The 144179-nt window shown below is 41.0% G+C and overlaps 1 protein-coding gene across 1 annotated transcript; it reads right to left on the reverse strand.

The window, feature by feature from the left end:
- Positions 1–16762: 16762 nt before the first annotated feature.
- CNR1 (cannabinoid receptor 1) lies at positions 16763–94673 on the reverse strand. Its single transcript, XM_066590591.1, has 2 exons — positions 94596–94673; positions 16763–18370 (listed from the first exon to the last, which is right to left on the reverse strand). Exon 2 carries the CDS (start codon positions 18310–18312, stop codon positions 16924–16926), a length of 1389 nt encoding a protein of 462 aa, XP_066446688.1. The 5' UTR covers positions 18313–18370; positions 94596–94673; the 3' UTR covers positions 16763–16923.
- Between the last annotated feature and the right edge of the window lie 49506 nt (positions 94674–144179).

Genomic DNA, 144179 nt, shown 5'->3' on the forward strand with positions numbered 1-144179 from the left:
GCTATGGGAAAAAGTTTTTAAAAGATTTTGTTATAATCCCCCAGGTTGGGAATCTCGGCTCTTCTTGTTGAGAAGTCCAATCTCAAATTAAAAATAACTGGGTATCATCAACTATAAAGGATTGAAAAAGATCTGATACTGTGAAATATTCCAATTGTCTCTCTTGTACTGTGTTATATAAAATGCCCAATAAACGTTCCTTAAAAAAAAAAAATACTTTTTAAGCACTAAAAAATTTAGTTAAATAAAGTAAACTGCATTTTTACTGCTTAGCGCACTAGTTACCAGATAAGCACTAGTTGTTAGATAAATTAACAACCATTTAAGCTTAAAAGCAGAAGATATATTTCACAGGCTTGAAAAGGGATAGTCAGTTACTGTTTATGCATACCATGCTTACCCTTGTAGTAATCTTGGTTATTGAATATCCATTGTCATCACTTCTTATGTATTTTATCTCAAGCATTAGATCAGATCAATAGAGAGTCAATGATATTAAATAATCCTGGATTCTTAAAGGAGCATTTACATCCCTAAACAGGCACCGACCCCATCCCGGTTCTCCTTCTCCTGCCTTAAGTGGCCAGTTTTATGGAGCAGTCGAACTGACTATTCTACAGTGTTTCCATAACTTCATTAAAAGTGAATAGGAGTTGCATAAACAGCACAGTAAGCCGTGGAGTTTTTAATGTCTCTTTTGTGTTTTCAGATATGTTTTGTGTTAAACCTGGATAAACTGTACATATAGTAAATTTTGAAGTATGCTTTCTAGCAACACCAAAAAAAAGGTTTACGTCAATGTTAAAAGCTCAATTACAAAGTGCAAAGTTGTGAATGTGAGCTTGTTTAGCAAAAATAAAAAAAGCCTCATTGGTTGCTGTGGTATTTCATTTATATGTAAATAATGTTGATGCTATATTTATTATGCAATGACACAGATTTAGCTTGCTTATCCCACCCTAAGTAATCTTAATTGGACCTCCATACTATGACACTAAAATTCGATTTCATGAACCTATTAAATGTGATATACACCAGAATCCTTCTCTTCTCGCTCCCTCTCCCCATATGCAGATTTAGTGTAGGTGTTTTTGACTTGTTAATGCCAGTTCTCAATCACAATCTCAAGTTTGTAGCACAATGTTTCAGGCAGACTGAAATGCAGATGGTGCTGTAGAAAGAAGTTTTGCAAGATTTGTCATGCAAGATGTGACACTACACAGCAAGAGCTGATAGTAAAGAATATAGAGAGTGACCAATAATAAAATAATGTATTTGGAAAATAGTTTGTTCATCATCTCCACGAAGCACTGCCATGTCTCTTAAAGGGGTTTTCGCAACTAAAATTGCTTCACAGCCACTCTATACTTCCTGGTTGCTGCTGACTAGGCCCAATCATGGGCTATAAAAGGTGACTGCTATGGTCAGTGATTTGTTGCAGCAGTCACCAGGAAGTACAGCATAGCTCTGAAGCAATTTTAGGTAGTGGAAAAACTCCTTTAAAGTTTACTCTCACTACCAGGAAGATGTAGCTGCTCTCTATTAACAGTTTCCTGAAACTGGTCTCTAAAGGGGTTGTCCATGCAGCCTGTGGAAACAGGAGTATGCATGTGTAGGCTAGATTGATAAAGCCCAGATGGGGGTTGAATTCTAACACTACAGTTCTCTGAACAGAGTAATGTTAGACTTTGAACCCTCTAGTGTGCTCACCTCCACCCTGCTGCCTCCCTTCTGATCTACACATGCGTTCTTCTGTCCTACAACAGGTTTACACAGGTTGCATGAATGGCAAACGTTTTGTCTTTCTTGTATAACCTATTTAAGGCCCTATCCATATGGCATACTTTTTAAGCACCATCTGTGTTGGAATCTGTGTCATTTCATCATTCCATTGGCTTCTGTGGGAATCTTTAAAGTCTATGCCTTAGAAAAAAAGAAAACTGTCACGTCACTTCTTGGTGAAGCAGGGGGGAGAGAGGAGGGTTTCCTTATTCCCTCATGCAGACGATAAGTCGCTTGTATGCTTTGATTTATTGTCTTGTTGCATCACCCAGTGTCTCTTCAGCTTGAGGCCATAGACTTATATTCTCCTGTAAAATATTTTGACAAACCTTCGAATTCATTGTTCCCTCAATGATAACAAGGCATCGAGGCCTTGAGGCAGCAACACAGTCCCAAACCATATTATTCCCTTCACCATGCTTTATTGTTGGAATGACATTTTAATGTTGATGTGAAGCTTTTTTCAGTTTGTAAAGTCTTCTTTGGGTCTTCTGGTGTTACCTTTGTGTATTTTTTGCACCTCTTTCTGGATTGCCTATTATGTTTTTGGAATGGATGCCCTTTCCTATGGAGAGCTGTAGAAGTCCTGAATATTTTCCATTTGTCTACCTGTGGATTGATAGACACCCAGATTTTTAGGAACAGTTTTGTAGCTTTTTCCAGGTTCAGCACATTTCTGTAACATGTCTCCTGAGGTCTTTTGAAAGTTCTTAACATTGAGACTTTGGGTGCCTTTATTTATTAGACAAAACACCTGTAAGACCCATACTTCCAATCTTATCTCCTTAGTTGAAATACATTTTGCCAATTAGCTCTTGGAGACATCATTGACACAGAAGTTTACTTACATTTTCTTTGCACTATGGATGTTTACTCAATGTACTCAATAAAAATTAAGTAAATAGGGCAACTAGTGTCCGTGTGTCTTTCTTCTAGTTAAATTTGTTTGTCTAGAATTGTGAACTAGATGACAATCAGACCAGTAATCAATGCAGAAGTAAAGGTAATTCCTAAGGATTCACTTATTTTTCTTGCAACCGTATGCTTCTAGTTTTAGTGTAAATCTTCTTGACAGTTTTCTAAAATAGAAGTGAGCATAATGAGGTGTGTAGCTTTCCTCTTTTGTAGTGCAATCTGACAGTTACTTTGGCCATTGGTTTCCTTCCATAATTTCCTTAACCTCATAAATTAATCCTCTTTATTTCACATAGTAAAATTGATAGCACTTCCTTCCATGTGTCTGCTATGTGCTGTATAATTAATTTCACAATTAATATAAATGTTGAGACATTTTGAGAACCACTTGAGTAACCTAAGCAAATCTACCTTGATGAACCAACAAGCCAAGCAGACAAAAAGCCTTCTTACAGCATCATATGAAGGTTTCTGAGGAAGAATGATCAGAGTCCACTTCTACTGAAAATTGATCATTTTAAACTGAAAGTTTCACAACCGATCAAGTATAAATTATAGAATGAAATGGAATTTTGAACACTACAATACAAGTGCAGAAATTTTCTAAAGCTGAAAACATGCGGAAAGTTATTAGAAAAAAAGAGTTTTATCTTTCCTATAGTGATCATCTGGAACATTGCCTGATTATGGTAAATTATCACAGTAATCATGGTATTCCGTTGGCACAAATTGTTTTAAAGCCTGCAAATCATTGTATGCGTCCAGATGTAATTGGAGAAGAGTGGAGCACAGATTATTCAATGTTCCAACATCTTTGGAATTATGTTTTGTGAGTTTTGATTCATGTCCAAGGTCTACTGTTTGCATTGTGATGCTGCACTGAATCGGGCGCTACAGATGTCATTTGCCATTCCCTTGTTTTTTAAATGTGAAAAAGACACAGGCATAGGTACAATATATGTAAAACTGCATTGTAATTTTTAAACATGTTCTTTTTGCATTATTTTCCCAACAACCCTGTTTTCTTTGCATGGCTCTGAAATGGACTATAATCATTTTTCATTTATCTTCCTTCATCAAATGCATTCTACAATAATAATCTACAAAATGAGAGGTTCTGTTTGAAAACACAAAAACATGGACTTTCATTGTTTCTCAGAGCCCTTTATATGTGCTTGCATATTATTGCCGCATTTTGCTTGATGTTGCAAAATTTCACTAGAACCGTGAAAAAAGGGTTTAGTTTTAAAACATAAAAGACAAGGATTTGGTTACTTTCAGCTGATACATAGATGCTGAATGGTGCTCAGTATCTGGCTGCAAATTCCAACTGGGAGGTGGCAAGTCTGAACACAGTACAGCTCATACGGCTGCTGCAGGAACCACATATTGTAAAATACTGGGAAAGAAAAAATATAAAACAAAAATAACTGTAACATAAGGTTACAGTAAAAGTACTCCCCTTTTTCATAATACTCTTTGAATTACAGTTAAATCATCTTGTTTAGTTATCTTATTTAAAAAATAATACAGTTAGGCCTCCTGCAGATGGCCGGGTCAGATCCCGCTGCGAGAATTCTCGCAGCGGGATGTGGACCCGTGCCCCTGCAGAGGCCTGCGGCTCACTCGCTCCCAGAGTCTCCCATCTCTGCTGTGCGCCAGCTGCCACCCAGCCGGTGCATGCGTAGAGTGGAGCCAGCCCGTCACCACTGACATTTCTGTGCGGGCCTCTGCGAGACCTGCACAGAAATAGAACATGCTGAGATTTGTTTTCCTTGTCTGTTTTCACGTGGTCAAATCGCAGCTGTGTGCATAGAATTGCATTTTGCAATGCAATCCTTTGCAGGCGGGCAAGTGCGGAAATTCTGCAGGAAATCTGGCTGCAGAATTTCTGCCTGTGTGGGGGGCCTTAAAGAAACATTTTGTTTATGTATAAAAAAAAGTGTTCAAAAAGCACACAGCTAATAGAAACAAAAATATTTCTTATTTTAAAGCACAGCGTGTATATTCATAAGAGTTCAACTATCAGAGGACATATATCAAACTAGTTTTAATAGTACAGCAAAACCAATAAAAAGTTTATTTAAAACTTGTATTGCATTCCCTTTATGTAGGATGATTTCTTCTAATTGAGAGGGCATCCAGTTTACTAGAGCTTGGCAATCCTTAGGGGTGCTTGAATCCTAAAATTGCTGAATCTTTACCTTTATCCACCCTTGGTGCAGCATGGATTTTTACATAAATCCTGCTCCTTCTTTCACTGAAAGGACTCAATTGGTGACAAGTCAGGTTGGCTAGCAGGGCAGTAATATTTAGAGATCCCATTTTAAGCCAACCAGGCTTTTGTGGACTTAGCTGTATGACAGGATGCTCCATATTGTGCGAAAATTAATTTTCCATCATTACTTTGAAGCTTTGGAATAAAGGGTAAATGATGGTCTGCCCAAATCTTTTGGTACATATGAGCATTGATAGTATTCACTTTAAAATGGAATCTACCAACACCCTTAGCTGGCATGCATCCCCACACCATTACAGATGCTGGAAATGTCACTGTCTAAGTTAGGCAGTCTGGGTGAAACATTTCTTCAGAAGTTGGGATCGCTCGTTTGCACTTATCCCCAACACAGAAATCGAACCTTGATTTGTTACTCCATATTATTGGATTACACTGATGAGACACCCAGTTATGGCGCTCTTTAGGCCACACCAAACATTTATTTTTGCAAGCTCGTAACAAGTGGTTCTTCTTTTGCCTTGTAAAAGCCAAAACTTAGTCTGCGTATAGCTCTATTGCATGTTATGTTACTTAAATTCTTGTTGGTAATGGAATTCTACTCCATTGTAATTACAGCAACTGATGCTTCTTGAGAATGCTGTGCAACACTCTTCTGTCTTGGTTAGACATTTATGATGGGTGGCCCATTTTCTTCCCAACAGCTGTTGAGCCCATTCTTGTATATTTTAAAACTAATATTTGAATTGTCGAGCAAGGTATGTTCAATTTTTAAAAAATCTCATATTGATACTTCTCCTTTTTAAGCAATTTTTTAATTGCTTCCCTCAGTTGTTCGTGTATTGGTTTGTCAAATGACATTCTCAGAAATTTAAGGATATATTCACATGCAGCGGAAATGAAGCGCCTACTTCAGCATCAACTGGCCGGCTCTAAGTAGCTGTTGCCAGAGGACGGATGTGCACTGTGCTCTTGGTGCTACAGTAAGGGTGCAATATTTGGAGGTAAAGAGGAGTGCTGTGCAGGCCAAAATCAGCTGAGGATCCACAGCTGATGTCACTTCACATTCTGTTCCAATTGTGCAGATTTTGACTTTGTTTTTGATGTAGAAATGTTGCTAATTTTGCCATGGAATTTTCAGTTGCAGAAAATCCACAGCATTTCTGCTATGTGTGAACATACCCTTATGGAAAGGTTTTGTGACCGCCGCTTAAATATGTAATAGTGTTAACTTCACCTGGCTTAAACAGGCAGCCGAATTGTGAAGTTATTCAAATTAAATAACTTTATCAACTAATTCGCAAACAATAGTTGTATTATTATGATAGTTCTGTGGGTAGACTGACTGACTATTATGCAACATAGGTTGATGTTGAAGAACTTGTGCAACTTATTTTGTAAATCATATTGTTTGAATTCTAAAATTTACATTCTATAGAGGAATAATTATAAACTTGGATAACTGACAAACACACACACAAAAAAAGGCCATGATTTTACGAATATACATGCATTCAAAACAACTGGTAGCTGGACTATTATGAAAAGGAGTAGTCGTAAACCTATAGCTTATATAGATGGTGGACTACATGTATCAGAAGGTCTTCCACTTTTTTATCTACTCTGTGTGGGAGTGCATACCAAACAGCTACCCCCCTCTATATTAAGAGGCTGTGTGAGTGGCTGTCTCATCGGTGTCCCTCACAGGTGGAATTAGCTCCCTCATTTGGTAGTTTGCTACCTGCATGCTGAGGAGATGCGCTATCTGCCCACCTTAGTCAGTAAGTATATGGCCATTTTCTGTGATTGTTTATAACTTATATAGATGTGTATTATTTTGCAGGCATTGTGTTTATACTTCCAATTCACTTTATCTACTTTCCAGGAATGTTTCAACTAGTCATTTCTATTAAATTCAGAATTCATCATTTTGATATATCAATAATAAAATGTTTATTAAATAATACATGAAATCTGGACTTAAGTAAATTAAATACAGACAAACCTGATAGGTTAATTGTCTTCCAATGAAAATAGCCGCAATGTCTATATGTGTTTAAGGCGGGACATGTACTGATGTGAGCGATGACACGCACTGTAAAATGTTGTAGAACGTGTTGGTGCTAAATAATAAACACATTCACGCCAGCATTAACATGTTTCATCCATATTAAGTAATTACAATGAAATGTTTTTGTGAAGTGGTGGGCTAGCGGAAAACTATTTCATAAATCAATCCAGTTATGAAATATATATATATACCACTCAAATCATGTTTCTTGAAATAAGTTTAATTACAGTAGAGTATAAATAAAATATGTTATGGCAGTTTTACATTGGAATTAGAACAGAAATACACTTTTCTACAGAGAGTGAAAATACTTTAAAAGACATTTATACTAGTACTCGTGTACATTAGTTGAAACAGGTTACCGAACAAAAGATATAGTAGCAGTTACACGGGGTGTTACCAGCAGAACAAACATCAAATTACACAATATTCTTCTCAAAGGAAGTTTAATGTTTGAATCACAGACAATATTGAATAATCTCCATAAATACGAAGAGTGAAGCTAGTCGTGGCAGCACAGTCCTGTCTTTGTGATTACAAGTAGGACTGAGAACTGAACTTGCTTCTTAACCCTCAATGAACCCTACTCAATGTACTTACTGTAGCTGTGAAAATAGAAGTTGGGCTATTATAATGTCTATTTTTATTGACTGAATAATAGGCTTTGTCTTATGAGCATTTTAGCAGGCCTACAGGATACAACAATTCAAAAGACTGCAACAATGCTTATCAATTCCAACCCCAAACCAGAGATATTGTTTATAATGAGCTTCATGGTCATCTTCTCAGTCAATGTGTGTTATCTTATTTACATACATTCAGTCTTGTGAGAGTAGATGACTTGTCTGTCCACCTTAAACCATCCCAACAAGTTTATCAAAAGGCCGATGTAAGAAAACATTTACAGCAATTGCAACAACAAGATAATCTCTTTATGATACAAATATACAATTCTTTTTATTTTTCAAATATATATTTATACACTGTATGATCATTTTGTATGGACAATAACACTTAAGTAGACAAGACAATAACTATTATACTTCACGGACAGATACGAAGAGATAATGATGTATGAATATAGTGAGATGTATTAGAAAGGTGTACCCATTCTTACAGATTGTCAAATATATTCTTTTATTACAGTGCTCCAACTTAATTTAACAAGTCACACATTTATAACCACTAATATGAGATGCCACTCAGTATGATCCACAGAATTGTTGTAAGTAGAAGACCTGTTTAATAGACATATTCTATAGAGATCACTAGTAACAGTGTTGGAATGTTCTAGAGGACACTATATAATGTAGGCAATATGACATTTTTATGTTGATGACTGACATCAATCTTTGTTTCAAAAGTCTAGTATGAAAATACTGTATCCTAGATTATGTAAAATTGAGTCTAGAACTAAGTGTAAGATTCAAAATCTAGACATTAAAATATGATTTGTTCATTAAATTAGTAATGCCTCTAAATTTCCTTCTTTTTTAGCAGATGATATCAACCCCTTTAAACCACATTTACATTTCAACCACATTTCTTCAATCATGCTTGTTAGGCTATACACTGAAGAAATCCATGTTTCCATGTTTTATTAACTAGTTTAGAACACAATGTAGTTGGTACTTTTGATCGGTACACTCTATAATAAAGAGACCTAAGCCAAGTAATCTGGATTTATAGCTCGTATTCCATAAACGTTTTTATGATCTTCTATGAATAGCTTTGGGATTGTCACACATCTAATAATTAAAAAAATATACAGTGGTACATATTGTTGATTGGTTAATTTTCCAAAATTTTGCAGAACAGCTTGCATAAGGGAGTTGCTGGTAAAAATCTGTTCTACATTCTATCATCTAAATTTGGAATGCAATTACATTTATAACCAGAGAAGCTACAAACCAAAAATTGTATTGCAATATTAATTACCAATTTAGATTGTGTTATTAGCATTTACTTTTGCCAAGTTGAAACCAGACACTTGAAACACCAAGACCTATAGCCTAGAAAAAACAAATTCTCACTATAAGACATGAATGAATGAACTAGACTTAGACTATATACTTGTGATTTTGTGTGGAATAATCAAGACCGTTAGGTCGTTACAAGTCCATCGCTTTCTCAAAAGTTGTCTATTATTGAATTATTGACTAATTGTAATCCTTTAAGTAAAAATGAGCACACCTTCATGAAATGCCACATCAAACATACCAACACTGAAATAATATTAAAAACAGTCATAACCAAAGTGGGAAGGATGTTGCATAAGGCCTAGTATATAAAACTAAAACAATATTGGAAAAATGACTCTTAAAAACACCATACAGAGTCAACACAGAACACTGCAACTTTGAGTTAGGTACTGTAGCTGGTTTCTTAGCATGACACTAGCTTAGTCCCAAAAAGATTTGGCATGGAAATGAATCATGAACGATGTCAATATATTTCACAAAATACAGTTTGTCACATGATCAAGCACTAGGTAAAGTGCAAGACAGCCCCATTGTCCCATGATTTATTTAAATCGTAGTTATATAAAACAACCTGTAAAAGTTTTGTTGCATGTACAAGAAGACAGTTTCGAAAACATCTCTATTTGCTGTATAGCTAGAGGAAAACTAAGCAAACCATTGTCAATGTCCTTATGAGTAAGATGTTTTATTATTCATTTACTCTTATATGGAGTGGTTAGTTTTATATCATAACTAATCTTGAACTTCTGTAATGCAACTGAGTATATCAACATATGGTGATAAAATTCATTAGATACTTTTTGTATCACTGTTGCATTCCATTACATAATGATGGGAAATGTATGGAGGGCCTACCAAGGAAGGATTTAGAGGTTGTAGGTACAATTATGCCTAAAGTATAACTGTTAATAGACCTTGGTTTATGGTACACGTGGCTAAATGACTGAAAATGGTCAATTTTATCCAACATTAGTAAGCTAGGTAAAAAGTAATGCTTTGAGTTAGAAATGTGCATATTAAGATTTTGTATTCTGTAAAGATACAGGGAAGTCCAAATGTTTCAATAAAAGACCAAATAACAATTATAAAGAAATAATAACTGTGTAGGTAATTTAAAAAAGAACTAGCTTGAGAACATTACATTGAAAAGAAAGTTACCTCATTATCAAAGGATTTTCATGCTGCACTACAGACATAGTTTTTCATTGTAAGTATTCATTAGGGAGTCCTTTAGATTCCAATGAATATTTTTAATGAGCAAAGCAGCACATGGATATGCTCAGGCCAGAAACAATTTTTGAGCTTATTATATTTGCCTGGAACAGGATGGAGCCCATGTTGATGGCAGGTCTGCGTAACCTGGAGGAATTAAAGGTGCATGTAGCACGCATCAAACATAAGGCTAACAGACCACATCTGGCCCACCACCTCCAGTTTTCACATGCAGCTTCACATCAGCAGGACTTCTAAGTTTGACTTGTGACCCTGTACACTGTGGCGGAGTCTTCCCCATTCACTCACCCTCTCTCTGTGATGCAGCAGGTCTTGGCCCTGCCTCCATAACATAGCGTAGAGGTGGAGCCACAGTGCTGTTAAAGGAAGGGCAACTAGTAATCCGGGAGCCACTGAGTTATCGGAGAACCGTCAGCACTTCCATAATTTGGCAATTTAGCTCACACACTTTCTGCAGCAGGCTTTCTTACCTATAAGGCAGCATAGGGGTTTTCTATGTAATTATAACACAGAAAACCTCATTGCTAGTTTATAGGTATGGGTGTTTATCAACTGGGGGAAGTTACCTACCCACTGGGAACACCTACCTAATAGGGGAAAATTACCTACTGGGTGCATCTACTTAATGGGAGGGCTACCTAACTACCCCTACTCAATCTACATACCCCTCCCTGCAACTGACTCTTTGTCTCATTCCTTTTTTTTGTTTTTTTATGTTGTCATTATTTTGTCATTGTTTTTGACTATTTTAATTTGATGAAGCTTTTGATTGATGTTGATGTTTGCTGGAGGTTAGTTTGTGAGACATTCATGTCTGGAAATCTTGTAATCTATGAACCTCTGTGGAAGGATGGAAGAGAAACATTTTACATTGTATTAGTCCCATAGGAGAGTACAAACAAAAGCTAACTAGAGCTCATATTATTTCTCTAGGTAATTAAATGGGCTTCATTTTGACCTAATATTACTAGTAAATGTCCACTGCACTGCTGAACAGCAGAGGGTAATAGGCATAAGAACATCTGTTTAGTCTCATTTGATTAGCTCCTTAACAACAGTACTACCCATACTGCCATAATGGCAACTCTGGAGAAGGCGGTTAACACTATTTGTATACTATTTTAACATTTTCTGCAATAGAATAAATATACTCTGTTGTATATCTTGCCAAACCATCCCAGCAGAAGTGTGTTTTAAAGACAACAAGTTTGCGATAACACCTATGTTCATATTTGTGTCCATGATTGCTGCTATCATGTCCTTGCAAGCAAGTTTGTTATCAGAGTTGCTGCCAAAGACAGACATTAAGCAGAATATATTTCACCTCTTTAGGCCTCATGTCCACGGGCAAAAGAAGAATTAAAATCTGCAGCGGATTTTAACTCTTCTCCTGCCCGCGGATCCGCACCCCATAGGGATGCATTGACCACCCGCGGATGGTCAATAAAAGTGATTTTTTAAAAAATGGAGCATGAAAAAATCCGGACCATGCTCCATTTTCATGCGGGTCTCCCGCGGGGACGGCTCCCGCGGGCTTCTATTGAAGCCTATGGCAGCCGTCCGGATCCGCGGGAGACAAAAATCAGATTTTACTCACCCGCTCCGGTTCTTCTCTTCGCCGCGGCGCCATCTTCTCTCAGTCGCGGCCGGATCATTTTGCTTCAGGCCGGCGCATGCGCGGGGCACGTCACCGACGTCATCCTGCGCATCCGCAGGGCCGAAGAAAGAAGATCCGGCCGCGACGCAGAGAAGATGACGCCGCAGCGAAGGAAGGATCCGGAGCGTGCGAGAGGTAAGTTTATTCTGATTTATTCTTATTTTAAGTGCTCATGTCCGCGGGGCAGGAGGGACCCGCTGCAGATTCTCCATGAAGAATCCATAGCGGGCCTGATTTTCCCCGTGGACATGAGGCCTTAATCTTCAACTCTTTGAGCTTTGCCAAAAATATTTAAAACTGTAGGCATAAAACACTCTTTATCAAAAACATCAAGCACTTAGAAAGAATTGCCATTTGCTGCAAAAATTAGCATGTAGTTACATCTCAGGCAGACATGCAAATGATTAGAGTTGTGGAGTGATTAGATGAACGGCCTTGCCACCTAAGGCCCTAAAAGTGGTTCCACCCTTCACCTATAAAAAGATTCTCAGAGGCTATTAGTATGTAGTGGACCACTTTTTCTGCTTGTGTAGAGCTTGTTGATCACTGGACATGCCTCTACAATGCAATCAAAGAGATTTTGCCCAATTAACAGAACTTGAGAACTGGAATGTGAGAAGCTGGATGGTCATATCAATGAAATGCCCTCTACCTGAGCCATTTTGTTCAGACTATTAGGAGGTGTTGGGAACAGTGGATGTGTGAGGGCACGCACACAAAGCATCAGGGCTCAAGACACCCTCAAAAGATCACCAGTAGAAAAAGTTAGGTGGCACCATTGTTACAGGCCCCAGTGTCTGTTGGAACCATTTTCAGGTGCTTGGCTGAAGGACAGTTAGCCTCATGGCATCCATTTTGTGTATTGCCTTTGACACCTACCCACCGTCACTTCCGTTTGCAATGGTGTCATGAATGACAAAACTGGACTGCTATGAAGTTAAACTGGGTTATCTTCAGCGATGAATCCAGGTTTAGTTTGGGCACTGACAACAACCGTGTATCTGGAGACCTAGGGGTGAGCACCTCAATAATGTCTTTGCTGTGGAGCAGCAAACTGCCCCCACTGCTAGTGTGATGGTCAGGGGCACCATTGCATACAACAGTCGGTCACTCCTCTAGTGGTACGAGGTTCAATGACAGCTAAGCAATATGTTCAGGACATCCTGCAGCCACATGTGTTTCTCTCATGGCAGGACTACCAAAAGGGAATTTTCCAGCAGAATAATGCTTGGCTGCACACAGCAAGGGTGTCACAGGAATGTCCCCACAACATTGCATACTTCTGTGGCTGCCTGGTCGCCAATAGAATATGTATGGGACCATGTGGGATGCCAACTTTGACTGCCTATGGGTTTGCACAATCTAGGAGATCAGATACAGCAAATATGGACCAATATGCCGCAGGATACCATACAGAAGCTATATGCCTCCATATCACATCTTGTATCCAAGCTAGAGGCGACCCAACAGGGTACTAGAGCCTCCATGCCTGCCTGTATAACCTCTTGTATCCAAGCTAGAGTCGGTACAACAGGGTACTAGAGCCTCCCTTTCAGTGTTCAGTTTTCCACAATAAATTATCCTATTGCTCTGATATTGTAATCACTTACTTATATCAACGTTACAATCACACATATAAATTTTCATTTGATTCTGACAACTCCTGCTAGGTGCTTGGTTTTGTTTGACAATGGGTTTATTTGCCTTCATTACACTAGTCAGTTAATAATTAGTCCACATCACCTTTAAGCCTTGAGAGGTAGAACATTAGAACATTTTTTTGTCGACAAGTCAATCAATACTAGTGATTCATTTTCATTTTAGGAGGATAAATAATTGTTATTACACGATTGTCATAATTTAATTACAAGCTGTTTAGTTATACTATGTACACTCAGCTGATAAGAAAAAATTACATGCACCTAAAGTATTATCTCACTGAAGCTATCAAACTCATCTTGCTTTATTTCTCAGCGTTCTTAAAACTACACCATGAGCAATCAAATGTAGGAAATAAAAAAAATCAACCTCCACGGCAGAGGGATTGTGCAGATTTCAAATTTGTAGATGTAAATATCTGTAAAATTATGCACATGCACATCATTTGTTTGGATGGGTGTATTTTTATGCAACAAATCTTTTGTGATTAATATTAAACATTTTTAACCATTCTCCCCCTATGCCTACAGTGTACAACTGTACACTAAAGGCTGGAGGACTCAGTTTCTTGAAGAATCAGTAAGTCTAGGTGACTGACATTCTGCAGCAATGGGGAAGGCTTCACAAGGGCCAAATACAACAGGGGAGGGAGGATTTCAGATACAGAACTGTAAAGCTGAAAAATGTGATCTAACCTTTGCTAGAAATGCTCTTTGCACTTCTGCTGCCAAGGTATCAGGTGACTGAAGGGGAAAGGAGGAGAAATAGGAGGCAGTGGGGAGACAGCTGTCAAACTAAATCTATAATGATCCTGCAGGAACCAGTTCAGATTGCTGAGAGGATTGCTTGGTTCCCAGTGCCAGGATTTCTGACTAGAAGGAGAAGAAGCAGCACTTGCCAATATAATTTTTTAGCTGTATAACAGAATTAAAGAAACTAATAATATTCTAATAAAATGTCCCTGGCAGAGGTAAGACTCCCTCCTTTCCAGCTGTATAGTTCTATATGTGAGACCCCCTGCTGTACCCTTGTGAACTCTCGCCCCGTCAGATGCAGAATGTCAGTCACCCTGACTGATCAATTCTGTAAGGAATTGAGTCCTCCAGCTTATAATGTGCAGCTGTACACTGTAGCTCTAGGAGGAAAACTGTTAACATTGTTAAATTAATTCCAATCACAATAAGAAGTCTTATTGTGTAAAAATACGTACACTTAAAAAAAAACAGGTGTACGAAGGTGAACGTAGCCTTTAAGGATCAATTAAGTAATTATATTTCTGATGGCAAGAATAATCCTGCCGACTATTCTATTCTTTCCATACATTACTTTGGGACTTATCTTGACTTGAATTACAGCATAAATGAGAGGCTGATTTGAATACTGGCATAGTTGCTGATTAATACCCCATTTCAGCAGAGGACGGTAGTATATCCATAGTATCATACCATCATGTGGAAAAAAATCAAATATTTGAGTAGTTTGTGTTTTGTTCTAAGTTTATACTGTTTTGTATTAAATGATTGTTGCTCACAATATGTTTTGGATTACATCTATAACAACCAACTGTCCCTGGAAGAATGTAGCTCTTTACAGAGGTTTGATGGTTGGCCACTGCAGGGCACTTCTGGAACAATAAAACTTACAAGAAACAGAATTGCACCTGAAAATTTTAAAATACAATGTCTGAAGTGTTTCTTTAAATGTTTTTATTTAATTAACACTATGGGAAATAAAGAATAGCAATATTCCAGAAATTATCTCTGTATGTCAGGTTCTCTATAAATGCAACACAATTTTTTATTAAAGAAGCATGTACATGATGTACAGTGTATTTATTAATGTATATCATGATATTAAAATTAGAGTGGCTTACCAAGCTGAACATTAATTAAATCAAATTACCATAAGCAGTCATATGTGACCTGATGTTGATGAAAACTGTGCTTTCCTGCACTGGGGAAACTGTGCAAGTAGTATTGAATTCATACAAATATATAAAAATAAGCATTTTGATGTAGTGCTTGTGTAAATTGTATCAACAAACTGGATACAGTTATATTAAAGTGCTGCTAAAGATTCCTATATTACCAAAGGAAACTATTTTCGGGACGCATGTTTAAATGCTAACAATTCCCAGCAAAGCTGAGATTTATAATAAGCCTATAGGCTGCACTCACATTATTATGTGAGGGAAGCACTTTACATGTTTTACCTTTTTACCTTGGGGAAGATTAATGTGCTATTTTCCAGGTAGCAAAATGCAATTCTTCTTGAAATATTGTTGTTCAGGGGTCTCAATATCAGGAAAATTACAATGTAAATCTCAGTCATATTAATACCTCATTAGCACTCAATTTTAGAAACTGAATTCATGTGCAAATAGTGCAACAAGAGCTATAAGTTATACTTAGTCATAGAAGCGGTCATTTTTTAATATGATGACCTATCTCATTATTTACAGACATGCACATTACACTGACTTATACATACAAAATACACTTAATTGTGATATTAGAATAAACCTACTAAAAGGTAGTTTTATAATAGATTACATGAGATATCCTGTACATGTAGAACATATGGGATATCAGTACTGTATATTACTGATGCTAACCTACTTCTAAAAAAGTACATTAAATTCACAACGATACCATTGTACACTGTGTTTCTTCGCACAAAATGATTGACCTTCATTGTTTTTTGCCTGCAAGAGCCATCAGTTTCCTCCCGTACAGACATAAAACCTTCTAAGACAAATCTAGATTTTTTTTTCATTGTCTATGGGAAGTTGCTCAACTATAAATAAGTTATAGGCCCATTTATCTTTAGATAATGAGCATTATCCTAATACTCAATGCAAAATTGTATTCCATATTCCATAATAAGCCCAAGTACATATCACATGTATTGTGCAAGTAAAGTAAATTAAGTCCAGTTTTTGTGATGATCAAACTGGAAGATTACCTCGAATTCCTTGAAGTGTTCAGGGTAAGTTGTGTACAAGTAACGTGAGGTATTAAAACGCCTTCCAGTATTGTTTTCTTTTCCTTTTGACAAGTACAATACATAGGTAAAGGTCCAGAAGGACAACACAGATATTCAAAGACTACAAACAATGCTTTAAAAAATGTAAATCTATATCTGAATTGTTCAGTTCACTTTTTTTTTCAAAATAAATGAAACTATATAATTAAAAAATATTTTTGTATAATAAAATTAGTGCTTTGTTTCTAAACTAAGGAGAGTAAGGTAATTAATTGTAAATGGCATGGATGTTGTATCATATAATTCCCATTGTGTATACCTCAGTTTTTTTGTGGTTCGTTCACTGAAATGTACCTTTGTTAAAGGGGGCAAGCTTACTTTGATTCCTATCAATATGACTGACTTATACTGCTTCTGCAGATGTATCTGTGGACACAGACATGGTCACTTTGGCAATCTTAACGGTACTTTTAATGCAGCTTTCAGCTGCTCTATGGACATTACTGTTATTAGCATGTCTGTTCTGGCAGTCTGACTCCATGCTGTTATCAAGGGGTTGTGCAGTCCCTTCACATGAAGGGAACATGCTACAAAATGCATTTCTCAAGTCTTTGCTTCGAAGGGCATAGATGATGGGATTCACAGTTGAATTAAGCAAGCAAAGCATGCTGCAGAAGGCAAACACTGTCTTTACTGTCTTGTTCATCTTCCCAAAAACATCATAAACCATAATAGCAAGAAGAGGACCCCAACAAATTATTAACACCACTAATATAAGGACTAATGTCTTAGCTAACCTAATATCCATACGAGTCTGGTCCGGTCTAGTGATGTGCACCTTGCCATCTTCTGATGTGTGAACTATGATGCTTTTTTGAGTGCCACGTTGCAACATTCTCACAGCATGGTTGTGAGCTTTCCATAATATATACATATATGCATACACTATAAACAACAAGAGAACACTGGTTACACCAATCCAAAACATCAGATATGTTTCATCAATAAGGGGGAAAATATCTGAGCAGACGGATTTTAGCAATTTGCAATTCCATCCTAACAGAGGAAGAACCGCTATGACTATAGCTATGGTCCACATCATACAAAATGCAATGACAGCTTTTGTCCTTGTAACTATTCTTTTGTAAGACAAAGGCCTGTGTATTGAAATGTACCTGTCTATTGCAGTAAGGAACAGACTGCCAACTGAGGCTGTAAATGAAGCAGTGACACCCCCTAGTTTGAACAAGAAAACATTAGGAGTATCTATCCGATGAAAAACATGAAAATCAACAAAACTATAGACAAAAATGACACTGCCTAGAAGATCAGCCACTGCCAAGCTGCCAATAAAATGATAGGAGGGTCTGCATCTCAGACTACGTGAGTGCAGGATGACACACAGCACAAGCATGTTCTCCAGGACAGTAAATGTACCCAGGGTTATGGAAAGAGCAGCAATAACTAGCTGCTGACTTGGGGTAAGAATCATAAAGCATTCCATGTCCATGAAGTTGTTCCCACACTGTACATTGTCATCGCCATCTTTAAGAGAAGTAATTGTCTTGTTGAAATAATCAGTTCCATTAAATGAATCCAGATGTGGAGTACTTTGACCATCAATTATTTTTTCTTGAAAGGAGGATAAAGCCATTTTCTGTGGGAAATAACCCAGTTTTGAAATGTCACCCTTTGTGTCTTCATACTGAACTTCATTTGGTCCCATATATAGAAGGTCAGTGGTAATTGTTCTAAATGTAGTGTCTGCCAGGCCATCCAAGATAGACTTCATTACCTCGGACTTCAGTTATTATTCTTCCAGAGGAAAGATTGGAGTGGATGATCACCACCTGTAATAAACATAAGATAAGGTAAGCAAATATAGTAACTGCGTAAAGAACCATAAACAGAATTCAATTCAGTCACGCTTGGAACAAGAGCTGTCAGGTTTTCAATCCTTTAGTATATACTGTATATGTACACAATGCTCTGTTTGATGTGCCAGTGGTAAAAATATTTCGCTTTGTTTCACATGGAAGTTGTCTGATGTATTATATTGTCCCTGTATTGGCAGCTTCACATATATTTTTGTAGTGGATTCATATTGATAGTAGTATACCTTCTGCTAGGTTTCAACCTTTGTACATACTTTTAGCAGTGACCAAACTTTGTCACTTTATACACAGAGGGGGGTAAGAAGTTGCATATAAATTTACATGCATAGTAAGTAGAGATGAGCGAACACGTTCGGCTCCGCCCCTTTTTCGCCCGAACACCGAACTTTGCGAACACTTCAGTGTTCGGGCGAAAAAGTTCGGGGGCCGCCGTGGCAGCGCGGGGGGGTGCGGCGGGGAGTGGGGGGGAGAGGGAGAGAGAGAGGGCTCCCCCCTGTTCCCCGCTACTGCCGCCCGCGCCGCCGCGCATCTCCCCGCCCCCCGGCGGCACCCGGACACTTACGCGCGAACACTGCAGTGTTCGGCAAAGCCGGTGTCCGGGTGCGGATGTGTCCGTAACGGACACGTTCGCTCATCCCTAATAGTAAGTTGTTATATTCTTATATGCGTTTGTGCTTTTACTATTTGGTGTTTACTGCTTATTCTTTGGTATGTTTCATTAAAGTATTTTTTTGTATATGCTTTTTATTGGATACATTATTTGTTAGTCTGCAAGTTCTCCTTATATCACACATCATGTCTTTTTCAGTTCTCAGATTTGTGGACGTTATCACAGATAGTTATACATTTACGCAGTGCCTCCCTATTACAGATATAGTTATACTTATGCGGTACCAGCCTCTCTTCTATAGTACTTAAATACAATGCTGTAAAACAAGTAATCATATCGCAATATGCTACATTTGTACTTCCAAGCGTTAAAATCAGTCCTGGTCATGTAATAAAAAACACACAGGTGCATGGCTAATATAGTTCCAGTACAGTTATTAGAGATTAGTGGTGTCCATCTTAATTGGCTGGGTGATAAAATTATCCCACTTTTCACTAAATTGGATTGTGTAACTCTCAACCAATTTTTGGCGGAAATCGTAGGAAAATCAAATTCTCAAATTTGAGGTCAGAATGTAGCCTATCAGAGCCAGAGTGCCTTGGTGATGTCATCAAATGTGTCCTCCAGCCTGCATATGGGCAGCAGTTTAATTGGATGCCTGCATCACATGACCAAGCCATATATAACATATACAGTGTAACCAGTGGCCATTTTACAATTGAGCATAGAACAAAGAGCCTGCATCATGTTTATATGTCTATGTACAAAATGATCTATCAGGGACAGATTAACTACAGAGGATTTATTGCTGCTGGTGTGAAAGCTTGCGTACCAGCAGGGAGCTTAAACAGGATTATTTGAAGGGAGCGGAGAAAGAAGCTGCAACACGTTGTATCCCTATGCAAAATGTGGTTAGTACATTGGGAGAGGGTATATTTCTGCTGCTGTCAATTATATAGCAGCAAAGCAGACAGGCAAGGTCCGCTTCGGTGTGGGGAATATTGCAGTCTAATGTTTGTGGCCTCAGATGTCATTCATAGTCGCCAATCCAGCCACTATGAATCATTTGTAGGGCTTACACATCTAACAGTGGGGTTTGGGGAATTCAATTATGCTGTGCCAAACAGAGACAGTGCACAAATATGCAAGCTATACTGTATGCTCTTCTGTTTTCACATATTGTGCTTCCCAGGATGGAGGTCTATTTACTTGGCAGCGTTTTTTTTGTTAATGTGAAATGAAAAGAAACTCAAAAAGGGAAGTAACAAAACAGACAGTGCATGTTAGCAGCCTCAGAAATCGTTCAAAGTCACCAGTCCGGCCACTACAAATTATTTGCAGGCTGTACGCAGTGAGGGGAATTCAATTATGCTGTACCATACAGGGACACCTCAAAAAAATGCAAGCTATATTCTGTGGCATTATATTCTCACATATTGTGCTTCCCAGGAACTGCATATTATTTACTTGGTAGTGTTTTTTTGCTGCTATAAAACAAAAAGGAACCCAAACAGGAAATCAGCAAATACACCCACCGCGTGTCAGCAGCCACAGACATCGATCAAAGGTACCAATCTGGCCACTATGAATTATTTGCAGGCATTATGCAGCTAGCAGTTGTTTTCTGCAAACTACAAAGTTAGCTAAGTTACATAAAACTACATTAAAAAGTAAACCAAAACAAAATAAAAAAATGAATAAAAAGGAAAAATGAAGAAAGCAGCAAGTAGGGGTTATGTCGGTAGGGGTGGTGGTGGAGGTGTTAGCGGATGGGCCATTTCCCCATGCCAGCGGGGGATGCATCCGCAATGCATTGCAGCTCTGTGGCTCATGGTGGACGAGCAGGAAGCCACCACAGCAGCACCACCAGTGCTGGCAGGAGAAGTCTAGCATAGGTGTGGCATAGTGTTTTTTAGCCCATTACAGTCTGAAGCAACAGCAAAGAGTAGGACTCACAGTCACAGCCAGCACTTATCCACGATGGTCTATGAGTATATCAGCTCCCGAGTTGATGTACTCAGACATGGCACTGGCCCCTTTAACATCCGGGGGTCTAAGCTGGCCAGAGCTTGCACAAAATGCTTTAGAGGTGCTTACCTGTCTCGCTGCTGATGTGTGATAACTGACAGATGCATCCGCCTGTCCGCAGACACTGCGGATTACCTGATGTTTATAAAAATGAACCAGGCATGGATGTCACCTGACTTCTGCACCCTCAAGATTCCACTAATTTGTTAGCATGCTGGCAATTTTTGCTCACATATGACTGAGCGTATAGTTAAATCAAAGATCACACAGTGGCCTCCAGGTGCTGTTGCTGCTGGTGCTGCATTCCTTCTCCTGCTTCCGCCATGTTTCCTCCTCCTCATTCTCCCAAAATGAAAAATATGTCAATATGGAAATACGGTTCTACAGCTCTCATGTTTCCATGAGGAGAACCCTCAAAGAGCTGTTGCTGCTGCTGGTGGGGCTGCTGCATTCCTTCCCCCACTTCCACCATATTTCTTCCTCCTCCTTCTCCCAAAACAAACATTTTCTAAAGCACAAGAAACAGCTTTAGCTCTACAGCTTTTCCTTGGAGAGAACCCATGCTTGGTTGTTTTGTTCACTTGACAGAATTTGTCCTTTGCAGACTTTATGACATCGCTTTTAGAACAAGCTTCAGACCTGCTGTCTGACTTGGTGTAATTTTTAGTAACTCTACTGCTTTTCCTTGGAAGAGGAGGAGAAGGAGAAGTAAAAGGCCCATGCTTGGCTGTTTTGTTCACCTTGTAGAATTTTTCCTTGCAAAATTTATGACATTGCTTTTAAAACAAGAAGCACACTTGCTGTCGCTCTCAGCTAAATTTTTGTAGCTCTACAACTGTTATTTGAAGTATGCCTATGCTTTAATTCAATCTACGTCTGAATAAAAAAAGGCTTCCACAAGTCCGAATTTGAGCTGACCAACCTGGTTAGTTGAGGTTGAGGGAATCTCACATATTCATTCCTTTATACCGTTTTATATAGTCTACATTGCAATTTGGCCTTTGTGTTTGTAGAGTAATCACCAACTGGCAAAGGATGCAGCTGGAGTCAGGGCTCTTCCACGCTTGCCTTTTTCTTGCAAGTTTTGTTTTCATGCGATATTGCGGTATTTTTTTAACAACTTGCTGGAGCAGATGTGGGGGTAGATGGTAGTATGAGAGTGCAGGATGATGAGGCAGCTGCCTGCGTGACAGTTAAAAGAAGACATAGAGGGAGGATAGTCCTGAACTGGCACACCCTAACAAGTTTGCAGAGTCAGCAGATGAGGGGAATGTCATCACAGGATTAGCACTGTTGCAGCATGACATGTCCTCTGACTGCCAGGGGAATGTCTGCTCCAGTAAGGAGGGGACTAGGAGTGCAGGGCAGGCTAGGAAGGTCCTGGTAGTGGGAGATTCAATTATTAGGGGGAAGGCAGGCAATCTGCCACAAAGACCAGGATCGTCAAACAGTGTGTTGTCTTCTTGGCGATCGAATTCAACACATCGCTGATCAGGTTGACAGATTAGTGGGAGGGGCTGGAGAGGATTCAGTGGCCATGGTAGACATTAGCCCCAATGTTAAAGTTAAAGGTAGGTAGAGGGTCCTTAAAAACGATTTCAGTGAACTAAGATGTAAGCTTAAGGCAAGGACCTCCAAGACATTCTTTTCTGAAATACTACTTGCACCACTTGCCACACCAGAAAGGCAGAGGTAGATTTAGAAGATAAACAAGTGGCTCATGAGTTGGTGTAGAAAGGAGAGATTTGGGCTTCTGGAGAACTGGGCCGACTTTGCAGTGCGCTACAGGTTCTATCATAGGGATGGGTTGCATCACAATGAAAGGGGGGTGCAGCTGTGCTTGGGGATAAGATGTTTAGAAGGTTGGTGGAGTGTTTAAACTAGGGACTGGATGAGGGCAACCAGAGAGATAGATGGAAAGATGGTGTAGTTAGAGATCCGGGACTAAGTAATGAGAATGGAGGTGGAGAGGGAGGGGTCAGTGCAGTTAAAACTGGCAGAACAGTTAGTAGGGATACAAGTGATATAAAAAGTACTCTAAACTTTCTAAACTGTATGGTGACTAATGCTAGAAATCTGACTAATAAAGCTAACAAACTGGAAGTAACAATATCTAAGGAAAATTATGACATAGTAGGAATAACGGAGACCTGGTTGAATGAAAGCTATGACTGGGCAGTGAACTTACATGGTTATAGTCTGTTCAGAAGGGATCGTAAAAACCAGAAATGGGGAGGGGTTTCACTTTATATGAAATTCTATTTAAAGCCCATATTATGGTAAGATATATGTGAGGGAGATGAACATGTGGGGTCTCTAACAGTAAATATACATATAGAGAAAAAACAATCAGAGGCCACCAAATAGAACAGAAAAAAAATCACAGAAAGCGACCATATACTCACTGGTATGCTAATACAAGAGGGTAATCATATACACCACATAACCCCCAACATGCAGACAGCCAGACTGCTAAACAGAGGAGCAAAAAAACACATGTGAGGATAGTGATGATTCAGCCACTCACAAATATTGAGGAGGTGGCTGCTTAGTGTTTATTCCTGCACAGAAAAGCATATACAGGGTGCTAAACCACATGGTACATGTAGTGCACCATGCAGGCCTACAATCATATCTGAAACTGAAAGGTTGCCTGGCACCCCAAAGGCAAAATTGCTCCTCCGTTTAGCAGCCTGGCTGTCTGCATGTTGGGGGTTACATGGTATATATACCTGCCCTCTTGTATTAGCATATCTGTGAGTATATGGCCGCTTTCTGTAATTTTTTTGTCTGTATGATATTTCCCTTTACGAGGGTTGTGGTCTCACGTATCTTGGCCAAAAAATCAGCTGATACCTTGCATTTATCAGTATCTACCTATTAAATGCAGTGTGGCTTTAAATGTTGGGGAAGCCCAGGGTGCCAGTACCAATGTGGTCCACCTTTGGGGTGCAGGGCAACCCACTGATTTTAGATATGGCTTCACTAATAGGTTGTAGGCCTGCATGATGCACTATATGTACCATGTGGTCTAACACACTGTATCTACTTTTCTGTGCAGGAATACACACTAAGGAGCCAGTACATGCAGAAAAAAATTTGTTTGTCTGACTGAGCCCCAAATGGAGAAAATTAGCTTCTACCTCTTTGAGGGTTTTTGTCTTTCTCTTGATTAACATTGTTGGGGTAATATGCTGAACTAGATGGACATATTTTTTCTCTCAGCCTAACATACCATGTTACTGTATTAGTATGAAATTTGCAGGAGAATTTGCGGCTGTGCTGAAAAATCCACACCAAAATCTGCCTGTCTAACAGGTGGATTTTTATGCTGAATTTAAATGGCTTAACTCTGCAAGTACTTTCACATTAAAATCAGCATTTAGACAAGCCGATTTTGCTGTGGATTTCCATTGTGGTAAATGCAAGTGAGAGAGCGACAGGCAAACAAATTCAAATAAGCAAGGGTTAATATAAGAGAGCAATTGAAAAAAAAACTTGGTCAGTAAAAGCAGTGTCACAATCGACAGAAAAATCAAAACAGGTTGTAACAAGGCTCAATAACTAGCACAGGGAATAGTTGGCAGTGCTGGGCACTCTAATTGGTCAAGCAAACAGCTCCCTTATTGGTCGACTGACTTGGGCTCCTTGTTGGTTGAGCTTTGGCACCACCTGATTGGCTAGTATTCAATTTCCCTGACTGGCATTCCTACCAGCACTGTCAAGAATACCGCATTGGCCAATGGCTGTCAAACAGACATCACAGAAGTTTGGTGCGATAAGTATGTTACAATAATACTGTTTTGGGGTAAACTTATAATAAATTAAATGAAATCCTAGAAATTTAGATTTTTTTGGCATGCTACTGCTATTTTAAGTTTTACAAAATGGTTGTTTTGTGTTGTAGTTTGCAAAAAATATTTTTTCTTCAAAACCATTGATACGTGCAGAAGTATGTGAACTGTGTGAAATGCTTCTAACATGTGGCATTCTCTATCTGGAAACTCTGAATTCTGACTCTCTGCGGGTTGTTTAAGAAGAGCACACATTATTTCCTTATATGACAGTTTATGCTTTCTTTATAGGCCTGACAGTAAGTGCAGGAGTACAATCTGTCTCTCTAGAAAGTGACAGAAGCGATTATTTTGTAATAGAAGCACTGATCCTTAAAGGGTATGTAGAACTTGCTAGCCATTTTTTCAGCCACTGCAGGTGATATGTAATAATACATGCCAGGCATTGAAATAAATTGCCATCCATGTAATTCATGGACAGGCTGGGACCATCAGGGCAAGAGTCGCTTTTTGTTCTAGATAATCTGCATGCAATGCCAGTTTGTAAGACTCTTGTAATGACATCCTGCCTAAAAAGTTCAGTATTCTCTGTCCTATGAGATCCATAAATATGTCTTGCTATTTGATGTTTTGTAAGGTTTATACAAAAGCTATAAAATGTGATCTGCTTTGGAGGACTGCTGAGAGCATAAGTATGGATGCCTGGAGTCTGCACAATCAGATTTATACAATGCTTCCTCTTCAATGCTCTCTATAGTGTTCTTATCAGACTTGCATAATGCTTGTTTTTTCGTGCTTTCTATGGTGTTCCTATCAATAAGGCTTACCTCATGTTCTCAGTCAATACCCTGGATATATATGTTGTCTGCAATTTTATCCACATGCTGTATTCTTTAGCACAAAATAAGTATTGTACTTATGTACATTACAAATACAACCCCATAGGTACCACACAGTAGGACTCAGTAATTATTGAAGAGATCCAAAGTCTCTACTGCTAAAATATTCATAAACTTTGATACCGTCTTTGTCTGTCCCATTAGCCCACAAACCATTTATCAAATATTGTTTTGCAGCAAAACCACATTTTAATTTCTATTTCAAGCAGCTAACACAGAGGAAGACACAGTTATTGTCATAAAGATTCACTGCTAGTACGTGTGCTGTAAATCTAGACATTTCTGTAATGAGCAAGTTATATTATTATGTTGGTTTTTCTTAACTATTGGCACAACTCGAAGGATTTATTGGAAATGGTAAAAAAAAATCTGGTGTTGGGCACAACTCTAAAAGAAGTAGCAGTGAAAGTTTACATGGTGTTCTATATTAAAGTTAAAGGTCAGCAGAAATGAATATTTGATTGCGTCTATTGGCCAACATAGAGGGACACTGCAGATGTGGGGAGAGGGTAAGGGAGAATTTAGAGTTGCAGGCACTTAAGATCACTGCACTGGATCAATTCCAAAATATTGCATGACTTGTTATCTATAGGTTTAGACTGGCTGGCAGCACCTCCGCACATGCATGTTTACTACCGGTACTAGTCTATCATGCACATCAGTCTTTAATCGACCAAGAAACTCCACCATGGGGTTTCTTCACCTTTTTCTTTTTTCAGTATCTACACAATTTGGAGGATGTCAGCTCAATGGGATCGCCATCTGTGGGGTAAATGGTCGGAATATGAAGAAATACACTCCAAGACTGTGGATTTCAGTTGAAACTGTCTGAACCAGCTCTTATTATTTTCACAGTATACACTAGACATTCACGATTCAGAAAAAAAAAAAATCCTGGGGCTGTCAAACCGATAACTAAGGGCAAAGACAGACGGCCATATGCGCAACTTCACTCGCTGCTACGGAGCATAGTTGCACATAAACTGATTTTTTTTTCTTCTTTGACTCTTCAAACTCTGTGCTAGTGCGCACGAGTTAAAAAAAAATAGTGGGAAGATAGGCCTGCCCTATCTTTCCTGCACATAGTTAATATTACGTCCTATGTTTTCTCCCCCTTAGGGCGCCTACCCACTTGCATTGCCGATTTTCGCGCGTGAAAAATGCAGCGTTTTCGCGCGTTTTTTGCGGCCCTCCATTGACAATCATGGGTGCATTAAGAGAAAAATAAGGAGACATATGCAACTGACAGTTCCTATGTGAAAAAACCCCATGAAACGGAAAAACAAAACCCAGATGGACAAGAACACATTCTATACTAATTGCTCTTGAGAAAAAACGCAAAACATCACAGGAAAAAAAATCACAAGTGGGTAGGCACCCTTACTATTAACAGGTGAGAATGTTGTGGGATAACCATTGATTATACCCGCATAACAGAACAAAATCACACCCATGTGTTTAAGCCCTAACATTCAATGTCTTTCTCTAAACCAAGGGTAAGGCCTACTATTTACATACCCCAAAACTTCTCATTACAAGGTTTGTCTTTTACCTTGAAGTACCAGCTCCTATAGGCCTTAGCAACTCTTTCTTCAGTCACCAGCCATGGCTGCTGGTTATTTTCGAAAGCCAATAGATATTCAGGTAACACCCTTTTTTTGCTGGCCGAAATTTTAAAAGCTGTTTTTAAACATTTTGTAATAAGAAGCAATAATATACAATTGAAACTTCAGCAACCATGTCTCTGCGGACCACTTTTAACACGTTTTTCCCATAGTGGCTCAAACATGTTAGTATAGTGACTATTGACCAGTTTGCAGAACTGCAGATAAGCAGCAATATCATTAGCAAAGCTGCAGATGGCAACTAGTAATTTGTAGCCCTACTGTTGCTATCTTGTGGTATGATCACACATCATGGAGTAAATCTGCATCAAAATCCACATGCAGAATTCACTGCATTGCTAGTAAATAAATCAACTATGAAAAGCCACCACACTTCCACAATTGAAAGTCAGCACCATGACTATCTTGCTTTGCAGATTTTTCTACTGTAAGTGAATAAAGTTTGTTAAAATTCCATTCACTTACATTGTACTTCATATTGCTGTGGAATTTCAGCTCGCGTTAATCAGCAATTCTACAGCATGTGAACTCACTCCAAGGGCTCAGTCACACGGGCGCATCGGCACCCGTACACCGGCGCCGATGCGCCCGTGTGACTGTCTGTTAGAAGACGGCCGTACCTGAAGACAGCTGTCTCTCTCCAACGCTGCTGAAAGAACACATGACCGGCAACGAAGCCGGTCACATGTTCTTCCTCCCGACGCTGCAGAGAGACGGCCGTCTTCAGGTACAGCCGTCTGCTAGGTGCAGTAACACGGGCGCCGATGCGCCCGTGTGACTGAGCCCTAAGGCTTCTGTAACATACAGTGGAAAAAATCTGCTGTATTTCCACATTAAAAATCTGCACCAAAATCTGCAATAAAACCTGCACATGATTTTATTGTAGATTTGGTGCAGATTTAGCTCAGGATATCTCTCATTACCAGAGGCAAAACTTGAGGCCCCCTAATACAAAACCTGTAATAGGACCCCCAACTATAATGCTTTATTCATAGTACTGGGCTCCCTATATGGAGAAGAGCTCCATATAGGGAGCTCCTGGGCCTGGGTGCAACTGCATCCTCTGCATCCCCTATAGTTATACCAGTGCTCATTACATTGAATTGAATGAAATCCACTATGGATTTTCCCCAACAAATTGAGCATGCCGTGGATTTGAATATTCACAACTAAGTTTTTCCACTGCTAGTAAATGAGGGTTTTTTTTACACCCCATTCACTAACACTGTATTATACATTTTGCTGTGGAAACATTCTGCAACTATTATGCCATTTGTGAAACCAACCTTATTGTGAGATTCAGAAACATGGGTCTCTACACAGACTGCTCTCAATTCTGTATTTGGAAGTTTGCCAGATAAAATCAAATGCAGTCTTGAATTCATGCCAATCCTGATTCGATGGCACAAATGCTTGCATTTTGTTTTCTTGTATAACCTGTAACTAATAATTGGAACATGGCCCAATGATTGGACCAATATAATAGCATGGTGTAAATTTTGGCTTATTAGAAGTGCTATAAAAATCTGCATAATATAATTTGCTCCAAAAGATAGCACTGTAGAAGCAACACTAAATATTGTAATATTGTCTCTTGGCACCAGGATCAAAACAATGTCACTTGGGATTACATGATATCATGGTATCATATTCCTGAATATTGTTGTTTCCAAGCACCATAAATCTGCACACTGACACATAATACCAGGATGAAGAATGTGTCACTGAAACTTGGCAGCTCATTCCAACTGTAAATAGATTCTGCACTAGTGTCACATTCGTCATGTTTTACATAATGGTTTTCTGATTGTTACTCCAATTTATAATGTACAATATATCAGTGAGTCCATTGCCAGTGTTGGGGTGCAGTCCCTTAGAAAAGCAAATTACACTCAGAACCCAACCTTCATCTATACAAAACATGTGCATGTTCACTTTAAATAGCAAGTCAGTAGTGATCATTGCACATCATTGTGGTCCTGTTGTATTTGGGGCATAACATTGTGTTAGAGCTTGGGCCCTTCAGGTCTTATTCACACAAACTTTATATGCACTGCTATTTAGTGGCCTTAAAAATTTGGGCAAAAATCGCGACCATGTGAAGCACTGGATTCCAATGTATTCATTCATATTACCGATTTTTGGGCCTTTAAAAAAATTGCACCAGGAAAAATAGCACATCGGCAACTGTTTTCAGTCACCGATTTTATATGCTGCGTCAAAAGATAGGTTTTGCCCTATCTTTGGCTGAGATACTCTGGAAGCTCCCATAGACTCCTATGAAAGCTGAAAAAGAGGGAGGGGGAGGGAGCTTGCCTGCGTCCAATGCTGGGAAAAGAAGACAGCTGGCTCTATTTAAGCATTAGCAGTCATTTAGAGGATTTCTGCCGATTGAGGGATTTCAGTACTGCAGCGTATTTTTCTGCCAATACACAGCAGCGGGCCGTGTGAACGGCAGAACATACACAGCTTATTCTTCATTCATGCAATTTTATAGCGCATACAAGCAACTATAAAAATGCATACAGTCGTGTCAAAGAGGCCTTAAAAGATACTCTGGTACTTTGGTAGGCCACTATGATCTCAGTCAGTGCATTATTAGAGATAGTATTGGCTCTTAGATTATAGTTGAAAGCAATAACCAGAATATAGAAAAAAAAGTTAATCATCAAAGTTGAACCTACAATGTCTTACAGGTTAAACACAACAATTCAGTTAGGGTTGGTTAAGAAAATTAGGTGCTTTGATTTTTATTATTTCTTTAATTTGTTTTGATTAAGAAATAAACTAATTTGTATATAATTTTGTCTTTGTCTAGTACTGTGAGAGACTTGTAAAATAATAAAAATAGCAGTATGAAATTCATTTACTACGCATTTATCTTACTGTTACATATTATTAGCCAGATAATGGGAATGGCTGTCTACAGTATCCCCCATTGGGATTTTTGAATAGACAGAAAGTCTGCTGGTGAACATAAGGGGAAATATTTCTATCCAGAATCACAGTTTGGATATCTTTATGACGGTTATATTCATTGCTAAATGCTGTGAACAATTCTATTACAATAAGTTACTTAAATGGTCTCTAACTTTGCAAACAACTTATGCTTATATGTTAGCCAGTGTGACTATATTTGTGAAAAATTATGTTTTCGTGCTGAAAAATCACTCTAACTACAGACGTGTTTGCATGCAATACACAGAGAATAGAACCAATTGATTTTTAATGGGTTCATTCTCATTTTCGTGTTTGCATGCGCATTCCGCGCACATGAAAACAAATCGCAGCATGCTCTATTTTAGAGCACATTTGTGCACAAAAGGGCCACTTAGGGAAAGAGAACATATCTAGAACTAGGCTACAAAGCCCTTTAAGTCATGGCACAGGAGTGTCCCGCGGTCATGTAAAATGTCCCTGTCAGCGCAAAAAGACTTTTTTTTTTAATACGTGCAAAAGCGCAATGTTCAAGGCACAGATACATTACGCTAATGCATGTGTTTTTGCGCATATGTCCGTATGAAGCCAGCCTAAGGCTATATACATGCTGTGGGATGTCCGCAGCAGAAAATTGTATGACGAATTCTGTAGTATTTTTGCATCCGAAACAGAGTAAAAATGCGCATCTGCCTCACCTGACCAGCGGCGATACGCTTACTAGAGGCCGCCGGTTACAGGGTGAAGAAGTGCATTGACAGCGGAAGACTTCGGAGGTGAGGAAGGCACCGTGTCTTCTGAAATCAGCTGTGAATATGCAGTGGATTTTGCTGCAGAGTTTTCCACTGTGTACATTCCACAGTATTTCTGCCCTATGTGAACATAGCCTAAAGTCCTGGCCAGTAGGGGATCTTCCTTCCTCCTAACTTGCTGTCTACTTTCTGTTGTCAGGTATATTACTGGAGACATCACAACTGCAGAATAGAAAGTGGAGGCTGGTGATAGGAGAGGAGGAGGGAGAGGCACACAAAGACCTACTGCTATAGCTAATAGTGAGTTATTTGCTGCTATTTATGCTCCATTGCTGAGTACTATTGTACACTGTCCTACATGATAATGTTATGTCTCTATATGTGTTACAGGCAGTTAAACAGTAGAATTTGCAGTTCTCTGTGCATAGTGTATATAACACAGCACAGTAGCTAGTCTGCTCCCACCAGTTCTAAGGGAACTGAGAATCACAGCTGCAGTTTGCAGAGGGTAAGATTGGGGAAAAGTGTTATATCTTGTCATTTCCATTATATGACTTATATATAAGTCGTACTATAGGCCAAAAATAGCATTATTCCTCATGTGCACACATTGCAGCTTATGGCTTAAACACATGGACGTTTTTCTCCCCCTAAACTGTTGTGATAATCACAGCCATATAAGGGGAAAAAACAAAATCAATGATTTCAAAAGGAGTTCAGTGGTATCTTTTTCACTGCTAGGATTTCTGTGAATACTATGACCAAGAAAATATAGGACATGCCCTATGTTCCCCGCACATAGTGAATACATCTTGCGGGGAAGATCTGGCAGCCGCTGTCTACCCACATCATTTTTCAAAGTCATTCTCTCTGGTGCGGAGTTTGAACTCCCAGTAAGAGAGAAGAAATCTCTCTCATTCAGGCGCATCGATACTCAGTAACCCGAGTATAGTTATGCCTACAGCAATGTGTTTTCGCCCTTATTCTGAAGAGTCATCTGAAAAGTTAGGTACGCTACAGACACCACATAAAGAAAGGGATTTATTCAACCACACTTGTAAAAATGCTGACTCTGACCAACATTCCTGTCTATATTATGAAGGTTTTCTCATATGGGGCCTTTTTGTAAAGTGACTTAAACTAAGAAGCAATCTTGCCCATACAGACTCCTCTAAGTGGACAAGATGTATCTTCTATTACAGTTTCTATGGCTATAACCCTTTAGCATCTATTTCACTTTCTGAGATTAAGTTATGACATAACTAGCTGATATACCTGGCTTCACCCAAGTTAATTTGATACAGGTGTTTACGTATTGTTCAAACGGAAAATTTTATGAAGTCAAGGTTACTTTAGAGGAACCGAGGAATAAAATATATTTTAACATAGAGGAGCATTAGATTCTCCTCAGGCTGCATGTATCAAGTTGTGACACCTTTACATTTCCTATTTAGGACCTAAAGAATGGTCGTGCCAAATTTCATGTTTGTACGACACCGGGAAGTTAAAGAATTAGATTAGGTACCTTAAGGCCTTAGTCACACGGGCGTTTTTTGCCACAATTTGCGCATGCGCATGCGTCGGCCGATTTTATAAAACCATTGCTTTGCAATGGTATCGGACACATGAACGCTTTTTATGCGCTCGTCCGATAAATTATAGAACAGAAATCGCAGATCGCACCTATCTGCAATCTGCGATTCCTGTTCTCTTCTCTATATGCGCTCAATGGGGCCGGCGGCAGCAGCGCCGACCCCATTGAGAACACATAGTAGACAAATCATTCTTCTCTGCCACAGCTGTAACAGCTGTGGCAGAGAAGAACGATGTTTGCCCATTGAATTCAATGGAGCCGGCAATACAGCCGGCTCCATTGAAAGCAATGGGCTGCCGGCGATCGCGGGATGAATTATCGGGAAGGGCTTAACTATATAAGCCCTTCCCTGCAATTCATCCAGAAATGTGTAAAAATAAAAAATATATATATACTCACCTTGTCCCGGCAGACGGAGTTCAGCTGCGGCCGGCGGCAGTTCTCCTGAACTGCTCTCTCTAGTATTCAGCAGACGGGGATTTAAAATGAACTCATGAATGGGTGTGAGTGAGAGCTGCCTCTGATTGGCTCAGCGCAGGGACCAATCAGAGGCAGCTCTCACTCACACCCATTCATGAATTCATGAATGGGTGTGAGTGAGAGCTGCCTCTGATTGGTCAGGCTGTGACCAATCAGAGGCAGCTCATTCAGCAGGCGGGGATTTTAAATCCCCGGCTGCTGAATACTAGAGAGAGCAGTTCAGGAGAACTGCCGCCGGCCGCGGCTGAACTCCCTCTGCCGGGACAAGGTGAGTATATATATATTTTTTATTTTTACACATTTCTGGATGAATTGCAGGGAAGGGCTTATATATTTAAGCCCTTCCCAACAATTCATCCCGCGATCGCCCGCAGCGCATTGCTTTCAATGGAGCCAGCTGTATTGCCGGCTCCATTGAATTCAATGCGCTGGACAGCTCCAGCCCGTTTCTATTGAAACGCGGCTAGGAGCAGTATTTTCGGGCGATTTTTCGGCATCCGTCATGCGATCCGCAAATTGCGGGAAAAAACGCCCGTGTGACTAAGGCCTAACACAGGGGTGGCAATACTTTTGTACTTAGCATTGAAGTTTTGAGTTGTGACCCCTTAACTTTTCCTATTTAGGACTATTTAGAATGCTTGTGCCAAATTCCACATTTGTACGACACCAGGAAGATAGAGAATTAGTGGGGAGTCAGTCTGTGAGGGCTTTTTCCTTTATATATATAGATATATACCAGAAATTTTGAATGCATGCAATTTATTTTATATTAACAAAAATGTTCATAAAATATAGAACATTAAAATTTCTTATGTTTTGCATATTCACAATTCTTGCAGGTTAATAATATGTAAGCTTTTATATAACATATTTGAGCAGAGGCTAGAAGCGTATTTTAAAATGATTTGAATATCTTGCAATATACACGTTTCTCATATTCCCTGAATAAAAAGAGATTAGGCAGAAAATGTAATAGTGTCCCTGCACCCACCTCCTCCAGTGCAAATAACGCTTTTGTCTTCCATTAAACAAGCTTACAAGATGTATTTCCCAAATGTGAAAAGTGGGTATGCAAGCCATATGAGAAAGATTTTTGTTCTTCATCCTAGAAATATAGGATTAAGTCATGCATAGATATCAACATGAGCCCTATATTTCACAGGGGGTGTTTTATAGGTGATATTATTTACTTAACAACATGATTACATGATGTATACTAGATATAAAGTGTAATTACAGTTAGGTATAATGCTGTGTTGTATGAATGTATTACTGGAAAATTGCTGAATATTAAAAATGCAACTTTTAATAATAAATAATGTCCAACTGTTTATTTAACAGTGAATGCACAGAAACACACTATAGACAAGGGTTGTAAGGATATTGCAAAAGGCATCATATAGAGGAAAATAGAGGGGAGGTAAGCTTCTATTCTGCAATGCAGTAGTCCTACTCCAGAATCTAAACATGGAAGAACTTTATTATGAAGAATTTCTTCCAGTTGAAAATAAAATACTACTTGGAGGCACCGTACGCGGGCACAAAGAGTGTTTATAAGACCATAATACAGAGCTAAAGGAATTCTACCTGATACTGTCCAGGGGTTACACACAAGGTGTTGCCATGGGCATGCACTTTTAAATACAGACCGAGTTATTTTAGAAAAAAGAAAAAAGGTTGGTGCCATGTTAACCAGCAGAACAAAATGTTATTGTTCTTAGTAACAAAAACAAAATAGTCTTGAAGATATCATAGCTTTTAATGGCTAACAAAAATAATTGTTTTAACAGCAAGCTTTCAAGACCACTTAGGCCTTTGATGAAACTCACACACACATTATACATACACAAGTGGGGCAGAAAAGTGTGATAAACTGGCATTTAACAAATCATAGAAAAACACAATGAGCTGGGAGAGTAAATTAGTTCACATTATAAGTGTGTGAGGGTGTTGTACTCTCTTAATTGATGTGATCTCAGAGATCTTGTGCCCGAACTATCTCTGAACTAGATTTCTCAGATGTTGTAGCCTACCATAATCCTTTCTAACAGATTCAGTCTTTTTGCAGTGTAAATGGTTATAAATTTGTATTTCCATATTCTTCTTTCCATTTGGGACTTGAAGTTGCCTTTTACGATGACATACCCTTCATAGATTAGACAATCTTAAAAAGTAACTTTTAATGGAAATAATTTAAAACTCAGGGCCTTAGACTGACACACACATATATAACATTGGTATCCCCAATGGTCTGAAAAATAAGTAAGATCAAAATAGTGTACCCCTTGAAAGATACCATAGTAGTAAGACACATCTACAAAAAAACTGTTGGGATCTCACTTAAGTATTCCCCTCTAGTACTAATAATTTATGGTCAGAGAAGTCAGGTCAGGTCACTGTCGTGACCGGCTTGATTTCAGTAGACCTCTCCCATCCAAATCGTTCACTATTCAATGAAGAGACTATGTTCAAGTTGTTCAACTACAAAATCTTCTTTAAAAAATGCTTAATATAACATACTGTTTACGTCACTTTAAATAACACACCTACTGTATTTAGCACTTTTATGGAATAATATATATGGTTAAAAAAAATATAAACATGGATCAAAGTAATACCATATGAAATTATTTATTTTTTTACTGTATGTTCCCAGCGAACCAAATCACCCTGTGTATATAGAGAGGTTATCTTTGTAATAAATGTGACTTTCGTGTTACTATGTACGACCTTTATGTTGCTTATTTTACCTTAGAAATTATACCTTTTGTGGAAATTCACAGCACCAATATATTTACTTAATTTGTACATCATAAAACTGCGTCTTATAAGTTAAGGGAAAATAATATGATTGTTGGGAAAAAATATTTGGATGGGATCATACTGTAAAAAGTGACAAGCTGGTGACATGTACCTTATGTTAATGTGGTGTTGCTCTAGACTACCTTGCAATATTTGACAGCTGTGTCTTGTAAAAAAAAAAGAAGCTACATGTTTTCACCCAACTACTTAAAAAAGTAAATATGTGTGTGTATATATACACACATTTATCTATCTCATATCTTTCTATCTATCTTTCTATCTATCTATCTATCTATTGATCTATCGATCTGTATCTATCTATCTATGTATCTATCTATCTCATATCTTTCTATCTATCTTTCTATCTATCTATCTATTGATCTATCGATCTGCATCTATCTATCTATCTATCTATCTATCTATCTATCTATCTATCTATCTATCTCATATCTATCTATTTATCTATCTGTCTATCTATTTATCTATCTACATATCTGCATTAATCTATGTATCTACATCTATCTATCTACAAATGTTGCAAACTTTAACTCTACACTTAATGTATTAAATACAGTGTTGCAGTAAAGTTTAATTGACACTTTAGACCAGTGTTTTCCAAATTCCAGTCCTCATGACCCCCCACAGGTCATGATTTCAGGATCTCCTATAGTAAGAACACCTGTGGCAATGTCTGAGGCACCGACAATAATTACATCACCAGTGCAATACCGAGGAAATCCTAAAAACATGACCGTGAGGACTGGGGTTTGGGTAACACTGCTAAAGACATTATCCACATGAACGTGGCCAATTTTGGTGCATGAAAGATTGACCAATTCAAATGTATATGTATGTCCATATGACATCTTTCAGCATTACATACATGTCTGTCTTTTATGTTCATGTATAATCCGTGTGTCATCCATTTTCTTCATGTGCATGAAAAAAAGGAATGATAAGTGAAAGACAGATTGAACACAGATGTCCTCCATGTGTGCTCTAATTTGTGTGCCCATTGACTTGAATTGGTGACTGTCATCCATGAAGTCAAATCAGAATGGAACATGCTGCGATTCCTTTATAGTCCATGAAAAAAAGCGTATGTCTGTATAGCCACATGTTTTATGTCAGAATGATGAACATGAGCAGTCACTTTTAAACACGGACAGCACGTGAATGTGAAAATCATGTGAATAAGCTCTTACACTAGGACTGCATGACAACCTTGGCTGTGATAGGGGCTGCACAATCAAAGATCACTGTGTAGTGCAGTGACATCACACTACTAGTGAAGTCAATGGAGTTACAGTGCAAGTCGAAGGTTATCACAGGTTGCCACGAGTCCACGGCAACCTGCGTCTCCACTGTGACTCTATTAAGTTCAATAGCAGTGCGATGTCACTGTACAACACAGTGATCTTCGGGCGCATGACCCAGTCCTGGCCAAAGTGACTGTGTAGACCTAGTGTAAAAAAAGCCATTGAAAAGTCAATTTAAAGTTTGCAAGATTGCTGCTACTCTGTATCTAATGAGTCAACCGTAAAGTTAAAAATTCATCTTTATTTGTGTATCTATCTCTATATTTAGGGTACATATTTGTATTATAGGCTTTATTAATCTCTTGCGGACCCAGCTAATTTGGCTTTGTGGACTACTTTGGTGTGTGTCACTTTACACGGGACTGATGTTATGGTGCTTTTGTACATGCAAGTAATTCTGACATTGTTTTTTCGTGCCACATTGTATTTTACCCTGGTGATGAATTTTTTTAATGTGGTTTACATCTTGTTATTTAAGGCTGTGAAAATTATTGAACTTAAAATGTACCTTTGTTACCTGCATAACATGTAAAATATATCTACAAATTGTACAAATAAATAACAAAATATATTGAACCATTTGTCTTTTTATTTAGGCAACAATTGTTGAGATTATTATTTTACTTTTGGAGAACATTATAAAAAATTAAAAGTGCTAAAGTCAATTTTGAATTTCTTGAATAATGTTTTTCACCTGAAAGTTTTGAAGTGGCCAAACACTAGAAGCCCCAAGCAAGTGATCTCATTTAGAAAACCATACCCTCTAGGTATACATCCAGTGGTACAGTGGGATTGCAATGTAAAATAAAGTCCCTAAAATCAACTTTTTATTATTAATATACGTTAAAAACACTGGGCCTTTGGGCAGACAAAAAGAACAGACAGTGAATGAAAAAGACGAAACAACAAAAATTCTACTCGTAGTTAGAGTGTTCTAAGTGGGATTCTGGCAACTGGTCTTAGATACCCGACACAGTTTCTATTTCTATAATACTAAGATCAGGAAATCCCATAGAGGAGAAAGAATGATCGGCTTCTAATAGTATCCAGACTCGGTCCAAGTTATGCGATGTTCATCATTTTGAAGCCGGCTATGGAGAAGCAGTCTTGTCAACTTGTTTACTAGATGCAATATTTATATATATTCTCAGCCTACATATACATAATTTGTCCTGATGTTTGGAAGTCTCGATATAACTTTGTGGAAATCCCCAAACGGAAAGGGGTCTACAGGCTTATGTATAATGGTTCGCATATGATTTAGATTTATTAAGATGTAGTTTGTATGGTTCAATGCATTTCGGTTGGACCTGCAACTTCTTCAGGAACCGGTTAGTCAAAGATACAAAGATATTACTGAATAGGGGCTTAGTGGGCTCCCTATATAATTTCAGACATAAATTTTGAAGTCTGAAATAATGATGACTTCCAATGAAGGTGCACTACCAAGCATTAGAGTGGTCTGCTTGATTAATGTAGATTCAGGGTAAAGGTCAATTGCCGTAACAGGGATCAAAATCCAAGGGGCCAGATGGTGAAGCCCCTAGGAATAATTGTATCCCTTGTCAATAATTCACTCCCAAACTCTCAAGGTTGTTAAAAAATGATTTGAAAAAGCCCTGATCTAAACTGCTCAATAGGATACTAGCTAGGTCCCTGGTCGTCGATAATGACCAAATTACTAGGCTATCTGTAGTAGGAGCAGTGGCAAAGACAGGGGATAATATCCCATTAGGCTAGAAAGACAAGAAAAGTAGCATGGTCTCCAGCCCTGATGGTGGAGTGGTGGCCATGCTGTAGCATATATAAACTGCTAAAATCCCTTCCCCATCCCCTCTCTGCCCCTTGCCAGCTGCTGCTTTTTATTGTCAGACTCATCATCATCACTATCATCATGTCATCTTTTCCTGTGATAACTCTATTTCCAAATCCACCTCCTCTTCAATGACAGAGCCGTGAGCCAGATGTGATCTTTCCTCCATCCATTGATGAATCATCATTGTAAGCATTTGCACCAGAATGAATATCAGCAGCATTACATTGTTCATTCCAAATCTCGTCACCCCTTCAAAAGGCCTCAGCATGCAACACGCATCTTTGTTCAGCTGCCAATGCCTAAGCTGAAAACTACACTGGCTCCAAAAGCTGCCCATCTGCTGCATGAGGAAAGAATTCACTGCTTCCCGATGTTTGTACAGATGGTCCAACATATGTAAAGTAAAATTCCAGTGTGTTGGAACATTGGAGAGCAAGCATTGTTCAGGGAGACTGTTCTGTTACTACAAGTCTAGGAAGGCATGCTTAAATGCATAAAAACAGCTAAAGTGAACATAAGCTCTCCTGGACATGAAGAGCACATGCTTCAAACCAACATATTTGTTTAAGAAACTTGTTACAACCAAATTGCCATGTACGGAGCATGTGTTATGTGACCTAGATACAATGCAGCCACAATGTTCTCCCCTTTATTAGTAACTACTTTGCCGAGTGTGAGTTTTCAAGAACGCAGCCTCCTTCATGCACAGTAGCAAAAGCTAATGCCTCAGTCAATGTGACAAGTAACCTAGGACATTAAGCCCTTTCTCCTATGCTGTGTGTGTTTGTGGCAGGGAGCTTCTCTAAGTTCTGCAGGCGGACGCATTTTTAGGAGTGCTGATGTAGTGCCCCAAAGTGCATATATCTGGCTCCTCCATAACTGTCATACATGTCATGTCTTCTATGTGGATGCTCTGTGCAAATTGTCTTGTCTTTAGTTATGTGTATTGCACAGCTGTAAGAGGTTTATGTCTGGGATATGTATGGAAATTGTATTGTGTTATGTTGTCACGTGAGTATGCAAGGTATTTCTTCAACAGTTAAGTGTGGAGGAAGAGTTCCAGACACATGGAGGTACCTTCAACCATCATGTGGTGAAGAAGGGAAGAGGAAGGGAGGTACACTAATGACCTAATCCCAGGACCCCTAACCTAGGAGAGAGAGAGAAAGAGTCCGTCGTGCAGTGTTCAGGTTACCCACGTCCCTCAGGGGAGGAATTGGTAGGGGCAATGTGACATCCCTAACAATTACCCCCACCATTTCCTCAGTGTTGTGCCTTGTGTCTCAGTCGTTGCATTGACAGGGTGAAAGAGGAGGTGGTAAACTTCAGGCATACTCTGTCATCCACTCTACTACCTGTTCTGTGTGCTGCAGATGTAACATATATGCAGAACCACTTGCCTTTCTTCGCCAAGTAGAGCTGTTTCTTCAGTTGGATCCACTTGATGTGCCAAATTGGCCTGTTCTCTACAACCTCAACCACTATCACTATTAACACATCCCCTACCCTTTGCTTTCTTCATGTTGCCTTTTTATTTTTTTATGTCCCTTTTTTCGTTGTTTACTTTATTGTGTAGTTTTATGTAACTTTGTGGTCTACAGAAAAACATAACACCTTGCATATGGCCTGCAAATAATTCGTAGTGGCCGGACTGGAGACTTTAAATGACGTCTGAGGCAACAACATAGAACTGCAATATTTCCCATGCCAAAGCGAACTTTGTCTGCTTTACTGCTATATAAGCTAACAGCAGCAGAAATATACCTTTTTGCAATGTACTGACCACGATTCGTATAGACATATAAACATGATGCAGCTCTTTTCCCGTTCCCCTCAAACAGAATCCCTTTAAGCTTTCTCCTAGTATACAAGCTTTCATACCAGTAGCAATATATTCTCTGTAGAATATTTGTCCCTAATAACAGAAAACGTTTCATACAGGCATATAAATGTGATGCAGCTTCTTTTTATGTTCCTTGCAATATAACCCCAGTGTACAAGCTTTCACACCAGCAGCAATGTATCCTCTGTAGAATATCTGGACCTAATAACAGACCATGTGTGGGGGAAATTACCTAGGACCCCAGCTTTTGTGATATTATTCTAGATTCTACTGTTATAGAGAAATCATTTCTTGTATAAAGCTTTAGGCCTTGGTAGAAGGTCAGCTTGAACTTAACCAGCAATAAACCCTAGCTGGTGACTAGTCAGGCGATGGTTTAAGGTACAGACCTTAACTGAAAAGAAACCAATTAATACCAGGCTACAGCTGATATAACCAATAAATTTACCTTAAAATAAAGTCATAAAGACAAACCTGTATTGATAAATGAATATGCTAAATCATTATGATGTTTAGACACGTATTAAGGAAAATTACAGAATTACTAAAGAATGGAAAGTTTTGAGTATTATGAATAGACTTTGAATAATTATGTGGCAGAATATTGAATGATGTAAACAAACTATGTCATGTTTGGCTCAGAATCAACGTCATTTTAAATATGTGACGCGTCTATAAAGAAAACGCGCTATGAGTAATAAATCAGAGTAGATTTGGTACACCAAGGCTGCGTGTCCTTATTTCTGCTCTCTATCAATTGATATACCCATATATACTGACGGGTTTTCAAGTCTGCAGACTTACCCATTTTATTTTTAATTTGGACGCCGACTGACATACTGACAGGGTGTTTATTTATTCCCTAACACCACGTGTTATATACGAGGCATATAAATGTGATGTAGCTTCTTTATCTTGTGTTCAACTGTAAAATGACCGCTGGTTACACTGTGCCTATGTTATATACGGCAAGGTCATGTGATGCAGGCATCCAATGAAACTTCTGCCAATATGTAAGATGGGGGACACATTTGTTGAGATCTGCAAGGTGCTGATTGGCTACACCATAACCCTTACAGAAAGCATTGTGGGAAATTTGATTTTCCTGTGATTTTTACCAAAAATCAGTTCGGACTTACCTTTTTCGATTTTGCTAAAATCAGGGTGATTTTATCACCCAGCAGATCAAGATGAGCAACACTAATTTCAAACAGATGCTGCTTCTAGTGGGACAAATAGCTAAAGCTCCAACATGGCTACCTCTACTCCTTACCCTTCCTCCCTGTTTGGAGGCACAGAGGACAGTAATTCCCATTCCCACAGCCCTGACATGGCACTCAACTCTCTTGTCTCTATCTCTAGAGCTTTCTAAGTCTCTCCTTCCCTAAAGGAGCTAGCTCTGGACCCAGCCACCTTAAGAGCTGCTTTCATGATGGGGAAAATAAAAGATCTTCACTTGTAGGTACTGGCGATGTCTACAAAAATCGACATGGAAGGCTATACTCAATGACTAGAATATTTACACAAATCATAAATTCAAATCCCAACTACAACTATAAACGTGTTCTCTGATAAAGTATCTCAACTGGAATCCTCCTCTTCTACACTCTTCTTACAACAAAAAAACCTAATGCATCATTCTTCATTGCCATAAAAAATTAAATAATTAATTAATTGGAATCACAAAGGATTTAAAAAACCACAACCACTTCAACAATATCTAAATTCATGGTTTCCCAGAGAGCACAGCTCTGGTAGACTGCACACACCCCATTCGTGGTATTTACAACACCCTGGAACGTCATATCCTTTGTCAGCCTATGGACATAAATCTAAAAGGGTTCCAGGATGTTGAAAAAAAAACACCAACGATGTGTGTGAGGTCTGCCAGAGCTGTGGTCTCTGGGAATGTTTTTTCTCAAAAACAGGTCCTTCATGCTATAAAATGATACACAGTCATATATTCACCTCTCCTGAGGCCCACCTCTCCTATGGCACAGCCTCATACTCAGCACTCAGTCTGTGTCTACAGTCAGGTCTTTGATTGACTTTAGCAGCTGAGGTCTGTGATTGACTGTAGCAACTTGTGAAGCCCTGTACATAGGATGATGCAGCTTGTACACATGAGATCACAGGCAAGATCGGACAAACCGCCATGGTAGATGTAGGGAGGCAGGAGAGGTGCGTATATGACTGTTTATTATTTCATAGCATGGAGGACCTGTTGTTAAGACAATTTTTTTCCTCAGATAACAATTTTAAATATTGACAACTCACAGAGTTCTAACACCTCAGAGATACTATTCCAGTAGGCCCTATAATTTCATCTATCAGGTGCACTATTATAATGTTGATGAGGATGTTATTCGCAAAGCCTAAATTGCTGATTCTGTAGACACTGATGGTGGCTAAATGTATCTCTCCTTTAGCTAATGCTTAATTTTAGATCCCATGCCTTAGTGTCTCATGGTCAGAACTTGACAGAGTTTGCCATTAGCCCTTAAAAAATATGCAATGCTATGATGCTTTGTCCCATAGACAAAGTGTTATTTTCCTGTTTCTAGTTTTGTTACTCTTCCAGGCTTAGACTTAGGGAGATCTGCCTTTTCTTAAGGCATTTTAGGCATTTTTCCTGTTCCTCTCTTTTTCTTCCTCACTTCTTCCCTCCAATATTCTCCACCCACTAATTTTTATTTTTTTTAATACTCTCTTTTCCCCTAAATAGCAGATATGTCTTCACATAAAATTGCTTCCTTAACATTGTCCTGACATGCTCCATACATGACAGTTGACACTTGTCCACAACAGCAATGATCAGAGATAACTCTGATCACGGCTGTTAACTGCATAAATGTTACTGTCAGTTCTGACAGCAGCATTTAAATGTCCCGAACAGGATTGTAATGTCCTGAACAACTCTTCGGCAATGATATTGCAGCCTGAGGCCTTCTGAAGGTCTGCTAGAGCTGACATGAATGATTGCCTACTAAGACGTACCTTTGGCATATTTTTAATAGATTGCTGGTCAAAATACAGTATAATGCAATAAATTGCTGGTCAGAATACAATATAATACTATAGTGTTGCATTATACTGTATTGTAGTGGAAACCCAATATTTCTATATTTTGGACTGTGGGCCTTTGGTAGTGGACATTTGTGAATTTAACATTCTGTATAACAAAATGTCATGTTTGTTTTCTATTCGGATACATAGATATATGTTCTTACATCTATGCAATATCTCTACTTCCTGTAATGAAACATCTTTTTCTCAAACTCTGCTGACAAGATGAAATTTAACATAGACACGCTATATTTTTCCATCTGTTTTGCAACTTTAGAAGTAGGATCAGACATAGATAACCGCACTTGAGACAAGTACCGCTTTTAGATACCGCAATAATTACCCAAGCAATTTTACTGGAAACGTATGCAAATAACATGGGAGATTTAGGCAATTACTAATTCATGATGTAACATCCAATCATATCGAAGGAACCACACGTGGGTCCAAGACAACCCACTCATCCCATCCACCACCTGATGGCCAATCACAGACGACCGGAGGATGGAAGAATTGCAAGAGGCTTATCCAATAATTAAAGAATACGTTGTATTTATGTAATCTTTGACCTGCCCAAATGGGCAGATATGTTAAACTCTTTTAAAAGAGGCTGCGCGCCCAACATTAAAGCAGAATTGCGGAAGCTTATACATGCTGAACCTGTGTCAGTGTGAAATCTTCTTATGCGCATATAATCAATTCAGAATTAATGTGGAAGGGTGTAAACATTCCAAATTGATTAAGTCGTTGGACGCAAAAGGAAATCCACGACAGTTGGTGGCCCGTACGGGGAGTGATCGATAGGTTCCATAGAGCTTGGACAGAAGACACGGACATAGGCAACCTTGGACTTGGCGGGCCCAACAAATCATCAGAACACGGTAAGATAAATTAATTATCTATACCTGTGTGGCTGATTCCAGGCTCGCCTATGTGCCGTGTCAAGGCCGATCGATTTGGATTCGCACGACAGGTATTTTTAAGTCTCGATCACTCGATAAGAACCTGTCATAAGATATAAAAGGAATGTTTGCATGCCTGTTGTCTTGAGAGTACTGGTCGATTGGTGACATCAATAGCTGCCTCTAGGGAGGGCCTGTACGGGGTGTTTTCACTCCTGAGGGAGGAGGGAGCCGTCCAGGTGGCCTGTCGCAGAGACTCAGCAGTCCTGAGGCCTGTTTGGAGGGCCCAGGAAAGGGAGAGACTGCCAGAGAAAAGTCTGATATGGGATTTCCGCTCCTGCTAGGCCTGCTTGTAGGGTCCGGGAGAAGGGAGCTGTCAGACACGTATCCCGAGGGGGAGTGAGACTAAGCCAGCCGTACTGGTGCTCTGTCTATTTGTGTGTGTCCACAAATATTTGTTTATCGTTTGAATGTCCACGAGTGGATCCCTCTGTCTGAGGGTAGATTAATAAACTGTGTAGCGACAGAAATGCTAGAGACTCTAGGGCGGGACATACTGTGTCCGGCGTCTGAGGAGACTTCTATAATCATGAATCTGGCTGTCATGATTGAAATTGAAAGGCAACAAATATTGTACCAAGGCCAATTCTTACACGCTCCAGAAAAAGTGTGGAAGGGGTGGAGAGTCAAGTTATCATTGATTAATCAAGCGATCTTTCTGCGTGCTCAAAACGTCCTACCTGTCAGTTCTATAAAGTTAGTGTGCTTGTCTGTTGTGTAGAGCTAATCCTGCTGAGTTGTTTATATAGAAATAGTCTGTTTGTCTGTCATATAGAATTAGTAGCAGTCCTGTAAGAAGGGATTGTCGGCAGTGAGAACGCATTGGCTGGGTTATAGCCAAGATTAATACACCGTATACAGCGGCGCGCTGTGAGTTTGGACTTTATAGGTTAGATGTTCATGATTGGATCCCTTCTAATAAAAGCGGACTGCTAAACTGTGAATTGTTGAAAGTTGAAAGTATAGGCTTGTGCCCGTAAGTGAATGTATAAAAAGGGTTAACTGAATTTGTTTAGTGAGAAAAAAAAGGCTGCTTACTTCATTTAAAAAGAGGAAGTGCTGTAACACTGAATAGAAGTGCTGTGACAAATAACTACTGTTCGTATGTCTTGTTATGTAATCTAATCTTTGTTATACGTCCGTCATACAAATGTAAAAAGTTATATGCCACTCACATCCTGTGGGGGCTCTTAAGAATACAAAGTTACAAACTGTAACAAACTGCATAGCCCGCCATGCCCACAAGAAAATACATCTATGTTTGCCAAGTCCCCACTTCAATTGTAATCACAACTGTGACCGTAAAGTTACAACATAGTAGTTATACATTAGACGTTAGAATTTCCCTGTATGGCGTCAGTACCAATGCATGCCAAAGACACCAGCGTTCAATATAACAGTTCAGTAAATAGGGAGATAGAATAATATCTTAGTCACTCAGCAACTTTGGCACATAACATGTGTATTACAGTACATTACCAATCAGATGGAGATGCCCGGCATCTAAGACTGCATCTGCCCGGTCGCCGGAAGGACGACCAGGAACGAGTCTGGGACAAAAAAACTGTTGTAAAAGTAAATTAGCCACGTTCTCCTTTATAATCCTGTTTCTGTGCCTTTCCATTCTGTGTTAGAAAAGGGAGGGGCTGTCACGGGAGAGAGAGATTGTAAAAAGAGGAAGTCCCAGCACCAGTAAGGTACATTCGCAGACAATATAGAAGTTAAAATAAATTACAGGGAGCAAGGTGTAAAGGAAGTAAGTTAGGCAGGGAAGCCGAAGAATGGGAAACAAGCAGGTAACGATAAGGCCTGGTATCCACAGGAGGGACGGGGCAGGTTGACCTGTAATTTGTAAAATGTAAATTGTGTGATGCATAAGACTTTATTTGGTTGTGATGTGTATCCGAGGACTGCAAACGTTGAATGAGAAAATGAGGAAGTAAGTGATCAGCCAAATTCAGAGGGGTGGAGCTAGATGATGCAAGAATACGTCTCTTATCCAAGGAGGGGGTAAGAATCATAGATAGACAGAAGAAAAAGTTTTGTTTTTTTCTCCTGTCTCAAACTCAGCTTTCCACGGTTCCTGACAAATTATGGGCCACCTACAAGACAGACATAGGGAAATTGAATGTACCCACCTTGATAATATACACGAGACCCAGATACACACCCCTGGGTCAAACAGTATCCCCCTAGTTAAAAAAAAGGGGGGGGGTGAAGGGTCAGCCACGCATGTTAGGTGCTGTGTGCTGATTGCTTTGGAAAAACTGCCGACCGGCCACAATTTCACTGTTGATTTCCCTTGCAGAAGATGGCTGTAAGGCCTGGAGGCCTCCAAGACTAACCAAGTTCTGCAAGAAAGGTTGTTCTCCTGGCCAGGCCATACCTGTACCTACACCCATTGCCAAATTCCACACCTTTCTGGGCCTTGTTTCATACTGCCGCCCATACGACAGTATTGACACAAAAGCACGGAGGACAACCACGGCCACTGGGATATTACTCCATAAGGTTAGATCCAGTGACTCGAGGAGCTCCCTCATGTGTTTGTGCGGTGGCAGCAGTACAAGCAATGGCTGACAAATCTTCTAAGTTGGTATTGGACTACCCCCTAGTGGTCCACACACCAAATGACATCCAGAACATACTCATGCAAGTGCAACCCAAGCACTTATCTCTGGCCTATTAGATCGGGCTACAATGTGCTCTTTCCATGCCTCCCCCAATATTTCTTTCCGATGTTGTACTACCTGGAACCCGGCTACTCTTCTTTTAATCAGGTATTCCGGTTCAAACGGGGGAGGGGAGGCATAGGTGATCTGAGTATGGCAGATCAGCTATTTTTTAAAATTCTTTGCAACAAGATTCTGACAAAAACTGTTATTAGAATCCACTGTTAATGATGCATATTTTGAGTTTTCTTTTGTAGATGGTACCAGGGTGAGGATTAATGACTCCGAACCAGATATGCAGAGGTCACACAACAAGATGTCCTAAACGCAGAAGCTCTGCCTCCGCATGTCTCAGTGCAAGAAGCGGAACGGAAGGCCCTCACTGAGGCGTGTAGAGTGGTAGAAGGTAAGACAGCAACTCTTTACACTGACTCCTGGAATGCATTTGGCATAGCTAATGATTCTGGCCCAATATGGAAGGCCAGACAGCTTGTTATCTCAGTAGGACAGCCAATTAAGAATGGCGCAGCGGTGCAGAGTCTCATGGAAACCCTACTACTACTACCTGGCAATGGAGAATTCACACCGATTTCTACAATGGAGAAGCGAGAGACAACACCCTCGCTGACAGCACAGTAAAGGCAGCGGCCCTCAAGCCGTGAAAGAAAGAAGAAAAGATACTGACAGCATGAGTCAGTGGTAAAAACTTTGGACATTGATAAAACTTTGGACATTGACAAAACTTTGGACATTGATATGTCAAGGACTTTACAGTTACAAGCCAACGAGGAAGGAAAGCAAAATGGGCTAAAAGACGGGAGCAACAGAACAGGACGGCGTATGGCGAACAATCAGCAGAACTTGCCTACAGAGGTCCCTGTCCACCATGATGGCCCAACTGGTACACAGAATCAAAAGCAGCAATGATGTCGACACTGAACGAGAATGGGTGACACCTGGATTCTCTGTAGCTGCTGCATCATTTGTCCAGTTAGCATGATCTTTGCCATATGCGAGTCAGGACAGAAGTAAGGTGGCCATATAACACTTGCCTGGACCACTCTACTAATTTCAGAGATTGCCAATTCGACCACATTCAGCTCACACCTGTTGGGGAGTATGAATATGTGCTCGAGTCTTTTTCAGGTTGGAGGCCCACCCTGATACTAAGGTAAATGAGCAGGTAACCACACAGAAGCTCATGAATGAGGTAATCTACAGATACAGGGTACCAGAAGTGAATAAGGTAAACAAAGGTACACACTTCATAGGTGAAATAATCTAACATCATGTCTGGAAGGTAATTGGACAGGGGAGTGTGTCTTAGTAAAGCCCTTATGCTCCTCCACATCCTGTCAGACAGCATTGAGGATAATGAGGTTACCCCCAATAGTTACTCTATCTTGATCCAACTCTGCTGTGTTCTGTAGTTTTCCGGTCATGTTGGTCTATCCTTGTTTTCTGCATAGGTACGGCGGTTCCTTCCAGTCTTGTCACTAGGTAGTGTAGGGTCAGTGTAGGCGGCCTGGACGTGTCCACCATCCGGGTTATCTCCAGGAGGGACATTGGTGTGGGTGAAGATCAGGGAGTCCCACGCCGTGCGTACCTGTGCACACTACTAGCATTGTAACAGTACACTAGAGTGAGAAGAGAGGCTCCTGGTGGTAGTTTTGACCTACACGTGTACATTGATGTCATAGGACAGCCAAGGGGGGTACCTGATGAGTTTTTTTAAAAATTAGAGACCACGTTAAAGCTAGATTCGAGTCCATTTTCCTGATCATTATGGTAAATAAAATGTTGACTGGATTAATTATGTTTATTATAATTAGCGGCGGTTTATAAATTATACTAGAGATGCCTTATAGGGACTAGTCGACCAATAGGACCTACCTTGACTATGACTTTTCAAAATAGAATGGCACTAGGTATGATTTTAGCCAAAAAGGGGAGTGTCTGTAAGATGATAGGGGAGACTTGTACCTACATTCCAGACAAAACGTGACCCGCAGGTAAAGACGCAGTTGCCATTAAGAAGCTGACCGCACTAACTAAAAAGAGCTAACCTTAGTCTGTTTCCTCAGTTAGGTACATACCTAACAGCAGAATAGAAAAAATAAGTTTTAAAACATTGTGTATTTAGAACACTGTGATAGGTTTTCGCTAAGATTTTGCTTTATTTTATCTGCAGTGCACTCTGCTCACGCCACGCAACATGCTGGTGTTACAACGCCCCTGTTCCTGTTACCTTGCCGCCTCTGGAAAAGGGAAGTGGGAATAATCACCTTGTAGCTCTTTCCTTCCAGACTGATAGATATGATCATGCACTTACTAATGAGACAGAGGTTCAGTCATGTTGATCAGGCATTAGATAGCCCTAATTTTGCACTCTTTGTGGATGAATCGAGGTAGCGTCAAGAAGGCGGGTTCTACACAAGTTATGCAGTGTTTACCTGAAATAGTAAAAGCCGCACCTCTCTTAACCTAATGCCTCGAGATCCCAGGTGGTAGCCTAGACCTCCACATGTACCAAAAACCCGATTGCCATGAACCCACAGCTAGGTATCGGAGGGGAATTTACAGCCTAAGCGACAGTTGTGAAAGACCGCCACTCTACTGAGTTTTCAAAACATTCTACACTAGAGTTTATCCTGATAAAGAAGTTATTAATTATATTTGTCACCTTTATAGTCATCCTAATTTCTGTTTGTTGTTGCATACAGTGTATTCCGACCCTGATGACTGCCTGGTCCACCTGTCTCACTATGATGTCCAACAAAAAGCCCACTGTCAGCGCAAACGTCGTCATCATGGATCCAGAATATGATGATGTCGAACCTATACCCCCATGGCAGTGATAGCCCCAGTCTACAACACAATGCAAGTCTAGGGTCAGCGGTGGGGGATTGGGGTGGGACGGAGTAGGGTGAGTTTAGTGAAACAGATAGTTTCAAGGGGGGTCTGTAGTGGAAACCCAATATTTCTATATTTTGGACTGTGGGCCTTTGGTAGTGGACATTTGTGAATTTAACATTCTGTATAACAAAATGTCATGTTTGTTTTCTATTCGGATACATAGATATATGTTCTTACATCTATGCAATATCTCTACTTCCTGTAATGAAACATCTTTTTCTCAAACTCTGCTGACAAGATGAAATGTAACATAGACACGCTATATTTTTCCATCTGTTTTGCAACTTTAGAAGTAGGATCAGACATAGATAACTGCACTTGAGAGAAGTACTGCTTTTAGATACCGCAATAATTACCCAAGCAATTTTACTGGAAACGTATGCAAATAACATGGGAGATTTAGGCAATTACTAATTCATGATGTAACATCCAATCATATCGAAGGAACCACACGTGGGTCCAAGAAAACTCACTCATCCCATCCACCACCTGATGGCCAATCACAGACGACCGGAGGATGGAAGAATTGCAAGATGCTTATCCAATAATTAAAGAATACGTTGTATTTATGTAATCTTTGACCTGCCCAAATGGGCAGATATGTTAAACTCTTTTAAAAGAGGCTGTGCGCCCAACATTAAAGCAGAATTGAGGAAGCTTATAAATGCTGAACCTGTGTCAGTGTGAAATCTTCTTATGCGCATATAATCAATTCAGAATTAATGTGAAAGGGTCTAAACATTCCAAATTGATTAAGTCATTGGACGCAAAAGGAAATCCACGACAGTATAGGCAATCAAATGACAACAAGTTCAAGCCCCCTATAAGTACTAAAAGACTGAAGAAAATAAAGGGTTATTTTTTTTAATTATTGGAAGAAATAAACAATATTAAAAGTTTTAAAATCCCTCCTTTTCCCGGTCATTGCATGAAAAAATAAAAACATCATAAAAATTGGTATAGCTGCATTGTAAGGCCTCGGTCACACGGGTGTTTTTTCCCGTGATTTGCGGATCCCATGACGCATGCGCATCCGCAAATCGCGTGACCGGGGCCGAAAAATCGCCCGAAAAATCTGCTCCTAGCCGCGTTTCATTAGAAACGGGCCGGAGCAGTGCAGCGCTGTCCAGCGCTTTGAATTCAATGGAGCCGGCTATATTGCATTGTGCAATGGGCTGCGGGCGATCTCACGATGAATTTACGGGAAGAGCTTAAAAATATAAGCCCTTCCCTGAAATTCATCCAGAAATGTGTAAAAGTAAAAAAAAAAATATACTCACCTTGTCCGGGCAGACGGAGTTCAGCCGCGGCCGGCCAGCAGTTCTCCTGAACTGCTATGAGTAGTATTCAGCAGCCGGGGATTTAAAATCCAATGAATGACAGCTGAGAGCTGCCCCTGATTGGTCCCTGCGCAAAAGGATATTTTTCTGCAGAAAACACTTGAATGAGGTCTCTAGTACCGTTGGGCCGCCTCTAGCTTGGATACAAGATTTAATACAGGCAGGCATGGAGTCCTTAGTATCCTGTTGTACCACCTCTAGCTTGGATACAAGATGTGATACAGGCAGGCATGGAGGCTCTAGTACCCTGTTGGGTCACCACTAGCTTGGATATAAGATGTAATATGGATGGACATGAAGACATACAGGTTCTGTGGGGTATCAGGCTGCATGTTTGTCCACATTTGCTGTAAATAAGCCTCTAGATCGTGCAAACTCATAGGCTATCAAATTTGGCATCCTGAATGTTCCCATACATGTTCTATTAGCAATAAATCTAGTGACCAGGCAGCCACAGAAGTGTGGTAATGTGGAGACATTCCTGTGACACCCTTGCTGTGTGTGGCCAAGCATTATCCTGATGGAAAATGCCTCTTGGAGCCGTGCCATGAGAGAAACACACGTGGCTGCAGGATGTCCTGAACATATTGCTGAGCTGTCATTGTCCCTCGTATCACTACTAGGGGTGACCGAGTGTCATATGTGATGGCCGCCCAGATTACCACACCCATAGTGGGGGCAGTGTGCTGCATCACAGCAAAGGCAGGATTGAGGCAATCATTCCTAGGTCTCCAGACATGAACACGGCTGTCAATGCCCAAACTAAATCTAGGTTTATTGCTGAAGTCAACTCTGTTCCAATCTGTAGCAGTCTAGTTTTGTCGTTCATGACACCCCTGCAAACAGAGGCGAATGTGACTGTCAAAAGCTGTATACGTAATGGATGCTATGAGATTAAATGTCCTTCAGCCAAGTGCATGAAAATGGCTTCAACAGACATATCTGGATGGCAGACAATGAAACAGTTGGAGCTGCTCATGCTTGTCGGACAAACGATCCTCACTACTGGTGGTTTGTCAAGGGTATCCTGAGCCCACGTTTTTTGTGTACATGTCCTCACGCATCCGCTGGTCCCAACACTTCCTTACAGTCTGGCTTCTCATATTTCAATAAAGCGCCCATTAACTGGGCCAAATCTCTTTGATTTAGTTGTAGAGGCGTCTAGAAATCAATAAGCTCCTCACAAGCAAAAAAAGAGGTCCACTACACACAAGTAGCCTCTAAGAGCCTTTTTATAGGCCAAGGGTGGAATCAGTTTAGGGCCTTAGGTGACAAAGCTGTTCATCTAATCACCACAACTCTAATCATTTGTACATCTACCGAGCATAGCAGCAAAAAAACAACCTCTTCTAGGTGCTTGATTTTTTTAAACAAAGACTGTGAATTTGGTATCGACGTAATCATACTGACCCACAGAATAAAGATAACATGTCATTTTTACAGCACCATGAAAGGGGTTAAGCAGCAGGGGTTTCAACATGTTCCTGCTCAAAAAAGTGGCCACATTTTCTTTGACCAGAAACTAATTTTCAAACTGACCATTTCAGAATTCATTGTTAGCAAATAAGGAAGTAGGAGATTGGTCAAAGGACCATTAAAAGTCAGACAAAGGGAAGAAAGAAACATCAGGCCCCTTTTATTCTGGATGCCAAACAGGGGCTCCTTAACATAAGCCCATTTTGATCTTTTCTATGGGGCTACCTCAATTACATGTGCACCATGTACTCTAGCTTACAAGAACTCTGGGTAAAGATTTTTTTCTCACTACTGTATCCTGGTTGGCTTCAACCTAATATTGCACTATAATAACAGGATAACACAAATAATGGATTCAAAAAGGGTTGGCTGAATGTTTATGGGATAAACACACAGCTTTAAAGGTCAAATCGATACAGATAAGTCTGATGCTTTCTTGCCTAGCAATTTATTATTGGAAACTGCCAATAGCTACTATAGAGCTTCATTTGCTTTCATGTTGTCATTAAGAAATGCATTTACCGCTTTCTGTCAGTATTGCAGTAGAAACTTTTTTCATTAAAGTAGATTCAATGATTCCTGTAATTTACTGTACAAGCAGACTCCTAAATAGACAAAGTAGAATCCTGCTATCCTGATATAGCATGATTCACAAATGATATAACTTACATGATGCAAAACAATGGAGTCTGAAGGGATTTTACTTCTCTTTCTCTCTATGAAAGGCAAAACGTGGGTAATAGAACTAGTGTCTTTGGGCTTAAAGTATATTTATGGTAATGGATTAGTAGCAATTCCACTGAATAAAGATTACAGAAACCACATTAAAATGTAAAATTCAACAGTTTGGAACTGATAGCCATTCAAAAGCATGTGCTTACAAATGTGTACAATTTTAGTATTTAAATGGCAAGAATTTGGTATGATGTATGCTATTCTAAAGCCAAAACCGTTCTATTTGCATCAAATGGCTTTAATACCTCCAAGCTGGATCTAATCATAAAAATCACCATTGCAAGACTCATGAATCTTAAAAAAGGGCAAGTATCCCCAGGAGGGCTGTAAGGATTTTACAGCTTTCATAGCAGATTTGAAAAATCTTTTGAGGGAGGTTCTTGTATTTCCAGTGTAAGCATATCACGTGTAAGCCTACTGCACTGCTTCAATAATCTAACAAGCCTTTGTTTTTTTCCTTCTGATGTATTTCATGTATCACACACTCTGAATGTACAACGCATATAGTAGAAGAATATTAAATTGTCAGCAATGCACTTGAAGTCAAAGTGTGATGTAGCTGTGCTTTAGTGGAAGCCTTGAACATAGCTTATGTAACACTCTTTTCATTAACAGTTATTTTGCCTAATGTGATTATCCCGATATTGATCCTTGATGTTGTGTGCTTCAAATGGCTTTACTGGGATTGACAGGAACTGGGTCATGATATAAAAATAGTGTTTCTAAATTTTAAGTCTAAGCTATAGCAAACAGCTGAATAAATTATTAAAGAAATCAAGGGACATTTATAATAGTCATAGCTAAATTATTTAACCCTACACTGTTCTGCTGTCAGGTGACACTCACTTTGCCATCTCATTCTAAACACTGCTTCCATTGATGCATCCTGTCATCAGAGGTGGGAAGAAAGTAAGTACTGAACACCAAAAACTAGAACCCATAAAGCTCCGGACTGAGTGGTCTACGCCTTTTAAACAAAAGGCTTTTGAGTCAGTTTATAACTGCATCATAAACCAAGGAACCCAACCAACTACTACTAGATAGTAAAGCAAAGCACCCGGGGATAGAGAAGAGAAGTTTTAAAAATGCTAATAAATAGAGTCATTTGTACTCGGGGGGGGGGGGGGTAGCTATAGGAGGAGGGCCCTGTTTTCTGATAGGTCCAAAGGCTCCCCTGTCCGATAATAAAATACCAATGTTATACATGGCCCATGAGATTCAAGTTATGTCCTGTTTCTATCATATAAATCTATATTATGCCAGAACTGTAAGAAGATACATGTATTCCATTATCGGTTCACAGTACAGACCTGCATTCCATTTAGTGTGACGATGCGTTGTGCCACTATGAGGAATCATATTGTCCCTTAAAAGCATTAGAATATATCCACAGTACAGCATGCCAACATTTTTTTCTCAGAGATTCATTCAGACTGTAAAATCAGATGCACACAGAAGTGCAGAATGGGTGCAGCGTCCAAGGAGCAGGCTGCAGCCTAGGAGACAGCAGGGGTAAAGTAGTTCATTTCTCACGGCGACTCTACCGTTTCCCACCCAGAGGGTAACCGAGGACACATTCATGGGGCAAGGGCAGACTATTTTAAATAGGGAAACCCACTGGTGGATTACCTTAGTCCTTTTGTCATGGGTGATGCCACCGATCCTTCCTCCGCGGTGATCTCTCAGAGAAATGAATAAGAGTACGCACACACAGGGTAGAGTTTAAAGGCCAAACTGGGAACGGTCGGAGAAGCTGTTTACTGTAAATCAACTTGCAAAGTTCCAACAATTACAGTCCACTTTTTTACAGACGCCGGCAGTACAGAAGTGCAGAGAAAACACATGATGCGACAGGGAGGAAAACACAGGAGAACAGAGTTACTTACACAGGCCTAGTAATCTGTGGTTCTCTGGTCCCAGACACTGTCTCTTGAACAACTCCACTAACATTCTACCTGCCCACTTTCACGGGATTTTGTAGAATTGAACTTTACACTGCACGGCAGGAAACTCACACTTATTGTGTCACTCTTCATATACTCCACTCCACACAAGGAAAGAAGAAAGAGTTCACGGCATTAGCAGTCCATCCGTTCAGCCTCTTCCATCTCTTCTAGTACTCAGACTGAAGGTGTCTGAGTACAGGCACAGACTCTCTCTCTCTCTACTTGTTCCTCAAACAACAGCAACCAAGACCAACTCCAATAGCAGCAACTCCAAAAACCCACTCTCATGCACCTTGCATTCACATATATATAACAAGGTCACATGACAACAAATAGATACATTTCCAGACATCTCCTAGACAGTAACCCATTCAGTGCTGCAAAGTGCAATACACATCATATTCATACACATAAAAGACAGTAGAAATACACAAAGCACAAGACTACATAGATCATTCAGAAACTTCCAGAACATATGCACATCAACTTCTGTACACTATATGGTCAGTATATAGAATTCTATTGACATCTTATTCTGTATGTGTATGGCACAGATCCTGAATACTGCCATGAGTATCAGGGGAAAATATTTATACCAAAGAGGATCTCATTATCAAAAGTTGTTAAAATGAATGTGGCTGTATCATAAATGGCAGTTATGTGCAAAGCTTTTTATTTTCTAAGAAATTGAACTATGTAGCACAAAACTTAAAATGATTGTTCAGGACTCCAGGGATTCTTTCTATTTGTTACCCTTCCTCAGGATACGTTATAAATAGATGTTCGGCAGGGGTCTGATGCTCAGGAACCCCACCGATCACCCTATTCCTGACACCACTGTCAGTAAGGACAGCGCTAGAAGCAGATTACGCCGTCTGTACTGCAGCAGCAGGGTTTGGTAGTGCAGGCGCAGCTCCCATCGAATAGGTGCTTTGCCTGCACTAATGAACCATACCACTGCAGTACAGATGGCACAATTTACTTTCTGTATTTATATACATCCTCTCCTGTGCAGTATTGCATAGTGCAGTGATCAGTTTGTCTTATGCATTTATATTCATGCATACTGGAGATATTTAATCTTTTCTATTTTTACTGGATGTTCACTGTCTTTGTATCTCTTGTTGAGGAACCATTTTTTAGGTCCATTATCTTCTATATATTATATTTATGATATCCCTATTAAAAAAAAGTTTATATATTTAATTGGCTACTAATAAAGATTAATTTTAATATTCTCTGAGAATTTATTATAGGTTTCTCTTAGCAGACCTCAGCCCAGCTCGCACACCTACTAATGTTGCTAAAGGGGGTTGTTTTTCCCTTGTAACTGGGGCCCCTATGGATACTGATTGTAAAGCTGTGACATAAAAAAAAACAACGTGAATGTCCCCTAGTGGTGTTGTATGATGTCATGGAGGACAAAAATAACAACAATAAATTTTAAAAAATTACAGAAAATATATATATAAAAACTAAATGACCCACCTCCGACGCCAACCTAAACTGTTGCCATATCCGCCCTGTGATCCAAGACCAGACTATACAAAGTATATATCAAAATGTCTGAAACAAAATGGTGAACCTATTCCTATACTTCATTTTAATGTAAATTATTTTTTAAATGACTATAAAAAATTTAAAAAATTTTTTTTTTTTTATTTCTATACACACTCCCCTTAGTAAAACAAAAAAAAATGGAAAAAATTCAGTGAAGAAAGGTATTTAAAAAGCCCTATATGTCATGAAAACATAAAGGCAGCAAAAATAATTTTGGCACGCAAGTAAAAAGAATAGAGCCACAGCATAGATAAAATCACTAAAAATTGTCTGGTCCTTTGGGACCAAACACTGTGGTCTTTAAGGGGTTACAATGTTTCTTTTCTATGCATAAATTAAGTTACATTTTGAGTCTTCACTTTACAGAAACATGCATCAGATATTAATAAAATGTATATTCATGTGAATTTAATTTGACTCATATTTATCAACCCAACAACAAACAAAATCAAAGTGAAACTGTACAAATTTACATTTACTGCAGATTTTCTAATAAGATCACATCTACTAAAACACTGAGAACTGTAGAGGTGGTATGAGGTGCTACAATATTTAGCTTGGCAGTTGAGGAATATGATTATGCATATGCCATTTGAAACCTTTATAAAAGCATAGCATTGTGAAATGAGAGAAGCAACAAAATAAAATAACAGGAAGATGTCAGCTATAGACTATGAATAGTCTGCATAATCCTATCCTTCCCTTGTGGTTCAGCTTGTTGCTATGTATTGCAGAGGAGAAATATCAGATGTGCCATTAATATATGAAGTTCTAAAAGGAAATGAGAAGCAGCATGAGCAGAAAAAAGATGGATAGATACAATCACAAAATCCCTGACAAAGAGCTTGGGGACCCTAGACGAAAGAAAGTGGGAATTGTAAATAAATGATATTCATAAGTTCATCAGGGGTTAAAATTGACTTGATCTCACTAATAATAATTAGACAAAGAGTTTCTCATTATTTTTAAACCCAAGTCTGTAGCTACAGTAGAATGAAGGCTAGGTTGAATAGGTATTAGCAGGTCTTGAGGTTGTAAAGGGGAAATGTAAGGGGTTAAACCACTTTTCATGTGCCTGCCTATACATGGGTAAACTTCTATAAGATTAAGGACCTGCAAAGAGAGAGGTGACATGATTATTCACTGCGATTTTGTGGAAAAGGATCTTTGAAAATATATAACGTTCAAGTACAGCACCTTCCTATGGGGTTAAATAGCCTTTATAAAGTTAGGCTGGCTACACATGACTGGATTTGTATTGCGGAATCCGGAGCAGGTATCCAACATCTGGTTCCGAAGCAAATACATAAAACGCTATGGAAAAGCGGTTTTTCCTGCACACGAGTGGAAATCAATTGATTTTCCGCTCGCAGAGGGAAAATCGCAGTGTGCCCTATTTTTGAGCGTATTCCATGTGGATGGCTTCCGACCCGCGGCCCTTACGCAATTGACATCATGAAGAAGTCATGGATTCCATGCCATTGCTAGGCGATAGGGTTTAAAAAGCAGGGAGAAGCAGAGGTTTAAAAAAATAAATCTGTACTGCGCAGGTCCGGACCATACGCAGCACAAAAAATAACAGGTATGCAGAGTCACCGGCCAAGCACAGGGTCGGATTCCGGTGCGGGATGCGGCATCCAGAATCTGACCTGGTCATGTGCAACTGGCCTTACTGTTCAGTAAAGCATATTTTAATTTAAAAAGTTGCTGCCTCCCTCTCCATCTGTATCTGCCGTGGCATACACAACACAACCAACTGCTTTAAGGCCAGTATTGGTATTCAGTAGCATCTTCCCACTGTTGCTTCAGCTGCAGCAACATGCGGCTACCCACAGCTCTGCTTAGTCCTGAGGCATCACTGGTTGTCAGTGAAACCCTCCCAGGCTCTTCATGACATGAGGAATTATGGGTATCATCATCAGTTTTAAATACAAAGGACTAATGAAAATTGAGAGCACTAATACACCTTTGACACTTAACTCTTGAGATACTGGTATTGGGTGAATATGGGTACAACAAATAATTTTTCCAGTTCATTCTATAGTGATGTCTAGCTTTTAGACACAGTATCCAATATTCCTCCCTTTTATAAAGAAGATGTTGCCAATCACCCCCTCATCTTGGTCTACAAACCTTGTCAAAACTAAAAACAAAAAAACTCTCTGCACCTCCAGACTGCATGTGAATGATTTGACGTGTCACATGTCATACCTCGTGATTTTGATAAATTGTTATGAATGTATGAAAGGTTGTCAGTGAGGGGATGTGGATCGGCTTTGCCACATACTGAAATGACTTTGGGCTAAATCTTGAAACAGACCCAGGGTACCAAGTTTTCACCCTTTCACCCCACCGATTGGAATCCTGTCTTCATTGTGAGGACCCCCTACTGCTACTTACAGAGCAGTCTGTTATATGCGTCTGACACTACAAAAAACACGGTAGCTGGGAGTATGAAAAGAGGTGAGGACAGGAGACTTAGCTAAGACCAAGGCAGGGAGTCAAGAGGTCAGGGGCTGGTAGAACCAAGAGATTACACAAACTACTGACCAGGCTTTGCCAGCAGATGGAAGAAAATTGCTTAAGCATCCACCTTAGTGGGAGGATGCCTGGTATATCCAGGACTGTATGGGGAAAGGTTGGGTAAAGATTAGCAGGACGTGCACTGGCTTTTTAAGTATGGGGCCGGGCATGTCCTATGGGTAGCAGCTAAAGACTGGCAGCTAGGGAGGACATGGCATCTACTGTATGATGGAGAAAAGGGGGTCTAACCATAGCAGGAACAGGTAAGAAAGATGGTGACCACGATAGTGCAGCGTGACATAAGTGTTCAGCTATTGGAACTTTTGGCTTTCTTGATGTGCATCCTATGTAATGTAAATCACATGTTGTACACAGTATGCAATATATTACAAGGTTAAAATGACAGTTTTTAAAGGACTTAATATTGAACCTTTTACGAAGACATAATTGAACTAACACTTTAGGATTGTCAGCAAATTTGCCTATATTGCAATGATTCCCCCACATCTCAAAACACCAACGTGCGAAAAGACCCATCTATCAGCTCTGGATTTAGATTGAGACAAATCATTAAACAATAAGGAAACCTGCACCTATTCCTGGCAAGTGATGATGTGCTTTTAGGTATCTAAGAATTGTAGCTCCCGTTAAACTATCAAGATCTTGAATACTAGAATACAAAATGAGGGGATCAGAACATATTCATTTGGTTCTGATGTATTCAGCTAACAGGATTGATCACATGGTATGACTAGGATACCATGATGAAGCTTCCAATATAGACTTTACAGATGTAAATTTTCTATATATGGAAGAAGAGATCTGCATTGACAAGGGATTACTACTTAGGGACAGATCAGAAAAATTGACATCCTGTCTACGCGAGACTATAATTTATTGCTAATATAATTGAAAAACGCAGGTGTGGCCACTATTAGGTCTGCAACTCAGACTTGTCTGTCTCCTGCTGTTTCTAGCAGATGCAGGCGTCGTCCTGCTTTTCCTGTAACTTGAACTGCTACATACTTTTCTACTGTTCTTTAATGGTTACGCTCCAGTGCTCCTAGCTTAGCTGTAGGGCTTTTGTAATTACCTCCCTATTTAGCTGAGCTGCGTACCCTCCCTCTTTGCCTCAGTGTTGTTGTGTGTATGCATCTGACACCCAGCATAGGTCTCTGTCTTTTAGTCTGTGCTTATTCTGTACTTTATCAGTGTTTGTTTGCTTACTGCTCTCCAGTCTTTGTATCCCGTTGCCTGTTCCTCTGTCTTGTCCATGTACGCGTCTCCTTTTGCCTTTCCATCTCTGCACTCTTCCCGATCCTGTTCTGTGTTTTTTGGCGTGTTCAACGTGCCATCAGGGTAAGTCAGGAACAAGAGGAAGACCATGGGCCATTTGTATCAGGGTGCTTACCCTGCTTCTATGCAGGGTTGCCCCCATCTCCCTGACTAGCAAAGAGGAAGTTTTTCCATCTATATTGCCACCCATCAGTCTGTTCCTCATCGCCTGGTACCGAAGCCTCTGATCGCCATGGATCAACTGTTAATATTGCCTGGATTGGTTTTACGCAAAACTGGTAGGTTGACTACAAGAGTTGAGCGAACATAACTCTGCCGTGCTTGATGCTCGTTCGAGTATTAGCGTACTTGATGGTACTCGTTACTCGAACGAGCATCAAGACGTGTTCGACCCTGCCCCAGTTTTTGGCCCCTCCCCACTGTGACGTGCCTGTTTTGGCCCCTCCCAGCCGCGACATAGCGCACGTTATTGGCAAATTTTTTGGCTGGCAGGCAGGGGAGAGAGAGAGAGAGAGAGAACCTAGGGGAAAAAAAGCTCGGCACCCGGTGTCCCACATACAAAAATTCTCGAGTCTCCCATTGTAGTCAATGGGGTTCATTACTCGAGTAGAGCTCTCTAATTTTACGAAAAGCTTGACTCGAATAACGAGGGCTCGAGCATTTGGGTGCTCGCTCATCTCTATCGACTACTAGTGGTCTGTAACAGGTGCCAGTTCTCAGTTGACTACTAGGTTATCAATGTAGCACCTATCCCACAGAACATGAGTACAAAAGTGGTTGTCTATAGAAAAAATTTATTTGTCCTCCTACTTGGCCAAAATTGAATTAGCAAAGGAGGGGAAGAATTTGAACCCCATTGGGGCTCTCTGAATTTGGAGGTAATAGTCAAATCTGAAAAAAGTTATGTTCCAAGAGATATGACACAGCTATTACAATAAATTCTTATAAAATCAGAACTGTATCCACTGTATTTGCTCAAATGATATGTTATGGTAGAAATAGCCACTACATGAGCAACACAGGAATGCAGTGTTGTAATATACAATGTAATTTAATGATAGCTAGATTTCCATTGACATGATACAAAGATTGAAAGACTTGTGTACTGTCTCTTAGGAAACTAGGGGTGGATTAGACCGGAAGTCACTCTGGGCATTCTATACAGAGTCTTCTATGTGACACAGGTGATGCGATAATGTCATCGTGTCACCTGCATTGTTCCACAGAATGCCATCCAGAAGAGCCCGGGCAGGGAATGGAAAATGCCATGGGAGCATGGGGGAGGTGAATGAATTTATTATTTTACTGTGGGGGACAGTATGGCTATTACTAAAGATGACATTATGGCTACTACAAGGGACAGTATGGCTATTTATTACTATAGGAAACATTATGGTTATTACTACAGCCGACATTATGGCTATATATGACTATAGGGGAACAGTACAACTATTTATTACTACAGGGTAAAAGTATGGCTATTTATTACCACAGTGGACATTATAGCTATTTATTACTACAGAGAGGACAATGGCTATTTATTACTGCAGGGGAGAAAGTATAGCTCCTTATTTGCTATAGGGGGACAGAATGTATATATATTTATACAGTGGGACAGTATGTCTATTTATTACTACAGTGAAACAGAATGGCTATTTATTACTACAATGGGCAGTATGGCTACTTATTACTACAGGAGGACAGTGAGAATCATTTTTATTACTACAGAGGAATAGTGCAGATTATTATTCATTACAAGTGAAGTGCAGCTTGTTATTCATTGCTTGGTGGATACTGTAAGTTGCAATGTTATACAGTATTTAGGGGGATTCATGTGTTGCAGTATTAAAAGGTTATTTTAATATAGGAATTATGAATATGAAAAAGCAAAGAACCAAAGATGTCTGTGTGGTAACCTGTGAAGAGGCAAACTGTGTCCAGGATAAGTTTTCATGTCAGTCTGGTCAGAATGGAGAAGAACATTATAATTATAGATGGCATTATGTGTCAGTCACAATTTCATTGTTTATTCTGCCACTAGCTGTCTCGGATTAGTCCGCTAGTCACTATATAGGATGTAGAGTGATGATGGATAGTAGCATTTTTGTTTGTGAACTGACTACTCACATCATACTTTACCATTGTTAAGGTTGTATTAGGAAGTACTGAAATAGCAGGAGTTGACTTGACTTTACAATTTATCCCTTTATTGATCTTGGTTCTGGTCCTATATTTATATACTGAGTTTGATTCTGATCCTATATTTATGTAGTAAGCTTGGTTCTGGGGCTGTATTTATGTAATGAAGCATTCTAGTGTTAATGATAACAACAGTATATATTAGCAGTATTGTAATTGTTTTATTGAATCATTAGTTTAGGGATAAATATATATTCCTAATTTATTTGTCATCAGTGAAGTAAAGCTTCTTTTAGTGGGGCATGGAGAGGGGGTGTCATTTTGCTACTCACCTCAGAAGGCAGCAGAAAGGCTAGGGGAACCCCTGGCTTGAAGGTACATATCTACTAGAGATGAGCGAGCATACTCGTCCGAGCTTGATACTCGTTCGAGTATTAGGGTGTTCGAGATGCTCGTTACTCGTAACGAGTACCACGCGATGTTCGAGTTACTTTCATTTTTTTCCCTGAGAAATTTGCGCGCTTTTCTGGCCAATAGAAAGACAGGGGAGGCATTACAACTTCCCCCTGCAACGTTCAAGCCCTATACCACCCCCCTGCAGTGAGTGGCTGGCGAGATTAGGTGTCACCCGAGTATTAAAATCTGCCGGCCCGCGGCTCGCCACAGATGCGTTCTCACTTAGCTGAGGGAAAGTGCTGTTGATGCCGGGGCTGCTATAGGGAGAGTGTTAGGAGTGATTTTAGGCTTCAAGAACCCCAACGGTCCTTCTTCTCTATATGCGCTCAATGGGGCCGGCGGCAGCAGCGCCGACCCTATTGAGAACATATAGAAGACAAATCATTCTTCTCTGCCACAGCTGTAACAGCTGTGGCAGAGAAGAACGATGTTTGCCCATTGAATTCAATGGAGCCGGCAATACAGCCGACTCCATTGCAATCAATGGGCTGCCGACGATCGCGGGATGAATTGTCGGGAAGGGCTTAAATATATAAGCCCTTCCCTGCAATTCATCCAGAAAAGTGTTAAACTAAAAAATATATATATACTGACCTGCTACCGGCAGCCGGAGTTCCGCGCGGCCGTCCTGCAGTGGCTGTGAAGGGGGTGTGAGTCAGACCTGCCCCCTGATTGGCTCAGCGCTGAGCCAATCAGAGGCAGGTCTCACTCACACCCATTCAGTGGGTGTGAAGGGGGTGTGAGTCAGACCTGCCCCCTGATTGGCTTCATCCCACACTCGCCCGCAGCGCATTGCTTTCAATGGAGCGGGCTCTATTGCCGGCTCCATTGAATGCAATGTGCTGGACAGCTCCGCCCGATTTTCGGGCGATTTTCGGGCACCGGTCACGCGATTTGCGGATGCGCATCCGTCATGCGATCCGCAAATCGCGTGAAAAAACGCCCGTCTGACTAAGGCCTTAGTCAGACGGGCGTTTTTCGCGCAATTTGCGCATGCGTCCGGCGAATTTTTATCGGACACATGAGCGCTTTTTATGCGCTCGTCCGATAAATTATAGAACAGAAATCGCAGATAGCACCTATCTGCGATCTGCGATTCCTGTTCTCTTCTCTATATGCGCTCAATGGGGCGGCACCAGCAGCGCCGACCCCATTGAGAACATATAGAAGAGAAATCATTCTTCTCTGCCACAGCTGTAACAGCTGTGGCAGAGAAGAACGATGTTAGCCCATTGAATTCAATGGAGCCAGCAATACAGCCGACTCCATTGAAAGCAATGGGCTGCCGATGATCGCGGGATGAATTGTCGGGAAGGGCTTAAATATATAAGCCCTTCCCTGCCCATTGCTTTCAATGGAGTCGGCTGTATTGCTGGCTCCATTGAATTCAATGGGCTAACATCGTTCTTCTCTGCCACAGCTGTTACTGCTGCGGCAGAGAAGAACGATCTTTATGCTGACAGTGCAGGGGGGGGGGCCCACTCTTGCTGCTATTGTGGCTTAATAGTGGGACCTGTGAACTTGAGATGCAGCCCAACATGTAGCCCCTCGCCTGCCCTATCCGTTGCTGTGTCGTTCCCATCACATTTTCACAAATGAAAACCTTAGCGAGCATCGGCGATATACAAAAATGCTCGGGTCGCCCATTGACTTCAATGGGGTTCGTTACTCGAAACGAACCCTCGAGCATCGCGGAAATTTCGTCCCGAGTAACGAGCACCCGAGCATTTTGGTGCTCGCTCATCTCTAATATCTACCCATGCACTTAGTCTGTCACAGATTAATCCAATCCACAAAAATATTGATCTAAAGAAGACAGGAAAGATGTCCTTGTGCGCCTTTGGTAAGCCATGGAAAATGGGTACCAGAGGAAATATTGAACCCACAAAAAAGTCAATAATTTCTTAAAATCAAGTGTTAGAATGAAAAGTATGATATGCACTAATATTAATATATGTAACATATTGTTCACCAATATGATGTGCAATATAAATCAAAGTCATCTGAAATTATTGTCTTTCCTCCCCACTGAAAATTGACAGACCTGGCAGTATCCTAGCAGAAAGGAGGAATTTTTCCTTACATAGTACAGACAATTTGAAGAGGACCAATCAATTGGCACTAAATCATAGCCTTGCCCACTCCCTGATCCACAAAACCCAAGAAACATAGAATGAGTAGTTATTCTTGTGATGGTAAGATAAGAAGACAGAAGAAGAGAGATAAGGCAAAAAGAAGAGGCAGCAGCTGAAAGAAAAATCTAGCCTACCAGAGAAAAGAGATTGCTGCTGGCCAGCCAATAGGGAAAATGCCACAACTGAGAGGAACACTCTCCCCACTACAAGGGAGACTTGACGTCATTGAGCAGTTCGCTATAAAACTAGAGTCTTTATATAGACTATCAAAAGCCTATTTATAGGCTAAAAACAACTTATTCCTGGACTATTAAAGGCCCATGTTTAGGATGAAGATTGGCCTTTAAGCTATTCAATAACAACAGGCAGTATAAAATTTAATACAGAGATGTCAGCCCACACAAGTGCCTTCACAATATACAGCAGCAGAGGCTGATTTGGTGAGCAAAAGGGACAGTGAGGCCTCATTCTGGTCAACATTTCCCATCACTATTTCTAAGTCAAAGCCAGGAGTAGAATATACAAAGAGAGAAAGTATAACGGATAGATTTGCATCACTTCCATATTTTCAACCTATTCCTGAGGCGAAATACTGACTAGAATACTGCTGTGTGAATAAGGTCTGATACAACAGTGCTTCAAGTAAAGCCTGCGTCAGCTACAAGCAAGATGCAACTGAGAAAGCCAAGAAGAAAATCTATCTAATAGCATAACTAAATAATGTAGAGATTTGAAGTCACTGAATACCTATGTAAAGAGGCTACATGGTAGAAATCTGTCTACATTGGACATATCCTGGGGACAAGAGAATTATTTAATATTTGAAGAAACCGTTGTACTGTACTTGGAAATGTCTCATAGTTACATACCGTACATTTTCAAAAAAGTAATTTTGTGATGACAGACCATTCTTATGTCATAAGAGACTATCATATGCTGAACCAAAAGACAGCAATTTTGTGAGGAACAACAAGCCTTAGCAAAGTCAAGGCCAATTTCTTCTTGAAATATTTGCATCTCAGGCTGAGCATTTACTTTATGACTAAAGTAATCTGGCTAGTCTTCGCTCACTACGCGCAGCAATGAACCTTGGGGTGCGCCTGACCCTGTCACAGCTTTATCAGTTCTTGCTCCCTGTGTCAATAGATCCTAAGAATGTTCAACACATAGAAATTTGGTGTAGTAAAATCATAGCAATATGAAGAGGATTGTCCTTGCTGTTTGAAGAGATTATTATACATAGAAGAAATTTGCCATCCAATAAATAAGAATAAATAGTGCTCAAAAAAATTAAGGGAAGACTTAAATCACACATCAGATTTCGACAAGAAAAAGGTTAAATTGACTGTTTTACGTCTGTCCCATCTTCAGTGTGAACCTGTTGCCAATTTTGGTATGTCAATTGAGCTATATGGTGTTTGGCTGTGGCCATAGGTCCCTTCTCAAGATGTTGGGCTCTCATGCCACCCTTATGGAGTTTGTTTCTGATAGTGTGGAAACTTGCTGACCAGTAGTTCTCCAGAGGTCATTTTGTAGGGCTCCGGCATTGCTCCTCCTATTTCTCCTTGCACAAAGGAGCAGATACTGGTCCTGATTTTGGCGTCTGCCCTTCTATAGTCTTATACAATTATCCTGTTAATTTTTCCATGCTCTTGAGATTGTGCTGGGAGGTACAGTAAACTTTCTTGCAATGGTATAAATGGATGTGTCATTTTGGGGAAGCACCACTAAAAGTGCAATTTCATTGGGCTGAAGGTACCGCCTGAAATTGATACACATTGGCTTATGCTTCATAACTGGACAGATTGATATCTCTAAAATGTAAGTAACTTGAGGTTATACTGTGATGCTTACGTGTTTCCTTAATTTTTAAATTCAAAGAATTTAATAGAATTTTTCAAAATATAAATTAGAAAGTCTTATAAAGAAAAACAGTGTACAGGACCTTATATCTAACATGCCAGTGTATAGTAATTATGCCAGTTATTAGTATTATTTATAGTACCAGTGTTTTATAATATATAGTGAATGACTTCATATTGAAGGACCTGTGAAGATGTCAGTGTCATGTAATCAGGGGCAGAGCTCAGAGCCCCAGTGATTCAGCTGCTCGCAGAGGTGAAAATGTGGCTGAGATGAAGGACCTGTGATGACGTCAGTGTCATGTGATCAGGGGTGAAGGATGTAACTCACTCTCGCTCAAGGACCCGTGAAGATGTCAGCGCCATGTGATCAGGGGCGGAGCATGCAACTCACTCTCTCGGTGAAGGACCTTTGATGACATCATAGTCATGTGATCAGGGGCAGAGCATGTAGCTCACTCACTCACGGACAAGTGGTCATTAGTACTTTGAGAGATTCTTTTCTGAAGATCAAAAAATCAAATATCTGTATAATTCAAAGGCCAAAACTGTTGGGAGCTAAGCCCCATGTTATAGTAACTGTATGGGCCATAACCCCACCCACAATGGCCAATGGCCAGAACACTTTACCTGTAAAAGGGCAGTAAGACTAACAAAATATTATTGTCCTTGGCCACTGCAGAAGAGGCAGTGTTTTGCCTGCATGCTGTTACTGCAGTGTGGGACCCTACTTTAGTTTGTCTTGACACCAGCATATGCGTATTTTCATGTACATGAATACCCCATTTTTGCACATGCATTGGCGTATTTTACTGTACTTTTTGCAGACACAAAAAAAGCACAGATGCTCTCAGCCATTGAAATCGCTAATTAGTCTAATGCGTTCTTGAATTTTGTAATTAAGCATTTTTGTACATGTCAAAAGTCTGAAAATTGCCCTGGCTGCCAGAGGTGCAAAGTGTTCAAAATTCTCTGGCAACAAAACAGTTAAAGGATGACAGCTTTAAGACCTTATTCACATTTGTGCTCATTTTTCCCTTAGTAGCTTCACTATAGAAACAAACTATGAAAATTACAGAAATGGCAGATCCAATACAAGATGACCACAAGTGCTGCCAAGTGGTTTCATTTCTAAACTAAATATGTCACTATTGTTAGTGAATGAAATATATTTTTTCGTTGTTCTGTGTCTGTGTGTCACACGTGAACCTGCCCTTATACATTCTAAGAATACTATCACAGAGCTGAACATTGTGATCCTGAGGGAAACTAAAGTCTACCCTTCACAGCTTTACAATAGTTAAATGGGCTTTTACGTTGCTTTCATTAATGACCTCACTAATGGACTTTAGCCTGCTCAGACATCTTTTAAGGTGATGGCTGACTACTGACAGCCAGACTCCTGCTCTAACTTCCAGATATGGAGAAACATCAGATCCTGGTAGTTTAACCCCTTACATGTCACCATCAATAGCAACTACAGCATTTAAGCAGATGACAGGGAGAAGGAGTTTCTTCAGTCACCCATTGGCTCCCCGCAGTCTGGTTGTAAGGTAACAATAGGTTGCCATAGCAGCTAAAAGTCTGACAAAGGCCTCCATGTCTGCCTCCATAAATAATTCAGAGTACTATCCTACTGATCAAACTATTGCAACTTCAAGTCTTCTTGAGGGACTAAAGAATAGAGTCAAAAAAGTTCAATAAAGTTTGATTTAAGATTTTTAATATTCCGGTTTAAAGAAAATATGCATTTTCTCCCCAAAACCCTTTTTCATTGGATAAAAAAATTAAAGAAAATTAAAAAAAAAAACACATAATAGGTATTACCATGTTCGCAACGACCCAGACAACAAAAATATTTCATTTATGTACCCCACAATAGTGCCATAAAAAAATACAACTTGTTCCCCCCCCCCAAAAAAAACCAAGCTCTCATATAGCTATGTCAACAAGTTATGGCTCTTGCAAAGGGATGATAGCAAACGCTTGGCCTAAAGAAAAAAATAGACTTGTCACGAAGGGGTTAAACAGCTGAATTTGTGGCTAATGTTTACATAGATATATAGAGGGACTAGAGACCACAGTCATATAACAAAGACCATGTATAGATACAGAAACAACCCATAACACAATTTTTGGAGAATGGAGAGATGCTACATTGCTGGTAAAAGATAGGAGAAAAGAGAGTAGCTCTTCTGTCCTTCATGATTTCGTAAAGCACTTCGCATACAGGAGCGCTCAAGTCTGATCATTATCTTGGAGAAGGCAATTGCACCTCATTAAATTTTCTTCATCTGGGGCCGCACATGAGAGCTGAATGCACTTCCTGAGCCACCATGTACGAGATACGCTATAAATAGCGGAGGTGAAAAACCCACTTTAATATGTAAGGGGATTTTAACAGGTCCCATAATATGATCAATGTTATATGCTGTCACATCCGGATCTCGGTAAGCTGTGTTCTTTAATAAGGTATTTGCACCCCTGTATTGCAAACTGTAGTACTGGCATATCCATGTTAATTACAGACTTTTTTATTGATAAACGTGTTGCGTCCACTTGGCGCACTATAGTGTCACCCCTCAGAACGGACGCAAGCATGTCCATTTAAAACCTGCAAACACTCTATAGTATTTGCACTACAAACTACACCTCTCCAGGAACAATAGAAGGATCCCTGTTCCTTACTAAGGAGGGAAAGTAGGGTAATCGTCCTGATAAGGTCGGCTCCACTGTCTTCATCTGGAACCTGTCTGTCCCTGATTAGGAACCTGGAGTGTGCACAAAACACAGGACACGACACTGTTCACACACACTGAACACAGAACAGGACTGCACATAAAGCACATGTCTGGGAATTTGCACAGACATAACATACATCGCTGTTCATACCAACATACCAGATTGTGCATACAACATATAACAGAAACCCCACCCAGAGCTCACATGCATACAGATGACCCTAGGTAGTCCAAGTGTACTCAAACCTCGCTGACATAGGGAACAGTGTCAGTCATCACACATCTGACACACACACAAGACAAGACGTCTGGAGGCCAACACCTGTCAAAGGGAAGGGAAGAGGGGGTCTGCATATGATAGAGATCAGGACTACAGGTGTCCAGACCATCTTTAGGGAAGGAGAGAGACACTTCAGAGAAGCATGCACACAGCAGTTCTGAGTGGGCTCAACACAGAGTGCACAGAGATACATACACAGTGATACATAAAGCACTAAAATGACCAGCAATCTCTCACAAGAGTTTGCTGGTATTTATCTACTGCAGAGTAGGGGGATTGGCTGGTCGAGAATACCCCAGCCAGCCAGCTCAATTAACCCCTACCTGTGAAGGTATGCACAAGGAAACCTGTAGATCAACAGGTCCCAGAAGCACAAACCTAACAAAAAGTTTTTGTTTTACTGCAAGTGTTTCATTTCAATGTTGTACCTCCAGGTTTCTGAGTGTATTGTGTAAGGCATGTGAAGGGAGTGTTAACACAAGAATAGTTAGTCCCAAAAATTAAGAAAAGCTCTGTAAAGAATGGAAGTCAGAGTTGTGACATGGCTGAATTTATGCTGTGTGTCCATACAGTACTATTCTAGCCTGTAAGAAAAGAGGCCAGCATGGAAAAAACACCACAAGTTACAGACCCAGGATACCTCCATGGGTGCATTCCATCTCAGCCAATGCTGTCTGCCAAAAGAGTTACCTCTTCTGCTTGTAAACAAGAGACTCTATACATAGCGAAAATCACAGAAAAAGAAAGGAGCTGCTTTTATTGACAAAACCCTGTATTATTTGATCACAAACTCAGCACAATTAAAGTGATGAAGAAAACTGCTAGTTTTTGTTCCTGCCAAAGTTTTTGTTAATAAAGTTCTGTTTCAGCAAGAGAGATGTGGTTTGCTTGAGGGTATGTACCATCCCACCATATGTTGCTTCGTCAGGCCTGCAACATGGCCCTCTGAGGATTTCTGCTTATAGTATTAGCAGACGTTTGGTGGGTTGATATAAAATAATGATGGCAATGGATTGGTTACTTTAGAAAAAGACAATTCTGTACAGATAACACGATTATTGGAATGCTAAATGTCGTAAGCACACTACATTATTACCATAGTGTGTTGGGGCTGCTGGGGCAATCAAGGTAGTGTAGTGGCCCAGCATGTCTATTCCTGGCCCCTCCATAAGTGTTATATAAGTAATGTCTTTTGTACATGTATCAATTTATGTTCTGTCACGTGGTATGCTAGAGACTATAAGTAAGAGTGATTTGGGTGTGGTAGCAGTTGAGTTTAGTCCATCACAGTGAGAGGAGTGGAGTGCTGGCCACATGGGGGTACCTTCAACCCTCATGTAGTGAAGAGTAATGGAGGAAGAGGAGAGGTATCCTAAGGACACCAATGCCAGGAACCTATAGAGAGTGAGGAGAAAGAGAGACTGAGAGAGAGCATGAGAAAAGAAGTCCAAGACCACCATGCAGAGGTACTGTGTTACAAGAGTGTCTGTGGAGTGAGCCTACCCCTATCTTCCTATGGAGAGTTCCCCTTACAGGAGCAGTACCTGACAGATAAGGCACACCTGCTGGACCGGTGTCATCCTGAGTTTCCTCCCTGACCTCCAACCGTCTGTTCTTACTTGCACTAGTGTGTTCCTGTTTTGTGTGATAATGAAGTTTCCAAGTAATTTTTGCCAGGCCCTGACCGTTCCCAGGGACTGAGGTACTTCAACCTTACTTGTATGTGAATTCTCTTTATTACCGCCGAGGGTCATACCAGTGGGTAAAAGGAATGGTGGCATCACGCATAGTGACGAAGATGTATTCCTGTTTTATCTATATTGGCCATCCCTCTCCTAGGGGAGTCTGGAAGAGGCCCAGCGCTGCTCTGGCCGAGGCTACGTGTGTCCCTTTCGGGAGGAGTCTGGTAAGTACCACCATGACAAGTGACCACTCTACCTTCCCAGCTCCTCAGCGTATGCCGCGTGTCCTGAGTCACCCTTATGGATGCTGCAGTAGTGATTGGCATGTATTTTCCTCTAAATAGGTTTCTTTCTTAACACAGTTTATTTGCCTTTTCAATTTTCATTAGCTTTTGTTGTGTTAAGATAAGATAACACTAGCTATTAATGGCTTAAGATAACTTTATGCAAAGTGTTACGACAGATTGTTGGGCACTTAAGCGCCCTACAGTTGTTCCAGCGATAATCACTCCTGTACTTTCACACCAAAGTAAGGATCGCTTAGTGAATGGAGGTGGAGTGGGTCGGAAATCACGCTGGTCGTTTGCCTCCATTTACAGTAAACAGGCAGTTGTTTACACAGGCTGATCATCATTCGATTTTTATGCCTGCAGAAACTGAACGACCAATAAATTATATTCATTGTTCAGTCGCTGCTGGCATTTACACTGAACAAAGTTGCACAAAAACGCAAAATAGACATTTTTGTCCCCTTCATTTGACAGTGGTGCAGCTCATTTCTTGCACTTTTGGCCACTATATGACACCATATGGCATTGTGAACACCACATATCGTCCTCAGATATGAACAGGATCAACTACTAATCCAATTGTTTTTGTTGGTTTACTTCCTAGCACCTGTTATTTAAATAAATGGAATCTAATCTGCCTTAGATGATGGAACAGCATTGCATAATCTGAAGGATTGACTTGTAGGTAAGGGCCCTTTTACACAGAAAGATATTGTTCAGTTTTTTATTGGATCGTGTGAAATCGACTGAGCAATGCACAATATTTTCTTTGCTTATCATTTGTCGTTCAGTTTGGGCAGGCATAAAAATCAAATGATGATCGGACCGTGTAAACAGGCAATCATCCTTCTCTGACCAACTGCCTGTTTACTGTGAATGGAGGTGGGTGGCCAGAAGTGATCTCTGGTGTGCTCCATCTCCATTCACTGAAAGATTATTGCTCCTGTGTGACAGCACAGGAGGGATAATTGCTGGGATGATTGCTGGGCACTTAAGCCCTATTTAGACTGGATGACGATCGGGCAAACGATGCCCCGCACTTGTCCCCACATGTACTGGCTAACATGCTTTTGCACAGAAGCAAGTATCGTTGCTTCACAGCGGAGCAGCTGGAGGAGATTTCTCTCCTCATGCTCCCCTGCCCCTCTCTTAAGTACCGAACAGCTGCTATTTACACTGAACGATCCTCTATCAGGATTTTATGCAGTTTAAAATCCTGAATGATGAGTGATGAGTGTAAATAGCAGCCGTTCAGTACTGAACGGCCGCTATGTTAAGTGAATGGAGAGTAGCAGAAGAACGCGAGGAGAGAAATCTCCTCCAGCCTCCCTGCTGTGAAGCAACGATACTTACTCCTGTGCATAAGCACATGAGCTAGTACATGAGGGATGAGTGTCGGGCATTGTTTGACCGACAGTCATCCCATCTAAGTGGAGCTTTAAATGTCCATCAATCAGTCTGTCTAAAAGTACCCTAACTCAATGTAAGCAGATAACAAATTTAATTATCGAAGATCAGTTTAGTGCACTACGCTGTGAAAATCTGAACCAAAACGACATGGGGAAGACATGCCATTGAGAGCTTGATAACAAACTGGCACTCCTGTAATGATGACTTATTGCTATATAGCTGTATACTGTTATAATTATTAGCATTATTGTTATTTTCTTATTTAGAACTGTATTTTAGACTTCACCGATTGAGGCATACAGTTCTTTGGCTGCATGCTGCTGTCATTATTTTCTCAACTGGGTGTCTCATTATGTCTACCGGGATATATTCTGATACTGTGATTACAGTTTCCTGTAACTAAAATGTAATCAAACCATTTAAAGTACTTTCAGGAATAATGTAGTTTCTTAAGCATCATGTATTTATTATTGTAACAGCACCATGAATATGGTTCTCTACTAAACTTGCAGAATTTGTACATAAACTAAGTATAACAAATTATTAACCACACATTTTGAATATGGCAAAAACATGAAACAAAAATTTAGTGAAAATTCAGATTTGAAAATTTGCAACTTTTTCTCCTTTCTTCGCAAATAATTACAATATGCCACTAAAGATTGTTTAATTTTTTCCTTCTTCCTCCAGCAACTGTTTCTCCTTAGTAATTTCTCTGTAATTAAAGCCAAGATCCACCTAGTAGTTTCAAGCGAATATGTCACAATCTTTTTGCTGCTCTCTCTGAGGGCAACATAAGGTAGTACCAGTCATGTTAACTACAGTGATATGTCTGCTGTATCTATCTCTGCAGAAGTTTCAGAGCAACTTGCATTTTATTAGTAGCAGTCACACAGAGAGAACTAGCCCTCAATATTCATGAGCTGAGCCTAGTCACACCCACGCTGCCCTCCAGCCACTGCTTCACAGCTATGTCTATATGTATAGTAGTATAGTTGGTGGAGCTAGCCTGCAGCTCATAAATATCAACATAGTAACATAGTATGTAAGGCCGAATGAAGACAATATCCATCTAGTTCAGCCTGTTTATCCTCCTATGTAGTTGATCCAGAGGAAGGCAAAAAAACCCAAGAGGCAGGAACTAATTAGCCCATTTGAGGAAAAATTCCTTCCCGACTCCCTAATGGCAATCAGACTAATCCCTGGATCAACCCCTAAGGCCTCATGTCCACGGGGAAAATCAGATCCGCTGCAGATTCTCCATGTAGAATCTGCAGCGGGTCCCTCCTGCCCCGCGGACATGAGCGCTGAAAATAGAAATTTAAAAGCATTTACCTATCCGTAGCGGGCGGCGAAGGTCAGCTGTTCCTCACGGCCGGATCTTCATTTTCGGCCGGCGGATGAATTCCTGACGCCGGCGGCACGTCGCCGGCACGTCGTCGACGTGCCGCGCGCATGCGCCGGGCACATCCGCCGAGCCGAAGCAAGGGAGATGCGGCCGTGAGGAAGAGCAGAGCTTCGCGGCCCGCTGCGGGTGAGTAAATGCTTTTAATTCCTATTTTAGGTCTCCCGCGGATCCGGACGGCTTCCATAGGCTTCAATAGAAGCCCGCGGGAGCCGTCCCCGCGGGAGACCCGCATGAAAATGGAGCATGGTCCAGATTTTTTCATGCTCCATTTTTTTTTAAATGCCTTTTATTGACGATCCGCGGGTATTTATCTACCCGCGGGTGGTCAATGCATCCCTATGGGGTGCGGATCCGCGTGCGGGAGATCCGCTGCGGATTTTAAATCACATTTTGCCCGTGGACATGAGCCCTAATAGTTCCTACCTGCCTGTATACCCGGATTAACAATTAACCTAAGATTTATAACCTATAATATCCTTCCGCTCTAGAAAGACATCAAGTCCCCTTTTAAACTCCTCTATGGATTTTGCCATCACCAGCCATCCTCAGGCAGAGAAACTACTTCCTGTAGCTCTCTGTGTCTGACTGCTACTAATAAAATGCAAGTTTTTCCCAAACTGCTGCATAGATATATACAGCAGACATATCACTATAATCAAAGTGACTGTCATTACTTATGCTACTCTCTGATAGAGCTGTGGAAACATGATGACATAGACCTTTTAAATAGGGTTTTATAAGGCCACTATCAGAGCAATATCAAATGAGCCTGCCAAATAAGGAGTCCGCTGTTCTATGCACCACTATAGAATTGAACGGCAAAATTTCATGTGCAGCGATTATAAGGCAGAGTTTGATTCATCAAGATTTGGACCACTTGCATTTATTTTAATGGGAGTTGTATACATTTGTATATAGTGAGCAACTGCCTGTGGGGGCAACAAGGCAGACAAAATGTTGTCATTTTTTGACTCTACAATTGTGTGATGTTAAAGGGGTTGTCCCGAGGCAGCAAGTGGGTCTATACACTTCTGCATGGCCATAATAATGCACTTTGTAATGTACATTGTGCATTAATTATGAGCCATACAGAAGTTATAAAAAGTTTTATACTTACCTGCTCCGTTGCTGGCGTCCTCGTCTCCATGGTGCCGACTAATTTTCGCCCTCCGATGGCCAAATTAGCCGCGCTTGCGCAGTCCGGGTCTTCTCCTCTTCTCTATGGGGCTCCGTGTAGCTCCGTGTAGCTCCGCCCCGTCACGTGCCGATTCCAGCCAATCAGGAGGCTGGAATCGGCAATGGACCGCACAGAAGCCCTGCGGTCCATGAAGACAGAGGATCCCGGCGGCCATCTTCAGCAGGTGAGTATGAAGACGCCGGACCGCCGGGATTCAGGTAAGCGCTGTGCGGGTGTTTTTTTTAACCCCTGCATCGGGGTTGTCTCGCGCCGAACGGGGGGGGGGGGTTTAAAAAAAAAAAACCCGTTTCGGCGCGGGACATCTCCTTTAAATCATAGCTAATTTTTCAGATGACTTTACAGAATAAGCTGCCATTTGTGTGTACATGAGGAATAACATTATTTATGGCCATTATATGACTTATATCCTGTACTTGTCACCATTTCCGTCTCTGCAGACTGTATCTCTGATTTTCCTTCCTCTCTGAACTGCTGGGAGGAGTCTTCTGTTACTTTTTCCTCTATATCCTGTGCACAAATAAGATTCTACTCTCTAACAATCTATAAAACACACAAAATAATATCAGCATGGAGGATGCTGGAGAAGCACTGAGCTGGTGAGATCTGATTCCAGTACCTATAACACAGTAAATCATCATTTACTGTTAGTTCCGGAGTACCTTTTCTTAGATCTTACCCGGGGAATCCACGCCGCAGCGCCGGCTTCGCCGAGACAGATTGGCTGTCCCGTGTGGACAAGATTTTTGACAAACCTTGTCCACATGGCTGGAAGAGATTAGCGGCCGCAGGTGGATTTGACGCAGTGAAATTCCAGATGGAATTTCCGCGGCAAATCCGCCCTGTGTCAACCCAGCCTTAAAGTAGCCCTCAGGAGAAGCACAGTGGGTCCAAGACAGCAGCATTGCAATTTGCTTATATTGTTGCTTATTTATAAATATTTAGTTGGAATAACAGAGGAATTGAACAATGTAGAGTTACAAGTAAAAATGCTCCAGAATTTTAAGTGGGGAATGCAAATAGTTACTAAAACAACTGACCTGTCAAAAATGGAGATACAGTTTCTCTTGTGATTTTCTGCATATACTGTAACTGCACAAAAGTAAAAATTAAATAGGCCATAGGCTTAAGAGGACAGTATAATTGTCTTGACTTTATGTATTCAATTTGTATATTTAAAGTACTTATTGCATTGCTTTATGTATATATAGGAATTGTGTGTGTAGAGAAATCGACACAACTACTAAAATGTCAAGGAAAATAAAGGAATTCTGTTGCCCGTAACAGTTTTGTAGACTCTAATGAAATTGTAAACAATAAAAGAGCATGCGTTTTTTTTTCCCTTGAATGTCAGGTTCATATAGTAATGTTACATAAGGCAAGGGACGCCTTGAACAACCACAATATGCCTTTGAGTGCAAATGTATGGTATAGAGGTTTAATTGACTATATTATTTTAATGCCTTCACCTTATTTTGGTAAGGAATGCTTAAATGGGACATAAAATTCAAAATATATCAGAAAATTAGAATGCAGAATTTTCATTGCAAAAAAACTCTGCATTTAATGAGACTGAGTTGCAATACTGGACACGTGGAAAGGAGTATTTATGGTCCTTAAAAAAGCAGACAGTATTTTTCTGAGACAATCCCTTTAAAACCAACAATAGATTTAAAAAGAGAGCAAGTCTAAAGCACAAATTAATTAGGTATGGATATCTCCAATGCTAGAGTCAATGAAATATATGTGTGTAAGGGAGGGAAGGAATGGCAAGTGACAAATTTTCCCCCACAAAAGTCATTTTAACTCCTTAGTGACTAAGCCTATTTGCGTCCAAATGACTAGGCCAAATTATGGTACTCTCACGTGTCACTTTAACATAGAATAACTCCGTAAAGGTTTTGCATATCCAAGTGATTCTGACATACCTTTTTCACCACATATTGTATTTAATTTAGATGGTTAAAAAAAGACAGATAGAATTTTTGCATATTAATTAAAAGCGCCAAAATTGGGAAAATTTTTAAAGGATTTTAATTTTTTTCACATTTTCAACTGCAATATGTCAAACATGTGCAAATATGCTATGTACAATTTTTTAACAAGATATATATTTACATCTGTTTAATTTATTTTGGAAGCACATTGAAAATTTTTTTTTTAAACCATTTAAGAGACGTACAAATTTAACATCAACATTTGGAGGAACATTTTGTTTTCCTACACCAAGCCAAGATTACAGAATGATAGATACCCCCATAAATGACCCCATTTTAACAACAACACCCCTAAATATATTCACTGAGGGGTGTCATTAGTATTTTGCCACCACAGTTTCTTTTCAGAAGGTAATGCTATTTAGAGGAGAAAAAATACAATTTCATATTTTTGCAAATATGTCATTTTAAATACAGTTTTTTCCTATAGTGCACATAAAAATGAGGATTTCCATCCCAAAATGGATAGCCCCAGACATTTTGCTTGAAGGTGTTTCAGGCCCTATAGCACACTTGTGGAGCTCATGAGCAGCCAAAACGACAAAGAGCCCCCACAAATGACCATATTTTGAAAACCAAACCCCTTAACGAATTTATCTAGGGGTGTACTGCGTATTTAGACCCCACAGTTTTTCACTGAATCTAAGCAAAGCAGAAGGAAAAAATTGTGATTTTCATTTTTTTTGCAATTGTCATTTTTAAAAACAGTTTTCTTGTACAGCACATGTATGAATAAAGACTTTCACCCCAAAATGGATACCCCGTTTGTCCTGTGTTCAGAAACATACCCATTGTAGCCATTGGATTTCAGGGCACACTGAATAAATTCCAGGCCCCACTGTTCACTTATGCAGAAGAAAAAAATTGACTCCCTTAAAACAATCCCCCCACCTCTTTTTGGTATTCCCTAAATCTTTGATAAAAGTAGTGATGTAAAACTCCTCCTGCCATGCTTGCTGCAAACACAACACTTTTTTGGGGGGTATTTCTTGACCTCAACGGCAGGGATGGGGTGTAAAAAATGGCGCTCTGTGAGGTTTCGTAATCTTGCTGAGGTGCGTCGGTCTCACACAGAAGGCACTCAACTAGTTACTCCTGGAACTGTAGGAAGGCAAGCATTCCTGTGGACTTCTTGTAAATTACGTACTACAGGTAGCGATCTGAATAATGCCAGGCTCACACAGCCGTATGTGGAATCTGCTTGCGGAGGCCCGCAACAGGTCCCAGCTGTGAGCCTGGGCCATGGCTCTGTGTACGGTTGCGTAATGTACTGCACATAACTGCATACTCATGCGCAGTACTCATTTTTTGTTTGTATTGCCCACGCTGTCACTTAGCGATGATGCGGGTAACCCGCAGCCCATACACAAGGTAGTTGTGTATGGGCTTCGGGTATATGGGTTCTATGTTGCAGATATCCTCTGTAAAATAGAACATGCTGCATTCTGTTTGCTGTGAATGGATTACGTAATTCCAACCCTCTACTTAAATTTCCTGGGTCCTGCACGTGCGTCCGCCATTTTGCTGACGGTCGCATTCGCAGAAGCCTGGGTAAGGTTCACGGATAAATCCGGGGACCTTTGGTACGTAATTTCTCCTCACGGATGCAATGAAAAATCTCCCCTCACGGATGCAATGAAACTTTTACTTTTAATATAGCTTTTTTTTAAATTTTACATGATCACTGCTATCCATTGGTTTATGACGTTCAAGTGTCCGGGGACCGCATATCGCGGCCTCTGGTGACATCTCCCTGCTCTCTGCTACTCTAGCTAGCCGGGAGCCAAGGGATTTCTAATTTCCTGCGCTCCTCGGCCTTCTGTGCATGCGTCTGACATTTTTCGTCTGGCGCTCCTGTGCAGACGACGGCATCAGGTCTTTGCAGGACCAGAACGCCATGGGACATCACGGAGGACGAAGGTAAGTAGTTTTAGCTCCCCTCATGTATCCGATCCCTGAGGGGAGAAGAAACTTTAATTTTATTTAACTTTTTTTACTGGATAACGGTGATCGCATCACTGAAGGCCGAACACCACAGCCCCCCATGACAGCTCCAGGCAGTAGCCGATTACAGAGAGCTGTCACCTGCACAGACACCGCGGTTTTAATACCCAGGGCGAGAGTGTTTTTACTGCCCTGGGAATTAAAGCCCAAACACCCAGGATGTGAAAACACATATGGGTGGTCACTAAGGGTTAATTTATAATATATGGCATGTTTATTGATGTTACTGTGCCCTTTATATTGTAGTATTGTATTACTGATTGATTTTGTATCCCACAGAACCTGGGCACTTCCTGGAATGTAGCATAAGAACTGGCAAACCGTAGTCTCAATAGTGTCACTATTTCCTGTGATAGTTGATCACAAATCGCAGAAAGGCTACCAGTAAAATATAACCTTTAATTACTATGACGTTAAAAACCACCATTAACCACAATTACATGCGTTGTTATCTCAAGTTCATTGTATGACGTATGGAGATGCTTACATGCTTCAAAAACACACTGTAGGATTTATTCAAATCCACACAATATATACTCTCAGATTGACTTATTTCTTGTAGACATATGACTACTTAAAGAAGTCTTGTCCTGTTCAGTTTGTGCTATTAAGCAGTCACAGCATGCTCCAATTTTAATTACTCTATGGCCTTTCCATTTTCAATCAACGCCTTTCACATGGAAAAATGATACGTATGTTATTCCCCAACCCTTTACACTTCAAATTTATTAACACCTACTATTTCTTTCTCAATGCCACATCTGCCTATGATTATTTTTTCTTCATGGAATGCTCACAATGATGTATCCTCATTCCGCTTACCTCCATGCTGAAATAATGTAATAAAGATACACTACTAAAAAATATTGATGCTTTTGACAAATCTCTAAAGGTTTCCTCCTCTCCAGCAAAACCTAAAGCTCAATTCTTCCAGTTATTTTTGACATTAACATATTTCATGTCCAGCAAATAATATGAAATGGGTCAAAAGTTCAAAAGTAAGGTAAAACTATAAAAATATTATGAAATTTTAATCTGAAGTGAAACAATAGTCTGAATTTATGATTTTAACCAAAGGGCTTTTTTTAGGGAACATGTCAAGCCGCCCTTCAGCACAGAAAGCAAATTATGTGAATACACATATAGTATATGTCAATATAGGGTGAGACAGTTTATGTCCAGTCTTCTAGGCTAATCATGTGGGCCTTTATTTTAATTTTTCATTTGTTGGGTGGTTTTTATTTAAACATAATAAAGGTTTTATTTTAGAGATTACAACTAGTGCTAAAAGCCTTGGGTATTTAGTTGTTTGCTAATGCTCAGCATTGGATGTTGTCCTATGGGTCACACCTTTTTGCTGTTCTCTAGTTTGGGAGATTGGTGCCTCACAGCACAAACTCTTCAAGTACAGATTAATGCAGCAAAAAACAAATAAGTGTGACACCAACAGTCAGGGCTCTTATGCTGGATCCAGAGTTGGCAACTTGTACAGGATGACTGGCACACTGGACAAAAAAAACCATACCACAGCATTTTGATATGCCATTCAATACCCTCTGGTGTACACCTAGTTGGTCAGGGGTTCATATTATAGCAAGAAAATGATCCAAAACATACTTCAAGGTTATGTCAGAACTACTTAAGAAAGCAAGAGGCCATTAGAATTCAAATAATGGAATGACTGCACAGTTTCCCCATTAAGCTTGTTTGGGATGAACTGGCCAGAAGGATGAAAGCAAAGCAGCCTAGAAGTGCAGCAGATTTGTGGGAGCCTTTGCAACAATGTTGGTAAGAAATTTCTGAATAATATCTGAATTCAGTTGTAGAAAGAATACCTTGATTTTATAAAGCTGTTAGGTCAGCTAGAGGTGACTACTTTGAAGAGTCAAAAATCTGGATTTAATTTGGTGAAAAAAAGTTAATCCATTTTTTTTATTCATCTTGTTTATTTGTCCTATGCTTTCATTTCAAAGTAAATTTGAGACATTAAACTATCAGTAAAACATGGGAAAATTGTTATTAAACTTTTGACTGGTAGTATATAAAGCTAGGCTTGCCCTTTGCAAGCTTCTCTTAACAGATTACAAAAAAGGCAACAAAAATTAGGCTATCATATTGTAAAAATATGAATGAACCGTCCAGATTAATGGCGAAGAATGTAGCACTCTTCTGATCAAGCACAAGTGTAATGGATAAACATAAGATTCTAAAATTTTATACTGCCAAAAAATAGCTGATAAATTTACTGACTTCTAACATAGACAGCACAATCTGGGGGAGGATCCCTAAAATCATACTGGAAAAAAAACAAAATATGTAAAGAAAAGATCAAAATTGCTAAGGAGGAGGCAGAAAAACTGATCGCCAAACAGAGCAAAAACAACCCTAAACTATTCTTCATTATATTAAGAGTAAAAGGATTTACACTGAGAGCACTGGCCCTTTAACAAATAATGCAGGAGAAATCATAGAAGATGATGGGGGGAAGGCAAACCTACTAAATAGTTTATTTTCAAGTGTATTCACGAACGAAAAGGAAATGTCACATAAAATGCAGGGGAATAAAATGAATCCCTCGCAAAATATTACATACCTAACACAGGAGGAAGGGCAGAGCCAGTTAAAGAGGATTAAAATTGATAGATCCCCGGGCCCAGATGGAATACACACAATGGTTCTAAGGGAACTAAGTAAATATTCGAGGGGTTTCTGAGAAGCGCCATCCTAGAAAACCTGAAGGAGAACAACGGAATAACTCCTCACTAGCATGGATTCATGAGGGGTCGATCATGTCAGACCAATCTGATCAGCTTCTATGATGAAGTAAAATCTAGGCTGGACCTGGGAGAGTCTATTGATCTCGTATATCTGGACTTCTCTAAAGCATTTGACACAGTGCCGCATAATAGGCTAATATACAAAATGAGGCAGCTTGGATTGGGCGAAAACATGTGTATCTGGGTAAAGAACTGGCTCAGAGATAGAAAGCAGAGGGTCGTAATAAATGGTTGATACTCTGATTGGTTTACCGTCGCTAGTGGCATGCCACAGGGCTCAGTATTAGGCCCCATTCTTTTTAATATATTTATCAACGACCTGATAGAGGGAATGCACAGTAAGGCCTTAGTCAGACGGGCGTTTTTTCACGCGATTTGCGGATCGCATGACGGATGCGCATCCGCAAATCGCGTGACCGGTGCCCGAAAATCGCCCGAAAATCTGCTCCTACCGCGTTTCATTAGAAACGGGCAAGAGCTGTCCAGCGCATTGCATTCAATGGAGCCGGCAATACAGCCGGCTCCATTGAAAGCAATGCTCTGCGGGCGAGTGTGGGATGAATTGTCGGGAAGGGCTTAAATATATAAGCCCTTCCCTGCAATTCATCCAGAAAAGTGTTAAAATAAAAAATATATATATACTCACCTGCTCCCGGCAGCCGGAGTTCCGCGCGGCCGGCCTGCAGTGGGTGTGAAGGGGGTGTGAGTCAGACCTGCCCCCTGATTGGCTAAGGCCTTAAGTATAAATATTTGCATATGACACAAAATTATTTAAGACAATTAATACAATGGAAGACAATGTACGGCTACAAATGGACCTAGATAAGCTGGGGGCTTGGGTAGAAAAATGGCAAATGAAGTTCAAGGTTGACAAATGTAAAGTTATGCACACGGGCAGGAGAAACGGATGTCACCAATATACACTGAATTGGTTAGTGCTAGGAAAAAGTGTGATGGAAAAAGACCTGCGGGTACTAGTAGATTGTAGATTTTACTGGAGTAACCAGTGCCAGTCAGCTGTTGCAAAAGCAAATAAGGTCTTGGGGTGCATTAAAAGAGGTATAGGGGCGAAGAACAAGAACATTATTCTTCCACTATATAAGGCACTCGTCAGGCCCCACATGGAATACTGTATGCAGTTCTGGACACCGGTGCTCAGGAAGGATGTTGCAGTGCTTGAGGGGGTTCAAAGAAGCGCAACTAAATTAATACTTGGAATGAGGGGACTTTAATACCCAGAGAGGCTATCAAAATTGGTATTATTTACCCATGAAAAAAGATGGCTAAGGGGCGACCAAATAACTATGTATAAATACATTAGGGGACAATACAAGGATCTCTCCCATGATCTGTTTATACCCAGGACTGCATCGGTAACAAGAGGGCACCTCTACGTCTAAAAGAAAGCAGGTTTCATCACCAACACAGAAGGGGGTTCTTTACTGTAAGAGAAGTGAGACTGTGGAACTCTCTGCCTGAGGACGTGATGATGGCAAAATTCCTAGAGGAGTTTAAGAGGGGACTAGACGTCTTTCTAGAACAGAAGGATATTACAGGATATAAACATTAGGTGACCAGCAGGGCTGTTGATCTGGGTCTTAAAGACAGGTAGAAGCTATCAGAGGTTGGTCCAGGGATTATTCTGACTGCCATTATGGAGTCAGGAAGAAATATTTTCCCTGAAAGGGCTAATTGGCTTCTGCCTCTTGGGGTTTTTGCCTTCCTCTGGATCAACAGGAAGTTGAAACAGGCTGAACTAGATGGACATTGTCTTCATTCGGCCTAACATGCTATGTTACTATGTTAGAACTCCCAAGCCCGCAACTGAACTTACTGATGAATTCTTACATTCTCTAAACCTCCCAACTCTCTAACATTCTCAGTTGACTGAAATGAACCCTTTGCCGAAATAAAAATTATTCAAGCAATTCACTCAAATTAGATAACATATCAGGCCCAGCTAGGTTTTAGATTAATATTTCAAAATGTTTCATATAACTTTAACTCCATATTTATATAACCTTTACAATATAACAATGAATAAGAAAGCTATTACTCAACAGGTCCATCAAGCAACAATTTTAACGCTGCCCAAAGCAGGAAAAGCCCTAGACACATTAGCCATCTTCAAGACTATCTCATTAAAACCAACACAAAGATCTATGCTAGGCTAATATCACATAGACTCCTTTACATTATCCCGTCATTCATTAAACCAAACCAGGTTGGAGTCACTAAGGGCAGACAGGAAATCTTTCTTCATATGGTCTATCCAGACAATGCATGTGTATGTTTCCCAGCACCAACTTACACTCTCCTTACATATTCCCAACATGTCCTTAGACCCATGGCTTAACCACGGAATAGTATCTTTAGATGATATTTCTCAGATTTAAACTTGATTCCATTCTTTTTGTTAAAAGATTCATTTCAGCTTTCTAAGTCAGATTTATATAAGTGTATACCAATCTACCATCAAATCCAGAGTGCTAAAAGCCACTTAGTTATTCTTCCTAAGTAGGTAGCATCTTTTTTTCTACCCAACCTAACAAGTTTAACTAAAGAACAAAAAAGTTTTATAATGTTCTAACTAAAAATATTGCTAATATACGACACTGCGACACTGACTTTAGAATGAGATTCCTTGAAAACCATTAGGGGTAGGGCAGAATTCTGGGCACACAAATTTACAGGGAACACTATCAAAAGCTTTTAAGTAGGTGGCATTATACACTTTTTTGAAATTAACAAAGCTATACCCAAACTCATCCCTTTTAACCTGGAGAAATTGCAGTTCAGTGGGTTCCATAGTCCACATATTTTGCACCTCTAATTTCATATGGGCCTTTTGGGCAAATATTCAAGTATCAATCTCCAGTTTGGCCTAAGTTCCTTGTCCCATGGGCCTAGAATCTGCACTGCCCTGCTGGGAATTAAGAACATTCCACCAATTAATAGGACTTTAATTTGTCATGTACTTTACGCTGCCAAGCTAACTCTATCTAGAAACTGGAGGTCTTATACCATCCCCTCCATAACAGATATTAATGAGATGGCGTCTACCGATTTTCTTCATGATAAAATGATTGCCTTACAACAGAGTTCAATCAAAAAATTAAATTATGCCTGGTCTCTATGGTTGCAGAAATTCCACACATTAAATTATATATTGTCGCAACATTTATTTCTATGCATCATTTTTTCAACTCTGCTACATACAATCCTCCCTCTTCCCCACATGTTATTTTATATTTTGTAGTATTGGCTATGAGACCACTCGGTTCATGTTTACTCTTTTTCTTCAGTGCATTCAGGCATGTATCTATGTTCCGGAATGCTTTTATACACTAAATTAATACATTGTGTGAACTCACATGTTCCTTTATTCTACATTGTAGATGTTTGTATCTCAGAATCATGTTATTTGGTAAATACATGCTTGGTTTTGCGCTATATTATATTTGGTTTTGGACCCATTGCTTTCAACTATCTTGTATTCAAAAAACCTTTATTAAAGAATTGTTAAAAAAACACCTTGAACAATTTATCTCTCAAATGTTCATAACTATATTTAATTACTTTACTAATCTCCTTACAATAGCAGTATAGTATGCAAATAATCAAAAGGGAGATGACCTCACCTTGCTAATACCCTATTGTTGGTCCCCCCTGAAACATATAGTACTACCCCCCTGATAAAGGCAATCTATAGAAAAACCTTAAAGGAGATGTCCCGCGCCGAAACGGGTTTTTTTTTTTTTAAACCCCCCCCCCCGTTCGGCGCGAGACAACCCCGATGCAGGGGTTAAAAAAACCACCCGCACAGCGCTTACCTGAATCCCGGCGGTCCGGCGTCTTCATACTCACCTGCTGAAGATGGCCGCCGGGATCCTCTGTCTTCATGGACCGCAGGGCTTCTGTGCGGTCCATTGCCGATTCCAGCCTCCTGATTGGCTGGAATCGGCACGTGACGGGGCGGAGCTACACGGAGCTACACGGAGCCCCATAGAGAAGAGGAGAAGACCCGGACTGCGCAAGCGCGGCTAATTTGGCCATCGGAGGGCGAAAATTAGTCGGCACCATGGAGACGAGGACGCCAGCAACGGAGCAGGTAAGTATAAAACTTTTTATAACTTCTGTATGGCTCATAATTAATGCACAATGTACATTACAAAGTGCATTATTATGGCCATACAGAAGTGTATAGACCCACTTGCTGCCTCGGGACATCTCCTTTAATGATACCCCAGCATTTTCCCACTGCTGCTACATTAAGATGTTGCTGGGCTATGATACCTAAATGCCACAAGGAAGAAAGGAACAATAAATTAAAAAGAGGGCCTTAAAGATCCATGAAACACATTCAAATATCCATAATCCCCTATATATATGTATATATGTGTGTGTACTAGAAAAAATGGCAATCACTCCATGCTTTCTAGTACAATACCATATAGATAATAAAAACCTCCTAAATATGCAATATCTTGCTAATGCTGCTTCCAATTCATTTCCCTGAATACAAAAGAGAAGCAAGCAACAAAAAACGACTGCGCTTATAGTAATTGGTGAATAGAGGGATAGAAATAAATTTATCCTACATGAAGAGGAGGAGGTATATTTTTTATTACTTGCTTCTCATTTTACCTCAAATCTCTTTTTGATTTTTGGCTCCCTCTACTGCTCTCCAATGTCATTGGCATAAAAAGGGTTGGTTTTCTACAAGCTCACCAGGACCACAGGTGCTAGTGGACTGGCCCAAGGTAAGCCCTTCTTCTTTTCTTTATATATATATATATATATATATATATATATATATATATATATATAATTTTTTTTTACTACATGTTTCGGAGAAGCTGTCCTGCTGACATCTGAGGACAAAAGCACCTTGGTTCATTAGAGAGGCTATTTCAGCAAATGCCTAACATTCACCTAATTCAGTGTTCACCGGCTGTACTTTTTCACAAACCAACCATAATTTGTGTAGTGGCACACAACCACAATCTCTGCCTGCGTAAAATTAAATTGAATGGTTAGTGGCTATGCTCACAGTTTTGCTTGTGTTATAGAGTTTCTTTCAATGCTCCATTTTTTGTTTTTCCATCCGTGGTGAGAACAAAAAGGTTACTTCTAGAGCTTACCCGTCGTCATGCCACATAACGTTAACTATGTGAAAAACAAATATACAAAAGTATGCAAATCCATGCCTGCCAACAGTTGTCAACTGCGCATTGTTAAAAGTCAATGCAAAATAAAGCTTCATTGCAAACTGCAACCGTTTAAACCTGAAGGAAATGACTATAACAAAAATTGGTATTTTTGTTACTTTTCTCCAGTGCTGCAAAAAGTAAAAACATTAGCATCATTAAGGTTGTTTTGCAGACTATTAACTTGGAGGTGGGTGCTGTTGCATAAGTTGGGTGGATTTATGTTTCGGTCACATTGGAGACAAACAGATTGTCACAATAGTGGTTCTGCTTCCCTGAGAATAAGTTAGTGTGCTCTAGCAGTAAAGACGATTTTGCCTGTCTGTATAAGATTCTTGCAAGTGGTGAGAGGTGTGCCTTTCTTTATCATTACTGAGTTCCCTCGCCTTAGAAGACTCTTCAACACGCTGGGTGGCATGTCTTCCTCTAGCAGCAATTAAACAAGCATCTCTCTGTTGTGTCAACTTGAGTCTTCTAAGTGTGGCGTGTCTGAATCTATCCAAAGATATCCTCCTCCCTGTGTACAGATGAGTCAGTAGCTCTCCGGGATGCATGTCGAATCTTGAGAAAGACAGGCTTCCCTTTGGGAGCTACTTTCATTTTGTCTATGTAAGTGCATCCATTTGGCGGCCAGTGTATTTTGTTTCAATGAAGATATTTTGCACCAAAGCATTATCAGCAAAAAAAAGGGAAAAGCAATCATAATCAAAAGAAATAATAAAAAGGCAAGTAATGAACAAAATTAGCCCCACAGTATGAAAAGTAAACATTGTTGTCACTGAATGCACATAATGTCGCAGATTAATGAAACTGTCAAAAGAGAAATTGTTTTTAATGTCTATAGCAATCAATCACAATGCAGCTTTTGTTTTGTAAGAGTACAAAGAGAAGTGAAAGCTGTACTGCGATTGGTTGCTATAGGCAACAAAGACAATTTCTCTTTCTGATAGTTTCAAAAATCTTCCACATTGTTACCCATAGCATAAAATCAAAGTGCAGCTTTCATTTCTCTTACACTGTGATTGGTTGCCTATGGGAAAAAAACACAGTTTCTCTTTTAGAAAGTGTCATAAATATGCCTGAATGTTTTTCAAGGAACTATGTAAATTACAAATGGAAATACAGCATTAGATTTTCTATTATTCGTAGGCATATATCTCAATTTAAATAGCTTCAAACGTAGAGTTTAAATCACTTAGCTTTCATATTGAGGGAACGACATGTTTTGGGTGACCTTGGCACATAAATATTGTTACTACGTTTAAAGTACCAAACAGATTTTCATTAAACAAAGCCTATAATACTACCCAATAATGTAACTACATGATAAAGAAACCACATTAAAATCAGACCAGTTCTTAAGTTATAAGTGAACACAAAGACATATACTACACACATAGAAAAAAAATAGATAAATAAATATAAATATATATATATATATATATATATATATATATATATAACTAAATGACCTTTTTATTGATTTAAAATGTACTGCCTTTAACCTTCATTTATGCCTTAGGTTTCATATGCTTTGTAATGCTACATACTTAGTCTTTTACAGTCAAATTATGAATGATGTTGTCTAGCTATATGCTGGAGTTACATATGCTACTAATATATTTGAAGAAAACAAATCACTGCAATTTAATGAAATTCCAGAGGCAACTCTCAAACAGGGTAAGGGTCTACTTGGGGAGCATGCATGCCATTTTATACCTGTAACAGCCCTGTACTGTCTTACAACGGCCTGCAACCTCTGGATTCATAGAAATGACTACATAACACCATATATCTCTACAAACCGTGAGTTTTCTTTATCATCTTGTTTTATATTTAGAAACACCTTTTAATCCTCCTGCCCTTTGCCATCTTTTGATATACATTCGGGATCAGGAGGGGTATCATCACTCCTTAAGAAGAGCACCTGGAAGGTGAGTGAGGAGACTTATAAGAGCTCCTCTGGGTAATCTATGCAAATAATAGAGATGGAACAATACCTCCGCAGCGCCACCTATTGGATGGCAGCATTCCTGCATGGATTGGGAATTGAAAACCAAGTCAGAATCCGTACACAGACAGCTGTTTCTGGCTTGGCTAGTGAGAGTCCTACTGCACACTGAGGAGGGGCAAACACCCCGGAACAGCTGTCTGTGTATGGATTCTAGCTGGGTTTTCAATTCCCAATAATTGTCGTCTAGACCTGTATAAAGGGTCGGACATTGATTTGCAGAAATGCTGCCATCCAATAGGTGTTGCTGCAGAGATATTGTTGCATTTTTATGATGTTGTTACGAATTGTGATGTGTATTGTGTATCGTTAATGTTATTTAATAAAGTATAGTTTTGTAAGGCCTCATGTCCACGGGCTAAATATGATTTAAGATCCGCAGCGGATCACCCGCATGCAGATCCGCATCCCTTAGGGATGCATTGACCACCCGTGGGTAGATAAATACCCGCAGATGGTCAATAAAAGTGAATTGAAAAAAAATGGAGCATGAAAAAATCTGGACCATGCTCCATTTTCGTGCGGGTCTCTCGCGGGGACGGCTCCCGCAGGCTTCTATTGAGGCCTATGGAAGCTGTCCGGATCCGCGGGAGACCAAAATCAGCATATACACACCTGCTCCGGAACTTCCCTTCTTCGCGGCTTCATCTTCTCTCCATTGCGGCCTGATCTTTTTTCTTCAGGCTGGCACATGCGCGCGGCACGCAACGGACGTGCCGTGCACATCCGCCGGGCTGAAGAAAGAAGATCCGGTCGCGACGGAGAGAAGATGAAGCCGCGAAGAAGAGAAGATCCGGAGCGTGCGAGAGGTAAGTTAATTCTTATTTTCAGTGCTCATGTCCGCGGGGCAGAAGGGACCCGCTACGGATTCTCCATGGAGAATCCGTAGCAGGCTTGATTTTCCCTGTGGACATGAGGCCTAAGAGTTATTATTGCAGATGAAAGCATGACAGTACTGTTTCTTTATGAAAAACCGCATGCAAGAATTTTTAGTTCAGAATGTTGAAAACTATTTAGTTGTACAACTCTCACCATCCTGGCATTTACTGTCCCTGGGGCTTAGGACAACAGCAGTGCAGATAATGCCCAACAGGCAGAACACCAGTAACTGTCTGGCAGGAAGACTGACTATATTAGAGTGGACCTAATTTCTGACATCTTTAATTAGAAAAGCAACAAACAAACTACCCAGAGAATAGATAATTACTGGATAGTAGAGGCAGCATAATCTGTAAACTAAAATGCATTATGTATGAGATGAAAACAAGAGGTCTGGTTTTTTTTTTCAGAAAAAGTGCGATATGGTGTGTCCAGTACTGCAGCACAGCTTCATTTGCTTAAATGGGGATAATCTGCAATACCAGATAGCCCATAAAAATGGCGCTGTTTCTAGATACAAAATAGACCTTTTTTTCTAATCCCATACAACCTTTTTAAAGGGATAATCCTATCTGTCAATGCTATGGTATATCATTAGAATATGCCATAACAATCTGATAGTAGAGATCTTACTTCTGGGACCCTGGTCCAGAGAATGAAGGGATTTGACATTTCTTTCACAAAGTAGTGTTCCTGATTACCCGTGGATGTGAGGCATTTTTCATGCAAAAACTCCTTGCATCATATATGGGAAATTCCGATCCTCTCATGTGAGTTTCACTTGTGATAGCGATCAGAAGTGTTTCCCATTGATTTTGATGGGAAACTTTGCATCGCACTCGCATGCACGTCATACAATATGCAAGAGCCATGCAATATATTAAGGGTCTCATTGATATCAGTAAAGATATGTTAATTATAGCTATGCCCCATTTACTCTAAAGATCATGGGGGTCATGCTCCATTGATCTGTAAATGATGGCATATTCTAGTGCTAAAATTTGACATTTGAAATGCAACTATAACACTGAGTAACTGACTGCCATTTCACATGTCATCGCTGCAGTAAACAAAGACTGGATTCAGGGTTTCCTAGGGAGCTTTCTCTTTCTGCCATTATACAATGGCGCCATCTGCTGGCTAGAGCCAGTACTGCGGTATGTGACATGCTGGAGAGGCCCCCAACAGCAGAGAGGCCAGTAATTTACAGTAAGAATACCCTGACGGACGTCTTTCGACTTCTGAGCTGTACAACCTTCAATCAAAATGTCTTTAGACGTCAGACATTGGATTGGAAAGGGTAAAAGGTAATACATAACTTTTAACACTTGTACAGTTTATGTAAAAGAAATTACAGGAATGGAAAAAACCTCTAAGGTGAAGCCACACATGGCCATGTTTTGGCTCAGGTGCAACAACACTGCAGCTGTAAACCACGCCTGCATGAAGTTTTATCTCAAATTGACACAGTTTTCAAATATTCCTCTATGTCTAAAATTTTATTTTTCTGATAACATCTGTTTTACCTCTAAAATCATGGATACAAACAAATATTTCAAAACCACACTGATTGCTGTTAATACCGAATAAGCACAGCCCTTACATATGGCTGCACCCATAAACTCCATAGAGGTTGCAATTATTCCCTGCCTAGCAAGACATTTTAGAACCAATTCTAGCTACAGAAGTAGCAATTGTTAACATGACCGACACACTGTGATAACTTAATTTACAGCATTGTAGTACATTGTAGTTAAGTAAGTAATGCTACATCTGTATATTTTCCTGTGTCTGTCAGTTGTAGGCTCTTGCACACTGCATTTTTGACCCTACCCACCACACTCCTCTATCTTAGGTTTCCATCTTCTATGCAAAAATTCACATAGGGACAGAAACTAGGATTGAGCCGTAGGGTTAAAAGAGTACCTGCACTTTCAGTCTGGAGCGCTCGTGTTCTGTTGGTCATTTTCATGTCCTTCAGCAGCTGAAGACGGTCCCGTATAGCACTTATATGGCGCTATATGGGCCTATCTTCAGCTGCCGGAGGAAGTCGAAAACAGCTAACTGAGTTCAAGTACGGTACTCCAGCGTGAAAGTGCAGGTACTCTTTAATGTTTTAGATGGATAACCTGTTTCACTAGGTTTACATCCCTGCCAGTCTTTTTTGCTGGATAGAAAAGCATAGACCACAAATGACAGGGATGGAAACCTACTGTAGAGAAATAGAGACCAAAGTGGTCTCCATCTCACCCAATAAAACCTTTGGTTTTGTTCTTTTTTTGTCTCTATGTGAATTTCTGCATAAAAGTCGGAAATGGAGGAGTGGTAGAGACAAAGATGTAGTGTGAATAGAGCCTTACCCCTATGTTGTGTCAGTTGTCATAAACAGCAGCCTTCAATTCAATGATATATCAGCAGAATATCGGTGTATTGAAAATGCCTTGTAACTTTGCACTGTGCATGCGTATTATCAGAATTCTCCATCTGCTAAATGACACTATGTAAAGAAATTGCTGCTGAAGCGGTTTCTAAATATACCCATGTAAGCTCAGCAAATATCCACTAACACTTTCATAGATAGATTTCATATAATGAATTTGATACATAACATTCTGGTGATAAAGTCTCTCACAGAAGAAATTAGATCCAGCTACAAAGTGTAATTAACTTGATAGTAATCATTGTACAAATAGAAATGCTAGTTGCACATCACCTTAATATCAGAAGGGAACTCCCATGTTGATTGCTTGCTTTCCAAGTTTATCCATATATTTGAAATGTGAAAATTTCAATCTAGGAACAAACACAATTAGAATGTTTACAATAATGTATAGAATATATAAACAAAAATGGATACATACATGGATCAGAAACCATTAAAGGGCCACTCCGGTAAAAAAAAATCATTCATTATGTAGCTATACCCTTAGTATATACAAGTCAGCTATTATTACTTTGGTTAGTTATTCCTTTCTATTTGAAACTCCTGACATTTTTTCCTCAAATGGTCATGTGATCTCAGTTCTGGTCAGTTCAGATTTACTTGGGGCTATGTTGCTTGAAACTAGTCAATTACACCGTCTGTGTTATGTTGTTACATGAATCCTACCACAGAAACTGTCTACAGGGGAACACGGACACTCCTATTACAGTTACTGATGATGATCACACAGCTCCTGTCACACAGAGCTCATCCTCCTGACTGTATACTTATGGTCTGCAGTTTAGTTAAGTACAGTTAGTCCCCGACTTGCGAACAGGTTCCGTTCCGGGAGCCCGTTCGCAAGTCCGTTTTGTTCGCAAGTCGAACAAATGGTTGTATGGAGGGGATCGCGGGTGGATCCCGCTCCATACAACGTCGGGTGCCGGCTGTTCTTACAGCGGGCACCCGGCGGCAGCAGTTCCGACGAGCCGTGGCGCTTGTCGGAACTGTTAACACTTTAAATACCGCTCTGACAGCGGTATTTAAAGTGTTAACAGTTCTGACGAGCGGCGCGGCTCGTCGGAACTGCTGCCGCCAGGTGCCTGCTGTAAGAAACAGCCTGCACCCGACGTTCAGGGGGCCCGTACAGCGTCCCACGATGAGATCGCGGGACGCTGTGTGGTTGCTAGGCAGCCGGGGACCTCCTGAAAGGCCCCAGGGCTGCCTATGCAGAGTGCCTATCAAGCGCATGGCTTGCTAGGCGCTCTGCATAGACAGCCCTAGGGCCTTTCAGAAGGCCCCCGGCTGCCCAGCAACCACGATGTGACCGGACAGGCTTCTATCAGGCTTGATAGAAGCCTGTCCGGTCCCTGCACAGTATGATGTAATGCCATAGCATTACATCATACTGTGCTGTACAGATAGTTCGTATCTAGCGAAATTCGTAAGTCGAATGTTCGCAAGTCGGGGACTATCTGTAAATATAAAAGCTAATGATAATTAAACTGTCCACCCAGCAGACAGAAATGGTATAGCCTCTAGCTTATGGCATAATGGTGGTTCATGGGATAGATGTGAAAGTGAAAGCAAAAATCTCACCATCAAGATGGTGCCTAATAAGCATAAAGAGGAGGCTGCACTCTATAGAGTGACTGCAATATACAGGTGAAGGGAGCAGGGGTGAAAAAATATGCTTTCGCGGGAGTGGTCTTTTAAAACCACTGACACATACAATGGCACCTGTCAAGAGATATATCAGACAGAAAGTAAACAGTCAGTTCCTTAAGTTTATGTTTTGGAAGCAGAAAAAATGAGTAAGTATAACGATAAGAGCGACTTTGACATCAAATTATGATATATGGTTGTGTCAGGACTCAAACCCAGGAGCTCCTATGCTCCAGCCCTCCCTGCTGAGCTATCCAGCCATCTGGACAGCTCCCCGGCTGGACCTTAGCCTTGTTTCTGGACTCCTAAGCTGGTCCCCCATCTTAGCTCCACCCTGCCCTTTACTGGACATTATGAAAGCCTGGCCCTTGCACTGCATCATTGAGTGATTATTGTGCCTGCCAGCCATAGTCAAGCTTCATCAACCTGCTTCTCTGAAACAAACTGCTACAACCGTGTATCTTCCTCTGGCTTCCTCTGACTATGCTATATGCCTGCTCCTTTGTACCGCAAACCAATACTTTCCATTACCAAGCTCTAGCTTCATGATAGGATGACTGGGTCACAGCATCTCATAAATGGCAGATCTCATGAGATGTTCTTATTATCCCCAAAGGTAATCGTCTTAGGGAGGACAACCAGTGAACTGACAATAGGGGCATCACAACAGACAAGCTTGTCTGGTCCATCACCACAAAAGAGTTATTGTAAGACAAATTACTGAAAAAGTTAATACTGGCTATGATAGAAAAGTATCATAATTCTCTATTGGAATGGGGTGTTGTGCCTTTTATTGGAGATTTATGGCATTATCTTTTCTGCAGAACCTAGGTTATGCCTGTGTTGTCTAATAGATTCAGAAATGAAAGATACTCTGGTAAGAATTGCAGTATCTTGCATTCTGTTTCATATGAGGAAATTTATATCATTCCACTGGATTCAGACAGAACCCCCAAACTTAGAAACACCTTTAATGTAAATTAAATACTATATTAGGTTGGAGAAATGGGTATATAAGAAATGAAATGCTCAACACAAATGTGAAGCTGACTGGGGTCTGTGGTTAGCAGTGTCTGTTTTACAGTCTTCCATACTTCTAAGAGAGAGGATGTTTAACTTGATGGGTTGAGGATGTCTATGTTATCTAAGTTTTGGAGAAAATCACCCATACTGACCTTGACTGTTAGGACGATTGTGATTAAAACTTTGGTTATGTATCTGAAAGGTCTATAGTTCCACTATGTACTTGTACACCATGTGTGATCTATGTCTGTTGAGGGTGAAGAGACAAGTGGGTTCTAATGTATCAGCTTACATTACAAGATTGGTTTCTATTTTGATTCTTTTTATATTCTGATGTCTTCATATCTGATATTGGTTTTGTATACAAAAAAATTGAAAATTTGGAAAGAGTTTAATAAGTAAATCTGATTTTTAAAAAAGGTATTATATCACAGTGGACCACAGCTTATTGCGTATGACTGATCTGGATGCTCATACTGACCACTTTCCACCACTAAAAGTGCCAACTATGGGCGCATAAGGATCAGAACTTGACCATTTGGGAATAGAAGAAGGTGGCCTGATCTGGTAAGTCACACTTTCTTTAGCTTTTATTGGTCTTTAGCACTGCATACTGAGAACACCTCAGTCCGCTACCGATCCCAATCTGGCCCCTATCAAAGTTACTCAGATCCTTATGCTTGCCCATTTTGCCTACTTCAATACACCAACTACAAGAACTAAGTGTTCACTTGCTGCCTAATATATTACACCCCTTGACAGGTGCCGTTGTCACTAGATAATCAATGTTATTCACTTCACCTCTCAGTTTTTTAAAGGTTATGGCTATGTAATAGCAAACATTTGTGTTACAAATTCCAATATGCACCTTTGTGCTGAATAGAAGTTGAGGCAGGTGGAATTGATTTGTCACAGTTATAATTTATTCGACACTTCCTAAACAGATTGTAAACATGATAAAGATAAGAGAAGGTTCGGCACCTGCAGTTAGCATACCGAAGACAAGACTGTAATAAAACGCTGTTGTTTTTAGGAAAGAAGTGAGATGAATAGCAAATACTAAGTCTAGCTCAATAATTCAAATGCTGTGTTTGTAACAGCATTCCACTTATGGCTTGTTATAAGATGCTCAGCATTCCATAACAGCAAAGAGTTACAGCTGCAAGAAAAAATAAGTGAACCCTTTCAAATTACCGGAAATTCTGCATGGGTTACTAATAAAATGTGGTCTGGTTGTTATATAAGTCACAATTAGGGTGCTGTCACCTTAAGTGTGATTTAGATTTTGTTTGGGCCTTTTGATGCAGTAAATGACAGATGCTTCCCTTTTTGAATCCATCCTGGTTTTAGCTTAAAGAACTGCATGAATAAATGCACAAAACTTGCATGCGTGAGAGCTTATAAATACCGTCATAAGCATATACAATCTATCTAAAATTATAACACAAACACCTGTACCATTGATTTCCTTCATTGAACATATTGAGTAAACATCTACAGTGCATGGAGAAAAATTAAGTGGACCACTATGTTAATGACTACTTTGGGAGCTAATTGGCAAAAGATGATTTTTCATTAAAGAGATGAGATTAGAAGCGTAGGTTTCACAGGTGCTTTGTCAGTTCAATAAAGGCACAAAAAGCCTGGTTAATGACAAATCTGTTCTTTTCAATGATGATTGGTTTATATGAACTATGTCTTGATGTAAAGGACTTTCAAAAGACCTTATTAAACATGTTATAGAAATACAGGGAGCTGGAAAAAGCTACAAAAACATTGCTAGTAACTTGGGTGTGCATTAATCCATGGTTAGAGAAACCATCTACAAATGGAGAACATGTAAGACTCGTTCTACTGTCCCTAAGGGTGCGGGCAGACGAGCGCATAAACGGCACGTTTTTGCGACCAAACGTATATACGTGACCATCTGAGGCAATGGTTTCGAATGTATTCGTTCACATGGGCGATTTTACGGCGCGTAAAAACGGCAATTCGAAAAAAAACGGAACATATGCGACCGAAATACGTGCCAACGCATATTCGATCGCCGAAAAGACCGTTTGCAAAGTAGGAACAAACGAAAATACGCTTTCTAGCTCTGGTCGTGATCGGTGAAAAACGATCGCTCGGGCGATTATACGTTGCGCTCGTGCGAACGTAAATACGCCTACGCTCGTCTGCCCGCACCCTAAGGGTAGGCATCCTCTTACGTTAACTCCAAGAGCACAGCAGGAAATCCTGAAAGAAGTTAAAAAGAACAGGAACGATCATCATTGCTGGGACAGCCTGTCAGTTATCTGTGCCCATAGGTCGTCCCATGTAAAAAGGCCCTAACCTGCCTAATGATTTTTTACTTTTATTCCTAATATGTAGACATACTGCATTTTGTCTGTTGCCTTTTTCCCTTTTTTTCTTCTCCTTCTTTCCCTCTATAATAGGTATATACCTTAGAGATTGGAGCAATCTAGTAGACTGTACCCCCTTAACTGTGCTATGGGAGCCTTTTGCTGCATTGCGACCTTTGGCAATAGTAAGTCCTACATGAGCGGTACTTCCCTCCTCTCTTTTAACAGTGGCTAGGTGTTTTACCCTCAGTGTGATGGACTTTATTTCCAATGCAAAGCGGCGCTTTACACTAAGAGAGCCTACAGACCTTCAAGCGGCCATAGCTTTACTACAGTTGACACACTATGATCAACACGGTACTTTTAATTTCGCTCGCTGTTATTTTTTAATGTTATAATCAGCTACTCAGAACTGGCATAAAGCAGGGGTTGCTTTCCTACTGTCTCATACCTGTCCAAATATGATTTACCCATTTGAGAGTTTAATATCTTAGAGGGTACTTTGCATGGACACACATTACAAATCAGTTTTCCTCATTGTGTGTTCAATTAGCTACAAACATTTTCTTAATTTGCTTGGATAGAGGAAAGGTGATTTCAATTTTCCCTTTTCTGAAATATTGGATAGATTGACCCTCCAAAATAAGCCTCCTTCAACAACCTAGGCTAACCTTTAAGCGGCTTTTAGGTGTTTGATATGATTCATGGCATGTTAGTAATCCAAGACACCAAGTGTTTTTACCTTTTATTCTCACTCCCATAAAACTCATACTTGACTAGATTTTCTTTTGCAATACCATGGCACTCCGTTTATTTGAGAATACTTGTTTTAAAAAAGACAACTCTTGGTCTAACCATGCCCCTGGTAATTTCCCTCTCTTCTCTTTCTCCTCATCTTGAATATGCCATTGGCCCAGTGCGCAGTAGTATACAAACTTTTTTTCTTGAGAATGAGCAGTTTTTAACCTACTCTGTGGGAGGCACGCAAAGCTGTAGTAAGGAGACAGTGTATAGTTTTAGCCTTGCGCCTTAAGAGAGTCGCTAAACTTAAGACAGACTGAAGTGTTGTCCCTAAATGTACAACCTGCTATGCTTAATTTACTATATGAGAACTTTCACTATCAATGGAAGTATACTGCCCTTAAATACTTGCGGTCGCAACTTACCAATTCCTACACTTTGCTTTATTTTGCCAATTTTACCGCCCTCTTTTTCAGGAACTATGAATAGATAGAAAATATAACCCATGTTGTTATTGGGCATATCCCGGCAGTTAAGTTGAGCCTATCACGTAAACTACTTTATTATTTCAAAGCCCTGTGTTGCGTCAGGTTTTGTTTTTCATTCACAGAGGTCTGGTTTATGCCAGTGCTGTTTTGGATTTTCCTCTCTGCTTTCTCTAGCACTTGAAGAGTGTATATGGGAGTGTTCTGCTACGTTTTCCACCTGTGTTGTGGATTTATTTGGGATCCACGGCGTAATCAATAGGAATGCTTGCACCCTTCCTGATTAATCCTCAGAGATTGTGCATGCACAGAAAAAATCACACCGAGACGGGCGTTCAGTGTACAAAGTCTTCCCTGACTCTGTTTATTAGTAGGCGTGTAGCATCTTTTATAGCATTGTGAGTTAACTGCCCTTTATGGGCATGCCGGAAATAGTGTAAGCAATACGTGTAAGCCAGTGATAGGTTAAAACATTTAAGGTCTTCTTGCATCCGGTCCTGCATGTGCGTCTGTCGTCATTGACGTCATCATGTGGTTTCGGACAGGAGGCAGGCGACATCTTGGGTGTTCAATGGAGGAGGCAGGGGCGTGGTGAGCAGCGTGTCGTCAAATCACGCCTGAGGGTTACATGCGAGCAAACTAAAATGTGCCCTGAGGTTATGTGTGTGCATTTCTGTCAAAGCTGCATATACTAATAACGGTTGGCAGGCAGGATGTGGCCAGTACATTCTGTTCTACTGACTCAGACAGTGAAATAGACATTTCATTCTTTATTTTCTCTGTTACACCTGCTTAGCAATTAGGGAGGTCTTTTACTGCTGTCCTGACTGTGGATCTGTGCTTATTATTCTCAGTCTTCATCTGATGGTTGTTGGAATCAAAACTGGATTTTGGTCTTCTGTTTTCCCCTGCTCATCTAAAGTTAAGTACTTGTCGCAGCACATCCTGGTCAGACATGACACCCTGCCAGTCAAGATCCCTTTATTGTAGCTAAAGTCCCTGCATGTCAATATTTTTATTTTTATATGCAATTCCGGGTGCCATAGAATACCAAAATTATTAATGTTATCTTGGAAGATGTGGGATGGGGGTGCTTATCTATACTCAACATTTTTAAATACTACTAATCTGCTCATCTTTGGATCATTCTCTCACAGACACAAGATGCTTTCTCTAAATGGATGGAAATAGAAAAGTTGTGGCTTGCTCTTGTCCATCCCAACTCTTTATTGTGGTGCTGTCATGTTGTGCTCCTGGGACCTGTAGTTCTATGGGTTTTCAGGAGCTCACTTCTACAGGTGTGGGATGATTGAACTGGTTGATGGTGTGAGGTTCTCCAGCCAGCAATCACCACCAGTAGGCTGCAAATAAATACCAGCTTCACTTTCTAGAGGGTGTTGGTCATTTATTCTTTTTGCTATTTTCCTCATTCCCTCTTAGAACCATGGTTTTTGGAGTCATGCATTTTCTGCTATGGTGTTGCTTGATTGCATAAGGTTCTGGGTAGGATTCCCTGTTTATTGGTGTGAGCAGCGACATGTTCAGTGCCTGTGTAGATAACCACACACTTGGTGTGATCACCTCCTTGTTCAAGGTGTATGTCCCTTGTCTGTTTGTGTGTGTGAACTCTAAAGCGAGCCAGGCCCCTAGGTTCCAGCATGGGGCTGTTCCAATTGGGATGATTGCCGAGCTTGTAGGCAGGACTCCTGGGGTTAAGTTGAACCAATAAAATTAAATTTAAACCAATACCTTGTGTGTACTTTTAAGTAGAAATGAAGTAAAAAACTCCCTGCGCTCTAAGTGACTAAGAGTTAAAACTTTCAACGTGTAGGGACCTTACATAAGTTTTAATCCATAGTTATTTATTGCTGCGTGTTTCGGCACCTATACATGCCTTTTTCATGCATGCACTTATGTAAGGTCCCTACACGTGGAAAGTTTTAACTCTTAGCCATTTAGAGCACGGGGACTTTTTTCCTTCATTTCTACTTGAATTTATTACAAGCATCTGGTTATCCAGGGAGCTTGCACCCCGGACGTCTCTCCGATTTTCTGTTGGATCGTGGATGAGGAGGTTTTTTACATGCACTCCCGGACAAAAGGTGCAGTGGGATTTACCTTGCTAGGGTTAACCCATTGAGCACCAGGTGAGTAAATTTATCACCTACTTTGTTCACTTATATGAACATATCTTACTAAAATTTAATCACAAGGTGCATTCTTACATATAAATTCTTTGATTCGTGTGTACTTTTGCTATTTCATCTGCTTATGTGTTTTGGTATTATTAGTAAGTCTTTTGGCGTTTGTCAGTCATTGTTGGATATCTGCAGTTGACTTTGTTCTGGTGTTCATCATGTATGCACGTCCCACTTCCTCTCTCCTTCCTTTCCATCCAGCTCTTGTTTGAGTTGCATCCATGTAGGTAGTTGTTTCCACAGCTTGCATGGATGTAACATAATGACCAGCTTTCTATAGGCGCTCATCCTGGGCGTGGTGTGTCTTATGTTCAGGGTGAATGTGAAAAGTGTCTGGACTCATTCCTTGTCCCTTCCTCTGCACTAGGCCCCATAAAATTTACTAAAAGTATATGGACTGCCTGCCAACTGTGTTTTGCCTTAGCATCTTGGAATTCCTCTAAGATTTCCATTATTTTTAATCCCTCCATTCCAGACAGTTTAAAATTCTCAATAACACCTGCCTGGTTTTCAGTTAGACTTTTCAGGCTGGCTGACTTGGTAAACCCCACGACACTTTTCTCTTTACTAGTTTCCTTCCCTAAAACAATCTCATCGTCTCCCACAAAGTGAGGAGTTCCATTACTATCAGTTACCCCAGCTTGGTTAATATCATCTATATATATAATCTTCTCCACTTCAGATGGTGATTCACCTGTTCATCATAAATATATAGATAAATGGGAGGACATATTGGGAATCCCTGTCTTATTAGCTTTGTTGCAAATTATATTGAATTGAGTTGCTAAGTCATCAATTTGTAATACTTTCAAGGAAATCCAGTACAAACTCTGGTACCACAGCCCAGCCCTGTTTCATTCACCTAATCCTTCTATCCCCCTGTATATTGCCATTGCCATTCAAAGTTGGAACCCCCTTTCATATTTTTTGTACTTGTCCTCTAATCCTTACCTTTTGGAGGGAAGTAAAAGCATTGCTAACTGAAGTCTTATACACTCCTTTCTCTCTAGACCCACTTCTCTACCTGCTTAATGTCCCACCTAGAGGGATGGGCAGAAGGTCCCCTTAGTTCATTCTACATATTAGCACTGCTGCAAGGTACATTATTGCTAGACTGCGAAAGCAGACAACCTCCCATCTCATCTCGAGTTATATGCTAGGATTAAAGAAGTCTGTTCATTAGAATATCTTACACCATCACTAATCAATACCATGGATTTATTGGAAGCATCAAGGGACATGTGGGTTTACTTGTGTATTACCAATTCCCATTAGTCCATAACTATTTTGTTAGTCACCGAGGCAGTAGAAATTCTTTTAATCTAGCCAAATCAATCACCAAAAAAGAACTAAAAATTAACTTTTATTGATTATCCCATTAAGAAAATATTTTTTTGGCAGACAATACAAAAACATAAAGAACAATACCATATAATATGGTATGGGCTTATGGATGTTCACTCAAGCCACATATAATTTGTCTGATACATAGGAAGGGAAATATAACGGTGTACATAGAGACTAATAATGCTGTCTGTGTCTGCAGCAGTGATACCTATGCTCATTTCTACACAAACGAATGTTTAAATTGTCAGAAAAAAAATGTGTCTCTACAATAGTACCTTGTGTGTATAAGCTAATGCTGTAATGATTCTCTGCACTAGCTACTCGTATATCCCCTTGCGAAATGTACACACATTCTATCCCAGTCTCAATAGCATTAGACCTAGAGTAACTTAAATGATAGACCAAGCTACACCTTTGGAAAAGTGCATCAGGAGGCCTGTTGATGTCGATTAGCCAAAAAAATATTTTCTTAATGAAGTAATCAATAAAGGTTAATTTTTAGCTCTTTTTTGGTGATTAATAATTATTTTGTTACTCCTAACCATTTATTATAGAATATGAAATTATATTACCTGTCTACTCCTTTCCTACCTTTCTCGTTCCTTCTTTTTTCTCCTCTCCTTTTTGTTTCTCCCCTCTTCCCCTTTTTTGGTTTCAAATGGAAAAAATTCCTGTGAATTTCACTCTAATGTTATATTTGAAGGAAAAAGAATGCTGCACACCAACACCAGAACCTCATTCCAACCGTTAAGCATGGGGGAAGGAGTATCAGGGTTTAGGGCTGCTTTCTGGTATAATCTGAAAAGGGCTGTGCACACAATACATCCCAGAAATAATGATCAACCGAAACACACTGGCAGTGAGAGATGGTTCAAAAATCCTCTAAAACGTATTTGCAACTAGAGGAAACATTTGGTGGAGGTGATTGTTGCTTAAGGGGATTTACAAGTTATTAAATTCAAAGGTTCACTGACTTTTTTCCCTGGCCATGTAGGTGTTTACTTAATATGCTAATTAAAAAATATGAATGGTACAATTGTTTGTATGTTACTACTTTAGTGGCATTCTGTTTATCTAATTGTTACTTAGATAAAAATCAGACCACATTTTATTAGTAAGGTGAAGTCCCCTGGTGTAAACACTGAGTCATGACTCACTCTTAGGGTGACGTCACGACCTGACATTTTCTTGGCAAACTGTTTTTGTGGGGTGGTTTGCCATTGCCTTCCCAAGTCATCTTTTTACCCCCCAGCAAGCTGAGGACTCATTTTACTGACCTTGGAAGGATGGAAGGCTGAGTCAACCCGCAACCTTCGGGTCATGAGCGAGAACTTAGGACTGCATTTCTGCTGCCTTAACATTCTGCGCCACACAAGGCCCTTTATTAGTAAACAATGCAGAAATCCAGGTAAATCCATAGGGATAAGTTATTTTTTGGCAACTGTATGTTACCAAATATGGAGTTCTAGCTATGCTTTCCTTTTTTTAAAAACAAGGCAAAGATAAATTTGGCAGAGCTAACCCTTTTTGTAAATCCTGGTAATGGCAGAATAGCTTGTTGTTGCCCCTGCATCCATGGTGCATGCGCTGCCAGCACCTCCCTAGTACACTTCTCCAAAAGAACACCATTGTATCTAGTACACCAAAGATTCTAGATTGATATATGTTTAGTCACTTAATTTTCAGTCATACCAAAAAATTTGGAATGGAATTCTATCATCAAAGATAAGCCACAATAAGCAGGGCTGGGCTGGGCCAGGGGGCAGGGAAGCATGAGCTTCTCAGGTCAGGTTCCCTGCACATGTTTAGAGCTGCTGGCCTGCCCTGCTTCCAAAAGTCTGTCACTTTCTGCTGCTAAAAGCACTAGCAAAGTCTTTTAACATGCACTCACAGGACTGCCATTCTGTCTCCTCTTTGATGTTGCACGCTATCACAGCATGTCCTCACTCATCCTCTGGACTCAGTCACTCAGACTACAGTGAATGTTGGAGCAAGGAGGAAGAGTGAGGACACACTGTGATAGCACACAGCATTAGATTGGAGACAGCATGGCAGTCCTGTGAGTGTATGTCCAAAGATTTTGTTAGCTCTATTAGCAGCAGAAGTTCTAAGACCACAGGAGGTGGAGGGGTCATACTAATTAGGGCATTAGAGGGGGCATGTTATTAATTGTGGCCACAGAGTGATGGGATCACATAGCTAATTGGGGCCACAGAGGAGGTAGCATTATTAATTTGGGGTTGCATCATTAATTGGAGCAACAGAGGTGGTAAAATTACTAATTGAAGCCACAGAAAGGTCAAATAACAAAATAGGGACTTTATTACCTAGTAAGACCACAGTGGAGAGATTATTACATAAAGTAAGACCACTGTAGGGGCATTATTACATAAAGTAAGACCACAGCAGGTGCCCTATCACTGAGTGGGACTACAGGGGGCACACTATTACTACTGGGGGCACTAAGAAGTTTACTAGGGATTTCAGCAGCAGGACAGGGTGAGTGAGCTTGATTCTGGTATTGTATCTATGTACTAAGCTTAGTTGTGGTGTTGTTTGTATAGTGTCAACTTATTCTGCAGTGCTTTCAGGTAATTTATTTATTGCCCCCCCCCCCCCCCAGCTGGGTACTCATTTTACCGACCTCGGAAGGATGGTAGGTTGAGTCGACCTTGAGCCGGGTACCTGAACCGCTTGGGGATTGGACTTGCAACCTTCAGATCATGAGCAAGAGCTTAGGACTGCATTTCTGCTCTCTTAGCACTCTGTCTTTATGTTATGAGCTTGGTTCATAGGCTAAATTTGTGTATTGAGCTTGGTTCTGAGCTGTATTTATGTACTAAGGTTAGTTCTGCTGCATTATTTCATGGTAAATAGATAAACAAGTTAAAGGGGTTGTCCCGCGAAACAAAGTTGGGGTATACACTTCTGTATGGCCATATTAATGCACTTTGTAATATACATCGTGCATTAAATATGAGCCATACAGAAGTTATTCACTTACCTGTTCCGTTGCTAGCGTCCCCATCTCCATGGTGCCGTCTAATTTTCAGCGTCTAATCGCCCGATTAGACGCGCTTGCACAGTCCGGTCTTCTCCATGTTGAATGGGGCTGCTCGTGCTGGAGAGCTGCTCCTCGTAGCTCCGCCCCGTCACGTGTGCCGATTCCAGCCAATCAGGAGGCTGGAATCGGCAATGGACCGCACAGAAGACCTGCGGTCCACCGAGGGTGAAGATCCCGGCGGCCATCTTCGCAAGGTAAGTAAGAAGTCACCGGAGCGCGGGGATTCGGGTAAGTACTATCCGTTTTTTTTTTCAACCTCTGCATCAGGTTTGTCTCGCGCCGAACGGGGGGGCTATTGAAAAAGAAAAAACCCGTTTCGGCGCGGGACAACCCCTTTAAGGATGAAAGGACACAGTGTGGTTAGTCACACACAAGCAGACCACAGTCATCCTTGGTGGCTAGTGGGCTCTATAGTCTGTTCTACTGGATTGACGTATAGCAATGTGGTGCTGATATTCAAAAAGGAGCCAAAAAGTCACCCTGAAAACTACAGGCCGATGAGTCTTACTTCTATTGTTGGTAAAACGTTTGAAGGGTTTCTAAGAGATACTATCCTGCAGTACCTGAAGGAAAACAGCTGTATAACTCCATATCAGCATGGGTTTTTGAGAGATCGCTCCTGTCAAACCAATCTGATAAACTTCTATAAGGAGAAATACAGTCACCACTACACACTAATGGGGAAACCACTGGGTAATACTGACATGGAAAAGGACTTAATGGGGTTCATCAAAAGAGGTCTAGGGGCATATGACAAGAACATTGTTCTTCCTCTTTACAATTCACTAGTTAGACTACACTTAATATTATGTACAGTTTGGGATACTCAAGAAGAACATATCAGAGCTTGAGCGTGTTCAAAGGCTGGAAACTAAACTAATAAATTAAATAAGCAGACTACAATACCCAAAGAGGTTATCAAAACTGTGGTTTATTACTTGGGGTGACCTAATACCTATGTATACGTATATAGGGTGACAATACAGAGCTTCCTCCAAGGATGTATTTATACCAAAGACTGTGTCAGGGCTTGAACCCAGGATCTACTGTGCTCTTGGCGGCGGCTCTCCCTGCTGAGCTATCCAGCCATCTGGACAGCTCCCCTGCTGGACCTTGCCTTTTTTCTGGACTTCTGATCCAGTCCCCTTTTTTGGCTCTAACCTCTCTTGATTGGACATACTATAAAAGCCCAGCCCTTCCACTGCATCATTGCGAGAATATTGTGCCTCCCTCCCAGCCCATAGTCACGCTCCAGCTGCCTGCTTCTTTCCGGCAAACTGCTACAACCATTCATCTTCCTCTGAATACGCTACGTGCCTCCTCCTTTGTACTATAAACACATATGTCTGTTACTGACCTCTGGCTTTCTCTGACTATGCTATCTACTTGGGTAACAACACTGCGACTGCAAACGAGAACCAGATAGTGACACTGGGACTGTAACAAGGGGCCATCTTCTACGTCTACATGGACATAGAAGGAGGTTCTTTACTATAAGAGCAGTGAGACTAGCAAACTTTCTGCCTGAGGATGAGGTGATGGCGAACTTGATAAAAGAGTTTAAGAGTGGCCTGGACGTCTTTCTTGATCGATGCAATATTATATATTATAGTCACTGATTACTTCAGAAGGGTTGTTGATCCAGGAATTATTCTGCCTGCCAGATTGGAGTTGGAAAAATAGGGAAAATTGGCTTGTACCTCATTGCGCTTTTTTTGCCTTCCTCTGGATCAACATTGGAGGAGGTGAGAAATTGGCTGAACTAGATGGACAATTTTGAGACATGCGTGGCTTTCAAATATTTATTTGCTTTTACAAAACATTGTGATACATTTCTCACATCTAGCACCCTCTGTAGCTTTCCCATTGACGCTCCCTAGATGTCCACTTACTTCCCTGTGTCTAAATAACATATATCTATACATACTTCATTTAAATATGAAACATTTTCTTCTTAGCAGGAATCTTCACTATACTATGTTTATAAGTAAAGCTAGCCCAAGCCACATATGCTCCTGTTTGCTCATGTATAAGAATATATGTCACCCATAGCAATCAATCTTTTCTATTTTCCAGCTGTACTGGAAAAAAATGAAACAAGGACTGTTGGTTGCTGTGGGTAGTGTGAGCAGTTGTAATAGATGAGGGTTTATGTCTTCAAAAGACACTTGTACTTATATAATTGGAAATTTTCACTTGCATTGAATTTAGTATGTTCTGCCATATGTCTTGACTCAGGTGTAACAAACTTAATATTGCTGCAGTCCTCCCTTTCCTAGAACCAACATTAACAAATAGAGATGAGCAAGCACCAAAATGCTCGGGTGCTCGTTACTCGGGACGAAAATTTCGCGATGCTCGAGGGTTCGTTTCGAATAACGAACCCCATTGAAGTCAATGGGCGACCCGAGCATTTTTGTATATCGCCGATGCTCGCTAAGGTTTCCATTTGTGAAAATCTGGGCAATTCAAGAAAGTGATGGGAACGACACAGCAACGGATAGGGCAGGCGAGGGGCTACATGTTGGGCTGCATCTCAAGTTCCCAGGTCTCACTATTAAGCCACAATAGCGGCAAGAGTGCCCCCCCCTCCCAACAATTTTTACTTCTGAAAAGCCCTCATTAGCAATGCATACCTTAGCTAAGCACCACACTACCTCCAACAAAGCACAATCACTGCCTGCATGACACTCCGCTGCCACTTCTCCTGGGTTACATGCTGCCCAACCCCCCCCCCCCCGCACGACCCAGTGTCCACAGCACACACCAAAGTGTCCCTGCGCAGCCTTCAGCTGCCCTCATGCCACACCACCCTCATGTCTATAAGTGCGTCTGCCATGAGGAGGAACCGCAGGCACACACTGCAGAGGGTTGGCACGGCTAGGCAGCGACCCTCTTTAAAAGGGGCGGGGCGATAGCCCACAATGCTGTACAGAAGCAATGAGAAATCCAATCCTGTGCCACCTCCATCAGGAGCTGCACACGTGGGCATAGCAATGGGGAACCTATGTGCCATACACTATTCATTCTGTCAAGGTGTCTGCATGCCCCAGTCAGACCGCGTTTTTTTATAAATAGTCACAGGCAGGTACAACTCCGCATGGGTGGCTCCCTCGAACCCACCGGCGGTACATAAATATATCCCATTGCAGTGCCCAGCACAGCTAAGGTAATGTCATGTTTAATGCAGGTGGTCTTCAGCCCACACTGCATGCCACTGGGGTTCTTTAGAAGTGGACACATGCAGTTACAACTCCGTGTGGACCGACAGCATGGGTGGCTCCCTGGAACCCACCGGCAGTACATAAATATATCCCATTGCATTGCCCTGCACAGCTGAGGTAACGTCAGATAAAATACAGGTGGGCTTTGGCCCACACTGCATGCCCCAGTCAGGCCGGGGTTTTTAATACATAGACACAGGCAGGTACAACTCCCTAATGTGAGGTCCGTGTGGACCGACAGCATGGGTGGCTCACTGGAACCCACTGGCGGTACAAAAATATATCCCATTGCAGTGCCCTGGACAGCAGAGCTAACGTCTGATTAAATACAAGTGGGCTTCGGCCCAAACTGCATGCCCCAGTCAGGCTCGAGTTTTTTATAAGTATACACAGGCACGTATATCTCCCTAATGGGAAGTCCATGTGGACCGACAGCATGGGTGGGTCCCAGGAAGCCACCGGCAGTACATAAATATATCCCATTGCAGTGCCCAGCACAGCTGATGTAACGTCAGCGTTAATGCAGGTGGGCAAAAAATTAATTGGATTACACTGTAGGCGAGGGCCCAAAAAAATTGGTGTACCAACAGTACTAATGTACCTCAGAAAAATTGCCCATGCCCAACCAAGAGGGCAGGTGAAACCCATTAATCGCTTTGGTTAATGTGGCTTAATTTGTAACTAGGTCTGGAGGCAGCCCAGTTAAAATAAAAATTGGTTGAGGTGAAAGTTTCAACGCTTTAATGAGCATTAAAACGTATAAAAATTGTTTACAAAAATTATATGACTGAGCCTTGTGGGCCTAAGAAAAATTGCCCGTTCGGCGTGATTAGGTGAGGTTTCAGGAGGAGGAGCAGGAGGAGGAGGATGAATAGAATACACAGATTGATGAAACTAAAAGGTCCCCGTTTTTGATGGTGATAGAGAACGATGCTTCCATCCGCGGGTGCAGCCTACGTATTGTTTAGGTATCGCTGCTGTCCGCTGGTGGAGAAGAGAAGTCTGGGGAAATCCAGGCTTTGTTCATCTTGATGAGTGTAAGCCTGTCGGCACAGTCGGTTGACAGGCGGGTACGCTTATCCGTGATGATTCCCCCAGCCGCACTAAACACACTCTCTGACAAGACGCTAGCCGCAGGACAAGCAAGCACCTCCAGGGCATACAGCGCGAGTTCAGGCCACGTGTCCAGCTTCGAAACCCAGTAGTTGTAGGGGGCAGAGGCGTCACGGAGGACGGTCGTGCGATCGGCTACGTACTCCCTCACCATCCTTTTACAGTGCTCCCGCCGACTCAGCCTTGACTGGGGAACGGTGACACAGTCTTGCTGGGGAGCCAGAAAGCTGTCAAAGGCCTTAGAGAGTGTTCCCCTGCCTGTGCTGTACATGCTGCCTGATCTCCGCACCTCCCCTGCTACCTGGCCCTCGGAACTGCGCCTTCGGCCACTAGCGCTGTCGGATGGGAATTTTACCATCAGTTTGTCTGCCAGGGTCCTGTGTTATAGCATCACTCTCGAACCCCTTTCCTCTTCGGGTATGAGAGTGGAAAGGTTCTCCTTATACCGTGGGTCGAGCAGTGTGTACACCCAGTAATCCGTAGTGGCCAGAATGCGTGTAACGCGAGGGTCACGAGAAAGGCATCCTAACATGAAGTCAGCCATGTGTGCCAGGGTACCTGTACGCAACACATGGCTGTCTTCACTTGGAAGATCACTTTCAGGATCCTCCTCCTCCTCCTCCTCAGGCCATACACGCTGAAAGGATGACAGGCAAGCAGCATGGGTACCCTCAGCAGTGGGCCAAGCTATCTCTTCCCCCTCCTCCTCATCCTCCTCATGCTCCTCCTCCTCCTCCTCCTCAACGCGCTGAGATATAGACAGGAGGGTGCTCTGACTATCCAGCGACATACTGTCTTCCCCCGCCTCCATTTCCGAGTGCAAAGCGTCTGCCTTTATGCTTTGCAGGGAACTTCTCAAGAGGCATAGCAGAGGAATGGTGACGCTAATGATTGCAGCATCGCCGCTCACCATCTGGGTAGACTCCTCAAAGTTTCCAAGGACCTGGCAGATGTCTGCCAACCAGGCCCACTCTTCTGTAAAGAATTGAGGAGGCTGACTCCCACTGCCCATGTTGGAGTTGGTATTCCACTATAGCTCTACGCTGCTCATAGAGCCTGGCCAACATGTGGAGCGTAGAGTTCCACCGTGTGGGCACGTCGCACAGCAGTCGGTGCACTGGCAGATTAAACCGATGTTGCAGGGTGCGCAGGGTGGCAGCGTCCGTGTGGGACTTGCGAAAATGTGCGCAGAGCCGGCGTACCTTTCCGAGCAGGTCTGACAAGCGTGGGTAGCTTTTCAGAAAGCGCTGAACCACCAAATTACAGACGTGGGCCAGGCATGGCACGTGCGTGAGGCTGCCGAGCTGCAGAGCCGCCACCAGGTTACGGCCGTTGTCACACACGACCATGCCCGGTTGGAGGCTCAGCGGCGCAAGCCAGCGGTCGGTCTGCTCTGTCAGACCCTGCAGAAGTTCGTGGGCCATGTGCCTCTTCTCTCCTAAGCTGAGTAGTTTCAGCACGGCCTGCTGACGCTTGCCCACCGCTGTGCTGACGCGCCGCGTGACACCGACTGCTGGCAACGTCCTGCTGCTGACACATCTTGATTGCGAGACAGAGGTTGCATAGGAGGAGGAGGAGGGTGGTTTAGTGGAGGAAGCATAAACCGCCGCAGATACCACCACCGAGCTGGGGCCCGCAATTCTGGGGGTGGGTAGGACGTGAGCGGTCCCAGGCTCTGACTCTGTCCCAGCCTCCACTAAATTCACCCAATGTGCTGTCAGGGAGATATAGTGGCCCTGCCCGCCTGTGCTTGTCCACGTGTCCGTTGTTAAGTGGACCTTGCCAGTAACCGCGTTGGTGAGGGCGCATACAATGTTGCGGGAGACGTGGTCGTGCAGGGCTGGGACGGCACATCGGGAAAGTAGTGGCGACTGGGAACTGAGTAGCGCGGGGCCGCCGCCGCCATCATACCTTTGAAAGCCTCCGTTTCCACAACCCTATACGGCAGCATCTACAGGCTGATAAATTTGGCTATGTGCACGTTTAACGCTTGAGCGTGCGGGTGCGTGGCGGCGTACTTGCGCTTGCGCTCCAACACTTGCGCTAGCGACGGCTGGACGGTGCGCTGAGAGACATTGGTGGATGGGGCCGAGGACAGCGGAGGTGAGGGTGTGGGTGCAGGCCAGGAGACGGTAGTGCCTGTGTCCTGAGAAGGGGGTTGGATCTCAGTGGCAGGTTGGGGCACAGGGGGAAAGGCAGCGGTGCAAACCGGAGGCGGTGAACAGCCTTCGTCCCACCTTGTGGGGTGCTTGGCCATCATATGTCTGCGCATGCTGGTGGTGGTTAGGCTGGTGGTGGTGGCTCCCCGGCTGATCTTGGCGTGACAAAGGTTGCACACCACTGTTCGTCAGTCGTCTGCACTCTCAGTGAAAAACTGCCAGACCTTTGAGCACCTCGGCCTCTGCAGGGTGGCATGGCGCGAGGGGGCGCTTTGGGAAACAGTTGGGGGATTATTCGGTCTGGCCCTGCCTCTACCCCTGGCCACCGCACTGCCTCTTCCAACCTGTCCTGCTGCTGCACTTGCCTCCCCCTCTGAAGACCTGTCCTCAGTAGGCGTAGCAAACCAGGTGGGGTCAGTCACCTCATCGTCCTGCTGCTCTTCCTCCGAATCCTCTGTGCGCTCCTCCCTCGGACTTACTCCAATTACTACTACCTGAGTGATAGACAACTGTGTCTCATCGTCATCGTCCTCCTCACCCACTGAAAACTCTTGAGACAGTTGCTGGAAGTCCCCAGCCTCATCCCCCGGACCCCGGGAACTTTCCAAAGGTTGGGCATCGGTCACGACAAACTCCTCCAGTGGGAGAGGATTCGGAACCATTGCTGCCCATTCTGGGCAAGGGCCAGAGTCAGTTCCTGGGAGTCTGCCTGCTCCTCAGAATGTGTAATTGTAATGGAGTGAGGAGGCTGGGAGGAAGGAGGAGCAGCAGCCAGAGGATTCAGAGTTGCAGCAGTGGACGGCGCAGAACTCTGGGTGGTCGATAGATTGCTGGATACACTTTCTGCCATCCACGACAGGACCTGCTCACACTGCTCAGTTTCTAATAAAGGTCTACCGCGTGGACCCATTAATTGTGAGATGAATGTGGGGACGCCAGAAACATGCCTCTCTCCTAATCCCGCAGTAGTCGGCTGCGATACACCTGGATCAGGAGCTCGGCCTGTGCCCACACCCTGACTTGGGCCTCCGCATCCCCGCCCGCGTCCACGTCCACATCCTCTAGGCCTACCCCTACCCCTCAGCATGGTGTATTACCAGTAGTGCAGAAACAGAACGCTGTAATTAAATGTGCCGCTTATTGGCCTGTGGTTGGAGGCTGATTTCGCTTACGGAACGCACAGCAGAGCCAGGAAAGAATTTTGTGCAAGCCTGCTGTAACACTTAGCTGGCTGCGTATTAATTAGGACTACTACCCCCAGCAGAGACGCAGTACACTCAGGACGGTCACAGGCAGCCCAAATAGAATTTTTTTTTTCCAAAATTCTTTGGGAAAAGCCTACTGCCTATATAGACAGTATATCTCTTTCACTGTCCCTGCCTCAGCACTACTAGCCTTGGACTATGTAAAATTACTGCAGACTGTTTCCCTCTGGACAGGATGACAGCGGTGATGTGACGGGCAACGCAGAGCCAGGAAAGAATTTTTTGCAAGCCTGCTGTAACACTTAGCTGGCTGTGTATTAATTAGGACTACTACCCCCAGCAGAGACGCAGTACACTCAGGACGGTCACAGGCAGCCCAAATAGAAATTTTTTTTTTCCCAAATTTTTTTGGAAAAGCCCACTGCCTATATAGATAGTATATCTCTTTCACTGTCCCTGCCTCAGCACTACTGGCCCTGGACTATGTAAAATTACTGCAGACTGTTTCCCTCTGGACAGGATGACAGCGGTGATGTGACGGGCAATGCAGAGCCAGGAAAGAATTTTGCGCAAGCCTGCTGTAACACTTAGCTGGCTGCGTATTAATTAGGACTACTACCCCCAGCAGAGACACAGTACACTCAGGACGGTCACAGGCAGCCCAAATAGAATGTTTTTTCCCAAATTTTTTTGGAAAAGCCCACTGCCTATATAGACAGCATATCTCTTTCACTGTCTCTGCCTCACCACTACTGGCCCTGGACTATGTAAAATTACTGCAGACTGAGGACGCAATGCTCTGCACGGCCGATATACAAAAAAAAAAAAAAGTGCAACACTGCAAAAAGCAGCCTTAACAGTACTGCACACGGTCAGATGTGGCCCTAAGAAGGACCATTGGGGTTCTTGAAGCCTAAAATAACTCCTAACACTCTCCCTATAGCAGCTCCACCATCAGCAGCACTTTCCCTGAGCTATGTCAGAATGCATCTGTGGCGAGCCGCGGGAGGGGCTGATTTTTTATACTCGGGTGACACCTGATCTCGCCAGCCACTCACTGCAGGGGGTGGTATAGGGCTTGAACGTCGCAGGGGGAAGTTGTAATGCCTTCCCTGTCTTTCTATTGGCCAGAAAAGCGAGCTAATGTTTCAGAGATGAAAGTGAAAGTAACTCGAACATCGCGTGGTGCTCGCCTCTAGTAACGAGCATCTCGGACACGCTAATACTCGAACGAGTATCAAGCTCGGACGAGTACGTTCGCTCATCTCTATTAACAAATAACCACCAACGCTTCTTCTTTAATTAAATTGGCCACAACAGCCATTTTATTATAAAATAACAAAACATATAACATTCTGATAGCAAAACTAGGGGAGATGATTGGAGTCCCAATTTAAACTGTTGCCTTACCAACCAGGGAAATATTTGCAATGCCTCCCGTCGCACAATACCTGACTTGGGAGACCCAATTTCCTAAACCACGCCTCCCGCCTCAAGCCAACTGGCTCAGGAGACGCACACTTACCAACTAGCCTCTAGTCGCCTACCTCCCAACACCGAGGCCTGCTAGCTTTACCCAGGCTAGCCACTTCAACCATCTTTGCAGAGCACCACCCTTTTTTAAAGCCAAGAGGTAACAGACCCACCTCATAATCATTCACAAAAGGGGGGAAGGTAGCTATCCAGACCCTGCCTTCCCCCCACCCCAATTTTCTGCTGACTCCAAGGACCCCCCCCCCCCCCTTAACCGCCACAGGCAGCACGGCTTGACCCCCTCAAGCCAGCACTGCACTCCACAAAACCAGAGCACACTCAATCCTGAACTGCCAATAACCACAAATGCGTTCCAATAGCATTCAAATAAATGCCATCATCTCTCAAAAAATTACCATCACCGGACTCCTATTCCCTGTGCCTGACTGCCACTCCCCCATTTTGGTCCACAAAATGAGACACCTCCCTATTTAATTTAATGCAAGCCTTATCTAGGCCCCAAACTGACCTAGCAAACCGCCACATTTTCCGAGGAACAAACCCTGATATGATGACAATAATCTAAGCATGTCATACCTCAAGTCTCTAGACTCTAGACAAATTCCTAAAAGGCCTCCTCCCTAGCTCATTCACCCCTACATGCAGAGCTAAGATGTCCAGCACCCTGTCCAGACTGACCAACTTCTGTACATCCTGCCACATCTTGCACCAAGATATCCCCCTTACACCAATCCAACGTATCACCGTTGTACTCCTGTCAAACCTCCACTGCCTCCTGTCTGGCCACACACTTGCGCTTTCCACTCCCCAATAACCAAAAGATTGCCCATCATACAAACTAATGCCAGTTTCCCATCTGTAGCAACAAAAAACACAAACCATGTGATAAGTCCCCCTTATCCACCAAACACACCCCATCCTACAGTAACTGCGGTCTAATGTAAGATTTATATTACTCTGACTCCCACCTATTTATCCTCTTAACCACTTCCCCCCCATTCCTCGTGTAGCTGCCTCTGTGGCTGCCCCCACCCTAAATGAGTGTGTCACAAACTATGAACTATACAAACCGACACTCTCCAAAGCTCTCCTAAAAACCATGCTGAACTGATACCTGTTACCATGCAGGGCGGTGCTGGGTCCCGCGGCCGGCGTGCACCGCTCCGATGTCGGCTCCAGCGCCCTGGAGCTCTGCAGTCGGGGCCCTCCTGGCGGCGTGGGGCAGCCAGCGTGCGGCGGCATGGGCGTGTCCGCCCGTAGTGTGCCGCCCGCTCTCCTTCACCTTTCTTATGCAACAGTGGGAGAGTCGGCTCCTCCCACTCTCCGCCCCTGGGCGGAGGCTTGCAGTTAAAAGACTGGCAGTGACCTGAGCTCACTGTCAGTTATTGGTTCTGTTAGCCACTAGTTAGTCTGTCTGCAGCTAGTCTCAGCAGCTCCTAGTTTGCTAGTCAGCTTCCTCCAGCCTGTCTTAGCTCAGTCTTTGTTTGTTGGTCTTTTCCATCTGCCTCTTCTGTCGGCACTCTGTCCCCCATCAGTTAGTTCCATCTAGGTAGTCGCCAGGTCCCTAGCCAGAGCAGCGACCGCCGCCCAGTTGTCCGCCTGGGGTTAGCCAGGGCCGAGGCAAGTAGGCAGGGACAGTGGGGTGCGGGAAGTTCAGGGCACCCCACCTGGCGCTCGGGGGTCAGAGTGCCGTAACAATACCTCGATAAAAACTGCCCATCCTCGTGTCTCAACAAAGGCCCAGTGTTCACCCCTGAAACCCTTATGTAATTACACCAAAACCGCAACGGGCACATCTCCACCCCCTGCACCCCTCCTAACACCATCTCCTGTCCTCGGCCCATTTGATCTGTCTTAGAATGCCAAACATAAAATTCCAACTGACCCTTTATCACTCTAATATCCTCAGCCTGTAACGCCCACCCTTCTTTTCTGCTGGGTGATATCAACTCCCCTATTCTTAAAGCCTCAAAAAAGGCCAAGAAGAATGCAGCCTTAAATATCAACCGCTTGAACCTATCCTCACAAACAGTTTCTAACACTACCCCCAGACTTTCCAACAAACTAAATGAAATCGGCCTGTATAAATCTACTCTTCCTTTCCCTTTTCTAAAACCCTTCAATGCCTGCTTCACTAAAAAAATTCTTCGTAATATCACCCACACCTCTTAGCTTGCATCCAAAAGCCACTCCTGCCATAAAGCGGTTCACCCGCCCCACCAAAAACTTTTTTACCGACCCTTCGCCCAACCAACTCAATACCGCCCCCACTCTATCCTCCTCTGAATTACTAACCCCACGGTGCACTAACCATTCCTCCCACTCCCACCAAACAGCCATGTCAGCCACCCTTGTACCCGGAGCCAGTGACCCTTCGATTAGGTGCCCCACTGCTCGCTTACCACGTTTCAAAGCTGAACTGGGCAATTCTTCCCGTCCTTGTCTGCTCCCGGGCCAACATCCTGAATAGCTCCCACTGAAAACGAGAGAGAGTATCCGCAATTAAATTATCGACCCCCGTAACATGCACTGCCACCAACCACATGTTCAATGACAATGATTCCAGCACCAAGTGGCGTATTCACCACCGGTGGTGAGGAAGCCATCAGAGTATTGATGACCTGGACCACCCTCATGTTATTGCAATGGAATCTAACCTTTTTGTTTCTAAAATAATCACCCCAAAGTTCAACCGCCCCAACTATCGGAAACAGCTCCAATAGCACCAAGTTACGAACTAAACCCGTCTCCTTCCAAACATCCAGCCACTTACCCACACACCACTGACCCTGAAAATAGGCCCCAAAACCTACACTCCCTGCTGCATCTATAAACAAATCCAAATCCACATTCTCACAAACCTTCTCTATCACTACCGACCTCCCATTATACTTTTCCAAAAAAGTAGACCACACCAGCAAATCTCCTCTGTGGCTTCTTCCCAAATGAATGCAGCACATATTGGTGACCCTCCAGGCCCTAAGCACAGGAAATTATCAAGGTAGTTAATGACGGATTGTACTCCTGCGATATCCCTCACCACCCATTCCAGAAAAAAAACTGAAGGCTTCAAAATACGCACATGAGATGGAGCATCCCATGGGCAAGCATTGATCATTGAAATAATTTGCATCCAAAAAACTAAACACCCCAGTAACAAAATACTTTCAGGCACCACTGGCAGCAGGCGAAAGGCTGACTCAATATCAGCCTTTGCCAGCAACTGCCCTACCCCATATTTTCTCACCCACCAAACCGTGGCATCAAACTAAGTATACACCACTGAACAAAGCTTTGGGTCTATATCATCATTCACTGACGTCCCTTTTGTGTATGATAAATCATGAATCAACCGAATTATTCGGTTCCTTCTTTGGCACTACCCCCAGTGGCGCCACTGTGAAATCCCACAAAGGAGGTTCTTTAAACAGTCCCAGTATGCGACCCAAGTGAATCTTCTTGTAAAGATTCTTGGTTACAACAGTTGGACACAGCAGTGCCGACCATAAGTTCTTTCTAGAAAATGAAACTGCGTGATCTGGGGGCGGAGTTTTAAAACCATCCCTGAAACACTCCAATAACAGCTCTGCTTTCTTCCTATTCTGGTACCAATTTAGGAATGGCACCATCTCCCTCAGCCTCACTGGGATCATCTCTTTTTCGAATAACTCCTGGGCGCTTCACTTTTCTTTTCCTAAAACACTTTGCGGCTCCATGAGACATTGCATTGCAATGGTAGAGGACATGCTTAAACCTGAATCCCCCACCCCCAAATTTGCATTGTCCTTCGTTGAATTGCCAACACAAATCGGGTCTGTTCCTTTCTCCCTGGCAATACAGGCTTCCACCCTGTGAACTACTTGTTGAGCCTGACGACCCAGCTCCCGCCTGAAAGAGCTGCCCATATTGCATCAGGGCCATCATCCGTAGCCACAGCCCAATGTCTTTCTGGTCCCATCTAATGGATGGACAAACCGCTTTCCGCTGCCTGAACTTCTCATTGTAGCGCAGCCAGGTCTTCCCCCCATATACCCTATACGCTATACCTATTGAATCTAAAGGGAGAATATCTCCACATACTCATCCTGCCATATCTTCTCCCTCACCTCCTTTTTCAAGTGTGCCCCTAAAAGTCCTTCAAAACATACATAAACCTCACCTTTAGCCCTGTCATCCAAACGGACCCCGTCGCCATCCTTCTCAATCTGCACTGAAACCCCAGTCACCCCAGCCGAGCTTCCTACTGGAACACTCCAAATGCTAGATGATGCACTTGATAGCGCGGTCCATGCCGACCCAGGCGATAGACTGGCCCCACCTCCTGCCTATGCAAAAACTCCCACATTCGACCAATGAAATTCCTAAAATCCCCTCCCCCGCTGCCTTACTGTACTGGAAAAAATTAAACATGGACTGTTGGTTACTGTGGGCAGTGTGAGTAATTGCGATATGAGAGGGTTTATTTCTTCAAAAGATACTTATACTTATGTAATTGGAAATTTCCACCTGTATTTAATTTAGTATATTCTGCCATATGTCATTACCATTACAAGCCATCATGTAACATTGTGTAATGTGGTTCATTTTTCACTTGTTTTCATAGCTCACTTCATGTTTCCATCACTGACACATTTTCTTTCTCTTCCAGATGCTTCTAAATGACACCAATGATTCAAAGAATAAGTGGTGAAATGCGAAGTAAAAACAAATTAAATTAGCCTGCATTTGTGAAGAGAATGGAAGTCAAGATCGATGTACCCTTTTCTTGAATCTCTTAGGATATTACTCAAGGTTAAGAAATCAAATTCAAAGACCCCACACTCCCTATTGATATTGACAACCATAATAAACCACAAAGCATTAGATATTAAGACAGGAAATGGCTTGTATCTTTGATAAAAAGAATGGAGTGCAGATTCTCCATTTATTCCGGGACCTGAGTGATAGAAATCCTCCAGTAAACAGCATAGACTGTATTTTATACAATTAAATAAATGATCTATTGTCCCTCATTAAGACCTTATGCATACAATTTAAGCAGTAATATACTGCCCAAAATCTATCATCTATAAGGCCATACTTTACCTCTGTTTAGTGGCGTAGCAATAGGGGTTTCAGGGGTCACAATTGCACCCAGGCAGATAAGGCAGGAAGACCCAAGGTCCCCCAAACCCCACTAACATTGCTTGGCTTTGCTTCAGAGGTATAGCAAAGCTTTTTAGCCTCTTTTACACCTTATGACTTGGAGTGAATATAATAAATGACATACAAGCTTTGCATAGTCTGTGAAAGGCCTTTTACATGCAAAGATAATTGCTCAAACTGCTGAAAGATTAAACGAAATTCAAGCGAGCTGCTGACATTTGAATAAAAAATTAATTGCTGTAATCATCTGTGTTTTCCTCCAGGAGTTGTTTGCTCAGCTGGGTGTGTGTTTAGACAATTCTTATTGCCTGCGTTTACAATCATCGATTATTTTTGGCCATTTGAAGACATTTTTGAGAGATAATCCTTGCGTGTAAAAGAGGCTTAGGTTTATGTGAGTCTTTTACACAAAAAGGGCAAACAACAGACAAGATGATGCCTACTTGCTGTCACTGCAGAAACCTCTGAGCAATTGTGTGTTTGAATTGCCTCAGTGGACTCAGTGAATAATGTGTCCACCCCTGGTCCTGATATATGTGTTATTCCTGCTACAGTTTTCATAGGCCATGAAATGTTTACATTCAATAACTGTAAAGGGGTTGTCCAATTGTCAGGCAACATTCCTCAACAGATGCCTGTAGTAAAATGACAAACCAAGCATTACTTAACCCTCCTTTGCCACTGTATGATCTTGCGCTGCAGTTCCACTGTGGTCCCACTGTTTCCTGTGACAGGTGACTTCACCAAAAGTCAGGTGACCACTACAGCCAACCAGAGGCTGCTGTGTGACATCATGCCCCTCAGGATATGATACCAGGAGAAAGAGTGGTGATGCTGCAGCCTCTGATCGACTGCAAAGGACACCGGACTTCATGTGACGACAGTTGTCACAACAAACGCTGGACCACAGCATGGTTGCACCAATGGATCCCAGCAGCAGTGGTGAAGGAATATAGCTCAGTTTGAAAGAATGTTGTCTGGTAACTGGACAACCCCTTCAGGGTGTGTTTAAAAGGGGCAGAAATGCTGCAATACATCCACAGCGGAAATTCCACTGCAAATACTGCAGCATTTCCGCAACCAAGACCATTAGTGTAGATTTTGACTCAAGATCAGCTGCGGACCGGCAGCTGTATTCAGAAGATACTGCGCTCACCTTCAATGTCCTCGGCTACCAGTGCTTCCTTCACCCAGATGCAGCAAGCTCTAATGAGCGCAGCTCCGCTGGTCAGGTGATGCAGAAGTGCCATCAACTGACCAGTCATGCTGCGCTCAGTACAGGCTGCCGGGTACCAAAGACTTCAGAGGTGAGTGCGGTATCTTCTGAATACAGCTGCAGGTCCGCAGCTGATCTTGAGTTAAAATTTGCACTAATGGTGCGGATTTTGACTGTTTTGGATTCTGAAATACTGCAGAATAAATGTCATCTACTGATGTTCCTCAACAGTTGCTCCTTGTGCAAACATATCCTTAAACTCCTGTCTTCACTGCCTCACTGCTGTGTGAGGAGCAGGTCGTCACCTTTCCACCAGTGAAAGGGAAAGGCCTGTTTGCGTTTCACTCTAAGGCTTCATGCCCACTGCCTGGTCAGATTCCAACTGCAAAATCTCACAGCGGAATCAGACTCGGTGCCCCACAGAGACCCCATACTCACCTATCCAGGTCTGCTGTGAGCATCTCGGCCGGCAAGCCGGCGTGCATGCGCAGTGCAGGGCATGACGAGCCAGCGTTGGGCTGTGATGCGGATTCTCGGGGTACTTCTGTAGTGCCCACTGCGCAAAATATCGTGAGACGGTCGGCTTCCATTGACTGCAATGGAAGCTGTCTGTGTGACTTTTCGCACAGAATAGAACATGCTGCGATTCTCCCCCATGAGCAGAAAATCACAGTCATTTACCATTGCATGTCTATGGACAGTCATTGCTGCGAAATTCGTGGCGGGCATCTGGCCATGAATTCTGCAGTGATAATCCATCCGTGGGCATTAGCCTTAAGACTTCTATGTTTTCATAGAATACTTTGCCATCTGTAAACATTAACCCTATTATTACTAGGAGTGGTAGAGCACATGGCGGTGTGTGTGTTTATATGTAGGGGTGAGGACAAGCTGAGCATCTTCACCCAGGTCCATGAGCCTGTAGATATGCCTCCGTATACCTCCAAATTCATAAACAGGCACACAAAAGTGTTTTAGTGTTCACTTGAAAAGGTGCAATTGGGACTATGAATTTGGGAGTAAGTCGATCAGGACATTTCCTCCCTGCACTGGTACCTGCACATGCTGACTATCCTCTTGTGGTAGAGAAAGTATGCCCCCTGACCAGCAAATTAAACTGTTAACCCCTTGTTGACCGAGCTTTTTTTTTGTTTTTACAATTTCGTTCCCCCCACCCCTCCCTTTTAAAAAATCATAACTCCTTTATTTATCCATCGACGTCGCTATGAGGGCTTGTTTTTTTGCGGGACGAGTTGTATGCTTCAATGGTGCTATTTAATGTACCATGTAATGTACTAAAAAACTTTTCAAAAAATTTCAAGTAGAGAGAAATGTAAAAAAAATGAAATTCTGCCATTTTTGGTGCGTCTTGTTTCTACAGCGCACAAACTGCTACAAAAATGACCTGATAACTTTATTCTATGGGCCAGTACGATTACTACGATACCAAACATAGTTTTTTTTTGCAGTAAAACTTTTTTCCAAGATATTTAATTTTTTTAAAATTATTTTCTGCACGCAATAGCTTTTGGTTTTTTTTTCCGTTGACAAGGTTGTGCGAAGGCTCATTTTTTGCGGGATGTCCTGTAGTTTGTGTTGGTACAATTTTAGAATACATGCAGCTTTTTTATCGCTTTTCAATGCATTTTTTCTTAGAGACAGGGTGACTAAAAAAATTGAAATTTCTGGCGTTCTTAATTTTTTTTTTCTGTCGAAGTTCATCGTGCAGGGTAAATAATGCATTACTTTGATATATCAGACTTTTACGGACGCAGCAATACCAAATATGTATATTTGTTTTAGAATTTAGATTCTTTTATTATAAATATGGCTGAATTGTCAGAATTGACAACAGCATTTAAAGGGTTAATGGCTCTGATGAGCCGCATGGCTAATTGGAAATAGTGCCGCCGGGTATCGGCTGTTAGAAACAGTTGATGTCCACAATGTTTGAAGGCAGATCGCTATGCAATCTCTCTTCATACATACCCTGCCGCTGCAGGCCGTCAAAAGGCGTATAGGCATAAAAGTTATGTTTCATATACCTCTAGAATATTCCTACTTTTCCTCTCAAGCTCGAGGTCCACAATACACTACTAGCCTCCATCACTACCCTACAGCCTTAGCACCCATTCACATAGGTGAATTTTCTGTCCGTAGTCAGTCCATATTTTTTACTGACTGAATACAAAATACGGACCCATTGAAATAAGTCTTATTCACTTGGGCATATGTGATTTTAGTCAGTAAAAAACTCACCTTTTTCACTGTGTGTATATGCGCGCTTCTGACAAGTTTTTAAAGTACGTGTTCACTGCATTTTTCCCCAATGCAAAAACAAACCCAGAAGTCCTAATTGATATCACTTTTTCTGCACAGTTTCCTGCAACGTATTAAAAAAATGCAGTGAATATGCACGTAACGTTCGTTTTTCACTGTTGTTTTTTAACATGCATTCAATTTTTAGTCAATAGTGTTTTGATGTGCAACTTACAATTTTAATTTTCCCTATTGATGATTGACAGGTCATCAATAGATGCTTGAATCCTGATATCTCTGTCACTATGGTCAGCGGAGGAAGCAGATAGTGCTGATCATAGCCAGTGGCCCTGGCTGGTACTGCAGTGCAGGTCACATTGAATTTCACTACTGTACACCATGCACACACTCACAATGCTGAATATACTGAGAGTTTGACGGACTGTTTCACGTAAACAATAATGTAAATAAAATATAATTGACTTCATACGGGATGGGGGAGAAAAAAAGCTCAACAGAGTCCTTTCTCCTACTCAATCTAGTACATAGCTTTTCCCATAATGCACTAATGGTAAAACAAGCATTTGGCAGAAAGCAATTCAGTTATTACCCCGCTAAATTACCTTTCAGGCCTGCTCATAATTTAACGCATTATTATAGATCATGTAAATGTGAGGCGTGGATTGCAACAATTTATTGTTTTATCACCTTTTTTTGCTTTTTGCCGGGAAGGAAAACGTAAGCAGCTGAAATTTGTGTTAGACATTTTCAAGAGGAAACCAATTTATATGGTTTTTCAGTTTCTCACAATGCGACTGAAGATAATATTAGAACTTTTCTCAGCATATGTTTAAAATATTGTTTAATTATGTCATACTGTGACTTTCTTGTCTTTTCTGTGAATCATGTAGTAGTAGTAGTATTTTTAGAGCATATTTTTTCCCACTGTACATCTGTGTACAAAATTGATCTACATAAATACTTGGGCCCCTTTGTAAATTATTTTCTTTATATATCTCTGATCATAAATTAATCCCAAACAACTTCAAGGTCAGATTCACATGGATGTACTTGTAAGTGTATTTGCGCATTAATTTTCTGTGCGTACAATATGCAGAAAATAGAACTCATTGATTTCAATGGGTTCATTCACAAGCAGGTATTTTGCGTGCGCAATTGTATTGCACAAAAAAGCAGTATGCTCTATTGTCCTAAGTATTAGTGCAGGGAAGTAACACATCTGGCACCCATTAAAGAATTTGGCTATTTCAATGGTTGGGAGCATCAATGTGTATTTTTTGCAGATAACTTGGATGCTCAAAAGGTACAGTAAAAAACACAGTTGCACACAAATTTGCAACTTTCATTCTGCAAAAACGTACGCATATACGCTTACGCTTGTGTGAAGCCGGCCTTAGTCTGGAGTTGCATTCACAATTCCAAGGGCATCACAGTTAAAGCATCCAATTCTTCCTTCCTAGCTTTAGGTCTGCATTTCTTGGGTAATATAGTGTTTACATAGATACTAATATAATAAAAACAGTCCCAAAATGAGTTTACCTTATTGGTTAGGGATTGATGTAGAACTAGTGGGTTTGTGTCCTTATCCCTTCCATTGTATTATTTTGTAGATAGAGACTAGAGATGAGTAAGCACGCTCGGTAAGGTGAGTTACTTGGGGGGGGGTTAGCGGGGGGGGGGGCGAGAGAGAGAGATCACTCTCACTCTCCCCTCTGCTCCCGTCAGCTCTCCCCCACTGCCCCCCCGAGCACGCTCGGACGAGAAGGCAGTTACTCACCTTACCGAGCGTGCTCGCTCATCTCTAATAGAGACATAACTGGAGAAGCCTAGGTCCCATAGCAAACTTTAGAATGCCCCTCACCAGGCCATCCCTGGCCCTTACCCTATCCAGCATAAACACTTATGGTAGATCCACACACTGTGGATTTTGGCAAATCATAAAATCTCATCTGCATGTTAATGTAATCCACTGAGTATTGTAATTTTACGGGAAATTAAAAAAAAACTCTGTCATTGGACAACCCTTTTAAAGAACTTTCAAGAACTTAATTTGTATAGGCTGGAGGAAAGATTGGAAAGGGGAGCCATCATCAACGCCTTTAAATGTGTTAAAGGTATAAATAAATTTGGACCAAAGTGTTTTTAATTAAAAAAATACTAAACATTAAAACAGGAGCACACAATCTAAGATTAGTTGGGGAAAGATCAGAACCAATGTTAGAAACTATTGTTTTACTGAATTAGTAGTGGACGCTTGGAACAAACTTTCAGCAGATGTAGTTGGAAAATCAACATTAAGTTAAAAAAGACATGACTGCGATAGAGATATATCTATCCTAACAGAAAATAAAATATAATAATATAAGGGAAGTGTGGATAGACCTTTTTCTTTCCTCAATCGTCTATGTTTATATGAACAGTGGTGGAACTACCATTGTAGCAGCTTATGGGGATGAAGAATTGCTGCTATGATTGTTCGTCCCTATAGGCCGCCTGTACGTCTCTCTCTGCTTACATGAGGAGATCTACTGCTTATTAAAGAGGAACTGAATGATCAGATGACAAGTGTGTTTGTTCATTCATTGGCTAATCATTGATCCCTTTACATGGCCTGATTGTCAGGTGAACGAGCATTGGGAAGAAAATTTTGGCTTGATAATCGGCCCATGTAAAAAAAACCTTTAGGATCTCTAAGTTTTATATGTTGATATTTAATGTGACCTGGGAGGATGTAGTTAATTTATACCTCAAAACTTTCTTTATTTCACTGCCTCTATCTTCAAATCCCTTAGAACATGTGGTATTGCAGTAAGTCAGAACTAAAAACAGCATCTGAAGGGCAGTCAAGGAGCACAAGCTGTGTCCTGCTCGTGACCACAAAGTATCTCTTCTTGAATTCTACTTAAATCTTCTTCAGTAATGGTTTTGTAAATAATGCATTAAAAAGACATTGTAAATTTGCCATTTGTGTGCTGTTTTTTATACATACTGGATATCATTTATTACTGGTGTTGTGGCAGAATTCTAGTATAAGTTGTGCCTTAATTGGTGCAAATCAATTGAGACAAAAACACTATTGCTTTGCATAAAAAAAGGATAGATATGATGCATATGTCTCCACTTTTCAAAAGTGTCCAGAAGAGGGGCAGGGTTTGAGTGGAGGGAAGTTTTTAGAGGAATTTGTGGCAAAACTTATTGCAGTGCCACTCCAGTAGCTTGGTGGTGTACAAAGTGACTCAACATCCCTGGACATTTGAAAGAAATCTGTAGTTTGAACATGCAGCATGTTATAGGACAGGAATAGCTAAGAACTTGTATTTTATTCATTTACACCCCTCCATATTCTGAGCTGAACAGTCAAATGGGCGGTCCCATCAGTGATTGACAGCTATCTATGTACATACAGTGAAAGCTGTCAATTATTGATAGGACTGGATCACTCAACTCAGAATGTGCAGAGGATTAAATGAATAAAATACAAGTTATACTGAATTTTTCCCTATAAAACTATATATCAATCTGTTCAGCTCATCCTGCTCTATAACATGCTGTCTGCAGTTTGGACGACATGTTCAAGCTCACAGATTCCCTTCAATGATGTAACATGTTTATTAATGGCATGTGACATTTGATACATTTATTGCATCTTTAAACTGGAGAAGAAAAGCTGTCAGAATTTTACACACCATGTATTTTATGCATCAGCTTGGTGGGAGGTGGGTTGCTTCACAATTTTATGATAGAATTTGATTAGTTCATTGATAATGAGTGGTGAAAAGTGCAATAGTAAATTGTAATAAAATTTCAAGTTACCATATGGTCTTCAATTACCCACAATGCTCCCTGTTTTGTGAAAGGGAGGGTTAAATAGATGCTGGGGGAGCTCAGGATGTCATGCCAGTGTGTCGCACTGTGGTGATACAAGGCAATCCACTGCTTTGCCAGTATGGGGTTGTATTCCTATATAGTGTGGCTCACTTATCTATTGCGGGCATCCTTGGTATCAGTTCACATGTGTAGACTACGTTGTCTTCAGTCACCCCTCCCCAATCTTGGGTTGAGCTGGGTGGCTGCACATTCGTCTGCACTGAACATTTAGCTCCCTCATATTGCAATCTGGCTTTCTGCATGCCACTAGAGGATATGGTGATTGAGCCTGCCTTGCAGTATCAGGTGATACATATTTGGCTTCCTTTACTGTGAGTTATGTCTTTGTACATTTTTTCTCTCATCTCTGTGAATTTATTTAACTATTAGTGAGATAGTGTAGTTTCTGACGTACGCGCGGTGGGCTTGCTGCAGCCCATCAGCTTACGTGTTTTGGCCAAAATGCAAACTACCACCCACATTTATCAGTGTTTTTTTGCATGCAGTATGCTATAGATGCTGTGGGAGCCCAGGATGTCATGCCAGTGTGGCACACTGTGGTGCTTTGCCAGTAGCGGTTGTATTCCTGTATGGTGTGTCACACTCATTTATGTCTGGCATCCTTGGTATCAGTTAATATGAGCAGACTATGTTGTCTGCAGTCACTCCTCCCTCAATCTGGGTTGATGTGAGTGGCTGCACATTCGTCTGCCCTGAACATTTAGCTCCCCCATATTAAAATCTGTCTTTCTGCATGCTACTAGGGGATATGGTGATTGGGCCTTTCCTGCAGTATCAGGTGATGCATATTTGGTTTCTTTTTCTGAGAGTTGTGTCTTTGTACATTTTTTCTCCCACCTTTTATTCAACAAAATAATATAAGATTGCAATTTTATGATATGTAATATGTACTCTATATTTCAATGTGTGCACAAATCATTGGCCACAGAGAAATATTGACTAAAGGGCAGTGTAAGAAATACAGCAATGCAGTCCTAGATATATGCAAGCACTCTTAAGGAATTTCATTTACTGAAATGTGCCTTTCTAATTCTAATGAAGGTTTTCAAGAGCTGTTGCCTGAACTACAAGAATGATCAATTTCTGAGAACGTCAATACATTGGCTTTAAAATAAAGCCCACAATGTAATTTGTGGATAGTCCTGTTCTCATAGGTCTATTATACTGAAAAATGTAGAGAAGTGAAGACTTTAATTAATGAGAAGAGCTGCTTATTATGCTATGGCACTGTACATAATCCAATAATTAATATAGAAGGTGAAGTCAGATCAGGGTGAAAAACATGGTATTATTTACTTCCTCTGAATTAATATGGATACCCCCTGCTTCCACCCCACCTCCATAAAGGAATCCCATAACTCAAGAAGTTCACATATGCAAAGCAGTTCAGACTGTGATTTTAACTTGATGCACAATTTCTGCAACGGTTTTCTCCGCCTTTCTGCAACTGCCTTTTGTGAGATCTAGGTAGTTTAAACAATAATTGTGAGATAGTTGGGATTTAATCATTGCACGCAGAAATTCGGTCACAGAAACACCATGCAATAGAATGCACACATTTATGTTGGGCGAGAAAATACGTGACATACTCTATTTTTGTGTGGATTTGTGCACTATAGGTCCCTTTAATTTCATAGCTCAAAGGCCAGCACTCCGGGACCTTAAAGAATGAACCCAAACCTCTTTCTCCTTTTCGGAATAAACCCAGTCATCTCATATGCCAACATCTGCGCGACAGCTACCAAGGCAAAAGAGCATCTTCGTCATCAGAAGGCATGTCTCCAACATCAGCTACTCTCTCCCAAAGCTAAAAAGTACCAAAAACACTGCTGCGTAGCATCTCGCTGCATATGTTAAATATTTATGGGCGTTTACTGGGGTTTAGGTCAATGAAGACAGCATGACGCATTGCTAGCAGGTTTTTGTATGAGCGTGAAAGCACAGCTATTGTAAAAAAAAGAACAGAAATATACACTGTAAAAAAAAGTTAACTGCACAAATGCGTTGCGCAGGAGCAAGCTTTGTTGCGCTTGCGCTTGTCTGCAGGAGTCCTAAGGGAATTTATTAAGACCATCACTTCAAAGGCTGATTTTAATATGATCCCCCACAAGCACAAAATGTGCCTAATGTATAAAGGCACACACTTCTTCATACACTAGGTGCATCTCAGGACATCTGTTTGCCTCCATAGAAATCTACAGCAGCCTAGAGTAGATTTCTGGTGTTAGTCTCTCTGGTTTCTGGTGTAAATTATACGTAAATCTATCAGGCCAGGGTACAACACCCACTTTTGAAAAATGGGGCATAAGGTTGTGCAAATTCAAGCAAGATTACTGGGTTTTTTACACTAGTTTTGGCATGATATATGTTTACAGCTCCTATGCAGCTTTATGCTCACCTCTGCATCTCCATGTTAGCAACCTAAAATCTTACCCTGTGTAGTCTGATCATGCAGTCATATTTCCTTCTATCTGTCCTCTACCTCTTGCTAATATACATTTGTTACCATTGAGATACATAGATTTGTGTAGGAGCTATAGACACAAATTTATTGTTTATAAGCATTCTACTCCATGTTGAAATAGAGAGCAGCTCTCTATGTACTGACTTAGTGGTGAGCTTGTGCTTATACACAAGCTAATCAGAACAACTGGCGCTACAATGTAAACCTAAAGGTAGGGCAGCTGCCAGCAAAGTAGGAAGAAGTGGAGGTCAGGTGGCCATTGGACATTACAGATAAGCTACAGTTTCTGATCATAATTGTTCTCCAATGAAGCAGAGCTAAAAAGGCTTTAATACATTCTTACATGTTAGCTCTCTTTCTTAGTGAGGTAAAAATATTCTTTTAAGTATAAATTGCTTATTAAAATTCTCAAAAAGCAATTTCTTAATCCATCTTCAACAGCTGACTTGTCTCTTTCGATTTACTTGGCAGCTCCTTGACCACATGGTTATAGAATAATATAAGCCGTTGGTTAAACCACCTTAACTAGCTTTCATGCTTCAAACTGCACTAAAAAAAAAGCTTTTACAAAGCTTGTAGTGGCTTATCATTGACAGTTCTAAAGGTCAGTACTGACTACTCATTCTCTAGGATCCATCTACCATAAGTACTCTATTTCTCTTAAATACTATCCTTTATTTTTGCTTTTTATGACTTTATTCCTTTTATGTACCCCTTTGTGCAATCCTATTACAAAACTCAACCCGCAAAACCTTCCATGAAATTTTTGCTGTTCTCTTGAAAAACACAAGCTATTACACATTTCCTCTGATACATCTTCTCTATGTCTGAAATACTGTATTATTTAATCCAGACTGAAAGTTCTGTGTTGCTTCCTTCTATTAATATATACAATGCTACTATTAAACCAAGACTATGAATTATTTGGGATTATGCAGATGTCTCCACCCTTACCTTAGCTCTAATTTGGTTTCCACAATCTATTAATTCAACCTGCAATACCAACTTGGGCTGCTACTGATCTGTAGGTATATTGAGCGGCAGCCCCCGTCAATAGTCTATTGATGACCAGTCCTGAGGAATGGTCATCAATAGAAAAAAGTAAGACAACCCTTTAAAAGCCTGCAGTTTCTCATTAATTCAATTCAGTACAATGTTGCAACATGCCAGTAAAACCCTTCAACTATGAAACTCACATCACAACCACTGGGTGGTCACAATAGACACATATAGGATAGACATTTTAACATAGTAACATAGAGCATAAACAGACATGTCCATCCAGTTCAGCTTGTTGTACTACAATGTTGATCTAAAAGAATACACTGAATACACTGGAGAAAAGATTTAAAAGATTTGTGTTTTCTTCCTCATCTTCTACAGTTCTTCCCTCATTACTTTTTTAAAGGGCCAACACTTTCCATTGTAATCTTTTTACTATCTATATAAATGAAGAACAATTTAGGGTTAACCCTTTCCAATCCAATTTTGGATTCAGGGTTTCCTAAAAGTCTTTCTCTTTTTGCTGTTATACAACAGTGCCATCCGCTGGCTAAAGCCAGTGTGTGTGCCAGAGAGGCTCTGACAGCGGAGTGGCTGGCAATAGACTATAGGAATACCCTGTTGGGCGTCTTCTGACACTGGAGCTGTACAAGCTTCAATCAGAATGTAGGAAGACGTCAGACAGTGGATTGGAAAGGGTTAATTTTATTCTCTTTGGCAATGAATCTCTGTCTCCACCTTTGTTGTTTTTATTTGCTTTTCATACAATTCATTTTTTTCTTATATATTCTTAGTGCTTCTTCACTGCCTTTTTATTTTAGTAGTTAAATATTTATTTTTGCTGTTTATTGCCCCCTTTACATTTTTATTTAGCCACACTGGTTTTTCCAATTCTAAACCTTTGTAAGGTACACAGTGAGTTTTTTAGATGCTTTTAAAATGTAATGCCTGTACTCTTATTTCTGAGGACTTTGCCTTAACCTGAACCCCTGTTATTCTGTTAGGTTTGTTGGTTAATTTTAAGTCCAAAATGAATGCCCCTCTTGTTGGGAGAGGTAATTATTTTCAGCTATGATAGAAATTCACTTCCTCTATGAGATCTGCCGGCTTCAGTTTCCCAGTTTATGTCCAGATAAAGTCACCCATAATAATCACATCATTGTGATTTGTCGCTTCACCTATTAAACTTCGTAATAGATTAAATTGTATTATATATATTATATAAATTATATTATATTATTGTTTTTCCATTCATGTATCTCTACCAATAGAGACTTCATATGTTCATTCCCCTCACATATGTTTTCACAGTGTGAGCTTTAAACAGGACGTTACATAAAAACAAACGCCTAACACTTTCTGGTCTTTACTATCCTTCTGAACAAACGATAACCCTGTGTGTTAAAGACCTAGTTACAGCTTTCATCCAACCATGTCTCAGTTATGTCTCCCACTCATAGTCATAGTTTTCCTCAGACATCATTACTTTCAGTTTGTCAACCTTATTGGTCAGACTTCTACTATTAGTCACCATGTAGTTTAAAAGGTTTTTGGCTATTTTTTATTTTAATTATGTCCCTATTAACTGTTCTGCAATTCTAACTGTACTAACCCCTCTCACTGCTCCCCCACTCATTGCTTAGACTCAGGTTACTGTCTACTCTAATTTGTAGCCAACAGCAAAGTCACCCTAGTTCTCCGGGAACCCAAGCCCCTGGTTCTGGCACCAGCTCTAAAGCTACTTGTTTGCTTCTCTAATATCCCATTGCCTTTCTGATGTGGCACATGGTACAGAAAAAAAATACTTTGGAAGTCCTTGCCTGAGCTTACATCCTAGGTCCCTGAAATTTCTTTTAAGGACCTTCCACCTACCTCTAACTTTGTCATTGGTGTCAATGTGCACCATGGCCAGTGGGTCCTTACCAGCCCGTCCTAGTAGTTTATAAATCCAATCTGTAATGTGTCGAGTACGAGGAAGGCAACACACTGTTTAAAGATCATGGTCTTTGTGAAATATTGCCCTGTAAGACCTGTCTAGCCTGCCCTGTGCGCCTATTCCCTTTCTTACTGGAGCAGGTATCATCCTGGCAGTCAGAGGGCATGTCATGCTGGAGCAGTGCTAATACTGTAATGAGATCCCTCTCCTCTGCCAACTTTGCAAGCTTCTTTGGTTGAGCCAGTTCAGAACCAGCCTCTCTGACACTCTTCCCTCTACCCCTGCTTTTAACTGTCACCCAACTAGCTGCTTGATCATCCTGCACTCTCATACTACTATCGACCCTCACATCTGCCCCAGCGAGTGCCTGTAGAGTGAGCAGCAAACCCCTCTCCATGTTATCAATAGATTTAAGTGTTGCAAGCTTCTCATTTAGATCCAAGATCTTGGCTTCCAAAAGTGCAATACACTTGCATCTTGTGCAGCAGTATGCACCCTTGAATGGCTGTTCAAGGACTGCATGCATGGAATAAGATGTACACTGGATGGCATTGTCAGCCATGGAGCTCATTCTAAATGGCGATAGTGCAGATGAAAATCAAGTAATTTATACAAGTGAAAAATAACAGTTAGTAGATATAAGTCACTCAGTCTTAAGTCACACATTTAAAGGGGTATTTTCAAATTAAGAATCCTATTTCACTGTATTCAAAAATCACAAACCAATGCATTAACCCATAAAATGTTTATTTCCAAAGTGCTCCATTCTCCAGATATTCCAGATATAGATTCCTCTGTCCTCTGGTTGTTTACTGCTTGTTGCCAAAGAAACAGACCACCTCTTATATGGGAAGAAATAGCATAGGAGCTATTCCCCTGCCGGAGGTTGGAGCTAGGATGGACCGATTCTTTGCAAATGAAAAATTATCTAGTATACTCCTAGACAAACTTTTTTTTATTAAGATATGGCAACCCTAGATTGACTATACTCACCCCCACCTCTCCTCCCTCTCCCCAGCCTTGACATAATGGCCATTAATAATCACTCATCACAATATGATGCACTTGGTAGGCACACCCAGCTGCCCTCTGCCTTTACTCACACTCCTCCTTTGCTCTTTCCCTCTACTCCAATCCCTCATTTACCTCACTTCCCTTATTTTTCTCTTTCTTTTACTTTCTCTGTATGCTTCTGTTTTCTTTCCTTTTACTACATTACTTGTTTTTTATGGTTTGATGTTAAACTGTTAAGTAAGTTACTGATCCAGCAGCACTCTCCCCTCCCTTTATTGCAACTGAACCTATCATCCATGTTTCTGTTGCTGTCTATTGTGGCTTTGATATGCACTTTCACATGATCCAATGGCTGACTGCCATGTAAAGCTATCTTCCCTAGATTTATGCATTATGTGCTTATATTTCAGCAATTTGCTTGCTAATAGCCATTGTACTCATCCAATCTTTTATTGTCTAAAATTTCAAGTTAATGAGTTATGTTTGTATCCTTTATGGAAATGTAATAAAACTATTGAAATGGAAATAGCAGAGGAGGACAGTGCCTGGGCACTTCTTTCATCTAAATCTGATGACCAGGATCTCAGCAGTGCATGGTCAGTGGCTTTCAGCCTAAGCATGTGCTATCGTTGTGCTCTGCTACAAATAGATTTTTCTTTAGCTTGACTCTAAGGCCTTATTTTGCCGCAATAATACATCGGCCAAAAGTCTCGACCATCTGAAGCATTGGATTTCAATGCATTTCTTCAGATGAGCGATTTTACCATCCCAGATGGGCATGTAAAATCCTCCGGCTAGAAAAGATAGCACATGCCATGCGGCAGCTCCAATAAAAGCCTATGGGAGCTGCCGGCAAGAGGAAGGGGAGGGACTTTAGCAGCAGCTCATGCTGCTAATCTCCCTCCCACCTCCCCCTCCCTTTGCTGGCAGCTCCCATAGGCTTCTATAGAAGCTTCTATTGCCGCGATCAGCCAGCAAAGGAAGAAGAAGGGAGACGGGTAGAGTTTAGCATTGCTAAACTCTCTATCCCGGCTGATTTTATTTCAGGCTGTGACGTACATACGCCATGGCCAGCCATTTGAATGGGGGGAAAAACATAAGGTTTAGCTGTGGCTTTCTTTCACTCATACAATTTTTGCCCGCTATGCATGCGGCCGAAGATCACAACACCCGTGTGAAAGAGGCCTCAACATGACATGACATCATGGTGTGCTATGCTATCAGGGTGCTTTATTAACACTTTTAATTACCTTACAATGGGTTTTGTTGTGTTGAGATAGGAGAACAAGAGTTTTTTAATTGGTTAAGATGAGATACATTTCTGTGCCCTGCTCTCAAAATCAAGGTAAAATGTGTCCTACCTGTACTTCTTTCCATAGAAGAGGTGGTCTGTTTCCCTGGCAATGAGCAGAAAACAACCAGGGAGGCAGAGAAATAAATAGCTACAATATCTGGAGAATGGGGCAGTTGGGAAAAAACACCCTATGGCCTTATGTCCGTGGGCAGGGCGGGTTCCGTGGGTGGGAGCCCCGCCGCCGGATCCCACCATGCCCATGGCATGAGGACATTACTTACCTGTCCAGATGCATGCAAGTCGTCCGACGTCTCCTCCATGCATATGGGTGGGCATTCCGGCATGTGGGCAACCCTGCCGGCCGGCATGCCCCCACGCATGCGCAGTGGAGTTTTTTTTAAATCTCCTGCTTTCCCACGGGACCCATAGCACACCCAGAGTGACAGTTCCGGGTGCGCCACAGATCGGATGGCTTACATTAACTTCAATGGAAGCCGTCCCTGCGGGACCCGCGACAAGACAGAGCATGCTTCAATTTGTTTACTGGACTGGAAGGTCCGGAAAACAAGCCCAAACACCTTAATTAAGCTGCAGGTGCCCATGATTGTCTATGGGCGGCTTGAACTCTAGATCATCTGTGAGGGTGTCCCACGCGGATCCCGAAATTCAAACCTGCCTGTGGACATGAGCCCTATAGGTGAGTGCATTGTTTTGCGATTTCACATACATTGAAATAGGATTCCTGAGATGGGAATACCCCTTTAAAACAAAACATACTTCACCTCAAAACGCACATGTGCACCAACACTCACTTTTTTCTTTTTTGTTTGCTTGAATAGCTCACATCAGCAGTAATTCCTTTAGTAAATCTTTTATTTGGAAAGGACACAGCAAGCTCAACAGATGAAGATGTGTTTTCCTAATTAATGACCTGTGCAAGACACTGAAGATTGAACACACTAGAAAAATAGTTTTCAAATGTAGCAATGTATAATGTAACTCCTAATATACCCACTCAGTACAATGTAGTTAACCTCTAGGAAAGACAAATATAGCTACAATGTATAAGCTATAAGACTACTGTGACTTCATATAAGAAACAAATAAATAAATACAAATAAGCAAAGATTCCTTCAGCAATTTCCACTCAAACTTAAATCACGCACTTAAGTAACTCTTGCAACGAATCCTCTGTTTTAAGACAGTATTACAAAACCCTGTTGTTTGGAAAAGCTGGTTATCTCATTACATACATATTGTATTTAGACATATCCAGCCAACAGGAAAGGTAAATAAGAACACATCTGTAGTTCTAAATTGGTCTTTTATTTGTTTTGTCAAGTAATGTCATATTAGTACTTGCAATCTCCAGGTATTCCAAATAATTATCTTATGAGCAAAAATAATAGCATATAACAACTACAAGATTCCTGTATATAGAAAAACCACAGTAGTTTCCCAAAAACAGAAGCGTGCTTTACTACATTATACAAACTATGAAAAAATAAAGAAAAACAAATTAAAACAATTATGAGTCAGAAAAGAAGTCACACCCTGGTCCCAATGAAATATGGGTATGCAGTCAAACAATGCTGTGCAATAACTAGCAACCTGTAACTATAATTATGTGTATGTGATTACACAATGATATACAATGAATAACAACCTGGTTCTGCAATTACATGTATACAAGAATACAATATTATACAATAAATAACTAGCAGCCTGGTTATGCAAATATCAGTATACAATCCTATAATGATGATTATTTATCCGTTCAGTCGTTGCCAACTTTCAGTCACCTATGCTTCCCTGTCTTTGGCCGCTTCCTTCATATTTTCCACAGTCATGTTCGTGTCCACCTTGATTGTGTCTAGCCAGCGTGTTCTTAGGCGTCTTTTTCTGGACCAACTGACTGCGCCAAGCATTAATGTTGTTCCCAGAGAATTGGCTGGTATGACATGACCAAAGTATGAATGTAGTTTGGTGATTTTACTTTCTAGTGATACTTTTGGTCTGACACAGTCTAGGATTGCCTTATTTGTGACCATCTCTGTCCATGGTATGCATAGCATATGCCGCCAGCACCACAGCTCAAAGGCCTTGATCCTTCTTCTGTCTACTTTCTTGAGTGTCCAGCTTTCGCATGCATATGTAGTTATTGGGAAAATGATGGCATTAATTATTCGGATCTTTGTTGTAATGCTGATGTCTTTGCTGTTCCATATCTTCGCCATTCCTTGCATTGCACTATGGCCAAGGTTGATTCTGCGTTTGAGTTCAGCTCCTAATTTGCCATTCTGATCAATTTTGAATCCAAGGAAAGTGAAATCTTGGACTGATTCAATTTCTTCATTTTCAATTGTTATGCGTGATACAACATTGCTTGCTGTTGTCAGCAGCTTGGCTTTCTTAATATTGAGATACAGTCCCGTGTGTTCGCTATCTTCTTTGACTCTTTGAATTAGGTATTCAAGGTCCTTTTCATTTTTTGCAATTTGAGTTGTGTTGTCAGCATATCGAAGATTGTTTATCTTTCTTCCACCAATTTTCACTCCAATTGGGAATTCATCCAGATTGCATTGCCTTATGATCATTTCAGCAGGGCTATAATACTTCGAAATAAATAACAAGTAGCCTAATTGTACTAACATGTGTATTTAATCCTACAAAACTATGCACTAAATAAATAACCACCTAAAGGCCCATTTACACGGTCTGATGATCGCTCAAAGATCGCTCAAACGACAGTTTGAGTGACCGCTTTGAGCGATCATTTTGCATAAATTTTTAGGTAGATACTCAGCTACTTAAGAGCTATTAAGTGTGCAAATTAAGCCTTAGCTGAAAGCAGTTAATAGTCCGAGGGCTCTTATCTGCATTTAGATCCTTTGTTCTCCAGTGGGGAAACAATGCTATCAGCACTCCCCATGGAGAACTGCTGATAAGGCTGACCTATGATTATTATGTTGGACTGAATTTAACAATCAGCTACTACTGCACGAACTGTGCACGATGGTCGCACATTTAGACGCAATGATTATCGCTAAAACGATCACCTTCTAGCTATTTTTTTTTAGCGCTCATCACTCCGTGTAAATGGGCCTTAAAACTTCTTTCACATGAGTGTCTTCCCTCAGCTACTAGCTGTGAGAAAACATCGCCATAAAATTGCAACCATATAGAGCATTGGATTCCAATGCATTCATTTAGATGGACGATTTTTAGCCACGAGAAAAAATTGCGACTGAAAATCGCCAAATCGACGGTGCTTTTCAACTGCAATTTTACCTTGCAGAGTCAAGAGATTGGCTACGATTTATCTTTTGATGAAAATCGCAGGGAGTTAACATAGATACCTATGAAGCTATAAAAAAAGGGAGGAGAATGGGGTTTACCTGGGTCCGGCACTCGTTGAAGAAGACAGCCGGCTCTATTTAGCTATTTAAGCCAAGTAGAGTCATTTTCCTGACCGCTATTGCAGTGTTCTTTTCTCATGATACAGGCATGTGAATGGACCAGAAAACACTAATTCCTTTTGGAATTAAAGCCCATTTAGACACAACAATTATCTTTTGAGCAATAATCGTTGCATGTAAATGTGCCCATCTTCCAGTTTTCTGCCAAACTACGGACCTCTGTTTGGCTTGGAGTCCGTCGTTCAGCAGACAAGATGGACGGCACACTGTGCTCTGCCCAGGGACCGCTGATTGCATTGTCTCAGCTGTTATCAGCTGTCAGGCCCTCCAGCAGAACAAAAGGAATTTATTCAGAGAACAGCGGGCAGTCCTCTGAATAAATTCAGCTCTCAGGGCTCACAGGCTACTAATTGGTACTAATAGGCATTAGTACCAATTAGTAGGTGTGTAAATGCACCTTTAGATTGCGGCAATTTAAGAATGGAGATGTTATCAATATCAGAGCATTGGGGATCCACCACTTGGGACAACCACCAATCAGCTGTTTGAAGTGACAACAGCATTCATGTACATGCTACTGTCACTTCACTGCATACCATGCTTAATGCTGTACATCTATGTGCCTGGTACATAGAATCATAGAATGGTAGAGTTGCAACTCATGGTAGGTACTGCAACTCAGTCCCATTCACTTGAGTGCTGCTGCTTCTTTAAACAGCTGATCGTGGGGGACCCTATCCGTGGACTCCTGCCAATTAGTTATTGATGACCTATCCTAAGGTCATCAATATTAGAGTCCCAGAAAACTCCATTATTCATTTTTTTCGGTAATCTACCAACTTTCTTTCTTTCTAACCAAAATAGACCATGTACATCTACACCATATTTACTATAGTAATGGTACACAACCTACAGACCTTAAATGAGAGTTCATAATTTCACTACATACTTGAAAACAGTTCTGTCACTTCTTCATACACTGTATCACATACTTTCAATGAAAAGTATTGGCAAATAGAAGGAAGCAGGGAGTGGGTTCTGGGATAAAATACTTTGGATATTTGATAAAACGTATCTGTGCTATAGTGGAATAGTACCAGACTTCACTTCTCTAGAGCACAAGTCCCATGTACTGATGTAGTGCCACTAAACACAAATCACTGTGGTACTATATGGGTTTTTTTGTTGGCCATGAGATGCTGTGACTGGCACTCTATAGAACCCTGTGGATAACACGATATAAGAGATCTGTTACTTTATCTGTTATGGACTGAGAACTACAATATCTGGCACTGTCATGGGGACACTGCTAGTGGTATATTTATGAGTGTCTGTCATTACGAGTAAATTTTAAAGGGACCCTTGCTGGGATTGGCAATATAATAGAGGTACTGCCTATTGCTAGCAGTGTTAGACTCATTTCACATCTGCATCTAAAACTGCAGTTGGAGGTTCCATCATAGATCTGGCTCAAAATACCGTAAGAAAAAGTGCTGAAATGCATGGTTAACTACCTTTGGTTACCCAGTCACCAGACTTGAGGACACAAATATACTGTACACAGGGCCCTGGGCTGCCATGACACCAGAGTGAGATTGCAGGGGCAGCATTTGGGTGACAGAGGGAGCTTGTGCCCTCTGTCGGTCAATTTAAATGTCGCTGCCAGACTTGACAGCATTTAAATGGTTAACAGCTGCTATCAGAATTCCTACTTTAGAGGGGTTGTCCATGATTATAAAAAGATGGCTACTATCTTCCAAAAACAGATAGCCAGAGAGTGCAGCTCAATTCCATTGAAGCAAGTAGGGCTAAACTGCAATACCAACAAAAAGCGCTGTTTTGGGAAGAGAACAGCTTTGTTTTACTAATCTAGGACAACCATTTAAAGTGAGCCATATAGTTGGAAATTGGGTTAGCCACTTTACAGGCTACGGAGAATTATCTTAGGTCATCAGGTTTGTGTTTATGTTAAAAAAAAAAACTTTCCTGCAATCTTCCCCCTCTTTCCCCACTTCTCACATGTCAAACCTGTACTTTTATTTTCATAATCATGCTCGAATGCCTTCCCCGGAGGACAAAGCCTGGAAGTAGACAGTTAGATGGAAAGATATGCCATTTATAACCAAAATATATAGAATTTTAATAGTAGACTTTGAGGCAGATTTCGAAAACACATTGCCTAGAAAATACTTGTAATCATATATTTATAGAAAATAAACAAAATTTGACAGTTTATGCATACATGATAGTATATTTTTAGGTCCACTTAATAATAATAGTCAGGCTGTATGCCAAGTGTTGTTGTAGTGAATGAGTAATAGAAAGAGAAGAGGTGTGGGAGGGTGAAATAAAATGATTATTTTAAATCATTTCTGTACGCTATAGCATGCTACATTTGCAGCACAGACTGCCAGGTGCGTAAAAGCCATGCTACATTAATTACTGCTGCAATTCACTTTCAATGGCGGTCATGCTACACAAATAGTGTAGCCGTGCCTAGTCGCACTGAGCCATAATTTATTACTGTAGTAACTTGCTAATGTGAGGTGCGTTAGCCATGCTACATCTGTATATACTGGTCAAAAGATTTTAGAACACTCCAGTTTTTCCATTTATTGATATTTACCCAGTTTAATGTCTCACATGTTTTTTGAAAGGAAAGCATGGAACAATTAAACAAGTTGAGATTAATAAAAATAATGAATTCAGTTTGTTTAAATTAAATCTAGATTTTTGACTCTTCAAAGTAGTCACCTTTAGCTGATATAATAACTTTACACAATCAATGCATTCTTTGTACAATTCCATTCAGATATTGTTCAGAAATGTCTTACCAACACTTCTGTTGCAGAAGTTCCCACAAATGTGCTGCACATGTAGGTGGAATAGAATGGAAACGTGTTAATTTTTTGCTGCGTTAAGCTGTTCTTGAAGATTTTGTGCTGAGAGGCACCAATCTCACAAGCTATGGATTCTCAAAAACTTGTCATCTAATTTTGTAGTTGCCTTTTCTCTGCTAGTCCTCTTCCTGACAGTTTCCAAGTGCCTTTTGATGGTATAGGAAACTATACTGACTGCAACCTTTACTTTCTTGGCAATTTCATTGTAGGAAAGACCTACACTTCTAAGGGTTATAATTGTCTGTCTGTCTTCTTTGGTTAATTGCTTTTTTCTTGCCCTTATGATAGCGATGTACTCTGTCCTTAAGAGCAAAACTGTTCCAATCCTACCCTAGAGGGTGTTGTAATGCAGTCTGTTGCAACACTCGAATATAGTCTCAGAGGTCTTAAAAGTAATCTTAAAAAGTTGAGTCACCTGTGGGAATAGTTTTCCTCCAATTTAAAATCATAGTTTGCTTTCTGTGCTGCAAAGCATCTGTTTTTAATGTGTTCTCTGAAAAAAGCCCTTTGGCTACAATTATAAATTCAGACTATTGTTGCATTTCAGGTTAAGTTTTCAAAATATTTTTATGTTTTTAGGTAACTTTTGAACCTTTGAATCATTTCCCATTATTCACTGGACTTGAACTGTGTTAGGCCACTCTTACACACAACGTCTGCAAAGCACTACAATTTTACTGCCCTTTTCGAATGCAACCCATTATTGTGATGGTTGATGAGGTGCATTAAAAAGCATGAAAACATGGCGAAATAGAGCAAACAGCGCTCGAAAATCACGGCGTTAGAATATGCCGTGTTTGAGCACATGTTTGCAAAGCCCCATTTAAATCAATGGCAGCATTATACTGTGATTGCCATGGTGTTCAAAATGCCGCAGTAATCGTGGTAAAAAGCGCACATGCGAGAGTGCTCTTAATGTCGAAAATAACTGGAAAAATTGAGGTGCTCTAAAACTTTTGAACAGTAGTGTATATACAGTTGCAATCAATATCAGTCAACCCCTCTTGCAATATAGGTTTATTAGCCAAATTTACCAACTTTTAGCTGTTTGCAAAAAAGCAGTCAATCAAGAACAAATTAAATAGCTCAACACAACTTATATCAAGTGGTTTCTCCTAATCCAAAACCAAATGCAACTTTTAATGAGTACTGTTGTCTTTAGTACTTAATAGAGCACCTTTTGCTGTTATTGCCTGCTACAAACATGATGCATAGCCAGACGCCAGCATTTGATAGCATTCTTAAGCTCATTCC

This window comes from Eleutherodactylus coqui, chromosome 1, assembly GCF_035609145.1.
Source record: "Eleutherodactylus coqui strain aEleCoq1 chromosome 1, aEleCoq1.hap1, whole genome shotgun sequence".
NCBI lineage: Eukaryota > Metazoa > Chordata > Amphibia > Anura > Eleutherodactylidae > Eleutherodactylus > Eleutherodactylus coqui.

Coding starts and splice junctions, on each gene's coding strand:
- CNR1 (XM_066590591.1), bottom strand. CDS start 18,312: ATGAAGTCTATCTTGGATGGCCTGGCAGACACTACATTTAGAACAATT.